Source organism: Haemorhous mexicanus, chromosome 1 (assembly GCF_027477595.1).
Source record: "Haemorhous mexicanus isolate bHaeMex1 chromosome 1, bHaeMex1.pri, whole genome shotgun sequence".
Lineage (NCBI taxonomy): Eukaryota > Metazoa > Chordata > Aves > Passeriformes > Fringillidae > Haemorhous > Haemorhous mexicanus.
In genome coordinates, this window is record NC_082341.1 from 58,395,759 (window position 1) to 58,539,937 (window position 144,179).

At 38.8% G+C, this 144,179-nt stretch overlaps 2 protein-coding genes across 9 annotated transcripts; one reads left to right on the plus strand and one right to left on the minus strand.

The window, feature by feature from the left end:
- Nucleotides 1–8,688: 8,688 nt before the first annotated feature.
- Nucleotides 8,689–61,167, plus strand: CUL1 (cullin 1). Its single transcript, XM_059850222.1, has 22 exons — nucleotides 8,689–8,811; nucleotides 23,756–24,048; nucleotides 36,286–36,460; nucleotides 37,138–37,305; nucleotides 38,344–38,394; nucleotides 39,221–39,311; nucleotides 40,033–40,196; nucleotides 43,440–43,602; nucleotides 46,783–46,913; nucleotides 50,290–50,397; nucleotides 50,496–50,602; nucleotides 51,756–51,804; nucleotides 52,202–52,333; nucleotides 52,870–52,987; nucleotides 53,902–53,978; nucleotides 54,743–54,874; nucleotides 55,732–55,824; nucleotides 56,990–57,037; nucleotides 57,131–57,213; nucleotides 58,639–58,744; nucleotides 59,501–59,614; nucleotides 60,547–61,167. The coding sequence occupies exons 2-22, from the start codon at nucleotides 23,909–23,911 to the stop codon at nucleotides 60,625–60,627; spliced, it is 2,331 nt and encodes a 776-aa protein (XP_059706205.1). The 5' UTR covers nucleotides 8,689–8,811; nucleotides 23,756–23,908; the 3' UTR covers nucleotides 60,628–61,167.
- A 1,911-nt stretch (nucleotides 61,168–63,078) lies between these two features.
- Nucleotides 63,079–114,219, minus strand: EZH2 (enhancer of zeste 2 polycomb repressive complex 2 subunit). 8 transcript variants are annotated; one of them, XM_059850252.1, is made up of 20 exons: nucleotides 114,200–114,219; nucleotides 92,575–92,698; nucleotides 91,955–92,083; nucleotides 89,054–89,170; nucleotides 87,550–87,688; nucleotides 85,209–85,352; nucleotides 84,557–84,659; nucleotides 83,790–83,953; nucleotides 77,300–77,391; nucleotides 76,137–76,377; nucleotides 74,881–75,050; nucleotides 74,406–74,500; nucleotides 68,712–68,752; nucleotides 67,427–67,552; nucleotides 66,874–67,052; nucleotides 65,926–66,021; nucleotides 65,201–65,282; nucleotides 64,361–64,441; nucleotides 64,164–64,248; nucleotides 63,079–63,413 (listed from the first exon to the last, which is right to left on the minus strand). In XM_059850252.1, the coding sequence occupies exons 2-20, from the start codon at nucleotides 92,689–92,691 to the stop codon at nucleotides 63,353–63,355; spliced, it is 2,262 nt and encodes a 753-aa protein (XP_059706235.1). In that variant the 5' UTR covers nucleotides 92,692–92,698; nucleotides 114,200–114,219; the 3' UTR covers nucleotides 63,079–63,352. The 8 variants fall into 8 exon arrangements, with proteins under 8 accessions (XP_059706235.1, XP_059706261.1, XP_059706268.1 ...); XM_059850278.1 differs by lacking the exon at nucleotides 114,200–114,219 and adding an exon at nucleotides 113,309–113,479 and having other exon boundaries at nucleotides 91,982–92,083; XM_059850285.1 differs by lacking the exon at nucleotides 114,200–114,219 and adding an exon at nucleotides 113,309–113,478 and having other exon boundaries at nucleotides 87,568–87,688; nucleotides 91,982–92,083.
- Nucleotides 114,220–144,179: the final 29,960 nt, after the last annotated feature.

Here is a 144,179-nt window from a genome sequence, read left to right on the forward strand (position 1 = left end):
TCAGCAGAAAAAATAAAGCTAACAGGAGTTAAAAACTGATCTGCATAGTGCCGAGGGGCCTGTGTAGTGGCATAACACTTGCCCTGGATACAGCATCTGAGCCCAAACACTACATGTAGCTCTTGACAAAATATTTTGTTTTGTTGTCTTGCTATTTTGTATAACTGAAGTCCATGAGGCTCAAAAAGATAGGTGCAGTCATAATAATAACAATAATAATAATAATTATTATGATGTGGGAATATCTTGTTTCCAGAAACTGAAATACAAAAACAGAGAAAAATGAGCACATTTTCAGCTTTTGGGGCTATTTTTGTGTGTTTATTTCTAATGGGGGTAGATGTGTTTTGGTAATATCTCTGAGTAGACGGCATTCTAAACTGTCCCAGATTTTAATCAAGTTTAGTGCTATCACAATTTCTATGATAAATTTCAAGGAGTGGAGGCATTGTTGCCTGTAATTATTGCTCAAGTGTACTTACAATGGCTTTTTGGAGCACTAGATTTTTCCCATACTAATACTCCTATTATTCATTTTTTATGTAGTCTTTTGTTTAGCAAAGCGATAAGAGCATTTATTATCCAGCAAAGTGGGCTAATTTTGCAACGATATGCACAAAATCCTCTGTATATTGTGGAATTTAAAAAGCAAACATAATGACAAATAACTAAGAGCATCAGTCATAAACAACACAATGCACTTGGTTTATTTTACAACAGCAATTTTAATTCCTTAATAATTGACTTGTAATTTACCATTTTAAGAAAAAAATGTACATCATCTGTTACTATCTGGGTTTTGTGCACTTCACTCTGAAAAACACAAGAGAATTAGGGTAAAACTTATTACTTGCTGTACTGAGTTTAAGTCTACCGCTTTTTTCTTGCAATGATGTGAAGGTAGTTGCTATTAGCCAGCAGAATGGGTCTCCAAGCTATAAAGATCCACCAGGTTTTTCTCAGACGTCTAAGATAGGCACATTTAAGGCATTTTGGCACGTCTCATTAGGCAAATCACTAAAATCTGTCTGATCTAGACAAGAACCACACAAACTATTTTTGGACATTTAGTGATTATACTACCTCAATAAAGCAAATTAATTCAAGGTTTTGACTTTACTGAACCTTTAAAGTCTAGAGACCAAGTCCCTGTGGTCAGGGGGCCATCCCTGTCCTTGGAGGCCACGCATTGTGTACAGCTACAAGGCATCCCTGTAAATTCATCTGGACATCCTGGCCATGTAAAGAAAGGAATTTATACCATGGGTATAAATGAGTTCTCACCAGGGCTTTACACAATCCACATCTTTTCTATGGAAAGGCTTGGAGCACTTCAGAAATCTCTTTTGCTTTTGTTACAGAAGGGGTTTAGAAATATTCTGGCGCTCATTAACATGAGTATATGTCTAGTTTGGGGGTTTACCTGTTGTATTACTACTGCTGATCTCAAATGCAACACTTCACTGATTGCTGCTTAATTTCATGTTGTTGACACATCAGTAAAGCATTCAGATCCCAATTTGCTTTAAGTCATGTTGACTGAACAGGTTTTCCCTGCAACATTCAGGGAAACCAACTCAGTTGTGTAGATCAGTTTAAAACACCTCAGATAAATATTACTGAAGGAAAGGGTCCTGTACAGAGGGTAGAAATTGTGACTTTGAGAACACATCACCCCAGCAAGTTTATTCGCACCCTTGGAATGCATAAAGACTGTTGGTCTCTCCCTCATAAGGTTTATTTCTTGAGTGCTCTATGGGGGAAAAGGGAAAGCCATCCAGTGTGTCATTGGAGATGTTGGTGTAAGCTACTGAAGACGGATGGATTCCTATCTGAAATGAGGAAACACTTGTGTCTGTCTGAACAAACTGTTCTTTTAGGCAAAACATTATTCACATTGAAAACAGCAGGAGAAAATGCTACTGCTTCTGCCCACTCCTGGTACAAAACAAGCATAATGATCTCTTAGAAACAACCAAGAAGAAAAGATGCAGGCACACAAGCACATATCTATACCTATGCCTCCAGTGAGCTCCTGAGTTGCAGCAAACAAGCCTCACACTCCAGCAGCACTGGTGAGTGCAATGGAGGGCCTGTGCTGAGGATCAGTTAGAGACAGCAGAGCTGCATCCAGGCAAAGCTGGAAGAAGCTGCAGCAGCAGCTCTTGCAAGAGCTGTTCATAAACAAAGGCAGGAAACAGAAGCCATGAAGGAGCAGCTGGTTTCCAATTCCTGAAAGGTCCTGAATTGGTACTGAAAGGGAAGGTTCAACCCTAGAAGTAAAGGTTCAAGAAATAGTAACCTCCCTAGCTGGGAGAAGAGGCAGGCCATGGGGGAAAAGAGGCAAAGGACTGAAATCTCTGTGTTAGAGAAACACATTGCATGTTCAGTAAAGGGCAGCATTGCTGAGTTTTTGCAGTGCCAGTTGAAGAACTGGTGTCCTCTGGCACTGGCTGACATGTCTGTTTGTGAGCCTGTCAGTCCCACAGCAAGGGTATTTTCATGGAAAGAGCAATTTTCAAAGCCTGTAGATCCCCAGGAGGTGCTGGAGCTCCTGCCACTGTCACAGGTACCCACAGACCCACAACACAAATATCAAAAGCAGGGACTTGAAGAGATTTCTGTGGCAAAGGCTACATTTCAGACAGCTGATCATCTGATTTCCTGACCACACAAACCACTTGTCTTCTTACCATTCCTGCCAACATTCATCTTACATTGATGCCATGCACTGACATGCACAGATAACACATTAACTTACTACAAATCATTCTCTTAGGGACTGTTTTAGAATCAGAATGTTAAGGGGTTGGAAGGGACCTTAAAGATCACCCACTCCCAACTCCACTGCCATGGGCAGGGACACTTCCCACTAGACCAGGTTGCTCCAGGGCTTATCCAACCTGGCCTTGAACACTGCCAGGGTTGGGACATGCACAACCTCCCGAGGCAACCTGTTCCAGCACCTCAACACCTTCACAGTAAAGAACTTTTTCCTAATAGCTCACTCACATTTCCCCTCTTGCAATTTGTACCCACATATTTAATATATTACAACTCACTAGGTTTACCTGTCAAGCAAGTGAGAAGTTAGCATACAAATATTTCCTCTACCTATTTTCTTACGAAAAAGATCTACATACCTAAACCATAATGTTTAAGCACGTAAACTCTTAAGTATCATGGCATTGAAGGAAAAATCAGAAGCTTGTCAGTACTTAAATACACTACTAAAAATCTCCTGCCATGCTCCTTACTAGACCTTCCTGCTTTTAGGAATTCTGTGTACAGAGGTTGGACGCAATGTTGATCAGAGAGAATCTAAATACCCTACAAGAGAATGTGTCCTGTGAAGCATCTCAGTGTGCTCAAACCAAAGAAAGAGAGTGAGCCTTGGAAGGTCTGAAGTTTCAGCCTGAGGAAGAACGCAATAAGGATAAACTCATGCTTTGAAGATGCTGAATGTGAAAAGCCGAGCTGTGGTTTGCTCCTGTGCCACTGCTCTTCCTTGTTCTCCCTCCCTCAGGTAAAAATATAGGGAGAAACAAGTAAAGCCCAAAGAGCAGTGTTCCTCTATGAAAAAATGTTCATACAGAACATCAATTTCCTTCATTACACATGCTGTGTCTGTGAACAGCTGCATGTTCATCATCACAAAATATCAAATAACTACAGAAAACAAACAAACAGGAATATTAGCATCACTAAAGATCAATTAAACAGAGTCCTGCTACATTAGCAGCAGATTAGCTGCTACTCAAAATTTAAAAAAGAAAAAAGGAGAAGCGTAACCAAGGTTGTCTTTCAGTCTGTAAAAACTTCTACAAAGAAAGAGCTTTAACAAGTTAAACCAATACTAAGTCTTGGATCTCAGGCCCAAGAGAAATATTCAGCCCACTGAAGGACAGGATGGAAAAAGAAAAGGCAGTGGATTAGTGCATTATTTGTGACAGTCAATAGCAGAGGCATTAGTAGAAGGGGACCATTTTTGATTGAAAACTTTTAGTCTAGAAATTATTGCAAAGAAAAAAACAAAACAAAACAACAACAACCCAACCAACCAATCAACCAAAAAAACTACCACCATCTTCTTTCTATTATGAATTCCCAGACCACATGTGTGCCTTTAGATGTACGAACAAATACTCTCCGTTTTGGAATTTAAATATCCTAAAGTTGAGAACAAGGTGACTACTTGCTCATCTTCTACCCAAAGAGACATTCATATTCTTTGCTCTGGATGGACAATGATGCTTCACTTCTTATGATCCTATTCTGCATTATATCTCCATATCCCAATTTGAGGTCAGAACTGGACGAAGTGATTAGGCCAAAGTGCTCATGGGAGAAAAATATGGTTGCAGCTCCCTGCTAACTCTACTTTACTTTTCTCTGTTCCTCTTCTCTGCTCTAATGCTGGAATTCAGACTGCTGCAAACCTCTAAAAAAAAAATCAATCGTCCAGGTGACAGACAACCTGTCAGAGAAGAGAAAAAAAACAGAAGGCTTGAGGAGAGCTGGTCGTGCACCCTCCATACACACATTTGTACACACATTGTATTGCTCCTGCTGGTGATACAGCCAGTGTGCTTGACAATAAAAACATTGACCTGTGACTATAAAAGGAGCAGATTAACCAAAGGTTACCATGTTTGTGAATGCTCCTTGGCTGCCTTTTTATTCAGTATAGAAGCCTGGCACTACCTGTCTGACACATGCAGGGACTGGCCTTTGTGAAGAACAATTTGATCTCAGCAAAATGTTTTCCACCTTCCCACCTTGTTCACAGCACAAGAAGCAGCAGAACAGTGGAATATCATCTGTCATTCACAGATTCTTTTGGGCACCTTTGAATTTGGAAGTACAGAAGATATCTCTTCTCAGTTACTTTATACAAATGTGCATGACAGACTGAGCCCAAGACTGATTTACAAGCAATCATGGAAAATCCTGAAACTCAAATTTTCTACTCAACAAAAAAGCTGAAGAAACTGGTAGCATGCTCACGTACTGTACAGAACTATATATCCCTTTCCCAAACATGTTGTTTTTTATTTCGTGTATCTTGGCTTGCAACCCTCCCAAGAAACAGTAAGAGGAAAAACACGCCTGCAGCCTCTCACTAGATCAAAAACAGAGGCTCTCAGAGCTAGGGAGCACACTGGGCCCAACTGAAAACCAGGAATAAAGCATTTAAATGGGGAACCACCACTTAGGAGCTTAGCTAAACATTCTTTACCAAAACACCAAGGAAAACAGATCTGTCAGAAAAAGCAAGAGATGTTCAATACAGCCATGCAACCTTTACCAAATCTGGTTGTCATCTACTCTCCCTATACCAAGCCCGTCCTCCTGGCTGTATGGAGGGGGTGATATAATTAATTACTGTTTTCAGACCATCACTGTACACGGTAGAAGGGAAAGTATCCCCCCAAATCAGCCCAGACTCCTGACAGTAGTAATAAACTAGCAGCGGCTGCAACTCTGTGTCTTTGAATGACTCAGGCTTTTCTTCTTTGCTGAGGGAGCTACCTACTTAAACTGACAAACATTGTCATGATAATTTTCTTGCTTAGTGTATGCTGATTCACTGCTGATGCAACAAGTGTGAGACCTGCAAGTTATTTTGAAAACAGGCCCCTCTGCAGCACCACAAATTCATTTTAGTAAAAAAAAGACTGGATTTCTCTCATGAAGTCTGTCTTTGAAAATCTGGCTGCCTCAGTCTCTGGAGGAAGCTTCTGTCCTTTCACACTAAGTACATAAATTCCATTGGACAATTTAAAATGCATAAGCCATCCTGCTATGAGTAATTTGGTAACAGGTACCTTGGCATTCAAGTCCCTGCATTCCCTTTTCTCTCTGTGATCACTTACCCTGCTGTTGGAATTCTTTCAATGGATGTATGAAGGAGCCATTTTAGGCATCATGTCCGAATTGTCTAGTGAGGCTTTTTTTATGACATACCTGTTCAAAGTGTCAACTCAGCTACCACTACCATGAATAAAATCAGAGAACTGTGCCTTGCCTCTATAAAGTGAGCACCAATCATAATGCAGCCCTGGGGAAAAAGATAAACAAATTTCAATACTCCAAACTGCCAAAACTCAGGCTTGTACTGCAGTTAATCACAAAAACTGAAAAAAAAAAAAAAAAAAAAAAAAAAAAAAAAGCCAGTTTAGTGCAAGATGGTGCCAATTCAGGTCTTCCTTCTCCCCTTAGTTTGTTCCCTTCCTGTTATTTCTCTTTCAGTTTTCTTGCTATCTATAGCTCTATTGTCCCCTTGTTTTAGGCTTTAAATCAATGACACCTTTACCTCTTGCAAAGACAATTGCTGCAAAATACAGCACCAAAACCTAACTTTCCAAGACTGAAAAATCAGACCTTATTTTTCATTATCAGACCACCCTCCTTTGGATTTGGTTCCTGTCCCCCAGAGACTATTTTTTTTGCCCTCACTGTCCCAGTGTTGAACACACCATGCAGAACTAGTCAGGCTGATGCTGACCCACACAAACTGTCCTCTGCTACAACTCACGTATGTCAGCAAACCAGAAATTTAGTCATGCCCAGGAATGGTATTTGGGAAGTACACCTACATAAGCAAAATATAAGCGTCGTGATGCCACCCAGCTGACTGAGACAGTGTCCCCACTACACATTAAACCAGTTCCTCAGACAGTGCTCCTTAGTCAGCACTGTCTCATTGGAAGAGCTTTGTCACTGACTTTGCTTGTGTCCACTTCAGTAGGCTGGGCCATGGGAAGGCATTATTATACAGGGAAATAATTTTTCCAGCACCAACATGACTAAGGACCATTAGCTTTCAGAAGGCTAATTTTCAGAAAAGGTGAACAGCTGGTAGAACCGGAATGCAAACCCGAAGCATTTTGCAAAGAAAATAAATCTTCTGTTTCTTCCTATTGCTTCCCCATTTCTCTTTCCTTTCCCATGAAGCTACTGAATTTCACAGGTTTAACTCTTGATACTAATATAAAGGATAAGTACCTTTTATAACATCTTTTACAAACTTTGTTTTTTTTCTTCACAACACTGCTCCAGCAATATAATTTCAGTCTTCAGGAATAAGTAAGACAGAAGCGACTCCAAAATACTACTTTTCTGAAACCTGTCCTAATTTTGGTATGATTTTGTATCATCACACTCTTAGAAAGAAAAAATAACTGCCCCACAACCAATCCACATATAAGTGATGTAAATTTGCTAGGAGGTTCATGGTTAATTATCATACATTAAAGTTATCTACAGTAGGTAGCTCTGCTTTAATTTGTTTGCAGATTGCAAACAGGTTCATGTAAGTCCGTATTCCTCAATAACTCAGACCAAATACCATCACACATCTTTCAAGCAGCTCACAGCTGAACAATGTAATTTCCTTTCTTTCGATTTCTACTCTCTTCTTCTCTCTGCACTGTTGTTTCCAAGTTGTCTTCTTACTATTCTGAAACTCACAATTACAGAAAGATTTCTATGCTCTTACAAAAGCCACACTTTAATCAAAGTTTTCAAGGCAATGTTCATGCACTTAGAGGCAAGGATTCCTGATGTGAATAACTCAGAGGAGCTTCACAGTTTGGTTTAACACTTGCTTGACAAAGACACACTGTTAACTCACAGCTGTACCATCCATTTGGGCTCCCAGACTTGGTGTGGTGCCATTCACCACATCCAGGACACTTTAGAAACCTGTGTTTCTCATAAACACAGAAGCAGCTGCTTAGCTATGCATGGAGGAAAGTCTTATCTTGTCTACTGATGTCATCCTGAAGCACATGGAATCAAAGAATGATAAGGGTTTGGAATGGATCTTAAGGATTGTCTAGTCCCAACACCCCCTGCCATGTGCAGGGACACTTCCCTGGCCTTAAACACTGCCAGGGCTGGGGCATCCACGACCTTCCTGGACAACTTATTCCCTTGTTACATACAGCACCTCACACCCTCACTGAACTTCTTCCAAGTACCTAACTTAAAATTCCCCTTGTTGAATTTGTACCTATTAATATGTGTCTTATCACTACAGTTCCTGACAAAGAGCCCCTCTCCAGCTTCCCTCTAGGATTCTTCAGATACTGCAAGGTTGCTGAGATCTCCACACAACCTTCTTCAGGCTGAACAGCCGCAGCTTTCTCAGCCTGGGTTCATGGGGGAGGTGTTCCAGTCCTTTTATCAGCTTCGAGGCCTCCTTTTGGCTGGTTCCAAGAGCTGCATGTCCTTTTTATGTTGGGGACACCAGAACTGTACACCGCACTCCAGCGGGGGTCTCACCAGAGAAGAGTAGAGGGGCAGAATTACCTCCCTCGCCCTGCTGGCCCAATGCTGCTTTTGATGCAGCCCAAGATCGATTGGCTTTTTGGCTTGCGAGCGCGCACTTGCCGGCTCATGTTGAGTTTTTCACCGACCATCACTTCCAAGTCTTTCAGCTCATCCTTCAGCTCTTCTGGCACTGGACTAACTTGGGGAGGGGTCGGAGCAACGACCCCTCGGGCAGGGCAGGGCCTGGCAGCCAAGGAGATGGCGGTCGGCTGGCCTCTCCCGCCGAGCAGCTCATGCGGGCGGGCAGGCTCCGTCGGAGGCCGAGGCCCAGACCCACCGGGCCCTGCCGGCGCGGACAGCCGCAGCCCCGCTTCCCCGCCCGCCGTGATCCGGGGCGGAGCGGCTGCGAGGGGCGGCGCCTCTGCGATCCCCGGGCCGCGCCGGGGGGAGGCGGCGGCGGCGGCGGATCCGGGCCCGGCGGAGGCGGAAGGGGCGGGCGGACGTGGCCCTGACTCTGCGGGACGCGCGATGCTGGTGAGTGCAGGGAGGCCGCGGCGTTGTGTCGCAGCGAGGCCTGGCCCAGCCTGGCCCGGCCCGGCAGGACGCGCAGGCGGCGGCGCGGGGCCCGGCACTGAGTCACGCCGCGGGGAACGGGGGAAGGGGCGGTCGGGCCCGGCCCGCCTGCCCGCCTTTCTTCTCCCGGGCGAGCTCCCGGCCCCGGAGCGCGGGGGTGGCGGTGGTGGCTGCCCGGCCCGCTCGTGGATCCGGCCCCGGAGCCGCGGGCCGGGCAGGAGCGGGGAGGCCGCGAGCTGCGCACTCAGAACGCTTCGCCCCCGTCGGGGTGCGGGAGCGCCCCGCTGGCTACCCGGCCCCGCAGGATCTGCCCGGCCGCCGGGGGGCTGCCCGCTCCTTCCCTTCGTCCCCGTCCTTCCGCCGTGACCGCGGCCCCCGCATGGCCAGGGTGCTTCGGTGGCTGCCCCAGCCTTTCCGTCCCGCCCCGACGGCTCTCAGACCTCGGGCCCGTCCTCCCGCGGCCTTCGCTGTGCCCCCCTCGGCCCCGGGACTGCCCACCCCAGCCATCCCAGGCCCTGCTCCTCCCACGCCTCTGCCCTCTTTTTTCCCTGTGAGCTTTTGTCCATAACCTCACCGGGCACTGTTCTGGGGAGTTCACCTGCTCTCTGTCCTCCCTGTCCTTTCCTATGCTGCTTCCTTTCACCCTGTTCATCCCAGCAATCCCCACAGCCCTAGTGATACTCAGGTTTGTCTAGGAGCTTTTTGGTTGTACCTAGAGAAATTCCCTAGTGCTCTCGGTGTCATTGTGGCTGGCAGATTTTTGCCACAGTTCATCTCGGTCAACTTCTGTAGGTTTCTCTTGCTCTCAAGGAGTGTGCGCCAGGCTTCCCCTTGTTGCCACCTACTGTTGTGGCCTTACCAGAGAAGGTGCCCCTGTAACCTTTTGTTTGTCTGTTTGTGTATTTATTGTGTCAATCCAGATGACTAGTCTTGCATTTTTTGTTTCAAATAACCAGCTCATTTGTTTCCCAGTAACTTTGCCAGTGCAAGCTAAGTGTGTCCTGATTGGGATCCTTTCCCCATGCTTCTTATTTCCTTTTGAAGTTATGTTCCAGCACTGTCATTACCCCTCTGTTACCTTTCCCCTTCCAGTTTTCTTCTGCCTAGTAACCATTTCCTTCTTCATGTTTTTTTGCCCTTCTGATCTTACTTTCCTGTCATTAAAACCTTCCTTGTGATCTCACCTCATACTCTTTTCTTTGCACATACTCCTTTCCTCTGTAGATTCATACGCTGTCTCCCCCACTTTGTATTTAAATCCTCTAGCTATGCCTTTGAGAAGAATTTTACCCTAGGTTATCTGAATACTTGTGTTCTGGTTTCAGCTGGCATAAACACTGAAAGTGCAGAGATTAATTACTTGTTTTACCTTATTTTGTTTTGATTTTTTACTGGCTTCTTCAGCAACTTTTCCCTTGGTATATGTGTTCATATATAATCATATACCTCAGCCCTAATACAGACACAGGCCCTGATGCTACTTAGGGAGAAAAAATTCTCTATTGGAAATCCTTTTGGCAGGACTGGGAGGAATAGTCCATGGGGGCCAAAAATACCTGGTGGCTACATAGCTTGAATTAGGCTAAATAATGTTTGTAATACCATATTGTGAATTAGTTGAAATGGAGTGTATTTGGGATGCCTCCTCTTTGGGGAAGTAGCAAGATGCTATGCAGGTACCACAGTACATAGTTTTTACTCACAATGAACTGCTGTAATGTTATGTGTTGATGATTACGTGTCTGTGTGGCATCAGCACTTAGTGTTTCTGATGGTGACTTGACCAGAAAGAAGTCTTTTCCATCTGCTCTGTAGCTTCTCATTTTCAGTATTTGTTGTCCAACTTCTTATTTTGTGTCTGTCTTAGTTGCTTTGGTTCTTAAGATTGGTTACATTTCACAGTCACCTCATGACTACATGTTTGAGGTGCAGTTTAAGCACTGGACACTCTTGCCCCATGGAGGCATGGTGAGCACATTTGACATCGGGATTAATTTGTACACCTGACTCTAGAATCCCGGTTCAGTGCCTTGCGTTAACAACGTCTCTGGAGGAAACTTTCCATTGCTTATCCAGGGATCACATAGAAAACAGTCTATGTTTGGGCACCTAAATTAAGCACGTGTCTTTGGCTGACAAAATAGTGGTGGTGGTTTAGCAAAATGATTCTTCTTCCACCTTGCTCCTTTGTACACTGGTTTGAACTGACCTTAAAACTTGGGTCTGTTGCTCAAACCATCAGCATGAGAAAATCTCATTGCTTGAAATTAAATGACCTAAATTAATTTAAAATAAATGGATGCATACCCTTATTTGGATACTGCTTTGGGGGTGCCTTTTTTTGATTTAGCTTATTTGTAGTCTTGGTGCAAGCTCTTAAATTTTAGATGTATTTTTATGAAAACAATACTGAGTCCTTAGAGAATGTTCTCAGATACTCAGCTTAAGAAGTGTTATCCTACAACTTGTGTGTTAACATCTCAGAGTACTGCTTTTCATCTGTTGTGATTCTTAGATAGTGCCTAGTTTTGTGTAGTTACAATTATTTCAGTGGGGCCTAACTTAATGATGAGTCATATCCCAGGTGCCAGTGGTTGCATGGATTGGAAATACCTGGAATCTTTTCTCTTGTCACTGAAGTTTGATTTTTCTTTTAATTAATCAAAAACCCCACAAAGTTCTAGTGAATTAAACAGCTTTAAAGATGCTGCACTTGCACTTACACCACTCTCAACATCAAAAATTTGTATTACAAGCATGAAGTGAGAAATTTCCTAGTAAGAGGTCAGTGTGTTACCAACTCTGCTGTTGTACTTCCTGTGCTGTCCAACAGGGTCTGTCTGTGCATCAGAAGGAAAACAGGGCAGATGTCCCACTTGGATGGGATATCAGGAGGATGTGCACAGGCAGTCATAGCAGCCTGCAGCTTGGTGCAGTCTTCCTGCTGCACAGACCTGGAAGAAAGAAGAGTATGAAAAACTTGGCCGTGGAAGTTCTGCATGTGCTTTAGGAATGCATGATCTCATTTTAAATAGAATACTTAGGTGCTAGCATGTTTTTTAGGTAAGAGTACACTAATAGGAAAATTTTAGTTAACTGTATTTTTCAAGCTTATCTCCATAAAATAAGTGGTTGTTGGAACCAACATTTAGAGGTCTGGTTACAAATTATAATCTATTCAGTATGCAAACTTAAACAGCTTTTTTTTTGGTTTGTTATGGAGACCACTGAGTTTCCCTTGCTTGATAAAGGAGAATTTTCAGTAAGAAAATATAATTATTGGAGAAATTAGAGACATGTTGAGCTTGTCTACATGAGTAACTTACTGTTTTATTGTAAGGCTTGTAGGTTTTTCAATAGAAGAACTACTAGAGCACGAACAGATTGGCTGTTCATGTTTCTACAGTGCTACAGTTCAGACCTGTTACAGACATGACTAAATGACTTGGTAATAAAATTGCTCTGAGCTGATTTGCCCTGCTATAGTGCTGTAACTTGTAGCCTTTAATGTTACCACAGATTTAAACACTCCTTGCCTTATCCCAGCTTCATGAAAGAGCACTGCTTTAGGAAATAGTCTGTGTCCCAGTGGGTGGTTCTCTGTCAGTTTTCTCTTTGCCCATAGAACCTCTCGTGCCACAAGAGGGAACCTCTTCCTGTTGCTGCCTTACCTCTTCTTGTAAATGATACAAGTCAAAATCAAATACGTATTTTTTTAACTAAACCAAACATTGATTACGTTCCACTTTATTTACTGTAGTGTTTTTCAACTCCTTCTTTATCTATGAACCTTAGAAAATGAATGAAGGCTACTGTGAAAATAGGAAAATAGTAATTTCATTTTGCACTTCAGTGAATGGGTGTAGAGTCATATGTAAATATGTAAATTTTTGCCAGAGGTGGTATCTGTTTCTCCAAAATTTCACTACTTTCTTTGCCAGTAGTATCCTGAACTTGTAAAAAGAAGCAGGTGATTCTCAGTCTCTCTTCTGTTCTCTGGTGACCCTTACCTGAAGCACTGCATCCAGCTCTGTGGCATCCAGTGCAAGAAAGACGTGCAGTTATTGGAGCAGGTGCAGGGAGGGCCACAGAAGTGATCAGAGTGACATAAAACCTCTCCTATAGCTGAGAGAGTTGGGGTTGTTCAGCCTGGAGGAGAGAAGGTTCCAGGGTGAACCTATTGAGGCTTTCATTCAGTGTGTAAAGAAGGGGGAGAAGGATGGAGGGAGACTTTTTACAAAAGCCTGTAGTGGCAGGACAAAGGACATAAGTTTTAAATGGAAAGAGGGTAGATTTATATTGGTTATAAGGAAGGAATTCTTTACTTTAGTGGTTGGTGAGGCATTGGAACAGGTTAACTAGAGAAGTTGTGGATACCCCATTTTCTAGCAGTGTTCAAGGCCAGGTTGGATGGGGCTTTGAACATCCTGATCTAGTGCAAGGTGTTTGTCTGTGGCAGAGGGTTGGTTACTAGGCTATGTTTAAAGGTGCCTTTCAACCCAAACAGTTTTATAGTTCTTGAATAAACAGTCTAACTTCAATGTGATGTTCTTCTAAAATCTACAGGGAAAAAAATATATTATCTCCTTTTCTTCCCCTTTGTATTGTTCTGGTTTTGGAATCAAAAGGTTCCCTGCTTTAGTTTGGTCTAGTGAATACAAGGCATTGCTTGACAGCAGGACTAAGAATAAAGGATTAAGAAAATACCTTTTCTCTGACATCTTTGTAGTTATGCGCTAGATTTGAATATCAGTTCAATACCATTGACTTCTGTTTTTCTTTACATTAGAAGTAAGTAAAGTTGATATAAAATTCTCCTTGTCTTTGGATTTCATTAGATTTGCTCTAGTTTATGTTGCTGTATGTCTCAAGCTTGGTGTTATTGCGCAGAAGAAATGGGTTTACATGTAAGGTGGTGAGGATCATGGTGATGGAAAGTTTCTGCAATGAGGGGAGCTCCTCACTCTGCTCTGATAATGTACTTATCTTTTGAAGACATGCACATCTTCTCCTATTTTATTGGAGACTGGTGGCTTTGCTACTGGGACTCAGATGTATTTGATTCATTAACATACACAGTAGGAAAAAAGTGAATTTTTAAAATTTGAAGCAGGGAGCTAGCTACAAAAATTTGGGTTATAAGTAAGGCAATTTCAGCCATAACTGAAATCAGAAACTTCTTGTATTTTTAATATGCATTTGATGTAACTTGGCTTTTTGTTCCTCTGTGTTTCAGGTTGGACAATATCTTAATGTGGATTAGAGTTCAGAGCTAAGGCTTGTGGAGTGACCTTAGTTCACCCTATTTTGCTCTGTAATTTAAACTTAATTTCATATGTAAATTTTCAAGCTCCTCTAATCTCACAGGTGGTGGAGACTGTCACTTGGAAGTTTTATCTAAAGTTCGGTGGACTGAATAAGGGGAAAAAAGAGAATTTTAGGAAATAGTTCATTGTTTGTTAGCTGTTAGTCTTTTCATCTTGCTTTTCATGGTAATAATTTCATGGGCAAATGCTCTGCTTCTTTATGGGTAGGCAAAGGATAAACTTTTCACTGTACGATTGAAAATGCTTTTTTAGAATGTTTGGGTTTTTTTAAGAAAACGGACTGTTCTCTTACTCTCTTTTTTTCAGAGATAACTTTGAAGAAGTTTTGTTGTTTCTGAAAGTGTGCCTGTGCTAGGATGCTGTCACTAACAGGAGTTGCATAAAATCAAAGTTTATATCCTTAATTAGTTAAATTGATTTTGTTAGATTCTAATGCAGGCTTAGCTTTAAAACTTAATGGTGCAATCTTAATCAAAAAGAAGGAGGATTTAAATGTGGGTGTTAGGGATGTGTGGCAATTTTAACTTTTACAAAATTAAGTTAAATTGTTTCACTTCTATACCAAGGGTGTCTGTTGCAGTCATTAGAGATCAAAACTGGTTAATAATTTGCTGAAATGATACTAAATTTAAGCAGAACTAACTTTTTGTGAGGTATAAATTCTTTACTGTAAGTTAAGGCTGCTAGAATTCAGACTTTGTAGTTGAACCAGAAGAATTACGTACAAATCCCTTTCTAGTTTTTAATGAGAAAGTTCTCATTCTTTTTTGGGCTGACTGTGTTTAATAGGCATCTGGAATGAAATACATGAGGGGTGCTGTTCATTGCCAACAGTGTTTGCAGGATTACACCACAGTAGGAATCAAGATCACTAGCACCTATATCCATGCACTTAATGTAAACACAATTTAAAAGGAAAATAAGAAAATAAAGAGGGAGCGTTTTTCACAGGTCGTGATTTTGTCACATGCAGGAAATGAATGTAACTGCAACAGTCCTTGATTTATCCATTATTTGTCACTTAAGAATGAAACATTAGTATGAAGGTGATTATGGGAGGAAACTTCAGAATTTAAGCTGTACTCTTGTAGTACATTCAAATATCTGAAAATATCAGACTGTTTGCAAGATTAATCAGTGTGACCGTTATCTTTATTTATAAATTGAAGTGGCAAACTGGATTGCCTTGATCAGTTGAGCTCTTGTACAAATAACAAGAGGGAAGAAGTTGTAAAATTAGCAAGCTGTTGGGAAGATATTCCAGCCAGAATTGGTTTTTGCTTGTTAGCAACATGGTAATGGTTTTTTTGAAGTTATTGGTATGAACGGCTGCCTTCTGAGAGCATGGAAAAACTGTGGAAATATTATTGCAGGTGAAAATTCCTTTCTGTGTCTTTAACAGGGCAGTGTGAAAGTGTATGTTGTGGTGCATTGAGTGTTGTTATAATGTTGGGGGATTTGTGTTAGGGTTCAGAGGCTTGCCCTGGTTGTTCTGGTGGAGGGCATGCTGTGTCTGAAGCAAGCTGTAAGACAACACTGTTTTCTTGGTGGAGATCAGTAGGATTATGATGTTTTAGCTTATTAAGTTGGATTTAGTTGAAGTTTTGATGTCTGGTAAGGTCTTTTGGGAAAACAGTTATGAGTAAGAATTGTCCTTGCAGGATCATTAAGGTCTCTAAACTGGCCCAAGGTGTTTCAGTGTTTTCAGCCCTTCTGTGTTTCTTCTTTCTGAATTGCATTGGATTTAACTCCTTGCTGCTGTTGTTTTGTTTTTGTGGCAGTGTTTGGTTGGGGTTTTTTTTGTGTGTGGTTTTTTGGTTTTGGTTTTTTTTTTTTTCCCTTTCTAAGGAAACAAGGTATATTTTTCTGTCTTCTGCTTCCAGCATTGGGTATCTAGCAATTTTCATGGCTTGTCCTCCCTCATTTGCCTTTTCTTCATCTTCCTGACTGAATCAAGAAGTGCATCTTCATGTGCATTGTCCTTCATTATTTATGTTTATTTGGGTTTCATTGGGCTTTGTTTAGTCTTTTGCTTTCTTGTTTGTTTTGTTTTGTTTGGGTTTATGCAGGTTGTATCATATATATGATTTAAGCCACAGAGAAAGTGGGAATATTTAAGGCTCTTTATCTTATTGTGATGGTTTGACCCTGGTTCCATGCCAGGTATCCACCAAAGCCCCTCCATCATTCCCCTCAAGTAGACAGAGGAGGAAAAATACAATGAAAGGCTCATGAGTTAAGGACAGGGACAGATCTCTCATTGATTAGCATCATGAGCAAAACAGACTGGTCTTGAGCAAATTAATTGAATTTATTAATAATCAAAATCAGAGCAAGTTAATGAAAAGTAAAACAAATTTTTAAAACACCTTTCCCCCTCTCCCTCCTTCTCGGGCTCTACCTCCCCCTTACCAGCCACACAGGGAGACAGGGACTGAGGTATGGTGCGTTCACCACAGGCTGTTTCTGCCACTGCCCAGGAGAGGACTCCTTCCCCTGCTCTGGCATGGCATCTTCCCATGGGGGACAGTTCTCCATAAACTTATCTTGCATCTATCCTTCCCATGGGCTGCAGCTCTTCATCGACTGCTTTGATGTGGGTTTCTTTCCACAGGGTGCAGTCCTTCAGGCACAGCCTGTTCTAGCATGGTATTCCCATGAGCCCACAGCCTCCTTTTAGGCATCCTGCTCTGACATGGGTCTCCTCCATGGGCTGCAGGTGGAAATTTGCACCCCTGTGGTCTGCGAGTGTGTCTCTGAATCCCTGTGGTCATCCATGGGCTGCAGGGGCACGGCTGTTTCACCATGGTCTTCACAGGCTGCAGGGCAGTCTCTGCTCTGGTGCCTTGTCCTCCACTGACCTTGGTGTCTGCGGGGTTTCTCACACATATTTTCATTCCTCTCTTCTCTGAGTACAATTACATCTGTGCAATAATTTATTTTCTTTCTTAATATGTACTTACAGAGATGTTGCTGCCATCCCTGGTTGGCACAACCTTGGCCAGTGGCAGATTCATCCTGGAGTCGGGTGGCATTGGCTCTCTTGGACTTGGGGGGAGCTACAGCCAGCTTCTTACAGAAGTTACCCCAGTAGCCCCCCCTGCCACTACCAAAACCTGCCACACAAACCCACTACATTTCTTTAAAACTTTCTCCCTTCTCTTCAGTGCACCCATATCTTGACTTGATTCTTTTTGTTCTTTTCCTAATCTGCAGCATTCCTTTTTCCACGATGTAAAAGCTGAGTGTTTGAAGAAGCTGTGAAGCACATTAACTGCAGGTTCAGTTAAAAAATACTGTAGGGTACTACAGGGTTCTGTTTTTGACGCAGAAATATGCAAGACCTTAGGTTAGAAAGAACATTCAGTTTAGGAGCAAACTGCGAACTTTCTACATAAGGGTTATTTCATCAACAGCAAAGTGAACTCTCTGAAGATGGCCAAGCAAAACTTGAAATGTTTTACCTATGTAGTACTTAAGGATGTAGTCCCCTTGCGCTGTTTTCCAAATTGAAAACAACCATAAAACTTATTGTTTGTGGGATTCTAAATATTGACCAGAGTTTACTTTGGCTGGAGTTGCAAAAGGGAGAGTTTGCTTGTATAGAATATCTTAATGAGTCTAGATATAGCCTTTGTTCATGAGACAGCATGTATATGTTGGAGTATGGTGTGGATCTTTTGGGTTTTTTTGTACTAGCTGTAGGGAGATACCTGACAAAAGCTGCTGGGATTGTTTGTTCAAGGAAGACAAAGGTGAAGCTGTAAGGAAGAAATAAAGAATGCTAAAGACCTGGTAAAAGAATAGACAAAGAGAAAACATGGCACGCTCCAAGTTTCTTGGTTTTTTTCTGATGAATATTTATTGGTATTTTAAAAAAATCCTTGTATTCAGGCATACAGATAAACCACATGAGTTAAAAAGACTTTTAGTGAAGACAATAATGGATAATTTAAGTAAATAAGAAAAGTGTGAAAACTTCAATTCCAAGTTACTTACATATATTGTGTTTAAATTTGAATGTAAAAATGAATTTTAGTGTCTTTCTAGCTGTGAAGAACACGTCCAGGCTTTGTTTTATTTGTTCAGCTGGCAACTGTATCATTGGCACATGAAGTAATGTAGGAGTGTATTAATTACAGTGCTTTAGATATCATTGATCAGAGCTGTAAAACACAGAGGAGGGGACGTGGGGAGAACATTGGAGCCCAAAATGAAGTCATCGTTAGGGAGGTACAGTATTAACCACCCAAAATTTACAGCAAATTTAACAACTTGGTCTTAAATTACTGCCAAATTACACACTCTTGCTGCTGCATTTTTTTTAAACTGCTGCACGGAATTTTTTACCACCCAAAGACAACTTTCGGAAGGGAGGAGTGCATGCATACATCTCTGCCTTTTCTCATAATGAACTGAATTTAATTCCCTTGAAAATGAGATGAGCTAAAGCTTTTCACACTACACATAGCTCAGTGTTTCGTAATAATACAGAGGAACTGAAAATTGTCATTTTTGTAATTTGTCTCTTAAATATCTTTATTGAAAAGGGAGAAAAAATTCTAGTATTTCTCTTCTGGTACTGATTTCTAGAATAACCAATTTTTACAATAGGTGTGTCATTTTGCTGGGGCACAGTGAAAATGTCTGCTCTAGGCAGATTCTCCAGATGTTGATCAATTACACATTTGTAGCATGTGAAGTGCTAAGGACGTTATGCTTGCTCCTAGTCTTGCTTTAAGAATTGTGTCATGTGAAGTGCATAAATTGTCTGCCTAGCTCATAGCCTTTATATTTACTGGCCTACAATAATTCTGGACAGAAATGTGAGTGCTATAAAATGTTGCATGCGGGACCGTGGTTCAGCTAAGCAGTGTTACAGTGTAGAGCTCATAATGCTAACACATCAGCTGAAGGCAAGGTACTTTGGAAACTTCATAATGCGGAAGGTTTTCGAACTTATTTTTAGTGTCATTTGTTCCCCTGTAGCTTATTAGTGAAACTTGTTTCTCTTCCCAAATGGGTTTGGATGTAGTATGATTAACTCTGGGCACTTAAACTCATGCTTACAAGCATGACATCACAAGAAATTTTCCTCATATTTGAATTTAGACAAGAGATAAAATAAGTCTAGAGGTTGTGCCTCTTTACTGCATCTTTAAAACAGTGTTATCTGGGCTCTTGCATCAGCTGGGAAACCTTGCTCTGAACCTGGAGTTCTTACTGGGCAAGAAGCTGACAAGTTCAAATTCTATCTGTAATTACTGAAGTAAACTATCTTGAAGTATGTAATTTAGAAATAAGGGGTTGTGGGAGAACAACAAGTGATGCACAGGCCTTGGAGCTGTAAAGCTGAAAGTTGTATTGTGTCAGAATGTAAAAATTGGGTATTTACTCCAGTAGATGGCTTGGGATGCTGAAAAGCTGGTGGGGTCTATTATTCTTTTTAGATAAAAGCTGGGTTAGCTTTCACTTTTTCCTGAAGGTGTCTTCCAGCATTCACATCATTTTCCAAGGAGGTAGGATATCTAAAAAAGACTCTTTATTATTAGATTATCAATAAAAATAAGCCCAGTGTTTTCTAATGCAATGTGTTTCTTTGCATATCATGTTTATCTATCATGATGTGTGTCCACAAGCAATGAAAAAGAGGGAGTAACATTTCTTTTGAGTCCTTCAAGGGTGTTTTAAAGTTTTGGCAGAAGGTTACCTCCTTTTGTTTTGACTGTTTTAATTGCAGTACTTGAGTGCAGGGTTGAAAGATTGGCTGGCATTGAACACTATCATCCTGCTGCATCAAATTGTGCATATATTGTCTGGAAACTGCAGAGGTGATATTTCTCATGCAAATATAGCTGCTCCTGAAGCTATAATGAAGTTTGGGTTTAAGAAGGTCCAAAGCTGCAGAGTGGATGTTGCAACTCAGGCAACTGATACTATCCTTGAAGCAGGTCAGCATCAAGTCTGATCTGTTTGGGGGAGAAAGCGCAGTGATGGTCAGTTCAAGACCAATTTGTGCATGGTCCTGCCAAGAGCACTTTGCAAGGGAGAGATCTCGCTGATTTAAAGGTCATGACTTAATGGTGAGGTTTTAATTCAGGCAGTTGTGCACAGTCTGGGCACTGAGAAATCTGCCTTAGAAACTCCCTCTTTTTAGCAGTTGGGATGTTGGGTGAAGAGATGCAGTGTAACTGCTGCAGACTCGATTTGACCTTTGAGAATTGTTGGCCTAGGAAAGGGTTTTTGTGTGTGAATCAAATAATAGTACTTTTCACACTAAATAGAATATCATATGTTTGTGTATAATAACAAATGTGCCAAATAACAAAGACTTGTGTTACCTCTGCTCTTTCTATAAATTTATTATCATAGTTTAGTTTCACCACTAAGTATGAATAGTTCTTTTCATAAATATGCGTTTGTAGTAAAGTATTCTTACATATTGAAATTTTATTCTTGTTAAAGTAATATATTAACAATTACCTTTCTGTTTTTCTGCACATGAATAAATCTGGAAGAAATTGATAGTGGCTTATAGAATTATTCATCTGTTGTTCTATTTTCTGATTAATGTTAAGTAGTAATTAACTGGAAAATGAACTGTAAATTGTTTGAGTCTAGGAAGTTAGCAAGATGGTACTGTCATTCTGTATTCTTGTAATTGCAAAATTCAAATTGAATGCCAACCAAAGGATAGTGAGGTAGTGTCAATTGCAGTGGAATTGTGACTTATAAATAATATTTTTATATAGTGGACTGCATGTGAAAAAGATCCAAAAATTAAGTTCTTTTTCATAGCGTTTTTAATAGCTACATCCTGACTTAAGTACAGAGGTTTACTTTAGGGTAAAGGGAGGGTGAATGAGGAACACCTTGAGTTGAAAAGATTCTGGCAATAGGTAGTATTTGTAGATGCACCAGGGTACATGAAAACTAGGAGGTGTTTAATTGGAGAGGAGAGTTAAGTATTTCCATCATCATAGAGGGGGAAACTCAACATCTGCTGGTTATGCCTTCTGCTAGCTAGCAAGGGGTTGCCCTTTTGTTAGAAGCTCTTATACAGCAATTAATTATTTTGTGTTAGGTACACCAAAACATGTTTTACGCAAATGCACTCTAAGCCCAGGCTGTTTGCTGTTGGCAGATAATTAAGCAAGCGACAGTCAGTTAATTCTTCACGTACTGCAGTTTTTGTGAGGTTGCAGATTCAGTACCATGTCTTCTTTAGTACCAGTTCTAAGAAATCAAAGTATTTCTGCTCTCCTGGATGGTAGACATGGAATTAATTTTCTTGCTTTTATTGCAATGCTGACTTAGGATCACAGTCCAAGACTGTGGGTGTGTAACATGCACAGAGTATTTCCTGCAGTGGAGGTGAATGGCCACTCGTGGACCTTTGTTCTTCCTGGCTTTTGTTGCTCAGTCCTGAAGGTCCATTGTCAGTAGTACTGCAGCAGGTTCAGTTTACAGAAATTAAAGAAGTTAAATACAAGCAAGGTATGATGATTGCACTTCAGCATTATGGTGCATGATTGTTATATGTCTTTAGTAACTAGCTTGCTGTGATTAGAGAAATAAAAATGGCAGCGTTGAATTTTAGGTGTGTGTTTTCTAAGACGTATATTGATTGAATTCTTGCTTTTCCACCTAATCCTCTGAGTAACTGTTTTCTCTGTAAAAAATAAAACCAGCTACATAATCAGTTGTATGTCAGATTAAAATGAGACAGTACTTGTTGCTGAGACTCACATAATAAAAATACTTCTTGGTGGTTTTACTTAGAGTTGGAGATTTAAATGTGTATGGGTAATGGGAAAGCAAAGGACTGTGAGGATTGGTAATTTCTGTGTTACTGTAGTAAGACAGTCATTGACTGAAAAAATTGAAAAAATGTCTCTATCTCAGCTGGTCTTTTTAGGGTTCAGGAGAAAAGGCAGAAGAGAACTTCAGATAACTGGGTGGAAATCAGGGAGTGTATAACAGAATACTTAATTTTCAAAACTCTGCAAAGCCTGAAGTGGAACGTGGAATAGCCTAGAAGTGGCTGTGACAAAGCACCTATGACTTAACTGTAGGTCCTGAAAGAATATATTTTATTTTCTGCTGCTCAGAGACTAAGAACAAAAAATAAGATTTATTTGGTCTCAGCCTATACTAATCTTGAAATTACAGAAGGGTTCATATGAACCTTGGATGACAGATTTATCATTAAAGCTGTATTGTCTGTAGAAAAATGGAAAGCCATAATGTTTCACTGTGGTTTGAGTATTCCAGTCAGTGAGCTCTAGAGTGCAGAATGACAGAGTGGTTTGGGCTGGAAGGAATCATCTAGTCTAGTCTCCCTGTCTCAAGACACCATCCATTAGATCAGGTTGCTCAAAGCTCCTTTCAACATGGCCTTAAACACCCAGCATCAGGCATCCACAGCTTTTCTGGGCAGTCTGTTCCAGTGTCTCACAGTAAAGAATTTCCTCCTTATATCCATTCTAAATCTACCCTCTTTTAATTTAAAACCATTGACCCTCCTCCTGTAACCACAGTTACTAGTAAAAAGTCTTTCTCCATCTTTCTTATAGGCTCCCTATATGAATGGGAAGACTCCAGTAGGATTGAGTTGGTCCTTAGTACAACTCTCTTATTTGTGGGCTAATTTTTTACATTGTCATTTTCTGATATGTTCTTAATTTTGTTGCTTTGGAGGATAAGACATGTTAAAATTGCAAGTGTGTTTTTATGGACTTGTGTAAAAATGGATCTTCTCTGCTTGATGTTTTCAGTGGACCTTTCCAGGTGGATGTGTTCCTTCACCGTAATATCGTGAGGCTGATCAATTCATGACCATCTTTTCACTATGTCCTGGAATTTGTGCTCTTAGAACTCATGGGAGTAGTGCATTTTCTTACTTTCTGATTGTTTCATTCACCATTCATTTGATATTTGTTCTGTGTACTCCTATTAGTAGTTCTTTCTTCCCACCATTATTGACTGTACGTTCTCTTGCTGGTAAAATGACATTGAACGAAGTGGTGTTCTTCTACATAGCAAAGAAATTAATGTAAGCATATGCTTGCCAGATAGAAAAATTCCCTGCTACCAAAATGCCTTGGCCTTTTAGATTGCCTGTAATAGTACAAGTTTGGAAGAGTTATTGATAACTGAAGAAAAAGTTATTTGTAGTATCTTCTGGTTATCTTTGCTACCCATAAGGCTGTTTGTTAAACAGTGAGCTACCACAGAACCCAGAGTTGCTCAGAAGTACTGGAGTTTTACTGTTGAATGGGAAGGAGCTATTTGCACTTGCTGGTAAATAGTGTCTACTGCTTGGAAAGCTTTTTGCTGTTATGTTTTGTTGTTAGCATTATAGTTTTGTTGTCAGCTGCACTGATCTAAGTACCTACAGCCATTGGATTACTCTGGAATTGCTAAATTATGTTCCTTGGTTCTGGTATTTCACATCTTAGGATGGATTTCTCCTCTGTGTAAATGACAATATTTCAATGAAATAATAAATTTTGTATCTTTAGTGTGGATAAATTTAGACTGTCATATAATGTGTATGTTTTCTTTTCCTATTGCAGGTTATCCTCCTGGGAAACATCACTTTTTGTGTGTAAAGAATATCTTGCTGAGTTGCTGCAACTGAGTTTAGAATGTTACTTGACTTCTGATTCTGATGGAGGAATAACAAGAGCTCAGGCTGCTGCACTGGAAGACTTTACAGGAAATACAAAATGTCATCGAATAGGAGTCAGAACCCGCATGGACTTAAACAGATTGGTCTTGACCAGATATGGGATGACCTAAGAGCTGGAATTCAACAGGTTTACACCAGACAAAGTATGGCGAAATCCAGATACATGGAACTCTACACGTATCCTAGTGCCTATGATAGCTACTGCTCTCACTGCTGGTAGATTAGAGATAGCTTTTGACTTTTTTAGACAGAAAATTGCTCCATAACTATTTCACTTAATGGCTTTTAAGAATGCATGGTTTTGTTTTGAAGATTGGCTTTTTCAATTTAGTATTACTGGCAAATAGCAGGAACATTCTCTTGTCTGGAAAACTGGCTTCCATAATTATTAAGGCTACCTCTGTATTTCAGGTTTGATTACTGTTATCTTTATTAGAGCACATGTTTAAAGAGATTTTATTAATAGGTTGAATTTTGAGTCCACAAAGCACACAAAGGAAACAGAAATTCCTCTTTTTTTTTTCTGTTAGTCTCTGACATTATGCTTCATGTCTTACTGATAATCATGTCCAGTTACCTGGAAATTTTTCAGTTGTCATTCTCTATGTAATACTTTACTCTTGACTTGATTGTATAATTTTTCAGCTAGAGTGATAATGTCTCCAGTGGATTTTGCTTTAATTCTAGCTTGCATTGGAGAGTTATTTTCCAGCATCTCTGGAAAATACATTCTGGGTATTGTTATAAGATGCTGGAAGGGGGTTAACCTCCTTGTTCAAATGCACTGAGGTACTGCTTAGAAGATTGTAGGAAACTTATTTCTATCAGGTAGTGTATAAGGATTTTTTTAAACTAATTTGTAGGAGAAATGTGTCTCTTGTTGTATTATAGCTTCAATGTTTGACTTTAGGACTTAAATTAGAAAGGAAATTTTTTTTTTATTTCGCCTATAAGGTGCCATGTAAATGGATTTGATGACCTTTGTTTTGCATCGTTTGTTCTGCCTTGACTCTTGTAAGCTTATATTGCTCAGTAAAGTCAGCGCTGCTCAAAAAGGTGGTGGTCTACACACTTTGCTGTACATATGATAGAAATGATAACTGAATACATTTCGTATCATTAAGTAGTTCTGCTGCTTTTCTCTCCCCAATTTAGAGTTGTTTTTTTAAATGAAGTTATTATTCTGAACTAATGTCTATAGTTGTTGCTGGCATTGATTTGGAATTGCAGCATATAAAATTTTAGTCTATATTAATTTTTTTGAAAGGACAGAGCTTTTATAAAAGAAAGAGGAGCTTGAAGGCTATAAACCAGTCAATTCTGTAGTTCCCTAAACTTTCTAAGGAGGTAGAAAAGTTTCTCTGTACATGTAATCTTAGCATCAACATGTAATCTTTTCTATCTGTGCCTGCAGAATTCATGCTCCAGGCTGTGATGGGAGAAGCCCTGAGCAGCCTGCTGAGTGTCTCTAGGGTATTTCTTTAATAGCAATGGGAAGATGAAATAACATTTGTTTAGGGTCAGTACTTTTCCTAAGATTTAAAGTTAGTGATTTCTTGCACAACTAGGTTCAACATTGGTTTTGACTCAGTGAAACAACTCTGTAAAAATTGAATATCTGATAGAAATTTGACATGCAATAGAAGCTCAGAGAGTTTATTCTTCGGAGTGCCTTAAATATATTCTTGTTCATGAAGTCTGTTAAGCAGGGCGGCTGAAGACTAAGTACTGATTATTATAATGGTAATGGTTAAACACAGGCTTTTTCCCTTTCCTGGTGTTCTCAAAGATGCTCAGAATGAAGCTGTAAAACGGACTCATTTCCTCCTTGCTTCTGCTTCAAGGAGTTGTTGGAACAAAAATAAGGACTGTTTATGTTAATTTCTTAAGTGAATTAATTTAGGGGGTAATTTTGGTGGTCAGCTTGGATTTTTGTCCAAGCTTTTGGACTTAATTATAATATAATAGTTCGATAACTCAGAATATTTGATACTAGTTAGGCTGAGTATTTAGTCTCCTATGAAGATAGCAATGCATTTTGCATCCTATACCAAGTACATGTGTTCAAAAGTTGTGCTTAAAAGATTACACCCCTTTCAAAGCAGTAACTGTGACATATTTGCTCAGTCTTTGTGTACAGCCAGTCTTGTAGTCGGGTAGATGTTTATTTCAGGAAGCTTTGCTTATCAACCAGCTTAGTTTGAAAAGCAAAACAGCTGCAGATGAGTTTCAGTTGCAGCTGTAATTGGTCTGAAGATCAGCTGTACTTTCAAGAATGTCTTGACAATCGACAGTTTGGTCTTTTCCCATCCTTTCTCTCTTTCCCCATCCACCCCCTTTTTTTTTCTTGTCAGGATATTGCTTCTGAAGTCGATTTCATTACATCCCTCTAATTTATAAGAGGGTAACTGTGCATATAAGCAAACCTCCCTTCAGTCCTGTATCTGCTATCAGTTTTTCAATCAAAATTTATTTGAGATGTAGAAGATTTTGTTGTGCCTTGGTCAAGTCCCTCTGGAAAAGAATTAGAATCGTGCAATAATGCAATTCAAGCAGTTGTGACCTCTGTCACACCTGCAGTTGTTTTCTTTGTTCAGAGGGTCTCTTTGTGAAACAGTAAATTCAGTCTCTTGAGTACAGGCTGGAGCCTGTGCTTAAGGTGGGTTTTTTCCCCTTCATTTCAGTGGGAGCAGAAACAGGATGATTATTCCAGGCGTTTTTTAGATCTGAATATTGAAGAGGTGAATGAAGAATTTTGTTTCTGAATGGTGGTTACCAAGTTCCTCACCTGTACTTCTTGTAATTTAGATTTATTTGTGCTTTTAACTGCAAGGTACCTTTTTTTGTGAGATTGGATGATCACATATTTCCTTCTTGTGCGGTTTGTTGTTTTGGTGTTTCATTTTTCCCCCCACATGTGAGATTCTTGAAAATGAAATCTAGATGTTTTTCTGTTCCTTACCCAGATATTATGTAATTTCTAGTTCTGAAGAGCCTAGTTGTCCCTATAACAGTAATTAACATCATCTGACAACCAGTATTACAATCTAGCTCAGAATTACATGCCAAACATTGACTTTATGCCAAAAAGAGAAATAGCCAATAAAATTAACTAGATTTTTAGGGGCAGTATACCTAAATACTGTGAGGGAAGGGCCTGTTCACCCTGTTTTTCATTTAGTGATTATTAGTTTGGAGGCTGTGATCCACAGGACTGGCTTGTAAAAGTCAGTGTTTAGGGGGTATATGTATACAGAACATCTCCTGGTGGCATTCAGTCTGTTTGGAGGAAACTTCAATTAGTCTGTCCAAGAGAAAACTGTACTTTTGTATCACAAGTTTTGAGTTTCTGTTTTGAATTGTTGGTTGAAAACCTATTATTTGGTTTACTAGAATTATTCTTACTCAACCTATTTATATTGCTGTAGGCCGCTTGTCTTTATAGCCACCTCTTCTTAACTCCATTTGGCAGTGATAAAATATTCATACATCTTGTGCTCTTTTCTTCTCTTTTGGCAGAAAGTGATGTCTGTTTTTCAGACTAATTGTATGGTGAGCCTGAAATTTATTTTCCTCAAACCTCATGGTATGAGAGGATGAATTGGGGTTTGCTGGACATTTGTATTGAAACTCAGTGGAGAAAATGAAAGGGGTTTGTTACTTTTCTTGTTTTATGTATCTTAAGAAGATTCTCAGGCCAAGTACTAAAATGTCAGAAAACTTTGCTGCACTGTATCAAAGTAGTGTAATTTTTCACAGTGACTTAGACAAAGAGCTGAGTAACTTTGCTAAAACACTTACTTTTTTTTAGAAGCACATATCAACAATTTTCAGATTGCATTGGTGAATGGAAAGGTTAGCGGTGTGCTTCTCTGTTGCATGTGTGCGCTCTTTGAAGTGCCAAAATTTTGACATAAATTCATGCTTTCACTGCCCTCATTTACAAAACATAACCTGAGAAGCATTTTTAGGTATTCTTTTAAACAATCTAGTTAATTTATGCCCATACAGAACAGATTAATCTTTTTGTCAAAATTTAGTATTTAAAGAAAATTTGAGAAAAATAAGATGAGTTTAAAGAGTCCGGTTGCTATTAATTTATAACAGATGAGATTTATATCTGCGTGAGGATATCTTAAAATGTTGTCATTGATAAGAAGAGTTTATAAGACTGTGGAAGGTGTGATGTGGTTGTTTAACCAAGGTATAAGTTGCAATGTCCAGATTGCAGTGTTCAGATTGGCTTTCAAGGTCCTTCAAATGTTATATACATAAATATTGCACTATTGATTTCAGCAGGTTTCTAGAATACCTTTGAGTAGTTGATTGACATCATTATCATGTAGTTCTTATGTGGAAATTTGAAGAAAATGACTGAATTTATTATGACTTAAAATTTGCTCAAGTCTTACACCAATAAATTGGATCTTAAAAATGTGTTTCTTACATTATTCCATTATTAGCCATTATTTGTAAATTTTTTCAAAATAATTGCTTGCAGTTTGTCAAGGATAAGTAAAGGCTATGCTGTTCTGTCACATTTCATTATTTTGTGAAAAACCCTTGCTTCTTTTGATTCAATTTTGTTCACTTATTTTAACAAAGCAGTGGCTACTAAATAACTATTGGATCAGCTGTAAGTAATTGTATATCAGAAAAGGTTACTGTAATCATTTTATAAAATGGGATTTTTTTTTCCTCACATATTAGCAACTGGTATAGGAAAATAGTGTGTAAATAAAACATTAAATAAAGTGTAGTATGCTAGCACTTCAGAAATACCAGATGACTCAGGATGGTCTGTCTGTTCATTAAATAGAAAGTGTAAATATATTTCACTTTTTTTTTTCCCTGTGAGTAGATTCAGCACCAGTAGTATATGTTGACCAAGCAAAAAGCAAAACCATTAAGCCCTTTTCATGGCATCCTTTGCCAAGATCCTTTATAGTTGCTTCTATTGCAATCTTTTTTCCTTGTTTAATTCCTGTATTTTAGCAGGATTTTAGATCAGTAGATGCATATTAAAACTGTGAAAATATTTCATTTTCTAATCACATGAATCTGTTGTTACCAGGCAGCACGGTATGTTCTTGTTTTTTTCTTTCTGCACAGATTATTATGCTCTTTCTATGCAGAAAAGATACTGAGGTGTTAGGGCATGCTCTTCTTATTTACATCTCAGACACTGTTCCACTTTCTCTTAAGATTCAATCACTCTAAGCCATCCTTTCACTTCAATGTCAAATTGTTGAAGGTCACTTTGGATGCATAAGGCAGCCTCTTCTGTCTGCTAGTATTAGTCCTGCATATATTCAATATCCTATTTCATAGGACTTCTCATGTTCCAGTTAGTGCTTGTGTGAAATGTGAAGGCAGAAGTAAATGTGTTTGTTGACATGTTTAAAGGATACATAATAGACCTGTTCTTGTCTGGAAAGGTACATGTAATTGTATGCATTTGTGTGTATTTACAAAGATTGCATCTTCAGTTTGAAAGAAGGGCAGAATCATTTCTTTATGCACTCTTCCACAATGATTGCTTGCTGTTCTACTTGCTTTTTATAGTAACCAATAATATTCTGTTCAGAACCAACCTCTGTTAATGCAAAGAAAGAAATTTAAAAGCAGCCTCAGTTATGGAGGTTCATACACTCCCTGTCATAAAGACTGTACACTTTGTTTATGCATTTGGTTTTGAAATTTTGTATTTTCCTTGTAACTCAGTGCTTCTCTGTGATACCATTGAGTTTATGCTGTAGAGAGAGAAACAATAAGTTATCTATTAGTCTTCAGATGGCTTTTGCTGAAAGTGTCTCTGATCTCAGACTTGTAGAAACGTGTTTGAGCTGAGTGATGCCTGGATTTTCATAGCAGCTGCATGGCTGATGCTGTAATAGCTTCTCAATCTCTTGCCTCAGCCCTTCCCTGACTAAAATGGTTTGTCTAAAATGGAGTGATTTAGCTGAGCAGTTGTATCAAATCTAAAGACTTAAATGTATCAGAATATATCAATTGAAACTCTGTCACAAGTTGTGAATGTGCGAGGTTGGGTACAGGCTCTTAATTTTGTTTGTTTACTTTCTCTGAATTGCTTTGTGGGGGTAACCCTTACTGACTGGATGATGAACTGACCATAGATAAAATCTCTTACTGATACCTCCCTGAAAAGAATAAAGGTTTCGGGAGTGCTTGTTTTACTGCTGCTCCTCACAAAGCTAAAGTGAGTGTTCAAAGCACTTGTTCTGAAAAGTGATTGGTTTTTTACAACCTTAAAATTTCAAAAACTTTTGCAAAATTCCTTCATCTGTTTGACTCACAAAACATGTGTGCATGTCCACTTCTCTTAGCTTCTCTTCTCTAATCCACCCTAATCTTCTGGATTTCAACAGGACTTGAATGGCTTTAATTTTGAAAAAAATATGTAAAGCTGTTCTTTAGTAAGTGTAATAAGCTGTGTTGTTTGTATTAGAAGTGGTTCTACAATAATACAAAGTGTCTGTAGCCTTCCCTAGCAATTTTCCTGTCAGTGTTTGCAGTAATTCTCTATAAGATGTTCTTGCATGCCTTTGGTGTAATCTAGGAAAATACACATTTTTGACAAAAGTGGAATTAATCTCAATTTAGTCCTGCAGGCTAGCTACTGAGCCTGAAGTTAATGACTGCTTAAGGTCTGTGAAATAGCAAATTTATGCCTAAAACTGATCTTTATAATAAAGAGACTAGAAATAATGAGAGAGAAATTGTGATTGGACAGTTGTTTGGCTTGTGTTATTGTGGGCATCCCTGCGCTGTAGTTTTCTGCTGTGTTCTGTTAATTCTTCTTACCTGTTCCTCACATAGACTTCTTCCAGTTCTGTTAATTTTTCATAGAAAAATGAAAGAACTCTAGGGATTTGGCTGTGGTGAACCAGTTATTACCTCAGCAGAACTGTTTTCTTTTAAAAACTTGAAGGCTTATGCAAAACTGAATGATTTATACTCATCATTGTAGAGTCTGAGCGCTTTCTTGTTGTGTGTTGAATTACACAACTGATCATTTTTCTTATGTAATTTTGGTTTGCAGTTGCTTCCAGAGGAAAAAAAATCCTGTATGTATTACTTTGGTACTTTTTGAGGAGAGAGGGTAGATTAGAATTGACCATGGCATGCTCAAGCTTGTGTTTTGTTGGCATGCCTGCTCAAAAAATCTATGCAGTCCTGCTGAAAGAGCCTGTTTCACTTCCCCAGTGTGGGCACAGAAGTTCAGATCTGCTCACCAAAGGGTCTGGGGCCAGGGACCACCGCTGGTTGTAGTGTTGGTTCCTTCCCCAGTCCTCATGACAGACTGCCTGCATGAACTCCCATGCTACTGGAAACCAGGTGGCAAGGAAGCTCTCCAGCTGGGTTGTGTGTTAGGACAATTTCCTCCAGTGGAAGTGATCTGGTAAAAGGCCTTAAATCCATTAGGGTCTGGCAGCACAAGATTTTTTTTTTTTTTCTGTTGCCTGTCTGCCAAGGCTGTCAAAAGTAGTGTAAATTATATTGGTGACAGAGGTGGTAAAATAAATTTGTCTTTGGCTATTTTTTGTTTTGAAGACTTTTGGAGGAGAATAAAGTTCTGAAAAGGATTTTTCATCTTGAACAGCACAATGCTGAATTATTTTATAAACTTTCTTGGAGTTTTTGACCTCAAATTTATTTTAGACAAGTAAATTAAATTTCTCCTTCACTGTATGGAAGGTGTAGAGGTTAGAGGAGATTGATCTTGATCTCTTCCTCCTGGGCCAGATCTGAAGTTCAGCAGCCCAAAGCTTGGGGATCAGCACAGCTTCACTCTGGTTCAAACTTTTCTATTGATGAATTAACTTCTCTGCTTGTTATGGTATGCAAATTGCTATACAGAATTGTGCAAACACCCCCAAAAATGTTTCCTGGTAGCTGTTTTCGTGTGTATATAGCTTCCAGCATACCATGCATCGAGGGTTTTATTTTGCTTTCTGCAACTAGGAGTTCTTTTCATAGCATTCCCCTTGTGATTCTCAGATGGACTGTCATACACTTTGTTGCAAGCAGCACAAATCTGAGTTTGTTTTGAATATGTCAGTCTTTTTGTCATTTGCTGGCTCTAGCAGATGGGGGGACAGATTGTAAACAAAGTGTGAGAGAGCATGCTTTATGTAGAATATGTCAAGGAGTTGCACTTGCAAACTAACTTCAGTTTGACTTGTATGGAACAATGAAACTAGAGCATTTCAACAGTGCTGTCTTGGACCCTTGGGCTAGCAAATCTCAAGTCAGAATAAAAGGCAAAGATGAGCATTACTGGAATTACTTTTGTTGCAGCTCTGAGGTGATTACTGTCAGGCATGGACAAAAGGTCCCAGTCTCTGTGTTTACAATGAATCCTGGGTTTAATCGTAAAATATATGGGGTAAGAAAAAGGCTTATGTCTTCTAATCTTGGCCTTTTTTCTGGAGGCTATTTTGGTTGTTTGTAGAGATGAATAGAATGTTTTTGTCAGGCAGTACTCTCAAAACTGCAAGAATTACCCTTCATCTGGACAGTCTTCCTATTTTAAGGCTTGCTCAAAGCCACTTGGGATAAGAGAGGGGAAGAAGGAGGCAAGACTGTCAAGGGGGTATTTATGAATCAGCCCTAATTTCCTAGTATCATGATGGAGAGGCTTTCCATAAACAATTTAGAGAAATTTTTATATATTAGCTATTTTAAAAAGACCCTGTTGGGTAACAGGTTACCTGCTTTTCTTAACCTGCTTTTCTTGTTTGTAGCAATAAAGTCAGTTGCAAATCTAGAGGAAAATGATTGTGCTATGTCTTGTTCTTCACTTGAACAGAGAATTCTGAAATCAAAGTGTAGATAGTAAAAGTAGCAACAGTGCCAGAGAATTTGAGCAAACAAATGACTAGGAGGTGGAAGAAATCCATAATGTTCAGGAAATTAGTGGCTGATAGAGATAAGAGGCTGATTAAAAGTTCGATTGCTTCAATTCACTACAAATGAAGTCTTTATGTTGTTGGTTGGCATTGTGAGAAATTTACTTACTTGGCATCTGGATGAGGTAAAAGATAAGAAATAAATGTACACTGTATTTTCAAAAAGGCTTAATATTAGGCAAAGAGTTATTTCTTTGCACAGAATGCAATGACTTTCTAAACAAGCATGTAAATATAGACTGTGAGTAGGCTTTCCATGCTTCTTGATGTGAAGACCCTGAGCCTTGTTCCTGGTGGCATGCAGGATACTCTGATCATTAAACCCAGTTTAAGGGTATATTTTGTCTATTAAGTGTTTTACAAAATTAATTGCAAGGAAGTTAACTGGATATTTGGAGACAATTTTCTTCTTGAGCTTTACTACTTGGAAGCAAATCTATTTATAATGACTGTAATGCATCATGTATTTGTGGTTTATAATTTTCTTGGTATTTATTTGTGCTGATGTCTTGCTATTCTGTTGTGCTGGACTTTGTGAAGGGAAAGATAAAAGTCAAATCTCTGCAATATATTAATTTCCTAGTTCATGGTATGCTGTGGAGGAAACCTGTCTGATGGTTAAAGCTGGGTCCACTTGTGTTGAGGGATAAAGTACTGGAATGGTCTGCTGGTGGAGGTGTTAAACATATTCCTGGATGTGCTTAAAAAAGACTGGATGTGGCAGAGTGCCATGGTTTAGTTGAGGTGTTAGGGCATGGGTTGAACTTGATCTTGAAGGTCTCTTCCAACCTAGTGATTTTGTGAAAACACAAGCCAAATTGAACATTCTGGATTGGTTAATACAATGTTTTCTAACAAGGATGTGACTCAAAAGCCTGTCCTTGGACTGGCAGTAGAAGAGTAAGTGCCCAGTAGCTTCATTCCTTTTGGCTGATTGTTGTTTGTGTGAGTCATTAGGGTGATTTTTATTGTCGGATCTTAGTTCTCATCAAGTTCAATCTGGGTGGTAGCTAGCTAGTTTATTTTTCTTGCTTGTGGAATGCAGCTTCTTTAGGGATGCCTTCTTATTTGAAGTGTTTGGGACAATATGACTTCCACTTACTACTTTGGAAGAATTCTGAATATTTGAGTTTTTTAGATCAGAAAACAGAACGCATTCTTGAAATGTTACGTTAACAGTTACATCAAGTCTTCCAGACTGTAGTAGTATAAGAGGAAAAAAATATTGCTGCCACTTGCTAGGATCATCTTCTGCATCTCTGATACCTGGGTTAAAGATGTAAAGAGCAGGCTTCCTACCCTGGGACAATTCTCAGATTTTCAGGTAGACAGCAGTGAAGTTGCAAGAACTCTAAAGGTAATCAGGAGACTTCAGGTACTTGGGGTGACCGGTTAAGAGATCAGAAGCTGAAGTAGTTTTCCTGCCTTTCTCTTTCCAGTTCCAAGAAATAAGGAGGAATAAACAGGAAGAGCTGGCAGATCAATACTTGGCTCTGAGCCTGGTGTCAGTGGCAGATTTTATTAAAAAAAAAAAAAAAAGAAGAAGAAGAAAAAAAAACCAACCTAGTGCTAGGTTTATATGACATCAGGCCTACTGGTGGTGACAGACACAGTACACCTGTCTCAAAAAGGGAAAAAGTATCTTTGCAGATACCAGAGTTTCTAGAGGTCTTCTAGAGAGAGATTTGAAAAGGAAAAAGGTTAAAACCAGGAGGCAGCATGCCAGTGTTTGAGGGGTGGTGTACTAGTGAGGTCTTTCAATCTGATATCTCAGTGGAGGTAAGCAATGGAGATCCATGTGGCAGCAAAAAAGGGTCGCTGTGTTAGAAACCACAAAATTGCCTGGTTACATAGGAATTAGGGCTTCTAGCCAAAAAAAAAGATGGTGGGGTCAACAGCCCAACCAAGTGCATTTGTATGAAAGCAGCAAGGCAGCAAGCGGGCAGCCAGACACAAGCCTTCTTCCCCAGGGCTCAGTGCTGGAGCCAGTACTGTTCAGCAGTGACTGAGACAGGGGGATCAAGTGCACCCTCGGGGATTTGGCAGAGCACACCGAGTTGGCTGAGGGTGCTGATCTGCTGGAGTGTGGGTACTGTAGGCTTTGCAAAGGGGTCCACAGAGGCAGGACCAGTGAGCTGAGGCCCGTGGTATGAGGTTCAGCAAAGCCAAGTGCTGGGTCCTGCACTTCAACCACAACAACCCCAGGCAGTGCTGCAGGTTGGGGTAACTGTGGCTGCAAAGCTGCCCCATGGAAAAGGACCTGGGGGTGCTGTTTGACAGCTGTCAGAACATGAGCCAGGCTGTGCCCAGGTGGCCAAGAAGGCCAATGGCATCCCCTGGACCAGGGCAGTGATGGTTCTGCTATACTTAGCAGCTCAAATCCAGTGTCCAGTTCTGGGCTCCTCACAACAGGAAAGACCTTGAGGGGCTGGAGCATGTCCAGAGAAGGGCAGCGGAGCTGGAGAAGGGTCTGGAGCACAAGGCTGATGAGAAGAGACTGAGGGAGCTGGGAGTGTTTAGCCTGGAAAAAAGGAGGCTCAGGGAGCCTCATTGCTCTCTACAGCTGCCTGCAAGGAGGCTGTAGCAAGGTGAGGGTCATGCCCTTCTCCCATGTAATCAGCAACAGGACAAGAGCATATAGCCCTAAGTTGCATCAGAGGAGATGTATGTTGGATATTAGGAAAACTTTCTTTACTGTCCTGCATTGGAATGATGTGCCCAGATAGGTGGTGGAATCAGTGTCTCTGGAGGTATTTCAAAGACCCTTAGATAGGGTGATTAGGGAGATGGTTTAATGGTGGACTTGGTGGTGCTATATTAATGATTGGACTCATCTTAGAAGTCTTTTCTGATCCAAACAATTCTATGACTCTGTGATTCTACACTAAAATTTTGGGATTAACTTGTAGCCTAAAATTGGGTTATAGTGAATCTCATCTTATGGTGTGCATTTAAATGTGTGTGTGTGTCTCAGCATTACTGCTTTCCAGGTTCGTCCTGTGTGCTAATCTTAAGTGGCCAAATCCTTATTATAGAGAATGGTGTTTGAAAGAATGCAAAAGTATTCTCTTGTGTTTTCAACTACTGAATGTTGCTTGAGGCTAGTATTGAAATTTCTTTCAGTTCAAATGAAAGCTTATGTATTTATAGAAGACCAATATACTAGATCAAATAAATTCCATTTAAATAATCTTATCAGCAAATTCCACTGCTTTGTTTTCTTGATGGCCTTGTTAAGTAAGTAAATGAATTTAATGTTGGGGTCAGTACTTGCAGTGCTCTCAGTCTGACACAATTTTGCTGCAGATAATTCTGCTGAAAATTACTTAATTTTCTTAGCTGTGATTTGATTTGATGTAGGTTATTGCGCCTTGGAATAAGTCATTCACAGTTGCATAAAAACTTACTGAAATTAGCATTGTTTTTCATTGTATCATTAATGTCTTATGGTGGCAAATGTATTCCTTAACTTTCCTGTCAGTCATGTTTATAACTACTGTACCAGTGTACACCAGTCTAATCAAGCACGGGGAGCTGGAGTACCTCCTTCTAAATCGAAAAAGGGCCAGACACCTGGAGGTGCTCAGTTTGTTGGCTTGGAATTGTACAAACGGCTAAAAGAATTTCTGAAGAACTACTTGACTAATCTCCTTAAGGTAAGATGGGGTATGAGATCGATCTGCACTTGTAGTAACATAAACTGGGGTGTGAAAAGCTGTATCTATAAGCCTGAGGTGTATACAGCCACTGGAAGTAAACTGAGTAATCTTAAAAGGTGCTTTTGTCTCCGTAGCCATTAGAATGTTTTGTTGGCTTTACCTCAGACATAGATCAGTCCCTAAGCTTGTACCTGTGAGCTGCTTTTCCTCTTCAAGCCGAAACAGCATTCCTGTGTTTTATAGAAGTAATGTTACATGACATCTGAAGTACTGTCGTGTACTTGAGCAAGAAGAGCTAGGCTTTCCAAGCAATTATCCAGCATATTAGGACTGTTGAAAAAATGGATGCCTGTCATGTTGAAAATGCCTGACAGTAGCCTTTATTTTAGTTTAATAAATAAACTACTAATAGAGCTGGATGTTGTCTTGCATCCAGAGGGACAGAGAGTCTTCTGGAGCTTTATCTTTGCTGTGCATTTTTTTCCCAGCCTTTTAATTTCAAAATCTCATACTGGCTTCGTGCCTTACTAATGTAGAACTAAATGTATTAGCAGTGTGTTTCCTGTAAATACATTGCATGGTGTAGGTTTATTACACAGTCAGTTTGTATGCCCTGATATGTCTTGGTTGTACTTTAAAATCGCACAACAGTACTGGCAAACGTGTAATTTCAGGATGGTGAAGATTTGATGGACGAGAGTGTGCTGAAATTCTACACTCAACAGTGGGAAGATTATAGGTTTTCAAGCAAGGTATTGAATGGGATATGTGCCTACCTCAATCGACATTGGGTTCGTCGTGAGTGCGATGAGGGTCGTAAAGGAATATATGAAATTTATTCAGTAAGTAGCTTTTTGAAGTGAGCGATTTGTCCATTCCATCTCCATGTTTGCATTATCATACTATAGATCACTCCTTAAATCTTGTAGGAGGTTCATGAACATTTTGCAGAAGTGGGCAAAGTGGCATTCTCCCTCCTTTCCCTACTCCTACCTCAGTATATTTGTAAAAATTCCAAGGTCTAAGTCTGTGAGATGTTTCATCTGCCTTGTATGTATTGGGTCTTCAGCAGTAGACTATTGAGGGTTGTCTGAATATTTGCTGCTTAGTGTTATCTGTGTTCCTCAGTGTGGCCTTGTCATCCCACTTTCAATTCAGCCAAGCATTTCAAACACCAAATGAACCAGTAAATAATTTTTTTTTTCTGACTTCAGTACATTTCTACAAATTTTTTAGCATCCAAGCTGCTAAGATACAGACAACATTTGGTTTGTAGTGTAAGTTATTTTAGTGCAGTTCTGAAAGATTGGTATGTGATCTTGATAGGTTTTTTTTGTAACATGAAGTAATATAAATAAGGACAATACTTCTGTATCCCAGATAACTAAAAGGGTTTTTTTTTTTAATAAAGGATAGTTATTGTCCTTACTGGTGTAGAATTAGGGAAGTGCTGTTCTATTTTCCTGCTTCGCTAAAATTATTCTGCATATGGTAGAAAAACAGTTGGTATCCTTAGTTCACTTCCTCTTGACTTTAGTAGCCTAATGCTAAGGGACTATGTCAGCTTGGAAACTGACAACAAAAAAAGCTTAGTGTTTTCATAGTTACTCAAAGTGGGTTTTGTTAGTTTCCAAAGTTGGCAATACATCCCCTGGTGGAAAAAGGAGCAACTTAGTAAAGGTAGTGGTAAACCCAGTTGTCATTTTAATGTGAAACAATCTCATTGCTTGAGAAATGTGTATGCCAAAATATAGTTTTAGAAGTTCTCATTAGTTTGCATACTACATCAGCTTTCCTTAAAGGGAGTTACCCTATATGTATATGTGTATATGTAAATATTTTCTTTATTCCATCTTTCTTCTACCCTCTTTTACTTCTAGCTTGCCTTGGTGACCTGGCGAGACTGCTTATTCAGGCCATTAAATAAGCAGGTATGTATATATTAATATATTCCAACTATAGTGTTGGAATAGAAGGAATATTCCTATAGAAGGAATAAGCCTTTGTGTGTGTGATTGAACCTTTAAACCAAGACTGTTCCGTTATCTCTCTGCTGAGAGGACCCTTGGCTTTTTTTTTTTTAAGCTAAGGGGACTTGGAGTAGCAATTTCAGTGGTTACTAAGTTAGGCAGGAGTACAGGCTGATGACAGTCATGTCTTAAGGTTTGGGAGTCAAGATTGGATGAGAACAGATAGGGACAGGCTGGGATTTTTGTCTCTCCTAATGTTACTGTGAGTTGTTAGATTTAGCCTGGGATACTCAGGTCAGCCAAATGTTTAAAATTAGTGAATCAGCACAATATAAAACAAGGCATTCCATCACAATTTTTAGGTACATGTGTATGTTGATTTTACTTCTTAACAGTACTTCATGATGAAGTAGTTGCAGCAGAGTATTTGTCCAAAGAACACGTAGTTAGCTCAGGTCTTGTATTTCAGTGTTTTGTATTTCAGGTATTAATAAAAGAGAAGTTTGGCTTTGAAGGTGGTTTCTTGAAATGAAAGGAAAAAAAAAACAAAACTAAGCACTTTAATACCCATATACACCTTACTACTAATCAGACTGTAATTATGTTATATAACTTAAAGGAGTATCATTCTCTGAAGGAACTTTATATGTTCAGATTGCCTTAAATGTTATTCTGAAGGTGCCTGACTTTTCTTGAATATGAAAATAGACTCCTTATTAAGTGTGGTGCTTGATCTACCAGCTGCTTTCTCTGTGCTTGACTTAACTTTTAATCCCTGTTTTCTAAGGTAACAAATGCAGTGTTGAAATTGATTGAAAAGGAAAGAAATGGTGAAACTATCAATACAAGGCTGATCAGTGGAGTTGTACAATCCTATGGTAAATGTGATTTCTTTAAGATTCTGTTACTTTCTTAAAAATAAATAAATTTATATATCCTATCAACGCCCAGAAGTAACATCCCACCTCTTCTTTATGTCCAGTAAAGATTTCTTTTTACAGTAATGTAAATGAATGCAGTTCTGTATTGTTTAACTTCACATTTGACTGATACTTTATACAATAACAGATGATTATACCGTATTTGTGAAACTTGAGAGTGCAACTGATAGACAAGAGTGTTCATCATTTACAAATCAGTATTAAGGAGCTAAATCTGGAAGTGGGGAAGGATGGTAGTTTGCATAGCAGAGTGGGGTTACTTTTTCTCTTTTGTATAATATTGAGAGCATTGCCATCCAAATTACTGACTAGTTTCATTAATAAAAGCAAAAGCATATCATCTGGAACTCTTTAAGACGGAAAAAATGAAAGGAGAATTTGAACTAGCCTTTGAGATAGGGAAGTTTTCCAAACCCTATAATCCTGCATTTAAGAAATGTATCTAAAAGTGTAGTTGACATTAGTAATGTTCTTGTGCTGATAGTTTTAAAATGCAAAATCAATGTACTTTTTTAAAAGTGGTGCTGTTGCAGTCCCAGTTGATTGCTTTCATCTAAGTTAGAGAGAGTGTCCTTGTTTATTTGCAGGAGACCACTTCATAAAAACCAATTTTTTTATTTCTTGGTCTTTTTTGTTTGATTGTGTTTTTTCCCTTTAGTGGAGCTGGGGCTGAATGAAGATGATGCATTTGCAAAAGGACCTACACTAACTGTCTATAAAGAATCCTTTGAATCTCAGTTTCTTGCTGACACAGAGAGATTTTATACACGAGAAAGTACTGAATTCTTGCAACAGAACCCAGTCACAGAGTACATGAAGAAGGTAAATTACTTAATCTGCTTTGTGATTTTTGTTTTTCTGGATACCGGTTTTTTTAGAGACAAAGGAATATAAATTCTGGGCTTTTATTATCAGTTTCTTAAAATGATTGTTATTTTACAGAAACAGATAGCTGGTTTTCCCTGTAGTGATTTGCTTCTCTGTTTATCTGGTCTGAAGTTTGTCTCCTTAGCACGTTTCAGTGAGTACAGTAAGAATATGGAACTTTCTGAACAGTCAAAACAGAAGATTAAGTTAAAATAAATTCAGATTTTTTTAGACTTCAAGACACCAAAACAATAATTCTGCTTTAATACCACAAGTTTACCCTTCCTGTACAAGGAACAATGTGTTGACACTTTTATTGAAGTACCTTCCTGAGCAAGCTGGCTAAGGAAATACATCATTAATTAGCTCTAATTCTCTCTGAATGTTTAATGTCATGAACCCCTACAAAGTACTTGTCATCAACAAAAGCCAGATTTAAATTCTTAACTTGTCTCTAGTTTTGGGGATCCCAGACAGGGCAACTAAGGGCAAGCAGGATAAACATTGGCTATTCCTGGCCTGGTTATTAGGTCAGTCCTACTGACCCGGTAGTAGAGAGGTCATCTTCCACCTTGGACAAGTGCTGCTTCATGTATTCTTTTCTCAGTTCTTTTCTTCACTTTCTGAATCGCTGCTTGTTTATTCCCTTTCAGCTTAGATAAGATAACTTTTCGAGTATGTAATGTGCAGATACACATCCCTCCCTGCAATATTCTTTTTGTAATGCTTTTTACCACAGGACACATCCTTTCTTAACTCTTGGCATTAAAGTCAATGAATCACCCAAAAAAGAAAACAAAAAGATTGGAGGGGAAATCCTGGAAATAACACAGTGAAAGGAATTGTGCCTTTAGTAGTTTTCCAATAATTACCAGACCAACCTATGTTTACTTATCTGTTGTTGAATTTATTATTTTTTGCTACTTTCAAGTTCTTATTTTAACTTTCATCCTAATGTATGTATAAAGAGAAAGTAGGGAAATTTCAGTCATTCAGAACCTGAATGACTGCCTCATCCAGACTTCCTTGGTACAGGACAGTAAGAAGCTGTCTGAAGGTCATTGCTATTTCAAGAACTAGAGATTACGGGCAAGTAGAAATAACTGATTAGTACCCCAAACAATCCTCAAGGCTTCAGAAATCCACAAAACAACTCAAAGCAACTTGCTTTGCTTGAAGCTGAAAGCACATACAAAATTAGCAGACAGCAGGTGAAATGTTCAGCAGCAAAGTGCGTATGTAGCCTTATCTGCTCAAATTAATATATTAGAGATGTATACAAGCCATTTGGGCACTGTTGGCATCTCCTTACACTCTAGTGGCTGTAAGATCTTACAGGTAATCTGATGGAAGCATGATCTGTGAACAGAGTAATCTGCTGTCAGTACACTTACTTGACATTCTCACTGGAGCACTGTACTTTGAGTTCAGTCCGGCGATAAATAGCCTTGCAAAATAAAAAGAAACCTTGGAGTATCCTAGGGCACACCAGCGTAGCATGACTGTTACTGTGTTACAGGAGAATTGTGGTAGTGTCTTGTAGAATAGTCAATGAAATCTTAACCAGAACTAGGATTTGTGTATGTGGTTGTATAGGCAGACTTTACTGAGTTTAGAAGGATTGTGAATTTTTCTTCTCAGGCAGAACTCATGAGTAAAGCTGGCATAGCCTGATGTGCTGTAGGGAAAAAGGTCAGTATTTTTTAAGACTGTTCCTTGAAATATAGTGTTCCACTGAACTTTTTGTCTTTATAGTTGAAACAAGTGAGGATACTGTTGTGTGAACTAATTATTTTTCCCTTGTTTTCAAAATGTGACTTTAAAAGGAAAATGGAGTTATAAGAACACCAAATAAAACAGAGGATATAAGGAAACATGGAGTTAGAGTGAATATTTCTTTTCATAGAACTCACAACGAGTTAACATTAAAAGCAAAAGTCTAAGGGTATTTTAAGAAGCAGCATCAGAAGTGGTGGAATTTCCTGAACTACAGAAATACAAAATTGATTAAATACAGGCTAAGTAGTTCCAATGTTCATAAGAAAGATTTGCTGCTATTTGCTCTAAGTAAGGAAGTTTTTATTCCTTACTGGTAAGAAACTGGCAAGTACTCTGGAGCTGGAGCTTGTATCTCTTCTCAGGTTGCTGATTTCATTTCCTATTTTTTGATCAGTACTGGTTTAGCTCTAGGAGATGTGAATCCAGGACTATTTCACAAGACCTAAGTGCAAAATCCTTGCAGAACAAGTGAAGCTGTGACTTAGATGATTTAAAGCTGTCTATGTGTGGTGCAATGCACTTGCAGTGTAGCTCTTCCTTTTTTATTGTCCAGACTATGATCTTTCATGCTTACTTGTTACTCTAGCATACTAGGACAATGAATTAACCTAATTCCATCTTCTTGATCATGTTGTTAATTTAAATAATTCGGGCTGATAAGAAGGCATACTCCCTTTATCCCTAATAATATGCTGCAGTTACAAATGGTTTGTAATGTGAATCCTTCACACTTTTGCAAATGAAATAGAGGTAATTGTTATGTAAACAATTTCAGTTTTACATTTCGGCATAAGTTCTATTCTTTGAGTGACATTTAGAATTTTAGTTTGCCAGGAAGATAGGCATATGTAGCATTTCATATGCCAGATTAAATGTGAGTATAATTTAAATGGCTGTAGTTTATTGGGAAGCTTTTCTGTGTAAGAATGTAGATGAGACTATTCAAATAAATTTGTCATGGGCATAGTGTTAAATTGTAGCTTCCTGCCTTTTAGTTTTGTGGAGCCATGAAATACATTCATGTTTGTCTTAAACAAAACTACCTCTGTTGCTGGAGAGCTTGCTGATCCTAAAACTGCCAGCATCTCATGTCAGCGGCTTTCTCTTTTTCTGACAGCAGATTTCCATCTGTAAACTCCTTATTCACAAGCAAGAGGAAAACAGTTTTGCTGTGATTCTCCCCCGCCATTTAAACAGCACATTGTATTTTCATCAACATAAACATCAATTCCACATGTATATTATGATTCCTGAAAAAATAACTGCTAAAGTAGGTGGTTCACAACACCAGACTAGAGAGACGTTTGCTTCTTGTTGTTGTTTTCTAGAAAAATTGACTGAACAAGTCACCTGTTTTCTGCTGTTGGATTCGTGTTCTGCCTTCTCTGCGGGTTTCATGTTTTCCCTGTGTTTCTGTAGGCCGAAGCTCGCCTTCTTGAGGAGCAGCGTAGAGTTCAGGTATATCTCCATGAGAGCACACAAGATGAGTTAGCACGGAAGTGTGAGCAAGTACTTATCGAAAAACATCTGGAGATATTTCATACAGAGTTTCAGAATTTGTTGGATGCTGACAAAAATGAAGGTAAGGAGTTTCAAACGCTGGCTTTAGACTTAGGGCTCTCCTCCCTGATGAATCGTGAGTAATGTAAAATCTAGTGCTAGCTAAATGTCTTGTGTTCAGGAATTAGGTTAAGAGGGAAGATAGTCAAGTCACTAAACTGATGGACAAGCAGGTTTTAATGAAATCAGTATGGCTGGTGATACTGCTGCAAGGACCCTATCCCAATCCCAGATATTCAGGCAGAACAGCACTAGTTTGATTTTTCTTAACATGGCTGGAAGAGCACTTGAGCCATTTTTCCAGCAGGAGCTGAATCTTGTGTGGGAGAGATGGGAGGTGAAAAACAGACCAGTATTCTTTCCAGCTCTTTCAGTTTAATCTGTGGATCTTCCTGAGTCAGCACTGAGAATTTTAAAATCCAGAGTGTTCAGAAGTATGTATTGGAAATGTTAAAAGAGGAATGGATGTAGCTTTTAAAGTAGAATATATAAAGTAAGTAGCTTTTAAAATAGAATATATAAAATACATAATATTGCATATAGAGCACAAGGAAAGGTTGGAAATTATTAACTGATGAGTTAATTTTGTCTGTGAAAATGATTCTTAAGTGTTGTTAATGGATCAAATTTATATTGTCATAGAGAATACATAGAATTAGGACTTCTTCAACACTTCCTCTGAGATAAGTGAAGATTATCAGAGTTTAGGTATCTTTAAGGAATTGTCAGTTGTGTTGGTTTGTATTAGTTTCTTCAAAAGTTTATAGAGAGCACAAAATAACAGCCAGAACTAATTCCTGTGGATTATGCAGATGATAAGGATGAATCATGGTTCTGATTTCCCAGTTGGGGAATTAATTAAATCTGTATTTCACGTCTGAGTATGGCTGTGTAGCTGAAATACTGCTCTTATGAAAGGGGCAGAATGAAAGAGATGCTGTGGTTAAGTTACTAATGATAAAATTGTTCAGTTGAGAGTTTTAAATTGTAACTATGACTCTGTCTCATTGTGTATTGGTCTTAAAATAGCAACTACAAATTATTACTATCTATAATAGTCATGTTGATAATGAAGAGATGCTTTGAAATGAAAAAGGGCAATTGAGCATGATTAGTAGGTCAGAAGTTAGCTGATTCAAATGTAAATAATCTGTACTAGTATTTGAGTCAGATGTTGTTTGTGTTTGTAAATATTTGCTCCATAATTAGAAGAGATTTTAATGGGTGTTGGTTTGTGAAATAACTTCATAAATGACTTTTGACAATTGAAATAGCAATAGAAAAAAAAGTTTTTTCTGGACTCAGGACACCTTCACCGACTTTTATTTTTCTCCTCCTACTTTATCAAGCTCGTGGGTAATGTGAGCCCTTAGTACAATCACTTACCATAGTGATGCAATTCCATAGGTTTGTCAGGGTAAAAAAGAAAAAAAGTATCTTGTGTCTTGGGCACTGTCTAGTTGTATATCTTTGGGTTTACTTTCATGTGGATTATTTCTAAGATTAACTAGACTTTCTTTAAAATGCTTAATTTTTTTCTTCTTTTTCAAAATATTTTTTCTTCTGTTATCAAGCTTCACTTATGGAAATTGTAGCAGTTCCCTTGCCCTTTTTAAGATTCATGAGGTTTCAAGATTAGAAAATTTATTTTCAGTGACAGTCTGATAATTCACTCTTTAATCACAGTAATAAGTTCATTCTCCAATTTGTGATGTACTAGCATAGCCTTTGGTAGACTATCCTAAATTTACAATAAAAGGTTGCTCTTGATTAAGATATTTATTGCTTTGCTCTTGAAAATACAGTGGTTTTGTGCTCCTTCCATGCAAACTGTGTCTGAGAATATCATATTACAGGCCACTCCTGTTGGTGTTCTGTAACTTTTTAATCCATTGTGCAACTAATGCATAAACTGGTTATAAAGGTTGTGGGACACATTCCTCATGTGTTACATACTCACATCAGTATAATACCTGTAGGAAATAATTGGGTTTATTGGGAGAAGGCTGTAATGATGTAGGTGGAGTTAGCATGCCAATCTTCCATGAGACTTTGTAGCATCTCTTCCTTATTTCACGTAACACAGACATCCTGGAAAACCAACCTGTGAACACTTGTTTGTGGGTAAATACTGCAGCAGCTTGTTGTATCTATGCATGATGTTATTTTCCTATCTTTTTTCTACAATTCTGTAGGGTATTCATATGTTCTTATAAAAGTTATCATCAAGTTGCAATCATAGTTTTTCACAGAGAGGAAAAAAAAGTTTCGTTTTCAAATCTGCAAGTTTAAATTTGACAAAGTTTTAAGGAAAGGAAAGTGTTACACAGAAACCTAACTTTCCTTCCTGTTAGGAAATGAAAGTGTTATACAGAAACCTAACTGAAATGTCATGCCTTCAGTATTAGAAGGCATCAAACTCTGTGTGTTGTATTTCAGAGTTAGGTAGAGCACCACCTCATTGATTACTCTGTTTTGTTTAATCTGATAATCCTCTGGTGGTAATAAATTGCTCACAAGCCCTTCAGAGAAGTCCTTGCACCTCAGAAGAGCTAGATGCAGCTGTTAACCTTTACATGTGTTCCACAAGGTGAAATATCCTCCTTAGTTTCCAGTAAATAATCTGATTGTTTACTGTTTCACTGGAGTGCCTGTTCAGTGAGGGCAAGATTGCAAGAGGTGACTGGCAGGTTTGTGAACCTGGTTTGTGGCCAATTCAATGTTTGCTTTTTTTTTTTTTGAAGAGTTCTGCTCTCAGAAAATATAAAGCATCTATCCTGTTGAAACTAAATAATAAAAACCAAAACCCTCTTCAGTATTAGACTTTCCAAAATTGCTAATTGATTTGGAAAGCCTTGGCTGAAAACCAAGATTTTAATATGAAGCCTTAACATATGTGAAATGACATGCAGTTTTACCTTCATTGGTTCTATTGTAATGCTTTTCAGAACCTCTTTTCTTTTAGATACAATTATTACTACTGATAATCAGGCACTTAAAGTTGTTTCCTTTTTGAAGAGGTGTCTTTTACTGACAGTGCTTTATTGAAGGAAATTTGATTTATAATGTTTCAATTTACCTGCTTAGGTTGTATCAACACATATTTTGCCTTAAATTTCCAACTGTTACCACTGATGCTGCCCAAAGTAATAGCCAGTACAGATGGGAGATGTTAGCGTTACTTTTTTTTTCTTTTTTACAGACTTGGGTCGCATGTATAACCTTGTATCTCGAATCCAGGATGGCCTTGGAGAGCTGAAAAAACTTTTGGAAACTCACATTCATAATCAGGGTCTAGCTGCAATTGAGAAATGTGGAGAAGCTGCACTAAATGCAAGTATCCCACCAAAACAAGTCTCTGTGTGCTGCCACTTTTACATTAGAGGATAGTGAATGCTTCTTGATAAAACTTCCAGAACTTGTTTGTTTTCCCTCTCGCTAATTTAATTTGTAAGGACTTGGCAATTCTCAAATGTTGGTAGAAGGTTTAAAACAAAATTTATATCACACTGTTTCTAGTCTTCAAATTTTGGGGGTCTTTGGGGTGGTTTTTTTGTTTTCATTTGGTTTGGGTGGGTTGTGGTGATTCTTCGTTTGGTTTTGATTTGGTTTTGAGCGGGAGGGTGAGTTTCCTTCTGAGATTTTGCTCTCTGTCAGGATGTCATGCTGCTTGGAAAGCTGGCTGTGCAAATACAACACCCAACACTTACAATACAAGTACACCTTAAAGTTCACTGTTTCAAGAAGCATTATCTCCAGTCGACTGTATTTCATTTCATCATCTTAAGGAATTCTGACTTGGATGGGACTACATAGAGAAAGTTTCTGTTTGAGTTTGAGTTTTTTGATAATGTCTTTACTCTGTTTGGAATAGCATGAGAAATAGAAGAAGAAGGAACTGAAATGGCTGGAAAGGTCACAATATGAGGAGATCAGTCTTTGGAAAGGCTGCTTTTTCAATTTTTATCCCATAATTGTAATTTCAAACTTGGATTTGTATTGATTGGAGTTGCATCTTGGCAACATGAAGTTTTTTAAACCATTTGCCAACCTTCTTCTCTATGGACAATATGATGTTTTCCAGGGGGAAAGAAAGAATGAAGCAAAGATCAGGATAGAATATAGATTTTGGTAAATTTTATTTAAAGCGGAATTCAAGAAGCGCTTGGAAAATGCTCTCAGGCATTGTCACTGATAATGCCATCATTAGTGTGATTCTCAGGGTGATCCTGTGCAGAGTCAGGGGTTGGGCTTTGATGATCCTTGTGGGTCCCTATACACTATGATTCTATGATTAACTTTGATTTTTGACAGAGTTTATTTTAACTTGTAGCTTTCCTTAGAAGTTCTTGAAATAGCTTCATACTAAAGCAGTAATCTGTATTGAAGGGTGTGGTGTCTGTTCATTTCTGTCGTTTTAAGTGCATAGCTTTTTAGCAGTGTTGATCCTTTATGAATTATAAAGTAATCATGAAGCAAGATCAAGAATCTTCAGTTTCATTTGTAGATGTCTCCATGAAATTTGAAATCAGATCTGTTCCATGCTTTGCAGAGCCCCTAGTGGTCATCCTTCTTGAGGCTTTTTCCTGCTTAGGCCTTGAAGAATTAGGCCACCAAAAAAAAAAAATGAAAGCTCTTTCTCCAGGGATTGTTTCATCTTTCAGAGAGGGGAGGTCCAAGATTTGTATGTATTAGTTGAGTCCAACCATTTACAAAACTCTTCCTACCTCTGACACTTTTTATTGTTTCCACATCTTTCTCTTTTGTTCTTCATTCCACACTTTTTGTTCTTCGTTTTCATAGCAGTATCTCTGGCTGTTACCCTTGGGAACCATCTTGCCTTTTCTTGCAATATCCCACACACCACTGTATTGTGTTCATTATTGCATTGTTAGTCCTCTGTCACATTTAGGATTGATTCTTCCCAACTTCATTCGCCTGTACTGTGTCTAAACAGATAATCAAGTGAACAAATGCTTCACACTTTCTCTGTAGTCAGTGCAGAGAAATAGTCATACCAGCATGACTCATTTCACCTATAACAGACTTTATTGCAGAAGTTGTTCTCTAGTCTCTGTTATCTGTGTTAACAAGACTCCTTTTCAGTCGGAAGACTGGCTGCTTTTTGTGCCTTTTGTTTGTTGGTTTTTGTAGTCCTTGTAATCAGTACTTTTCTGAATGTCCTTCAAATCCACTTGCATTCCTTATCTCTGAAGTTCTCAATAATCTCAGTTCTTTGTCTCAAGCATGGTATTAGATTGGTGGTCCATGCTAGTCTGTGTCTGTCTTCAGTGGCAACAGGAAATGTTTTTCAGGATCCTGATAAAACCCTGCCCATATTCTACCACTTCTAGCCAACCTGACCTTCTGATCTCTAAATTGAAGACTTCCAGCCTTTTTTAGTCTTTTTAGTTGTGTAGTAGCTGTCCTGTGTGCCTGATGATTTACTTGCCCATCATTGTCCCTACTCCTTGACTCCACTCCATCTTTATTGAGAAGCAAAGATCAGTAACTGCACAACTGCACAAGAACTCAGTCTGAGTACAGTAAGCTTGATATTTATTGGCATTTGGCTGCCACTGGGTGCTGAGCACATTGTTTTTAAGAACTACCAATAACTGAGGTGTCTCTACTAAGTTGTACCTACTGGATATACACCAGTCACATTCTTACTACAGAGATTTTCCTCTGAAGCAGCTCTCATTTTATGATTGTCCAGCTCTCTCAAGTGTGACTTGAAGTAAGTTTAAGTCTTTGTGTCTTGGTTTGGAAAGACAGGAGTCTGCTAAGGAAGGCAGGAGCCTCCCCTGAAATGGAGAATGTAAACCCTCCCCACCCCTCTGAATTGCTATAAATTTTAAATTAAGGGGCTCTCAGGCAAAAAATTATGGGAGCAGGAAATAACAGTTATTTAATAGGGAAAAAAAATAAAAGGATAAAATAAACAATGCAGTACACTAGAACAACACTGACAGAGTCAGAACTCAACCTGACACCCTGTTGGTCAGGGTGCTGGTAGCAGTCCAATTGGAAATGTGGCTGCAGTCCTCCTGGAGTGTCAGGTGTGGTTCTGTTGGAGCAGGGGGTCCTGTAGTAAAGGGTGTATTCTTCCTCCAAAGATCCAGTGGAAGAAGAGGCAGCTGCTGTTCCTCTGGGAAATCCAGTGGAGAAGCTGTGCTGGTGTTTCAGAACCTCCAGATTATATCTGGGTAGCAATGCTTGGCTCCTCCCTCTGGGTGGAGCATCTCACAATGGGATGTTATCAGTCATGCAGTGACATTCAATAGCCTGTTATCAGCAGATGTCCCCTCCAGAGGGAGGAGTGATTGTGGTCATTTAGAGAGAGATAAGGAAAACTGCCCACTTGACAAAAGACAACTGCCATACAGATGGTAATAGAATACATCTTGCCTTGCAGTCTGGAACACTTTGAAAATGTTTGCAGTGGTTTAGTAAATACTTTGTTGTCGTTTGTGTGATGTGGTACACTCTGCAGTCTGGTTGCTGTAAATGAAAGCTTGCAGTAATATGAGTCAGTCCTGGGTGTAGGACCTGAACTGTCTGGGTACCAGTTTACCTTTAAAATGTTTCTAATACTTCGTAGACTTTCTCCACACAAATTTTCTTGAGCCAGGGAATAGCTCCATTTTGGAGGAAGTAGAAAGCAGAAAGTCAACAGATTGCAAAATCCAGTCTCTCCTTATTGCAGGATCCAAAAATGTATGTACAGACAGTGTTGGATGTCCATAAGAAGTACAACGCTTTAGTCATGTCTGCATTCAACAATGATGCTGGCTTCGTGGCTGCACTAGACAAAGTAAGTGCATGTAGTGGCAGATGCTGGACTTTTTTATTTCCATGCAAAATAAAAAAAAAGTTGTCTCCCAAAATTTCACTGTCTTTTGTGATTTATAGGCTTGTGGTCGATTCATAAATAATAATGCAGTAACAAAAATGGCTCAGTCATCCAGTAAATCCCCAGAGCTACTGGCACGATACTGTGACTCTTTACTAAAGAAAAGGTAAGTCCTCAAAGACAAATGATTATTTCATGTTGGCTTTTACTTTATTTTAAAAGGTTTTAGCCGATGAAGTTTTATACTGTCTTCAGAAGCACAACTTCGTTTTGCAAGAAATTAATTTTATCAAATTCTGGATGCAAAAATTTCAGTAGGACCATTCCTAAAGGTTGTGTTGTTTGGTATTCTTTTTAAGGAAAAGTGGAGGAAATAAGCAAACCTTTCTTGCCTTATAGGAGTCTTAAGTTTTTGTTTTTCAGTAAAACTGAAGGAGGGGTTTTAGGTAGGGTTTTTTAACACTGAAAATCTTAAAGTGTGTTATATGTTGTATAGAGATGCACATTCCCTTTTTCCATCAAAACTGTTGCTTTCCTCCTTTTGTTTTTTCTATACCTTCTTCTATCTGGGCAGAAATTGAGGAGGAGAAAAACTGCTTTCTAACCTTTCATAGTTCATATTTTAATTCAAGGTATTTGGCTTTTAATGATTCAGCAGCTCATATGCTGAGTTAGTATCAGTTCAGTTCTTACTGGATTGGTGTCAGTTTTGTCCCATTTCTAGTTGTTTTGGCAGAGAAAAAAAGTCGCCACCAAACAACCCAAAACTGGGTGAACTTGCTCAATTTTCTCTTTCCCATCTCCTCCTTCATTCAGCAAAGGGTTTATTTTCTCCTTTACAAATACTGACTTTGTGCAGGGTAGATTTGGGGTTTGCCTGGTGGACAAACATGAGATGGAAGAAGACAATGTGTTTCCACCTGAGCTTTTACCCAGTCAAGTCCGAGCTCTGTGAGGTGGTTTCTTCTCACTGTACTATCTAAGATAAGAAATAAAAATAGCATTTAGCAGCAGGAAGATAGATGTCCATTTTAAGCTCATAAATCCTGAAAAGTACCAGGCTACCAGCAAGTCCCAAGCAACTCATGGTCCAGGACTTCAGCCTGTGACATTTGGGAGCTTCCAAATTGCTAACAGGTGGAGCAGTGAACTGTTCACTTCATTACATTGTTTTCTCTTTAAAGAGCCTTTGATCCCAGAACTATTCAAATTTGCATTCTTTTATTTCTGAAGCTTCCATGTGCATCCATATGTTGGTTTAATTCTGCTGGTTTAATTCTGGTTTGGGACTCATTAAAAATGCACTTCTTTAATTGCAGCTCAAAGAATCCAGAAGAAGCAGAATTGGAAGATACACTCAATCAAGTGGTAAGATGTCTATAAATACGTATAAAATATATAAATTATTTTATTTTGTTTATTAAAAAACTCTTTACAGCAGATTTAAAGTGGCTATATTGAGGCTATGATTTTGCTTAATCTGTATATGCATATAAAATGTATCCTTTCCATGACATCTTTTTATATCATTATATATCCACATATATATGTAATATGCACTACATATGGAATATACAGTTCTTGTTTTAAAGCAGTATCCATATTTAAAGCAAACACACCACCAGTCCCTCCACCCTCTCCCAAAAAAGCTGAACAAAACTCCCAATCTTTAAAATTTAGGTGCAAATTAAGTAGTTCATGCTGCATCTTTTTCAAGACAAATGTTTAAATATTTTTCCTTTACAAATTATCTTGGCTTTTCCAGATGGTTGTCTTCAAGTACATTGAGGATAAAGATGTGTTTCAAAAATTCTATGCTAAAATGCTGGCAAAGAGACTGGTGCATCAGAACAGTGCTAGTGATGATGCTGAGGCAAGCATGATCTCCAAACTAAAAGTGAGTATTCTGTGATTATCCCATGATCTACTGCCTTGCAGGTCTTCACACTGTTTTGGAAAGCACTGACATATATCCTTTCATTTGGTTTTTTTATGCACAGAAAAATACATGGTTTTTATGTTTGGGTTTTTTTTTAATCATAGAAACTTCTAGTGCCTGTCTGCTAAGCTTAATTAAGCTAAGCTTAATTAGTCTTAACCAAATGAATGACATGGATTTAATTATTCAAGGGATTGAGTACTGAAAAGTAGCTTAATTTTGTTAACCCATATTTATGCAGAGTTAAGCAAAATACAGTTGACTACCCTTCGAGTAGTCTGCTTCCTTGTGTTTTGCTTAATTTTTAAGCAAAATTTTCATCAGTTTTCAATGGCAGGTAAAGCTCATATTCCAGGGGGGATCTGCACTTTGAGTAAGGGAAATATGGAACTTAGTACATCTTCTGTTAAGGAAATAAGTTCCAATACTTTGTTCTTCTCATTAGCCAATGTCCAAAATGTGTCTTGCTGATGTATCTGTGCTTTTAAATACAGCAAGCTTGTGGTTTTGAGTATACCTCCAAGCTGCAGCGGATGTTCCAAGATATTGGTGTAAGCAAGGATTTGAATGAGCAATTTAAAAAGCACCTGACCAATTCAGAACCATTAGATTGTAAGTAGCACCTTTTACCTAAGTTACTGTTAATAGTATAGTTTCCTCTTATTTCTGCAGAACTAAGTGTGTGAGGGAAATACTTGACTTACTCATACTGCCACAAATCAGTGTTTTCCTGACCACGATAGCTTCGATGTTTAAATTAGGTCTTTAAATTCTAGGTCTGTTCTTTGTCTTCTAGTAGCTCTTTATATATTTTCTGAGTAGCCTCCTCCTGATTTTAGAGCTCATATTTAGGTACATAACTAAATTAAGTTGAATACTGCCTCGTCTTTTTTTTTTCTTTCTTTTTTATGTTTGCTTGGAGAGATGTTTTTCTTTAAACAGTTTTGATTTTTTAGCTGTTTAATACTTAGATTTATGTGAAAGTATTAAGGATAAAAGTATATAGTGTTCCAGGTTGTTAGATGCCCCATCACCTTTTTATACTTTTCTTTTCAATTGAAGCATGTTGAACCAAATTCTGTCAAGAATTGATAATTATTTATTGGATTCCAACTAGAGTTGTGTATCATCAGGTTTAAATTTCACTTACTTTTTGTATTGTTCATACTTGACTTGACCAAAATATCTTACAAGTATAGGTGTGAAGGTCTGTTCTTGCAGTTGTGTATTGTGGAGTGATGATGAACACTTTCTGTTTTAACACCAAAGTGGGAAAATTGTAACTCACTGTTGGGATAGAATCAAAGTAGTAACTTGTCCAAATAAGAGAGGATTGAGTCCCTGTAACAGTAAATCTAAAGCTCTGGGTATGCTCTGACAAAAATAAACTAGTGCTTAATGATTTTTTACCATTTTGGTTTGACCATGAGCCAGAAACATGTCTGTGTTAGAACTGGGACTGTGTTTGAAGAGGGAGTTAGGAGAAAGTGGTCTAGTGCAGCTTATCCTTTTCACCTCTCTTTCAGTGGATTTCAGCATCCAGGTGCTGAGTTCTGGATCGTGGCCGTTCCAGCAGTCCTGCACGTTTGCTCTGCCATCTGAGGTGAGGCACTTGCTTTTGGTTCATCTGAACATAGAATGATCATGAGAGAAATTTTTTTTACAAAGCTGGTGTCTCCTTCCATTCTGTTGTGTATCAGAGAGGACTGTAAGAGTCTCTGGTATTTTCCTGTTTGGCCTGAGGATATTTGGAACAAGATAATTGAGTAAGGTAATAGGAGGGAACTGTGTGATGTCCATGTTTTCATATCTTTCCCATGAAAACTCCCTGGTTAATGAATCTTTCTTCAAAATGTTCAACAGCAACAAAAGCAAATCTTTGTTAGTGCATTTTTCTGGGTTTACTTAATTTAAGAAACCTTTTCATACCATTGGTTCAGCTTTGCCCAGTAAAATCTTTAGATGTTATAATCAGTTTTCTGCAGAGTCCTTATCCAGAAAAAAGGCATGAATATTTAACATGAGAAATAAATTTAATGCTATTACCTGGAGGATGAAGGTGGTTAAAACAAATTGCTTTTCTAGACATGCTTAATGTATCCTAAAAGGAAGAATGAACCTTAAATACCTGTTTACATTTGTACTGTTAATGATACTCTAAAGGGGAAACTTATAACAGAGGGAAATTTTTCATCTAGTCTGGCAAATCTGAATACTTTGAGTTTCCATTTGGGCTAATTAGACAAAGTGGTGGTTGAGGGTGATCAGATTTCATGATCCCCTGTTGCTTCCATAACATGGTCTAGGAATGGTAAATGAAGGTAAATAATATTTATTTATGTATTTATTTATTATGCTTTTATACAGTTAGAACGGAGCTATCAGAGATTTACTGCATTTTATGCCAGTCGTCACAGTGGAAGAAAATTAACATGGTTGTATCAGCTGTCCAAAGGGGAATTGGTTACAAACTGTTTCAAAAATAGATACACATTACAGGTAAGGACCTGTACAGTCCTATTACAGTCATACCAATAGAAACACTTGATGATGGTTGTTTTCAGAGGACTGGATGCAGCCAGTAGAACCTTTATTGTATGTTTATTTTATTTACTATACTGATACTAAAGATCTGTGTTTAAAAGAAATTTGACTTAGGAGCTGGAACACATTGGCTGTGGTTTAAACAGGTGTTGAAATGCATTTTGTGAGATAAATACAATCTCTTTGCCTAGGATCTCATGCTGCTTATACTTTCCTGTCTGCTTTCTCTCAAAAAGTAGATGGGATGGGAAGTTCACAACAGTGAGAAGAAACAAGATTATGTCAGACTTTGACCTTGTCATCAACATAGGTTAACCCTGTGATGATAGAGGTGGATAAGCTACTGATAGCTACTTGGTGTATAAATTTGGTTTCATTATTCTGCTGGAGTTGGGAGGGTTGTGAGGATGAATTCAGCAGTCTGTATTGGGTATAATGCAGATTAAATGGGCAAGAGTTGGAGTGACAGAGGATAACAACTTAAAACTATATTGGCAAATGGAAGGATAATGCTTTGATGCCATAATAGATGATTTGATGGAGTGTCTGAAGCAAGCTAAATGGTTCTAATCCTGGGGTTTATGTTTAGAAAATGCTGGAAGGGGAAGTTCTGGTTGTAAAAGCAACATTTGATTATTTTTTTTCTTTTTTTTTTTTTATTAGCACCACTTGGGTATTCTCTGTTGTCCAGATATTCCAGTGTATGTGTTTAACTGGTGTATTTCAGGCTGTTCAAATTCAGAAAATGTTTGTAAGTTCTGATTTTTGATTTCCCCCCTCTCCCCTCTGTTCTTTGTTTCTGCATTTGTCAGGCATCCACATTCCAGATGGCGATTTTACTGCAGTACAACACAGAAGATGCCTACACCGTGCAGCAGCTGACAGACAGTACTCAAATAAAAATGGTAGTGACTTTGCATGTTTTACCACACTCTTGTGAGCAAGTGTTTTGGTCTTCAGGGCTCTTCCTGCTATCATAAGAAATTGGGGTTACACATGCTTGGAGCCAGAACCAGCTTCTGTCCCAAGGGAGACAGATGTGCTCTATTCTTGGTCAATTCACTTTCCTGGTTTAGTTTCCTGTAATCATAACTGCCTGGTCTTCTGATGAGTCTTAGTGCATGCACATTCCTGTTCATGACTGGAGTGAATTGTCCAGCTTCCTGCTGAGCTCTGGGTAGAAGTTTTCAGTGTTACAATACATACATTTTAATGTTGAAAGACAATATTTGAGCAAAACCAGCATTTTCCCTAAATGATTGATCTATGCATCTATCATTATTTTATATCTCAAGGCTTTTTTACATGAACATAGTAAATCTGCAGTTCATTGGTTAACTCTCTCCTGTGGAAAAGCTTCAACCATTTTCTTCCCAAGCAGGCTTTATGGCCCACAATTTGACATTTATTTGACCTTTAGCAGTAGATTTGAATCAAATTTGCTCTGACTTCTGGAAAGTTAGGTATTCCTATTCAGTAGGATCTTCTAGAAATACCTACCTAGAAATTATTGTTGCTGATGGATTACAGCAAACCCAGCAGTCTTAGGGTGTTGCCATTTATTAGAGACTCTGGTAAAAGAGCAGCTTTGCAGGCCTGCACAGAATATTACCAGTAGCCTTCTGGGTGAGCAACCAGCAATAGCAACCAGAACAGATCCCTGTTAAAACAAAAAGGTGTTGATCAGAAAGCAGAGTGCTTGCTTTCTGAAGTTTAAGCTTGCCATGGTGTATATATATTTGCATGGTTTGGGAAAAATTATTTCTTAGGCATATAAATCTGCTTTCGAAATAGTTCCTAAAGCAGCTACTGGAAAGATCTCTTGTTTGGAATTAGTATTTCTCAAGAATTTCATTATATTTGTCCAACCACAAGGGGGATACGTCGTAACACCCAAAAAGGACATTGTTTAATTTCTCTGAACTAAGTTACTGCTTTGTTTGGTCCCTCATTTTGCAGTGTTCTGCACTCATTAGTTCTTAGTCTAAATATGTTCATTCTTGTTCAAGTTTTTAAGTTAGACAAAGATGCTGTCTATCTGCACTGATGATGTTTTCTATAATTTTGTAGGATATCTTGGCACAAGTTCTACAGATACTGTTGAAATCAAAATTGCTTGTAAGTACTCTTGCTTTCTTATGAGCTGCTTAACATACAGTGAAATATGTTAGACTGTTTGTTTATTTGTTTGTTTGTTTGTTTATATTGCAGGTTTTGGAAGATGAAAATGCAAATGTTGATGAAGTGGAGTTAAAACCAGATACCTTAATAAAACTGTATCTTGGTTACAAAAAGTAAGCAGCATGCATCACTTAGATGTAATGGGTAGCAATCTCCTCTGCTTTCAAAATCTGGGTGAAACCTAATATACTTGGGATGAAAGCTTCAGGGTTCAAGTGCCAATTCAAGTGTAGATCCAATGTGTACCAGCATTAAGGGAAAGGGCTCGTGAGTGGTGGGGGATGGATGTGATTTCAACTCTCAGGCTTTGACTTTGTCATAAAGTCATAAAATAAAGTCAAGGCCTGACGTATTTTCATGTGTCCTTTTTGTTCCTCGATTCTTGTCTAATTCCTGAATAATCTATTCAAGTGCTGCCATTTTGCCATGGTGCTACTCACAAGCCCTCAGCAAATCCATGATATTTTATAAGATTACAGTAGTGTCCAGTGACCAGCAAAGGTCAAAGGCATAAATCTTTATCCACTGCTGCTAACACTAGAAGATCAGGCTTGTTTTATAACCACAGAGTATGCAGTGATTTGAAGACTTAATAAACACAATTTTCAGTAGTTTTTATAACTTACTTTAAACAGTTGTGTATTTTAAGCTGTTTACAGCACTGTGGTGCTTTTTCTCATGCTTACCAGAGCATAGATATAAACATACATAAATTCAGTGAGGAGTTCAGTGCTTCCTGAAGATAAGATCTCAGGTGAAAGAAACATTTTAAAACCTTTCCATGTACCTCGCCTTTTATCTGCATTCTATCCCCCTTTACCAAATTAAAGGTTTGAGAATTCATGGTCTGTTGCATTAATGCAGTGATGGAAACAGCTCAGTGTTGCTGCATTGTGCAGCAGCTGGTTCCAAATTTATGATGGAGAGCACTGTGCTAAATAACTAACAGGCTGAGCAGAGCCCTGTGCTCCCTGGTGCTGAGGTTTGCTCCCCACGTGTGACACAGGACCTTGTCTTGAGTGGCCACGTGTGGCAGTGGGCTCACCTCAGCACAGCTGTCAGTGCCAGGGAGCGTGTGAAAGAAAGGCAGAGCTCAGTTCCACAGAACAGATTTCTCCACCTTATGGTCAGAATCCAGTCTGTAAGTCAGAAAGGTGATTCTGTTTCCATTGACTTCCTTTGTCCCCTTTACTGACTCCAAGCTTCTTGCTACACACAGAAATACTTTGAATACAGTGTAACTGTACAGTGCTAGTTACACAGATCACTAGGATGGATTCAGTAAGCTGTGAGATACACAGATACCCAGCAGGAAGGTATTTTGTTTTGTTGGTTGGCTGTGGGCATTCTTTATTTTTATTTTAACTTGAATAAGAGCATCTAAAGTTTTCACTTAAAAGCCGAAGACCTGTATTGTTGTAAAGTAATTATAGTGCTGTGGCTTTTATTTTGGAGTTGGGCTTTGTTTGGAGTTTTTTCTGTGTTTCTTAGGTTTTTAAACAGTCTAATTGTTCATTAACTTCTGCTTTTCTCTACAGCAAAAAATTAAGGGTAAACATCAATGTGCCAATGAAGACTGAACAGAAGCAGGAGCAAGAAACTACACACAAAAATATAGAAGAAGACAGGAAACTACTGATTCAGGTGAGTTTTATTGCAGAATGCTGTCATGAACCCAGAATCACATATTTGTAATCATTTAATGACACTTACTGTAGGGTTTTCCTAATTTTTACGAGAAGACAACATGCTTTAACTACATTGGAGTTCAAAAAATGTATTTTAAATATTCTTAAAGGTGATTTGAGTCTGTAGTAGAAACTGGAGGAAAGGCACTTTTACTGACAGGATGTGTTCATTCATATTGTTCTAACCTGATGTTGATGAGTGTTTGGGTTACTTGGATACACATTCACCAGATCTTGTCCTTGGTGAAAACTCAGTAATAAAAAAATAATAATCCCCTGGTAGTATGAATTCAACAGTGGTTTTTATATCAGTTCATTTGGAATCCACTTGAGAGGCAGGGGAAGGAAATACAGATGTACCACTAAGAGTCACAGTAAGGTTAAATATATGAAGAAGGCTTTTTGCTACACAAGCAGTTTTGTGTGGCTCTTGTTACCAGTTGATGCTATTATTAATATGACTGACTGACTATAAGCACAGTCCTAGAAATGCATGTGTCAAAACCACTTTTGATGACTGTGTGCTGTGGAGACTGAGTTCTTGAAGTCTGTGTGAGTAGCTGACACTCGTGGGCAAGCTTCTCCTGTCTGGTGCTCAAGTTGGTTCTGGTGGCGCTGCTGCACAGCAGACACGATCTAGGGGAGTTAAATGGCTTTACACAGGGGGACAAGTACTTTGCTCCTAAACACACCTTCCCAATTTGCTGTGCAGGCTGCTATTGTGAGAATCATGAAAATGAGGAAGGTTCTAAAACACCAGCAACTGCTTGGAGAAGTGCTAACACAGCTGTCCTCAAGGTTCAAGCCACGAGTTCCTGTAATTAAGGTATGTGAGACCCACATCTCTGAACCTGGATTCCAGGAGGTGAGGAGGATATATATACAGACAAAACACATGCTTCTGAATTAAAAAGGAAAGCTAAGGAGATGGGGTGGGCAAGGACAGATTTTTTTGAGTTGCAAGTAGGAAATATTTTGACCAGAAATTTGCATTTCTCTTAGGATACTATCCATGTTTCGCATTGGTGGCAGTGGTGTTAAAACGGTAGCTGGATTGCATCTTTTCACATCAGTCAGCTTACCATTGCCCTTGAACCAGGCTTACCTTTTGGTCCTGCTCTCCCAGTTGGGGGACGTCAGCCTTGGGGTAGCTCAATAAAAGTTTCCTGCTTTCCTTTACAGTAAAAATGTTGGGGAAGGGGGCATTGTATTTAATTATTTAGTCATAACTTCATAACTATATTCTTTATATTAATTATTCATTTATGTATATTAATTTCTTCATCAGTTTGTTTAAGTGCGCTCACCAGCAGTTTTTATATCCACAGCCAAAGGGTAGGTGAGGCAAAGGACAGGCAGTGAGAGCAGTTGCATAAACTGGCAGCAGGGCAGTTACACAGAGAGCCCCTCATTGCTGCTGCTGCTCTTTCATGACCTTACATAAGCTCTCTGCATCTTGGTGTAATTCTTTATTTGCTGTCTTACTATGAAGTTGCTCAGCATACTGATGATCTCCCAGTCACACCCCTGGAATGGCATCCAGTAAGTGCAATTCAGTTTAGTGGATTAGCAAAGCCTTCTGCTTGGATGTGGTCAGAAAGAGGAGAGTGAACTGCTGTGGTTTGTGTCCTTTGCCTATTCCTGTCCTCTGCTTGGCAGGGAATTCCCTCGGGGGTCAAAATCAAAGTTTGGAGCAACCCCCGAGAGGGCTTTTATGCCCATGTCCCAGAGCTTACCTCTGTTCTGTTCCTCCCGCAGAAATGCATCGACATCCTCATTGAGAAGGAGTACTTGGAACGTGTAGATGGTGAGAAGGACACCTACAGTTACTTGGCTTAGCATTTTTATTAGCAATTACCTGACTGTGTGACACTCGGCAAGTAGGTATGTGATGGAAAGAATGAAAGCGACAGAACTTCATAGCAGCCACCCTGCTGCCATTTGGACCTCCCTTTTTAATGACTGAGACCAGGACTCCATCAGCCAGTCTCAGATTTACATCAGAACTGCTCAGGATTGATACATTTCAAGTATGTAAATATGGACACCAATGCCATTTAACCTAATTTAAGAACAGAAAGGAATCAGACCCTTCTCGTTTAAGGGTTGCATGCTACTGCATTTAAATCAATACATTGGCTATATGACAAACAGCTGCCATCACAGGCAGCACTTATACATGTTGGCAGCACTTGGAGAGCGAGTCTGAATGGACCCATGTGTAATCTGCTATGAAAAACCATTTGTATAGTGTGTTTCATTTTTTAATGTGTGATAAATAAAAAAAATTAAAAGATTTCTGTACAAGTTGCATTTGGTTTTATTGTTTTAAGTTTCATGACTTATCTTTCTAAATGTAAATAAAAGGTATAATGGTTATGAAAGCTATTAAAAATTCGTTTTACTTTTCCTCCCCATTTTCTGGTGCTTTAAGAACATTTTGTTCTCTGAAGATATTGTCATCTCTCATTATCTGTGCATGTTACCTCTTTTTGAAGAGGAAATGTCTGCACTTCAAAAATAAATTTGTGATGATTTCACAAGATATGCAGAACAGAAAAAGCTCAAAATATATGTGGCAATGCTTGGTCATCTGAACTTGGAGCTGGTTTTAATATTGCTCATTGTGCTATAAAGTACATCACACTTGCATAAATGCTACCTACAATAAAGGGGGTTTAGGCTGCCCATTTCTTTGACTGGAGCAGAAAATTGAGTGTGTTCCTGAAGAACAATTCCCATTAAACACAACCTGTGATGGGAATTAAAATACTTTAAAATGTTACTAGACATACCTTGATTGACCAGGCCTCATTCCATTCTTCTCACAACATTTTATGAAATGAGAATTGGCGTTCCATATGCTACAAGCAAAATGCTGCCATCCTCACAGGTCTCACTATTGGTAATCTATATTTTCTAATCTTGATAGTGAAAAGAACTTCTGTAGCCATCTTACCCTTTATGCAAAGTGTGATTTTGTTCAGTCTTTCTTCTCGCAGGAAAGGAGCCAGGTTTTGTGTTGCTAATGTTTCTCTCTTGAGGGAAATGGTTACAGTTGAACTCTGGGTTAAAAAAAAACTGAGGAGTACTAGAAGGGAGGGGTGTCATCTGCACTTGAGATTTTGTACGCTTGCTATTTCTGTTCTGAAAGGGCTAAAGTCTGCCATTAGGGGCAACAGAAGCATCTTGCTGCTCAAAGTTGCTTTTGGAAATTTACACAAGTGGAGCTGGTGATGCCTCTTAATTTTTTTTGTCCTAAGATGCTCTTTTGTTTTTTGTAAACCCTTCTTGCAGAAAGTTCAGGGCTAATAGATTTCTTGAGCAGGATCTGTGTGCTATGATGACAAAGAAGCAGCCTGAACTCCTTTCTTAGTTGGAAGGCCAGAAATCACCTGCTCTGAGGTGCCTTTCAAAGCCCTTGGCTGGTTAAAGCAGTGCTTTGTGTATTGCACATCCTTCAGACCAGGAGCTGTGCTCTACCTGAGGAGGGAGAACATCAGGTTTTTGCTTTTGGACTGTTCTTTTCCTCATGAACTCTTAGTTCTTACTTGGGCCACCACCAAGGTAGCGGGCATGTGGCAGGTGCCTGGTGTACATGGGGTGTGGAAGCAGGAAGAGCTGAACTCAGCCCCAGGCTTGGAGCCCCCTCAGAGCAGCAGGTAACTGGTCACCATGGACAGGATTTCATGGACTCAGTTTGGCAATAATGCTACCCGGTGCCAGCCCTCCCACTCCAACCCCTTTGACCCGACCATTGTGTTCTACTTCACAAAAGGCTGCAGAGTTCACATCCACTAGCAAGTAAGAAATAGAGGTGGTAGCCCTGTACAGACATCTAGCTGCAATCTAAATGTTTCTGGATGAAAACTGCATTTCTCTTCTGCATCTCTTAACTTTTTAATATAGGTGTAGTTACGTGTTGTATTTATCATTGTTTGGTGCTTCAGAGAAGCCACAGCTTAGTCCTGAAAGTAGTGTTTGTCACAGAAATCACACCTACGCTGGCGATTGCAGGAGTTCCTGGGCTGCAGCCATTACTCCAGAGAACTTGGATGTTGCTGCATCCAAGGGAGCTGAGAAGCTGCAAGACCACACCTGTCTCACTTAGGCACTGCAGCACCACAATCACCTGACTGCCATCTACACTGTTTCCATCTTCACACTGATCTTAAACCTGACCCAAGTAACAGAAGAAGGCAAGGATGGAGCTGCCTTTGCACAAATGTTACAGGTTAAATTCACATTGCTTTCTCAAAGGGCTGACACAAAATTCCAACTCAATTCCAGTTAAAATGAAGAAGTTCAAGTATCCTTTATTCAAGGTTGAAAAATGTACCACACCACATTATTGCAAAAGTTCATAGGTACAAAACACTTTGCAGCTGGTGAGAAGGCAATAAAAAGTTGTTTTTTTAAAATTTGTTACTATAAATTACTGTTACAGTACTTTGCAAATACAGAATTTCAAATTGCATCATTTGTATTTTTCTAAAATTGCCCACAGTACTAGAAATTCCTGAAGATAAGGCAGCTGTTTGTTTAAAAGAAGAGGTAGCTGGTGTCAAGGGATTTCCATTTCTCTTTCAATGCCCACATACTTAAGGGCATCAGCTTGGCTATATCTGAAATTAAAAAAAAAAAAAACCAAAATCACAAAAAGCCAGTATCACGGAACATTTCAGCTTCATTGTTTGACAGAATGGCACCACAGTCTGGAATACTCTTATACTTAGATTTCCCAGTATTTCCTCACCAGCTGGGGTGTTTCCTCCTTGTGTGAATTTGCAGGTGCATAACACTGCTGACCCACAAGAAACTGCTTTCAGAGGCCTTTGATCAAGAGGAGACGAATCACTAAAATTCCATTATTTTTCACCTTGACTCTCACAGTCCTGAAGTTCATTTTCAGTACTGGAAAGCCACTGCATTTCTCCAGGTTGACCTACACAGTATTGCCCCTGGCCAGCTTACATTTTGCCAAGTAAGATGATTGTAGAGGACAGTAAGGACACATTCTTAGCAAGCATTTGTCTGTAGGAATTCTGAAATTTCATTCTGAAATTCTTGCCTATTTCTGAATGATGGGGGAGTCAACTTGTACTGCTACCAAGGTAACCCAACCAGAGAAAGTCTGTCCCCATTTGTCACTACACTTTGCTCTGTAAGAGCTGCTTTTCCAAGCTTGCAGGCTCTCAACCAGCTGCATTGCTGAAATCAGTCTTACTATGGCATCTGGCTGAACAAAAGCAGTGTGGGGAGTGCTGCGTCTCAGGTGCTGAGACCTGAGGCTGCAGGGGCCAGGCAGGCACAGGAATTAACTCTGAGCTGTGCAGATACTGAAAGCTAATCCCACCTGAAATCCATCTACCCACCTGTAGTCAAAGAACAGTTCTTCACCAGTCTGAATGGCTCTTTTAGCAAATATTCCTATTCTGTGATCACCATTAACCATCATAACTGTTCAAAAAGAAATTAGCTACGTTAGTACAAATACTGATAAAATGGATGCTAAAGAAACATCTCACAGTATTTCATACATTGATGAAAAGCAAGTAAATGTGAACCTTACCTTTTGCATAGCAGTTGGGATTTACTGAATGGTTTGCAAATCTAATTTTGTTGCCCTTGCGTGTTGCATCAACCACAAAATCTAAGGGGGCAGAAAAAAACGACAAAACCCACAAATGTTGGATGGGTCATCTACAAACACATTTTTGAGTTTAACACCTAGTGTGCTTGGATCTTAGCAGCTGGAGAAGATAACTGCACAGCTTCCCCCATGGAAGAGCTGGCCCACCACCCTAAAACAGCTGAACTCTGCTGTTCCACACTGTGCTTTTCCTTTACCTCCTGACACAGTGGCACCACCTTAGCTTCTCATTGAAGCTTCTCTACCTTTATTCCACAAGGACAAGCTCCATAAATATGCTAAGTCAACACTGACATAAAGCAGCAGGTTTTTTTCCTCATTTCAACTATTTTCTAGTATTTTATGCTTGATACAGTGCAGTGTATATTCTTCTTTGCAAGTGGCAGCAGTCACATACCACATGTGGCTTTTATCTCCCAACACAATTACCATCATAAATTACTGCTGATTTAATTCAGTAAAATTACTTCAGACAACACCTTTTACATCCTTTAGTCTACTTAATGTCTGCACATAATTTTACTCCATGAATTTCTACTCCTCTTGTACCACAGGCTCATCACTACATCTAGCTGACTAGCATTTAGAGAAAAAACCCCAAAGACTATCTACAGGATGAATCCACACACTGATAGAGAAAGATGTGTGGAAAAAAATTCTCATTGTTACCTGCTGTCTGCAGAAGAACAGGACTGAACAAAATGCTAGGCATACATACTTTACTTATGCTGCCAAGGGTTGCAACTAATGCATACATACCATTATTCAAGTTAAACAGAAAGCTGCACATGTATTTATCGTACACTTTTCCTCTTCTGTCTGCCTCATCCTGAGAAATAATCTGAAAGAAACATCACTTGTAAAAGAGAGAAGCACTCCTCCATTGTGTAACCACAGCAGCTTAATGTCAACCCCTCCCCAGCCTTTTGAAAGATAGGTGGGAGGTTTTTTATTCTCTGGGATTCAAAGTATTCCCAAACAAAGTGGTGTTTGCAGCAAGCATTCTGCACTTACATGCTTACATGCTTACTTACTTATATCCATGCTTTGCTTTTAGCATAAATAAACTCTTTCAGAGCAGAAGAAAAGCAAGAATTGCTTCTCCTCTCAAAATCAGGGCTGCATACCAGACTCAGGGTTTTATTGCTGCAGAATACGGCTTAGCAAAAGCTCCTACTGACTCTCAGTACTATACTAAATAATTTGCCACCAAATTCCAAGCATGTCTGAACTGACATTCCATCTAAGATAAAAAGGACATTCTCTCCTTCTCACAAGAACCTGTTTCAAAATTTTAGTGACATTTCAATTGTGTAGCTCCTGGGGTCTGAGCCTGTGACAGCAGCTACAGCCTGTTACACTGAGTCAGCCACATGGCTCTGTCTGAACGTGGTACCAGGTTACAGACAATGGCACCCACGGTCAGTCCCTGTCAATGCACAACTTCTCCAACTAAGCTCATATCCAGTGTTCTCCATCCTTACCTCACCACAGTATTCAGAGATGAATTCATTCTTCTGTACAGGATCTTTGATAAAAATTCCCCAGCCTGCCACATCTGAAGGTGCCAATAGTAAGTGCTGTGGAATACAAAAACCAAGAAGTTTTGATACGCCTGGCTTAGATTTGAGTTCAGGTTTTTTTTCCATTTTGTTTTGTATCACTTAGTGAAATGTATATGCTGGGACTCCAGGAATGCAGACAAACCCAGAGTCTTCTCATGATCAAACGCACACTAAAATTACAGCTTGTGGATCAGAAGATGTATGTAAAAGAAAAATGACCAAGTATTTGAAGCTACTAAAAATTTTAGTTTAAGCACCCCAAGACACCTTGAAATGAGGGGGTTACATAAAAATTCATTTACTAAAGAATTCAACCTCGAAAGGTCTGCAGACAGGAGCCCACTCCTCATTAGCTCAGTAATCAACTGTTTTGTGAGAAGACGTTCCAGAGCAGAAATAAACTTTGGCTTATTGATTTATTGATTTGCCAGAACCGAAGACTTTGGTAAACTATATGCAAGTTTATACCTTAAAATCAATAACCAAAGAAAGAAACAGTTTCTAGACTCTGGGATAAACTTCTTTATGCTGATCTGGGGAAAGACTGCTGAGCTCTTTAAAACAGCAGCCTATTTGCAATTAAGAAGCAAAGCCTGAACGAAGAAAAGGAGGTATTCTGCTGCTCTGCTGCACAGAAAACACTAACTGGTACATGACAAAATGTAGATAGACTTAACAGCAGCACATGAGCAAGTTAACAAGTGTCAACTCCTTTCCTTGCTGTTTTGTTTGGTTTGGGTTTTTTTGTTTTCTTTTCCAGTCTGACAGAATGAAGGCAAAGAAATTCCATTCTCTGGCTGGAAAATATCAGAATACCTCAAAGCCCAAGCAACAGACATGCAGTCTGTTGTATAACTCTGGACGTACTTTTTTGGATCCTCTCTGAATGCTGCAGTTCTTGCAAGAAACATTTTTGCTGTCCCAGTGGTCAGCTGCTCCACAAGTCAGGCAGAGGTCAGGATCACACTCACGGACAGCCAGGTAACAGGGGCACTGCTTGGTGTTGCACTGTGCTTTACAACGACACCCAGGAAAACGATTTTGGCCTACAAAGGAACGTGTGGAAAGGAAAAACAGCAAGTATGAAAAAACACAGCCTTAAAATTAAGACTGTACAGATTATAGTGTATCAGAATATTGGTAACACAGCCACTGATATCTGCATAGGACATTCAGGAGTACTGCAAAGTCTTTCCTTCCCTGATTTTAATAACTCTTCCTCAATTGTAGGTCTGAAGGCTGCTTCTGACTTCATGCAATGGCCAATTACAGGGGCCAAATTAAACTGAACATGCTCACACTGTTGGACACAATTTGCTGCTCCTGTAACATGCCTGCAGCACGGACAGATTGGTAGTACAGAGCTCGATGGTGGGACAGTGACAGAAGTTTATAGATAACTTTTAAATGTTTTACTTACATTCTGAGCTGCACTGACAAAACTTCTCACAGAAGTTTTGAGCAATTACACAGGGGCATGAGCTATCACAAGGCTGACGTGGGTGATCACATGGCTGATAGTTGTAAACGTGATTCGATGACCCATCTGAATAAAAATAGCAACATTTTGTAAAGTTGAAAGTAGCAGACAAACAATATACAGTTCCCCTCACTCTAACGCAGAAATTCCCTTTTTGTCATTTAACTAAGAAAGCCCAAACATGAACAAAAAACCCAAACCCACAACAAGTGGGGTTAAAAACCCAAAAGACACAAAACCAGAACTGTAACATTAGTGAGGTGCTTAACACCATTAGCTGCCTTCCTAGTGCACCTCATTCTGCCACTGCTCAGCTGCTTTGAGCATTCAGAGCTGAAAGCTATTTATGTGGAAAACTGAGAAACAAAACTACAATGGTATTTCCTGTCTGAACATGTTTTGGAATAGCACTGACATTATTCAGCAAAGTCAATTTGCTCAAATACTGAAAGCAATTTTAATGGGGAACAACAGTCAACTTTCAAACAGGTAACACTGGCAATGTAATCCTATTATTACTATTATTACTATACCACTGTGCTTTCCCAAGTCAATTTTCCAGTACAGACAATGCTGAAGTCTTCTAGGCAAGAAAAGAACTACCAGGGACAAGTCTAGAGCTTTACCTATTCAGCAGCTAGAATTTGGTGCTATATAAATTACATTTGCTATTAATACTCCTGAGCTTGTTTTGGGTTTGCATGAATTTGTAAATTTGTAAAAATGCTCAAGTTAGCAATCAGCAACAAAAAGTGAGAGAGACAAAAGGATCAATTATTTATGTTGCTAGAAGTCCCAACCATTCTCAACAACTTTTCAGGAAACTATTTCTAAATTAAGCTGGCTTACAAAAAAAAAAAAAAAAAAAAAAAAAAGGCACTTTTTACTGCAGCTCCTATCCTTAATACCATTTTTACCTGTGCTTCAATGAAGCCATACTGGAAAGACAGTAAACTCAGCTTCCTTTCCTTTTCATGGAATTATACAGAGCTCTTCCAGCTATTTAACCCAAAGAGTACCTTTTGTCCCTACAACATGGGTAAGCAAGAGTTTGTTTTTAATTTTCATTCCCCTAAAGTTTCTAGCTCCCCACAGAACATACATAATGGCCTAACATTAAAAAAGAACAAATAAACCAGCCCCCCCCCACAAACAAACAAAACAAAAAAAAGCAATAGTAGAATCTTAAAAGTTCAGGACATAAATTGAATGGAAAGATGCTAACCCTTTTTCAGCTGTATCTTTCTGCAATGAGCAGCCCACAACCTGCAAAAACACAAAACAAACAAGAAGGTTGACAGGAACTCCTCCTGCAGTGGGCTGGGAAAGGCAGCTGCATCTTGCACCCACACTTGACTTAAGATGGGAAAGTTTCTGGAGACAGGAACACCTGCTAACTGCACACAAGTCAGAGGGGCTGCAGCAGAACCACCCTGTCCCAGTCTAGGGCTTGCCAAGATCAGAGCTCTGCAGGCTGCTCCCCCCGCTCCCCACACCATTCCTCCAGTCCCAGGATTGCACAGATGAGCAGTGCCCACCCAGCCCAGCTAGAGATGCTTAAATTCAGAGGCCCTTGAAGGAAGCCCTGCCAAGAGCAGGCTGCTGGAGTTGCCTCTGGCAGGCAGGAGCAGCAGTGAGGGAAGGGTGCGAAGGTGCAGGTCTGGAGGGTCACACCTAAACGGGGGGGTTGCAATGGGACAGCTGCTTGCTGCACAGGACTTGGCCCCAGCACCACCCTGGTTGTCACCTACAGATCACAGCCAGGTCCTACCCTTCACCTGAGGAGCTCCAAGTACTTGAAGGAGACAGTGTCTGCCTGGCACAGCCACACAGTGTTCCTTCTGGCTGGACACTTCTCCCCAGTTGTCCTGGCTGGTGGTGCTGCACTGAGCCTTTCCCCTTCTGCTTCAAAGCCCACATTCCTTTCTCTTATGTCCTTACAGTTTTCCTCCAGTGTCCCCTTTCTCAGGTAGCTCAGCCAAGCACACCTTTTGCCAGAAGTGGTGTTCTTGTTGTGTGGTGGATTTTATTGTTTGTGTTTGTTGCTTTGCTGTGTTTTTTTTAAGAGTAACATGCTTTTGGGTTAGCATAACATAATTCACTATACTTGAAAGTTCTTGCATGATACATTTACCCCTTTATTTTGGATCCATCTCAGATTGCAAGCTCTTTGGCCAGGGAATGTCAGCGATCCCATAAACAGTGTGTCAGAAACAATCAAGCAAAAACACCTGTCTGGACCTTTAGTACCAAAAGAAAAACCAGACTTTTAATTTCAGTAGCCTTAAAATTAAAGGAGAAATCAATTGTTTTATTTTTTCTTTAATTCTATGCATTTTAGTTACGACTTTTATTTTAGTGAACACACATAACAAAAAAAATTAGATTGAGGATTTTCAAAGTTTATACTTATTGGACTTCCTTAGTATATCATGTAACAACATGAAGACAATATGGAAGAAGCCACATTCCCTGGCCAAATAATACATTGCCAGCTGCATCAAGCAACCTCACTTTCTCTGCAGATTTACTGAGCTGCCCAAAACACCCATGAGCACAGGTACTAAAAGAACCCCAGCACAGAACACCTACAAAAGCTATTCTGCCTTTCAGTGAACGCAACACTCCTCAGAAGTTTGCACTCTGAGAAAACATCTCCCACTGTATCTACTTAAATAGGACTTTTAGCTGCTACTTCTTTCATAAAAGCATAGCAGCTTTTACCTCAACTAAATGTTGTGCAGCGCCCTCCAACAGCTTCAGACAAGTAAGATTCCTTATAAAATTGCCCTTCTAAAGCATTACTATGAGATTTAACTCAATAACCAATTTTCTTACAAGCACTGAAGGAGCCCATACAGGTTAGAAACCCGCAAAGGCAGACTTGTCCAAGTAACTAAGGCTGAGAGGAAGGAAGAAGCCCAGAATCACAGAGTACTGTAATAAATAGATGACATTCCTATTAAGAGAGATTCACTCTAGAAGAAAAGGCTACCAACATACATTTATGAATTATGAAACATTGACTCTGCAAGAAGACACTTCCCATATGCCAGAAAGGAGTGCAATTTTGACTTAAATTACTCTTACGCACACCAAACTACTTTCTTTCTTGTCTAGCTGGTATTTGGAAAATGTAACACACCATATTTTTGAACAAGTCTTTCACAGAAACTTGTCTGTCACCCAAGACAATAAGAACCTACTAGCACAGCAAACTCTTAAAAGCATTCTGTGGCCAGACTTGTTAAAATACTCTTTCATTAGCAATTAGCAGCTTCACTTTTTCTCCTAAGGTAAGCACTATCCTAATACTTCAAATGCACACAAATGTGCATTGAGAAATGCACATCAAGAAAGCATTAACAGTAACAAGTCAAAGCAGAAGGAAAACTACGGGGGGCAGTCACAATGGGAAAGGCATCCATGTGCTCTGCCCCTCTTCTGGAGACTGGTGTCACAGGAGGGAGAGGGGGGCTGGAGACACACAGAGGCAGCAGGACCTGTGGGGAATGACAAGACAAGAGGAAGCAGGCTGCCAACACTGACCAACAGGAGTTTTGATTGGCACAATCCAAGAGTACATTCACTGCCTCGTAACTTCCAAAAACTGCCACAAAGCGCTCAAGTTCCCCCGGTTAGTGCACAAAGTTGGAGCCTGAGCAAGCACCATACTAAAGGCAGAGTCATTTGTATCTGCCCTATATAAATCTGCCATCTCAAACTGAAGCAAAAGGCAAGACCTGGTCCCATGCAGCAGGAAGCAAAGGCAAGGAAAGGACAAAGTTGAGAAAGCACTCACAACTTGAAGCTTCATTACAAAAACCCAACTGGAAACTGCATAGCAAGTTTCCAAGCAAGCCAGTGGATTTGTACATCTGGTTGCTGACATCTGCAGGAGAACCAGCTTACAAAACAAGTGTTTCCAGAAGCATCATGACAGCAGCTGTCAAAGATATTGTTCTTCTCTCTTAACAACCTACTAGACTTGTAAACTTTGCCAGTGGTTCTGGGCAGCAGCAGTGTCAGCCAACCTGGCACTAAAAACACTCTTTGGAAGAAGCTGCTCCAGCATTTCTTGCTTTGCACAGGGATACTCTGCTATCAGAAAGTGCACTAAAAATTCAAAACACATGCCAATTATGTCAAATATGTAGTTGAGTCTTTGCAGTGTTTGATTTTCTGGCATCACTCAAAGACTTCAGTCCCCCAGATCACCTTATCCACAGCCTCCCCACCACCCCAAGGCTCAGCCTTCCAACCAGGTAACACATAAGAATATCTGTACCAATGCCTCAGCTGCACCTTTTGCCTGATAACAGTGAGACTTTAAATCCCTGCAAAAAGGCATCCTGAACTCTTGGCAGAACTACATAAGCTCTTCAAAAACATGCAGTGAACAGCAATCCAGCAGAAGGAGGAGGAAAAAGAGAAAGTGGGGGAAAAAAATTAAAATATTTTAAAATAAAATTACTAAGTGGCCTCTGAATAGGGGATGAGGGAGAAGAGGAAAACCAAAACAATAAAGAAGCAGCTTTACATGGCCTTAAAATCAGTAGCAAAACAGAGGAAAGAGTGCTGATTAGTTAAAGCAAATTGAACTCAGATCCCAGCAATGGAGGAAAAATATACACATGAAAGAATGAACAGTACTGAAGCACACTCTCCCTCCAGCATACACCCATGCTTTTCAGAATTCTTTCTCCACTGAGGTTTTTTACTGGCTTATATGCAAAGTACTCATTCCTCATTGAGGCAGAGTTTTCTCAAAATAACAGGTTAATCTCATAGATAAGCCAGGCTCTGACACTCACTGGTTCTCCAAAAAGCAATTATATTAGAAGTCTTCTCCCACTGATCAGCCTTATTACAGCTATCTTAAGAAAAATGACCCAGGAAGGAGGGAGACAAGACATTTCATTATCCAAGAGGGGTGCAGTCTTGCCAGCTAGTTGCTCAGTATGCCCATAGGGCACCAAGATAACATGGGAAATAGGAAAATTCTTACAAGAAAAGACTTTATCTGCTCTCAAATCAGTTACAAGAGGCCAGCAAAAGCAGCTTTTTGCTGCTGCTTTTCTCTCTGGTGATGCTGCTTTAGCTCAAAGCCACATGCACACATGGAAAACCTGCAGACAGGTAAGAGCCCTGCAATGGAAAAGGGCAAAAGGAAAGAAAAGGCCTTCCCGGCTCTGGGACTGGATTTACTCCAAGAGTGAGTAAACTCAACTAAAAGAAAGGTAAGAAAAAGAGGAAGATTTCCAGATGGTTGTCCCAATTGCTGGTTGGTGGGAGATCTTCAGAGTGCTCAAGTTACAGCAGGATGTGGGCAGGCTAAACTGCTTTCCTTTTTAAAAAGGCCGCTGCCATAGAAGAATGGAGACAGCTTGATTGCCACATATTCTGGGACATTATATCCATAAAATTATCTCCTTCCTTCAATGACAGTTTAAAGCATTAAAGGGCATTTCAAAACTAAATTGCTACCAATAAAGTTTTTATATTGGCAACTAATAAAAAAGCAAATAAAGTCAAGAAACCTCATGCAATGGAGTGTGCTTTCATTTACTTGGGGAAAAAAACCTCCTAAACTAAAAAAAGTCTGAGAATTCCTCCAAAACAATGTCAGCCTGGTAATCATACAATCCATTTCAGCTGCAAAAATACATTTGAGCCTTTTAGCTGCTCTTTCAAATATATGTAGTGGCACCATTTTTACAGCAATTTTTGTGAATCTAACAGCAAGCTAATTTTCAGCTACATATTCCAAACTTGCACCATGGCTAATAACCTAAATTTAAACAGCCGAGCCCACCAAATGCCCAAACACTTGAAAACTGTGCCAGGAGCATTAAAATCAATAGCTTTTACTGAGAACAAAATCTTTTCCAGATGCTCACTCAATCTTTTCCCAGCTCACATTGCCTGCCTCTATGCTACAAAGCAGAAATATTCTACTCCACGTCAACAGGATCTTTGAACCAGTTCAGGAATTTCACTAGGCCTGGAAATAATAAGTAGATGAGCTAGGACACAAGCAAGAAGAACTGATGAGAAAAGAACTGGAAGGACAAACTTGAGGGAAAAGAAGGGAAGTTAAAGGGAGAAATAGGAAATTACATGGGAAAAAGTGTACTTATTGCTTGCTAAAGAAATGCTTTTGCTAATTTCAGTCAGCTTTTATGCTCTTATGTTCTTATCTCTCAGAATAAAAATAATCAATGCAGAGCTGCATTCTCTAAACCTCAGAATTCTAAAAGAAAATGCATTTCACTGACAGACAGTAGCCAACAAGTTTTGCAATTTCAACAGAAATTGTGTCAAATAATCATTTGTTCTTCATTGTTCACCTCAAATAACTTGTTAACCTGGTTCTTTAGTTGGTGTTCTAAGTGCTAATGAAACTGGGGTGCTACAAAGGAATAGTCTCTCCTAAAGAAAAATAAGGCAATCCTACTAGCTTGCTAACTGAAGCTTGCTAGAATGCACTTTATCATTAAAAAAAACATAAGTTTTAATTTTAAAATATCATATAAACATTACTCAATCCTACTGAAATACTTCTGAATTTAATGTTTATTGCTGTAAAAAACGATTACACCGCACTATCTTGAATGTTGCAACAAGCTGCAATAGGTGATTTCTAATCTAAACAGAGTTTTTACATATATACTCCTACAAGAACCTGGCTGTTAAAGAGCTTAAAAAGAAAGGAAAGGGAAAGAGAAGAGGAAGGTTATAGCTGCCAATACACTAAGATTTTGTCTGAAACTAAAACACCATTTTGTTTTATTGCTGCAACTTTTGGTTTTGGAAGAAAAAGAAGAGTTGCACAACTTTTCCTCCAAAACACTTTCTGTTCTGATCCCCTGTATCTACAGTTTATTGTTATGCTAAGGGTATTTAGTAACAGATTTACCTGTGTTTCCTTTTCTTCTTTCTGGGAGGAGTATCAACATCTTCAGCAGGGACTGGTGCAATAATACTAGATTCCTTTACTCTAAACTCATACACCTAACAAGAGATACCATAACACATCCACGATAAATCTCTCACTAGTACAAAGTTGCTCATATTCTAAGTTAGTATGATTTCCTCCAACCAACAACTTACAGATTATATCCAGTCATAGTCTCTTTTCAATAAATTTTAAAGTTGATTATTTTTGTAATTTAAGAACTGATACTCTAATTTAAACCTCCTGTAAATTTAATTTAAAAACAGTTTTAAAACTAACTTCTATGTATTTGTGGTATGAATTCTGGACCATAGCATTCTTGGGAAAACCAAGAAAATTAATTACTTTTCCCTTTTAGTAATCAATACTACTATTTGTATATTTTAGCTTTAAAAGTAAATCACTTTGACCCTTAGCAAGTAGCTTCCCTTCTTACCTGTCTGCACGTTTTGGTCCCAATCAGTCTGGCAATGGCACAGAAATTGTCATAGTAGGTGCCAATAAGAACTCTAAACATTGAAGCTTCTGCACCACTCCATTCCACGTTCTCTGGAGGCTCAATATTTGGCTTCATCTTTATTGGTGTTTGACACCTAGAATTTGCTTCTGTAACAAATAATTGAGAGTAAGGCCACGTATCAAAATTTACTTTGCCCTTCACATTATGATTAACTGCAGTTAAAAAATATCCCAGGTTTTTGTTGTTTCCTATGCACCAGAAAAGACAAACACTTTTCACATGCCTCTTACAGAAGCTAACAGCAGCTACTCAAATTAATGACCTACATGTAATTTGAGACAATGCAGACATTCTCTTACAGTTTGATAAAGTCATTGTTCCAGACTGCAAGGCAAGATGTATTCTATTACCATCTGTATGGCAGTTGTCTTTTGTCAAGTAGGCAGTTTTCCTTATCTCTCTCTGAGTGATCACAATCATTCCTCCCTCTGGAGGGGACATCTGCTGATAACAGGCTATTGAATGTCACTGCATGACTGATAACATCCCATTGTGAGATGCTCCACCCAGAGGGAGGAGCCAAGCATTGCTACCCAGATATAATCTGGAGGTTCTGAAACACCAGCACAGCTTCTCCACTGGATGTCCCAGAGGAACAGCAGCTGCCTCTTCTTCCACTGAAGCTTTGGAGGAAGAATACACCCTTTTCTACAGGATCACTGCTCCAACAGAGCCACGCCTGACACTCCAGGAGGACTGCAGCCACATTTCCAATTGGACTGCTACCAGCACCCTGACCAACAGGGTGTCAGGTTGTGTTCTGACTCTGCCAGTGTTTTTTTTAGTTAACTGCATTGTTTATTTTATCCTTTTATTTTTCTTCCCTATTAAAGAACTGTTATTTCCTGGCTCCCATATTTTTTGTTGCCTGAGAGCCCCTTAATTTAAAATTTATACCTATTCAGAGTGGGGGCAGTTCATTTTCTCCATTTCAGGGGGAGGCTCCTGCCTTCCTTAGAAGGCACCTATCTTTCTAAGCCAAGACACTCATATTATTAGTCTGTCTTTTCACTCTGTTCCATACATTCCAAACACACATTTTCTAGGATTGCACAGCTTGACTTGTTTTGGCCTTCTTTGTTTTTGTTGCATTGGTTTTTGTGTAGTTTTGGTTTCGTTCACCCTCTCCAGCACCGCAGCTCACGGAACGAAGCAGCACCAACCAGCCTTACCAGAGGAACTGGATGTTTCATCTTTCTTTTCTTCCTCCTCCTTGTCGTTGTTCTCCCCCCCAGTTTCAGTGCCGGCCTCCCGGTCGCTGTCAGTGTCCTTGGACTCCAGGACGTTGATGGTGGGCGTGCTGGGTCTGCTGGTGTTGTTGGGCAGCCGTCCCCTCCGGCGCCCACCGGGGCGCTTTGGTGGCGTCTTGATGCGCTCCGCCGTCAGGGCGGCCGCAAACTCCTTCGCGCCCTCCTGAACACAAAATGCCACAGTTTACAGCAAGCAAATCCAGAAGTGGTTCCACTTGTGGGAGAGCAATTTCTGCTTGCAGCCTGAGGAACTTCCCACTGTTCTACAAAATAATCACGTGCACCGAAGTTCCAGTTCAAGGCACGCCAACCATGAACACAAGTACTTTTGATGCTACACTTACAAAGTACTCATGTCAGTATTTTGGTTCACCTTTTACTTTGGCTGTCAAGTGAAAAATAATTTGGTAGTAAATTTCTATTTTCCCAGATGACAGAAATAAATTAGAATTTCCCACAGAAAACACCCATAAAAATACGAGAATTCTTCTTGCACATGGCACTTGCAATCTATGTGTTCTGCATTTTTTAAAATGCAAGCATTGGTAACTTGTTTTCTAGTGAAAAGCGGCATGATAAAGTGTAGCAAGTTTTCAGATGGGAGAATTGCAGTTTCTCATACTAAAGCATTTAGAGGAATTATGAGAGAGATTTGAAATGATATTACTAAAGATTTCATTTTATTAATTTCCATCCTATTGCTTCTTGAGAGCACAAGTCCCAGATGGAATCAGCCTTTGGCAAACTAAAAAAACCTTTATAATTTTCAGTTGTGATACAATTTACAAGAGAGCGAAGTCTGCAGTTCCTTGACTAGACTGGATAGAATAGCAGCAACACCATTATTAGGGGATAGTAATATTTCTTCCCCACAAATATCTCAGGCTACATCTGTAAGTATTCCTACTTAAGATGACTGAAAGTTAAACTTTCTCTCGCAGCAGCTGAAGGTAATGTATTTTGACTGCAAATGACCCACAAGCAGATGCACTATTCTAGATCCAGTATGCCCTTAGTTTAAGTATCCCCCAATACTGCAGCCAGCACTAGCACTCAGTGAATTGTGACATATAAAATTATCTTACCAAATGCTGATAACAGTGAGGTCCACAAGGCTTATTATCTAATGCTGTTTCTGTATTCTTTCGCTTATAAGTATTGGGTGTTGCATGGAATGCTGTTGAATCAAAACATCACATTTTTTAGTTTTCATATAAAAATACATTAAATATGTAACTTCAAACTGTACCCAAAACACAAGGTTACCAAGACTTTACTAAAACCAGAATAAAATACTAACAAATGGAATAAATAAATAATAAAAGAAACCCCATGTAGTGACATATGACTTACCACTTAAATACACAGAGACAGCACATAGGTAAGTTTCACATATCATGGAATAGTTTGGGTTGGAAGGGACCTTTAAATTCAACTCCTCTCTGCCACGGGCAGGGACACCTTCCACTAGACCAGTCTGATTAAACCCCATCTAGCCTGGCCTTGAACATTGTCAGGGATGAGGCAGCTGCAGCTTCTCTGGGCAGCCGGTTCCAATGTCTCACTTCCCTCATGGTGAAGAATGTTTTCCTTACATCAAATGTAAACCTATCCTCTTCCACTTGAAAGCCATTATGCCCTTTTACATCAACAAAGACAATCAATCATCACATTTGTTTCACATATCAAGGAAGATTTGGTGTATCACCCTTTCCAACAAAAGAAGAGACTTTACTTTGTTGTCATGTTAAACAGAATTATTCAGGGCTCCTCCTATTAATGATCATCTCTTCAATGTGTAAGATTCAGTTGTTAAATTTCTACCTTGTCAAAAAATCCGACCCCATGCACACTTTGGAAAGGTAACAGGACCCACTTTACATTTCATCAGTGAGAAGGACGCATCAGCATTTTTGCTCTATTAGTTTATCAGCACTCCAGCTAAGCTGGCAGGATATAAGAATTCAGTTCCTGTATCCCAGCTGCAGGGTAAAAACAAGTTAGCATTGCACAGTCACTCTGGATGAGTGAACCAAGTCTGCACCTTGCAGAGAAATGTCTGCTCCTGTATCTGAGGGACTCTGTACAGCTCTGAAAAAGCTGCAGAACAGTGACTCAGAAAGGAGTAGAACTGGGTGTGTTACACATGCAACAGGAGCAACTTGGTAACAGGAGGGCAGAGTTTCCTACCCACTCTTTGCCAGAGCCAGCTCTCCTCACAGGCAACTCCTTTTCTGAAGCCTAGAAAACTTGCCACTAGACCCTCACCAAAACTCATACATTCATGCTCCCACATTATATTAGGAGCTTTTTGAGATAGTATCTTTAGTTTTTTGCAATTGTCTTTTTAAAAACAACTCGTCTGTACTCAAGGAAAAAAATACTTTGTTTTTTAGAGAGAGAGATAGATATCAATAAATACTTTTCCCCTCTAAATGTGTAAACAGTGGCATACAGAACTGCAAGGAACAGAAATGAACAATGGACTGAAATTTAAAAAAGAGAGTACTCAGTGCTATCTGTTTGCTAATGCTCCATGAAGGCCCAGAAAAGATGCTCAACTTAAAATGCGCAATTTCCAAACTATGCAGAAGCACTTATGCTGCAGTTTTACTGCAGCTGCAGTTGGGTAACTGTAACTTACAGTGAAGGTTATAAAAATTCAGTGAATAAAAAGTGCTAATACGTTCAAAATCAAAGTAGAAATCCCTCCTCTACTACCCATATTCATTTTATTTCCAGATCATGTTGGAGGCGTCTCTCTCTATGTCCACTAAGCTTTTTAAATGCACTCCCATCCCTGTTAAAGCATGTGGGCAGAACTCATGTCTTCCCAGAGAAGCTTTTAAAAGCTAACTTCATTTCAGTGGTCTGGTTTGCAGCATAGCTCTGCAAACACCTGCTTTGGCAGCAGTGGGGAGGGAGACCAGTTCCATCTTGGAACTCTGGAAACACTTCATGTTTCCCCCCCATAAAGGAGGGTGAGTTGAAAAAAATCAAATAATAAATTCTATAATATTGTGCCTGTATTAATGATAGCAGCAGATGAGAACCCCCCAGGAAAGCAATGTACTCTTCCAAGGCTTTCTTAAAATGGTATAAATAAAATAAAAGTTACAATAAGTAAATATTGCGTCCCTTTCTCCAGACAAATATGTTATATTTTATAAATCAGGAAACACAAAAAAGCTTTAATTTGCTGTATATGGGCATATAGATATGGAAAAGTTATTTACAAGCAAGTATAGGAATGTAATTTATGTATATTGTTGCCATTAGTGCTTTCTTCCCCCAGATTTAGTTAAAAGCTTTCATTGCTATGCCACTTCCATGTTTCACATATCCTTCATGTTCATATATTCTGTAGGTAAAATATGTTATACTTTGTTACAGTAACAAAGAAACCATGCAATTTAATGCCAAGTTATTTCACCTTTTTCCATCTTTTAAGAAACAATGAGATAATGGGAGCCATTTACCTGAAAGTGAAGGGGAAAACTCCCGTGTTTTTCAACACTGCATCTTTAAATTTGCACAGTATACCATTTCATTCAAGATTTTTTTTCTCTTCATACCACAAAGAAAATAATTTTTCAGCAATGCAAAAGAACACTAAGACATTTGCAAGCCATGATCTATACCAGACTGCTGCAATGTACAGAAATGAAAGCTATTCTTTTTACATGTCACTTGCAGATGCAATCATTTCCCTCACAAATTCATTTGTGCAAGGTCCTAAAATGAGTATTTTTTTAAAAACTCTTTTCCTCTAGAAAATGAAGAAATGCTTAACTTGTAATAGAATGAAACAAACCAACGTTTGTTATTTTTAAACTCATGAGACCTCAAAACTAAGTTACATATGATACTTAAAATTACAATTATATTTTGTGTTCAACTATTTAAAAAAACACCCAACATGGTACAATAAAGACAACTACAGTCAAAATCTACCACCTCTATTGTGAGGTATTTTTTTGGGAGGCTTGTTATAAAGAAAGGACCCAGGACAAGAATAAAACTATTCTTATAGCTGTATTATGAGTTTTTAAAATATCAGTAGTAATCTTTTTCAAAAAAAAAGAAAAAAAAAATCACAGAAAACTTTGTAGAATTTCCTAAACACCTGAAGTCTGTATTTCTTTAATGATTTCCTTAAGAGAAATCATTCTAAAATGGTGTCCCTAAGCATGTTTTCTGTCTTTGAGATTTATTATCTATCTCATCCCCAATGGGCTCAACTCTCATTTTCAATAATGCGAAAGTACACAGGCAGCAGTTTAGCCTGAAATGTACATTTGCTTCATAGTCAAGCTATTTGGGAAATTCTCCCTACCTGATATTTTTCCTTCTTCTAAATTCTTTGTTAGTCCAGACATTTAGGCATAATTCCTTGCTGTCAGCAAATGAAGTCCACAAGTACACAAGTTTTTTCAGTTATGTCATCACCTGCACATAAAGGGATTGCCAGGTCGTCAAGGGGACTTGACACGTTAAAAATCTAATGATAACTTTTCCTATATTTAACTCAAATGTTCTAGAACAAAGATTGGAAACTCCACAGCATAACTAATTGTTAACTAATCATAACAAAGATGGAATCTAAGAGGGGAAAACAGAAAAAGCAAAAGAAGACCTAATAGAATTCCTGTATTTTTTTTTTTTAGTTCTCTATGCCTTCTCCAGAGATTTACGCCTTTCAAAGTACCAATCTGATCACTGTAGCCCACCACATTACCAAAGTAATTCATCAAAAATGTCATCTGCAGAAGCCAGAACATCATCCCACAGCACTTGGCAAGTGCATGAAACAGAACACAGAGGCAACTGTAGAAATGTAATAAAAGTTAAATTGCTAAATTGTTGCAGAGACACTGAAAATTGCTACTGCAGCCTTCCAATAACCAAAGCTCTTTTTTTTTTCCTTTTTTTTTTTTTTATTTGATGAGTTACTTATTCCAAGCTATGAGCTGGGTGAATTTTGACCAACAGTCATGAGATTTCACAGAAAACAAAGAGGCCAAACAACTGACTCTCTTGGTTTTTAACAAAAAAATTCCGTGCTCTAGACAGACAGGCAGACAGACAGACACGCAGACAGAAAACAACCCTCTTCCCTTGGTGTAACTACAGACAAAAGGAAAAGGAAGCAATGCATCCAAAGCAGTGAGCAGTCATTGTTGCAGTGGAATTTGGGTATGTTTTCAGGGAGTGGCAACTGAAGCATCAGTTTACTCCATTCAGGGTCCAGCGTTGAGCCCGCACAGTGAAGATCAAGAGATCTCTTTGCAGCCATGACCAGGGATTACAGAGGTCAGTGATCTCTTTGCAGTGATTCCATATCAAACACATTATCTTCAGTGACAACGAATGTGCTGCACAGGCTGTACTAAGAGCACTGTCATAGCCACTCATTGCACCCTCCATCTGACACGAAGTCCTAAATGCTTCCACAGTGAATGGGCTATGCATCCCTCTTTCTGTCATGGCCCTGAAATCCTGAAGGGATGATTTAAAGTTTGGGCTCTTTTAAGTAGGAGACACAGTTTAAATAAAGCCTTGGACATACACCGCTTTGGGAAGAACTCCAACTTGCTTAAGGGACATATCAAGTCACAAGCAAGAAGAACTTAGGCAATCTTTTAGTATAAACACTTTGTCTTCTATCTTAAGATTGTGAACACAGAGAAAGAAGTCACAGTGCTTTTAGCTTAAAGGATGCTGCTGGTATGAGAACTGAGGTCCTTCAAGCAGTGAGATGACTCTGGACATTCTCACTGGCTGATTGTGGCAGCCGAGAACATGACAAAAAGTCCATTTGTGAACCCATTCTTCACAGCACTTTTATTAAAAAAAGTCCCTCGGAACTGGTGCTTCAAAAACTGTGGTCTGGTAAAGTATCAGGTACCCAACAGGTAGTCAGCAAAACTTTTCAGCTGTACTTCTATCAGTCTGCAAAAATGACCATGAAAGGCAAATCTACACAGACTAACAAAATAGAGTAGTGAAATATGTGTTTTAGAGGAGCAACCATCTCCACTGAAAAACTAGAAGTTTATAAAATCATTGAGAAAAATGTCTAAAATCACTGCAGCAGAAACATTTGAAGTCTTCAGAGGTGCTGCCAGAGTAAGCTTCTCCTCACTATGTCCAGACAACGCTTTTTTGTTGACTTAATCAAAACTGGCGCCCAATCTCTCTGCTAGACTATTCAGAGTGTCAAGAACTCCTAAAACCCCTGCCAGACAAACAGATTGCCAACAATCAGAATACAGCTTCACTTCCCTGTCCTACAGACTAGGGCTGCACACGGCACCTCTTGGAAGTAGTGTCCAGGCAAATAGGACACCACAAGACTTACAGCTTCACAGAATACACTGTGTTGAAGCTGGCTGGTCAAGGCAGTGGCTTACTCCAGAAACTTACTGTTCTTGAACATTATGCAGAAGTAACAGCTTCCTTTTATTTTTTATTTTGCATTTTCTAGCAAGGCCTGTCAACAGCCTATAAGGAGAAAGTGGAACTAACAAACCTAACTCCAAAATGCTCAAGTACTAAAGGAACCAGGAACATGAAAAGCTTCCCCCGTCCCCACCATCTGAGAACAACTCCAATTCCTCCTCAAACTGAAAGGCAACCAAGGGATATGAAAAAGCAGTAGCCCTGTGCAAAGCCTTCAGTGTGGAGTACAAACACAGGCAGATTGCATGTGTGCTGAATGAGGAGCTGCTGACAAAGCACAACGATTCCCAAATGAACATGCATGAGCACTCACAGTGGAACATGCAAATGAACAGCTAAGTCAAAAGCAAAAATTAATTTGGTATAGAGGGCATCACAGTATACTGCTACAAGTTGAAGCCACTTCATATTGGCTGCTAGTTTCCCCTTTACATTTAACTCTCTGTCCAGAAAAATTGTCTCAAGTAGCACTTCAGAATCTCTTCACACTTTGCAAGTGAAAGCCAACATCTCTGCTAAGCTCTTGTCATCTTGTTGGCCCAAAACAATGGGGCAACATGAAAGCAGTTCAGGGAAATAGACATCACAATTTCTAAAACTCAACTCTCTGAAACAATTCTTCAAATAACCTAGAAAGTAACACATAAGAATAAAAGAGAAAACTGTTCATGAGTGCTCATTCTCCCTAGTGGAAAATGAAGCAAGTCTGACGAATAACCAGAATTTTTAATGGAAAAATACATCCCATTCTCCATGCACAAACTGAGGAAGTGTAACACAAACAAGAGTAGAAAGCAATGCAGTTTTCTTGCAGACTATATAAAAAGAGAAGTGATGTTACAGATTTGGTCCAAGTCAGGAATTCTACACAAAGTCCTAAATGCAGAAAGGATAACAAACTACCCGCACAGGTGCATTCAGTTTTCTGAGGTACAGTTTCCACTGCAAAATAACATCAACATGTACAAGCAGTTTTCACAAACCTTAGGGATATTCTTGCTTTTAATTTTTCTTCTCTTTCCTTCTTTCTGCATTGGATCTTAAGGTACTTTTAAGTCTCCTGACTTACAAAAAGAAGTAAGACATTTAGGAGCACACTTGAATCGTACTTACGATGTAAGAAGCAATCGTATTTAAAACAGCGCCTACAGAAGAGTGTGTGAAAGGAGTGCAGGCTTTGCTCCCTCTGAACAGATTTAGCATTTGGTCCATCTATGTTCGGTGTGCACTCAGGAGGAAGAGCTCCAGGAAGCTGCTGCTCAGTGAGTTCTTTGTATCTTTAAAGCAAAATTATAGAAGTCATTCATTGAATATATTTCTTTTTAAAATAAAAGTGGTTCTTATTCCACTCCAGTTTCATTCCATTCCAGTACCACTCTGCATTTTTAATGACAACTTTAAAAAATCCCTAAGAAATATGTGTCAGCTAAAAAGGCCAATCTGTTGGTGACAAATTATTAATTCCATACTCATTAATACAAATTGACTAGGAAATAATGCATTTGTTTTCAAGACCATCACGACCCCGTACATAGTATCATTAAAAAGGAGTAGTATCATCATCGTAGTATCATCCAATATGGAGACAAGATTTTTTTTTTTTAGCAGTAGCTTTTATTTTACCACCTTATTAGAGACTTATAAGAGCCACTTCTCAATATTTTAAAGGGAAGGCTAATAAACACTTCTGTATTGTTTGACTTGGGAGAACGAGCCAAATCCCTTTCAGTGTCACTTGCAGAAGTTACACAAATGCCACAGAACTAGCTGCAAGGGGAACCATTCCTAATCAACCAGTATTTAATGAAGGATTTATTTTATAGAGGAATCTTTGTTTCATAAAGCAACACAGCAATATACTGTAAGAAATACATTCTTACTTCTCTTTCAATTCTTCTGCTGTACCCTTGTCTGGAAACATTGAGGAAATGGCTTCAAATATCTTGTCAGAAGGAAATCTCCGAGGTGGGTGAGTTTCTTTCTCTGTCAAGGAAGCAAAAATATTTGGAAAACAAAAAAAATGTCTTTCTGCTCCTTTGCTACCTCAAGAAGGTGTTCAGAGAAAGGGGGTGTTCACCAAAATTCTAACGTAAAAAGAAGTAAAGATTTTTATTTCCAAAATCACTTACAACTTTAACTGTGTTAAGTGATCTTTCCTGATGAGAAAGTCTGCTAGTAGAATTTGGAGAAACCATTATTTCACCAGCAGATGGAGATGGAAATTCAGAACTCTGTCTGCTTTAGAATAATGTTACATCATTTTCTGAGGAGTACCAAAGCATTTATTAGACAGATAGCTGACTGATTTTTGGTGCATTTGACTGTCTCGGTATGCCAGTGAACAAAAATTGGCAACAGTATCTCTCACGGTGTTCTCAATAGAAACCTTGAATTAAATGACAAAGGAAATTATGAAAATTTTGCTCCTTTAGACATGAAAACTATCAGATAGGAAAGTGGGTTTGAACAAATTTATTGAGCAGTTAAACAAAATGGTTTAGGTTTCATTTTAAAGTCTGCAGATAGACACACCCATCCTGTTACCTTCCCGATCTTTTTGCTTGTCATCTCTTTCATCAGGATTGTCATCTCCATCATCATCATCTTCATCATCACTATATTGACCAAGGGCATTGACCAACTCAACAAATATTTCATCATTGATAAATCCACATTCTGAAATCCAGCAAAAGTGGGAGTAAACAAAAAAAACACAAGGTGTATATCAGGTATTTTCAATCCTCCCTACACTTAAATTAAACTAAGGCAAGTGCTGTCATTTATGAAAAGCAATTTTGTAGTTTTCCCCTCTTAAATAGTGTATAAACCAAGACCAGTTTAAAAAAGCTCATTATTCATTTCTTAGACTAACAACATAGAATGAAAGAAGAAAAATTCCCACAATTTTTTTCCCCAACTCCATGTGCTATGTACATATATAAATCTCTCTTCCTGGTAAGATAAAAAAATACTACCAGCTACATTATTTAGAGATTTTATGCCAGAATCCCAGTTCCAACATGGTTAGGGTTAAGTCTGGAAATGCATGCTAACAGTCTACAAACTAATCCTTAGCCAGCTAAGGAATCTCCAGAGAGATTTTTGGTAGATTGTTCCTTAGCATCTATTTCCCACAACAGACCCTATTGGCTGGGTGATTAAAAAAGAATACATTTATATACAAAAAAATTCAAGAGAAAACTGAATTTTATATATCTATTTATTAGATTATATTCCGCATAAATCTATTTATTAGATTATATTCTGTTGTGACATTCACATTGCAAAGCAGATTAAACAATAAAGCATTTCTGCACAAAGGAAAAATCATAGTTAGTGCTGACAAGAGAACATTTTTATAAACAAAAACAAAACCAAAACAAACATGAACTGTGTGGGAACTGTAGTGCTTATTACCGTCCTTTTGAACCTGGACTGGGTTTGCATGTCGAAATAACTTGACAAAAATAACACTTATTACTATGTAGACAATGAAAATACCCCTCAGATGTTTTAAACAGACTCTTAATATATACATACAGGTTGGTATAAATTGTCTCCCAAAAGTGCAATTAGACAGCTAGTTTAGAATTCTGACTCTTACATGGGAATGCCTCTGGATTACAGATTCCCACAGTATTTACATTTAATTACAGTCACACAATACAAGTTATTGGGAGACTAAAAAAAGGTCTGCTTTTAATATTTATATGTTTTATATATTACGGAGAACCCATAATAACAGTAATTGCCATCATAAACTTGCATCTCAGGATACTCAAACAGGATTAATTTTAAAGCTAGACTCCTTTAATAATAAATTAAATCCATAATAGAAGACATTTAGTAATGTCATCATTTTGACATAACCAGTTTTCTGACAGGGAAATCAGCAACCAGGAAATGTGTAAAAATATCCAAAGGCCAAAGCCCACAAAACATTCCATGTTTCTTATGAAATACAAAGGCACCACCTATACTGAGGACATGAACAAGTCTAGTAGGGCTGAGTAGCATTTATTACTGAATCACAGGTTTAACCTTCATGAATGGTACACGATGAACTCAAAAAGTGTGGTTCCCTTTCTCAGACGTGTCAGCATTAACAGGAATATGATTAATTTTAAGAAGCTATTCTCTGTTTGAGAGAAGGGGTGGAGTGTGTGGGTAATAAGTCTGAGAAGGGGGAATCACAGTAGTCAAGAGAAACCTCTACAAGTGAAGTTGAGGCTTGTATAAGCCAGTTCTGAGGATGCCCAGAGCAAGTGAAAAGTCGCCACTTCACTGAGACTTTAGCAAAGTGAGGGACAGGTTACACTGCAGGTAGTCCAGCTCCCACACAGGAGAACAGACAAACTACACCTCAGAATAAATACATGTAATACTTCTGTACCAACAGAAGGATACAACTTTGCTCTATAAGCTGATTTACAGAGAGGGGTTTTTTAAATAGCTAGCAAGTTCCTTATAAAAAAGAAGGAAATAAAACCCCACAAACCTATAAGAGGTTAGTCTGTTGAATCACATTTGCAAATGTTGTCATTATCAGATGTTGCATAATCATCCTGCCACTTTCTGCTAGGCAGGACACATGCACACATCACAATACCATATTCCAAAGCTCTGAGCACAAAATTGAATAGCAAGAACCACTGTATGGTATAAGGAAAAAGTTAATGTCCTTAATTTCTCCACACTACTGCTTAAAACTTTGCAGCCTAATGAAAATGAAGAATACATTTAAATAAGGAAGTCTGTTATACCCAATGTTTACACAATGTAGAAGCTGTAGAGATACTAATGTAACAATCACACATCAGGCCTTAAGCAACACTACAACAATAATTTATATAGGAAGAAATGATTAGTATACCTGAGTGTTTGGGCTCACCTCTGTCTCCATGCACTTTCCCATCATAATTCTTGATCAGTTCTTCAATAAAAGTACCATCCTGGTCAAGCACTTCATCTCCCATATACGGAATGTTATGTAAAACAGTTTCATCCTCTACCTAGGAACAACAGTGATAATCAAATCACTTTAAATTGTGCTGTCAAGTGACCATTTCTGCATTGTTTTTCACTATCTACAGGACTCTGCCTACAGTAAATTAACTAGCTTCACTTAACTAGAAAAACAAAACAAAACCCTCAATAACTTTCAACAATTTTTTTGCATTCTTGGTGGCTGGCTCAAAATATTAACACTAGCTCCTAATCTCAAGGTTAGCAGAGCATTTCCAAGAAGTTTCTAATATGGAAACTTATTAAGTTATCTGGCTTTGGGAAGCTTGCATTTGGTAAATTCATTTGTCCTCTCTCAGTTCTCTCTTACAGTAATGTAGGAAAGCACAATAGGAACCACCCTTTCATTGTTTGGCCAGAGATAAGAAAATATGCTAGAAAAAGACTCTAAATAAAAGTTGTCTAAAGAGCAAACAGAAAAACATGCCTGACAATTTAACCTGAACTCCACTGTCCCCTTTTTTGACTGCATATAGACTAAATGCATTAATACTCCCATGTTTTATCAATGGAATTTATGGACCTTGATACTCAGCTGCATCTTCCAATACTACAAAAGAACCTTCTATTGTTAAAAAAAAAAAACTTTCCTGCTGATCATGATTCTGTACCCATCCAAAATATTCACACACTTTTGAATTGAAAGCAAGGAGAAAAAGGTGTGAAAAAAACTGTGTATGTACACTGATAAAAAAACTGCTGTTTAAACCACTTCATAATAATTATTACCAAAATAACTAGTCAGCAAAGGTGGTCATATACAAATTGATGTGACAAAGATTTGCAAGAAGCTAAGCTTTTCAAAAAGTCAAACACCTATATCAGAAATCTAATGCTAAGCGTTCTGCACACAGTGAAGTTAATCTGAAAAAAAAACGGCATACTCAGATATTAGAATGACCATTATGTGGGGAGACTGTTTCAGGATTTAGTTCCCTTTATTCCACAAGAATTACTATTCTGTTACAAATATCCCTTATATTAAAGCATTCATATCCCTCAGAAAACATTTCTCACCACACTAATTTGATACTTTCAAATAAAACTACATTTGTTAACAGCCACAAAAGACAGTATGTCACCTGAATTCAATAAACTTTTTACAGCAAAGATAAATAAACTTTAAAGCAAGATTTTGGAGATACTTAGGTACATGGAGGACAGAGATTCAGTTTGCAAAGTTACCTTTCTATTTATTTTATTTTGGGGCGCTTATTTTGGATTATCACTGCCCTATTACCAATACCTAAAGTAGGGAGGGTAATTGGCAATAGATTTTGCTGGCATACTTCTAAAATTAACACCTCCCTTTTCTCCATAACTTTCTCCTCCCTATACCTGTTTAAACTTACCATAAAATTCTGTTGAAGGGGAGACCAAGAGTACATTATAGGCACAGAAGCAACAGCATTGAGAGTCTTTAGTGGGATGACTTGTTTTGGAAAATCAATGTCACTGGTAACAGAGCACTGAAATAAGAAGTTGAAGTTACACTTACATAGCAACGTCAGGGAAAAAAAACAAACAAAAATAAATCACAGAACACTCTATAAAAATTCAAAGAGTTTCTCAAAATTAGCCATATCAACCTTTAAAAAATACATCTTTTTTCAAGGCATAATAGGAAAAATTGTTTTAGCAAGAGAAAAGAACCTCAAGAATTATTTCTATGTCAATATATTCATTAATAGATCATGATGGCATTCTTCCACTTATTATTAAGTAGCTGTGATAGTATTTTACTCAGACTATTGAACCTACAATACAAATTAGGTTTGGTATCTCAAAACAGATTTAGTACCTGTTGCTGCTGCTACACTGATGTTTGTGTATTCACTCAGACCATCTGAGGGGCAAGTGAATTCCCTGGCTTCAGATCAATACACTGCAGAAATCATGTACTATGTTATAAAAATAAATAAGATTTTACTTTAATGCTAGCAAGACACCTTATATAAATAAAAACTCCATATGTCTTTTTAATTCCTGCCTTTTTTCCCAATTATTGTCTGTTTACCCTATCCTCAAGTCTTTCATTATGCTCACTGCTTGCAAAGGAAAAATGAAAATTAATTCTTAGTATGTAACTCTGGATACATCAATGAATTTTTCAGTTACAGGACTTCTGATTTGGATATTCAGAGATTTATGTAGCCTTCAAAGGATTAGCAATCCATAGAAATACAGACAACAATTAGGTTATTCTTGCATCTAATAATCAACAGTTAACAAACACTGATCAACTTTTCTCAAATACTTGGACTGCAGTATGAAGAACTCTGGGGAAAAAGTTACAAGTAAAAGCAGACAGGAACATAAAAAGCTTGGGGAAGTATAACAGAGAAGATTTGGAGGTAGGTAAAACAAAGTTTAGAACAGCTATCATAGCTACCTGAAAGGAAAAAAGGAAGTGGAGACAAAAGATCTTTCTCCTTTCCAGAAGGGAAAGATGAACAGAGCTTCACATTTCTAAAGAAATACACAAAGTAATGTAACAAACAATATACAGAGACAGTACCCCGGCAGAATGACACAAGCCAGATTTATTTCTTTTCTTTTTAATATGCAGCAAATGAAATTAGATTTCTGCTGTGTATATTAATATTCTAGACACCATCCTATGCTACTGCTTCATTCCCATTTCAGGTTAATGTTTAATTTTCTAGCTAGCAGCCACCTAGCATATTTTTCATGTATTTTTAAAGCAAAATACAAAAGTAAAAGAATTAATTACTTTTATCTTTGGAACTAGAAGTCTCGGGCTGACAAATGGGCTATGTCAAAGTGACTCAGTTTGGTACTAAGCCTCAGTTACAGTACTCTGTTGTCCTGGTATGGAACTCAGGTCTGGTGGGCCTGCACAGGGCATGTGATGGTCTCCACTTCATGCTGACTGTCACCAGCAATGCCCTGCACTCTTCACCAAACACAGGAAGGCTCTCACACAACCTTTCTATTTCTAGCCAGTGTCTTATGCAACTCTGAAGAAATTCAGTATATTAAGAAAATAAGATTTTAAAGTAATCTTCTAAAGTCCCCAGCATTTTTTCATCTCACTTCTCTCACTATAAATTATGGCAACCTAAATCAAGCATTAGAGTTCTGATTCATGAGACAGAGACTGGATTGAATGTAGTAATTAGTGTGCTCTATCAATACAGGCAGGAAATTAACATAAAGAATAGTGAACACCACGCTTGAAAGAAAAGAAAAAAAGAAAGAGGAACAATCTTCTACTAACAAAAAAAAAGTGAAAATTGGATGTGTACCTGTGTCAATTATTGTCAGTTCTGATCCCACACAATAGCTATAGAGCTGTACATGAGTAATTGCATATCCAAGAACATTTAAAAGATAATATATGAAGGTCCTCTCCTCTTTGCATTTGAACATGCATGCACACAAATGCACCTCTGTGACACACTCCCACTTCCCAGTTCTCCACTGAAATTTTAAGGAAAAGAAACTCTGCAAATTTATTTGCAGATGAAGTACTTTGGTTTGCCTTTTTTAACCTATTCACAGTAAAGTCTTTTCATTCTCACCCTACTGGAAAGAGTTCGCTTTTCAGATTATTACAGACAAACATCTTCAAACTTTTTAAGTGTGAAGAAGTGCCTAAAGAGCAACTTAAAAATAAGGCAAATTAAGCTGGGATGAATACAGAGAGCTGGAATGGGCTTAAACCACTGTTGAAGCTACAATGACACAGAACACAATCCTGAGCAACAGGCTCTAGGACGACCCTGCTTGACCAGGAAAGCTGCACTAGGTGACATCCTTTCAACTTTACCAATTCTGTGAAACCATTTTAGGTTTAGGCATTTAGCTCAAATTATGCCACAACTATGGAAGTGTGTTTCCCAAATTTAGCATCCAGTCTGCTTGTGCAACACAAAGATTCGTTAATATAACTCCAACAGGAGCAAGAGTTAACTCCCAGTACCACGGAGACAGAACGATTTTATTAAAGGATGCTGAGATATGGTCCAATCATTATTAGAAATAAAGAAGTTTCACTTTTGTGTGTCATTCAAAGCCAGGTAGCCTGCTACATATTTATTCCTTTGCAGAAGTCACATGATCAAAGTACACAATAAATAAATCCTTTAAGACACTTGTACAAAACACATTGAGCTGCCAAGTCATATCATGCTGAAAAAAAATATAAAGAACAGCCAACTTTCCAGTAATAAAATGAAAACGTGCTAACAACCTTGTAAGTGGAATTACCACAACACATGTTAACCAACCTCCCTGGTCCCGCGCAATGAGCTCACAGAAGTCATGATGTGAACAGGCTGTATCCTACGTTGTTTCCATTCTTGATTTAAGATTTCAGTTCTTTCCAGTATCTTCTGACGATTAGAATTAAACATACTCTAAAAATTAACCACAACATTATAAATAAATGAAAGGTTCTAAATTCATCTGCTAGCATCTTAAGGCATTCTAACATTTAACCAGACATGTTATAACAAACAAAAGTGCTCAAAAGATACAAATTTAGCTTAAACGTCAGTGAGGTTCGGCAGTTCACTGTCTCTTTCTTCAATTCATACCATGTTCTTACATTTAGAGTCACACATTGAGCATGGAACTAAATTCTAAATTGAATTCAAAAGAGTATGCAGCTAAAGAAGTTGCCATATTACCTCTCCACAACCTCTTCAGATACTTAACATTCTTGACCCAATCACATATAAATGTATTATACATGTTTATAAGACCATAGAGTGAAGACAAGTTCTCAGTAGATTGACAAAGTATTCAATGAAATTGATACAGCAAGTGTTAACTGTAGGACACATACTACAGAAAATAATCAATACTTGTAAAACTTAATAAGCAATAGAAGCAAAAGATAAAGTACCTTTACTTCATCGGCACGTCGGAACCTCTTGAGCTGCCTCAGTCTCATATATTCTGATTTTACACGTTTTCTCCAGCAAATTGGTCCCTTCTCAGATTTTTTTCCGGTTTGACCCATGATTATCCTACAAGAGACAACATAGTGTTTGTATTACCAAATCTGACACCACTGCTTACAGAAATCAGATAGGAAAGCAACATTCCTTTAATATCTTTCATATCCAATTCCTTTAATTCCTTTCTATCACACACTTGCAATACCATCCCAATCCAAGAGAAAAAAAAGGAAAACATATTTAAGTGATAGGCACCAGAAAACAGTAATTTTAATTGCAAATCAGTGGGCCCTTCACAGGTCCACTGTGAAGGGACCTGTGAAGGGTCCACTGATTTCTAATGCCTCTATACAAAAAGGTATCTGACGGATTTAAAAGGGTGAAGAGGAACAAATCAAGATTCCCAGTGCAAAGACACACACTGGAATTCTTGCAAGTAGCCTTGTAAATTAACTTCTGGAGAACTACGTTCACGGCAGACAAACCTTTTCCTCCTTGGAAGAAGGGTCATCTTCACTAAGACACCAACTCCTACAACAGACTTCTGGAGTTGACCTCAAGTAGAGAGGTACCCCACGGAGCTCAGTCCCTCCCACCCAGCCACTCAAGTGTGAAAAAATTGTAGAAATTCAGGCAACGAGTTTTGAAACAGTCAGAATAAGAGATTTGCTCTTTTCTCAAGTATTCTATAAGATCACAAGCTGCCCACTGATTCCACTTTACTGATCACCCTCCTAGTGCCAAGTGGTTCGTTTTTACATTACAGGACTGTTGGCAATGAAGTTGTATTTTTATGTTATAATCCAAATGCCTTGCTAGAATATGCCAATCTGCTCCGTATTTTTCAAAATCAAGGACCGTATGCTACAGCTATGCTGGCAATGACTATTTTGACAGCATCCTGAAACTAAACCACTACATCAAAGACTGGCTTCTTCTCAAGAGCTGCATTGCAAAACCTACAATATTTCACTGAATAGCTCAAAATATCATTCATATGGACTGAAAGGCTGAAACATCCAATGCCCAATACATTCTCAAACAAGCATAATCAGTTTGAGCAGAAACAATTCCAGTTCTTCTAATTATCAAGGCAGGTCAACATGAACGGAGGTGTCATCTTTGGCCTCAAATCCAATGCCCAGTGCTACCTTCGTGGCACCACACTAGAGCTCCCCTAACAGTCTTAAGTACAGCTTTAACCAAGTTACTGGAAACTTACTGCTCTATCTTCAGCAGTTCTGTAGAGGTCAGATTTGAGTTCTATCAGACTTTATGATGATGATGAGAGGGAGAAATCAATACAGAACCTGTATATTCTCAAGACTATGCATTCATTTACAGTGAACAAAAAGGTACTAAGTCTATAAAAGCCTGAACCCATTTTCATGCAAGGCTTAATAAGATTTAAAATAATATTTTGCAAGAAAAAATATTGGGGTTTTAGATTTAGGATGAAAAAAATAATTGACAAACAAATAGCAGAATTTCCAACCCAAGTAGTGGAAAACATCCTTTGAGGAAAAAAGACAATGGATACAAATAACTACATGATGCACCTGACTAAACAGAGGGTGAGGACATTTATCTCACCATGGGGAGCTAAATCTAGAACAAAGCATCAAACACAGTTATCCTGCTTCCATGCACAAGACAGCAAGTAAAAGTCACCCGTACCTCATTCACCACAACCCTAGCGGTTACAAAAGATAAAAAATAAAATGATACTTAAAAAAGAAATCCTAGACCATTCATGTTTGAACACAGACAAGATAATCAGTGATTCAAAGTGCACTATGATACTGATTAAAGGGCAGCATAAAATTATTATGAAGTATAGAAAAAACACTGTATCATATACTAAACTAAGCAAAGTAAAAATATTGAAAAACAACCCGTTAACTGGAAATAAATTAGACATAGAATAAGTACCATTAAATAACAGACAACCTCAATTTGTAACAGTACAGAACATCAAAATTGCTTCAGTTATGATTTAGCCAAAAGACATGGAAAAAACATCAATGAACTTAAAAGATAAATTAAAAGCTCAGCTGATGATACTGAAATAATATAGCCCATAAAACTGAAACACAAATTACATTTACTTACTCTAATACTGCCCCAACCACAGCTCTTCTTATTCTAGCTTCCTGGATAATAACAAATGACTCCAGCTTAAAAAAAAAAAGCTTTCTTAACTGAAATTAAATTGCCAGATAAGCCCTGCTCATCAGAAGCAGATCTATAGAGAAGTCACATATAATTGGATTAAAAAACAACAAACAGACAAACCCAACAGAATTTTCATCTTTCACACAACTTAAATACAGTCCCAAGAAGACCTGAAAGAAATACAACCCCATTAAAAAACAGAAACAATCCATTCAATTTCCCAGTAACAAACATCATTGCTACCTGTTGTATTAAAATGGTAACAAAATAATACTTCTTAAGATTAGTACTTCCTTTCAAAACAGCATAACTTACACTCGGGTTATTCACCTGAAAACATACATAACCTTTAAGAATACTCTCCTCTTGCACTAGCTTCAAGTTGCTATCTGGGGTACAGCACAGACAACCTAATGGTCAAGGCACCAAATAACATGTGATAGAAAATGAAAAAATCTGCACTGTTGCTTACGTCAAGTTACAGGAAGAAAAAGTTCTCCTACCTAAAGCCAAAATGCTAATGTGCAACAGTCAGTGGGATATACATCATCCATTAAAGTCCAATGAGTATAAGCAAATGAGAAACTACATCTTAAATGGTAAGTCCATATTAAGAGAAAAAGCACTTTGTGGAAAGGAAGCATTTGCACAGAGAAAAATTATATCTAAGGAAAAAAAAGTGTCTTGGATGCATGTTTGTAAAATATTTTCAGAGACTGTCAAAATTAATATATTAACGGTCTCTGAGCAGCAGAGCCTCATGTACTGTGGTAGGAGACAATTGGTTTTGTGTCCCAAATCTCAGAACAAAGTACAGAGTAAAAATAAACCAAGGTGGGGGGGCAGGGCAGGAAAAGCATATTCACAGAGTTAATTCTCATACTGCTATTGATAATCTTCACATTAGGACTACAGACAAATGCCATTGATGATTTCTCATGTCAGTTCAAAGGTCAGCCACTGTCGGGGAGCAAAAAGCAACTACTATGAAAGCAGGGCACTGTATTCTACTTCCCATCCCTGAAAACAAAAGTAATTTGGAGAATTAAAAGACTTCAGGGAAACATCAGCATAATCCCTGGGGCAAGTTCAGGGTTATAGACGCTGTCTCAAGCCTACTAGTGGTCTACTTGCCTAGAGCCAGTGTGCAAGACAAACCTCTCCCAAATCACTTTCTTGTGCACGTAAACAGTAGAACTGGTGAAAGTACTCTGAACTGTAACAGACTACACAGTTCCCACTTTGCTAGGTAAGACAAAAAACTTGCACATTTTCTTTAAACTACACTGTATGGGAGTCACAGCTAGGACTGCAGAGCAGAGAAGCTAGTGAATGTTAAGATCAACTTGTCAGAACTAGCCAACTTTTCATATAAAGTTTCAGAATACTCCCTAAAGGAGCCAAAGTGGCACAAACTAAATCCCATCTGTCTGAGAATAGTTAAGTCTGTCTTAAGACAGCACAGTTTGAAACAGTTTCCATTTAATAAATAAAACATGATACTGATTATCTTCACGCAATGGTCCGATCCCGAGAGCCCTTAGGCCTTGTCCTTCTTCTCAGTTCCCATTTCCCCTATTGAATCCCATCAGTTGTTTGTATTGTTTTAAAATCTTATTCTTTCCCTTTTTTTAATTCCTTTTGATTAAAATGGTCCAGAGAAACCATCTAACTGCCAAAGAGCCAAGTCCTGAGAAGTCAAAAAAAAAAAAAAAATTTAAAAAAAAAAAAAAAACACACAAAAAAAAAACCCAGAAATGAAAAAACTATGTAGCAGCCAAGGAAGTTATTTATGGGCAGAGTATTTCGACTCCAGAAGAGATACAAAGAAAGCAAGCCTAAGTCCAAAGCAGTGATACTGTTTCTAGAGAAAGCTCTTCTCCCAAAGTTCACTATGACTTCCATGCACAACCTCAGCTAACCCAGGCAGACCTCACCTGGCATCACAGTAAGGAGGGAAACCTTGACATAACTCCCTGGACCCTCTTTTCAGAAGAGAGAATGCTGTGGGCTGTCTCATTCCAACTGGGCAATCAACCCAATGCCACGACAAAAAAGGAAATAATTATATTAACGAGAGGACCAATGCTATTCCAGACCCCCACCAAGTACAAAAAAATAACAATTGTTCTCTTAAGGAGAACAATAAGGGGGAACTAGGAATGAGACATACTAAAGCCACCTAAACACAAATTTAAAAGAAAAACCTACAAGAAAAAAGAAACAAAGACATAGGTGTTCTTTTCAGTTTCTACTCATACTTGCACAGCTGGAAATGAAAAACAAAAAAATGGCAGTGTCCCAAAGCATATACAGTCATTTTTTAAAGAAACTCTACTGAGCATTTCATAATTCTGTACAAGACTCACATCTTTACAGTAAGTTTTTAAGAAAATTCACCCTATTATCTTAAATCAGGCAACCTTTAGTTTCAGCAGACAAATTGTGTAAATACATCTAGGATTCACAATGAGACAAAGAAGTGTAGAACAATTTCAGTTCAAATTGCTCCTGTTTTGCCTACAGAACATAGAAATAGCCTTATTTAAAACGTCCTATTTTTCTTTGATCATTTTGGCAATATCCATCAGTGACAGACAAGCACACAGATAATTCTCTAAATTAGGCAGTCTATTCAAACAGTCATACAGCTGTCAAAAACTATATTTAAGCTCCTCTGGCTACCATGCCAAATTTCAGGAATAAAGATAAATTAATGAAAATTTTCAACTAAGAAGCATGGGAGAACAAATGAGGGGGTCTGCCCTTTTAAAAGAACACTATTAGTTTGCAATTGTGCTTAATATTACACAACTAAACTATAGAAATATTACATTATCTTCCCACTACTCAGGACCCCTATTTGGAAATATTTATGAATCAAAACATATTTTGTACAGTACAGTATAATTTACAAGGGGTTTTTTTGTGAATTAATCTACACTCATAATGTTGTTCACATACTTTAAATATATGGTAATATAATACAGTACTTCAGAGCACTCTTAACCACCAGTTTGAGTGCAGGGGGTGAGGGGACAGTGAGGTTGCAGAAAAATATAAAACCCAGTGGAGAAACTGCATTTGAAAGCTGATCCAAATAGAATAAAGAAATAGGTAATCATGGGGTTTTTTGATGCCTGGAGTAGTGGGAGAGTAATGAAGGTATAAAATAATTCAGACGGGGTATGGGCAGGCAGAGGAGAAGTGCTGCTTCTACCTCCCACAAAGCCAAATGCTTTCACACGTGCTTCTCAGAAGCTGAGGTCCAAAGGAATGTATTTAAGTGCAGTACCCAGCTCAGTGGATGATACCACAGTGCTGCTTGATCTCCCTTCCAGCTCTCCTTCAGCACTGCCCACTGGAGCACTGGCTACAGTGACCTATTGCCACTGGCTGGAAAAGCCTGCACTGGCTTCAGGAGCCGCCATTTCAAATACTATACCCTTACTCACTTAAAGTCAACACTACATCATGGAGGTCCTCATCAAAGTAACTTCCTCAGCAGCAATGGCACCTTACCATTATCCCACTCTTCCCAACTCTTTATTTTCACCCCAGTACGGCCCATTAACTAGGTACAACTGAACAAGGATAAACAAAAACTCACTATTGTAATTGTTTTCAGAACCACGGATGAGTTTCACAATCCCATCCACAGCTGTGGCATCCTCTGCACAGCTATAAAGCAGGAAGAATTTTATAGAAAATCAGGCCAACACTAGAGAAAAACTAGTGCAGGCAGTGAAACCACAAACGGGCACTGGTTTCATACATCACTGTGCTCTGGAGTGGCAGGCATGCTCTTTAGCTGTAAGCTGTTATCAGATCCAGACAGCATACAAGTCTTTCAGCCTGAGCTTATGCAACCTTACTAATGGACAAATTATTATATAATAAACCCTACCTGAAGCCAACACAGAACTCTTCCAAGCATCTACTGAACGTAAAGAGAAAAAAAAAACAAACAAAAGAAAATCAACCACACCCCATCACACCCTTCTATGTTTATTCACAAACCAAGAAAAATTTTTACTTGGGCAGCAGAATTTAGGACAACTTTCACATTCAACCCAAAAAACCAGAATTTTAGCAACAGAAGGGATTAACAGCATTTTTCCACAAGCCTGCAGAAAAATTCAGTACTTGCTAGAAAACAGGGAAAAAACCAAATACCCCAATGAAGAACGCATTTCAAGTACCAAAATTCAATGAGTTAAGCTTAGACCTGAAGTTGTTAACCTCACCAAACTACCTCATAAAGAACTAATAAAATCTTTTTGTTACAGGATTTTACAGAGCACAATACAATAAATGATTGTTCAACTGCAGCTAACTATTTTTCAGATATGTTAAACTAAACTTTACCGCTTAGTAACTCTTAAAAATTTCCTTTCAGTATTCTGTTTCAAGCACGCTAAATGCCAAAACAAGATAATACAGTCTATGAACCTATCCTAAATCTTTCCAGAGTAAACAGTTTCCAACACTCTAACTACATCTACCAAGCCCCTGGAAAAAAAAAAAAAAAAAAAAAAAACAATAAAACACATACATATAGTCACACTTAAAAAAAACTAATTTGAAAATAAATTATAAATTAATGCTTTAATCTGCCAGATCTGTCTTCTATATTTATATAAAACTTTTTTAACAGCACAGCAACATTCATAAAAAAAAAAAATGTTCAAACTCCAAAACTCTTTTTTTGGATTAAATAAGAAAAACTGTTCAGTTGTGATTTCAGAGCTGCTTAGTCTTTCCACATTAAGTTATGCAAGCTGTAGGTGGGTGGGGAGGAAATGACACTCACAGAAACCCAAGGGGCTTTTTACCTGTGCTATTACAGCAAACACAAAAAAAGATATGACCAGAAGTTTCATAGTTGCCACTCTGCTTTCTGGATTTTCTAAAGCAAAATAAAACATGGTTTTCTTTCAAACTTATCTATGTAAAATACCACGTTCTAATTTCCATGGGAAGATAAATATTCCCAAGGCCACTGTCAACTTGGGTATTTCAGAGCCCAAACTAGACCAACTAACAAAAATCTCTGAAATACAACATAGGAAAGATTAACACAGTTTGTTAATAATATTTCATAAAAACAACTACAGCACATTTAATCTTTTATAGAAATAATCATAGAAATAGATGGGAATAAACTGTAGTGTGTTTTTACTATTTTGTATCACAGAAATGTGGTATTTTAAGTCTGTAGTACAGTTCAACCTATTTTTAAACAAGAAATACGTAAAAATACTTCTATATTAAATTTATATCATGTTGTTATTCCATATGCTGAAGTACTGGGTCATTAAAGGCAGTTTAAATTTCAAGAAATAACTTATATCAAATGTTACCATCAGTTCAACTACCTTCCTCAAATGCTATTTGGTGTCAGTTTGACCTGGAAAAGACATCATCTGTCCACTGTATCAATGGTCACTCATTTCTACTTCTACACAGCCTTCTCTACTGTGAGTGCTTAAGTGCTTATGATTCTATAATCAAACTAGGTCAGGCGGGGAAAAAAAAAAAAAAATCTGTCTGAACAGCCCAGAAAATGAACACACTTGATTTTTAAATACATTTTTTCAACAAAACCAGCTCCACATGCCAGTTTGTTCAGCAGCCACGGATTTGCTCAACGTGTTCAAGCCATGAATTCTTGAATTCACACGAGGGACAGAGGGGCGACACAGGGGCAGAAACAAGAGGCAAAGAACTAAAACAGGAGAGGGCAACAGCTCAGGCTTCAACACAAGTGTTTGTGAAACCATGCTATCCCTCTGATACTCAGTTTTCCTGGTACAAAAAAAAATATTCTTAAAAAACAGAAACAGGAAGCATTTATTAAGCCATCCATGCCAGCTGTGCCACTCTTTGGGCAGATAAAAGCCAGCAGCTTGTATTTGCCTACAAGGATCAGTTAACTGATCTAAGCAGGTAACTCCAAACATTTCATCTGGTCTTCCTCACTCTGACAGGCATCACAGTTCTCTGACAGGCATCAGGTTGCGGATGACGTAGGTTAACGAAACACTCGTGATCAGTTCTGACAAGATCACATGTTCTGCAAGAATGTTCTTGATCACTCAAGAGATGGAAACTTTTACAGGCTATTATCAAAGACAAAACTATTAACTAACTAATCTGATGGAAGGACAACCATCAACAGCCTCAGCTGTACCAATGCCAACCCCAAACTGAGGAGCAATGACTGTGTGTGAAAATTCAGAATATTTCCCTCTTTTTCCTCCTCAAGTTAGCAGAAAACCCCTGGCTTGCAAGCAGCATGGATAACAACCACATCCAAGACATTTTAGTGTCAGCCCTCACACCAACACAGACTGACGCTGGCTATAGGCTTTCCAGGTAATATGGCAGCTCCAAAAGCAGAAGGTCTGCTGCTATAAATAGTCATGCTTTTATTATAAGCAGTCTCATTACAAGTAAGCTCCTATTATTGTGACAGCTATTTATTTGTAATTACTATTTGCAACACTAAAATACACTTCAATTAGTAGAATCCCTTTTACACTACCCAGTCACTACAATATTGTAGGGTTATGTACCACCAACCTGGAGATTTTGCCTCCATTGAAATTGCTTGGTTACTAGCTTATTAGTAATTACATAACAGAATTTCACTTTGAAGAACAACCCTTCAACCAAAACTAAACAGCACATACACTTACCTGTTCGCTTTTGGAAGCTGGTAACAAACACATCCTAGTGTACTGCTCAACTAGAAGCAGGAAAGGAAGTGGGATCTTAAAACGGCATTTATTTCCTCTCTTCATTGTCTGTCTACACTACTGCAGCATCTCAGACAGACTTTACATAGCAAATATGGTAAGTTTGACTGTGCTGATCAGTTACTTCAAATTACATATCTTCTGCACTCAAAAGCATAGTTTTCTAGCTGGACCAAAGCTGTTCATGCTGGCATCATAAACATCCAAACTGGCAAGGAAGAAGCAGAACCATGAAACCAGAGTCAAGGGAAAGCAGAAAAAAGTCTCTCCTCTTCAATGCAAGCAAACCATTCCAGCATATCATCCACTTGTCTTAGACTAGAACATTTATCTTCCACACCATGAAAAACGTATCATTCACACTGTGTTGTTTTTTGTTCTTTACAGCACTTTGCACAATCAATGCAGTTAACGCGTTCACTACTTCTGCAGGAGTAGCTTTCAAGAAGCTGCTTCCTGCTATCTCTTGATCAACTAAAGATTGCTCTGAAAAGATGTAGTCAGTGGCAAACAATAGCAGCAAACTTGTCTACATCACTTGCCAGTGCAAGACAGATGAAAAGCCAGTGTAGGTTCCTTCAATTGCATTCTGCCACGTACATTCCACATCTCACTACAGCCACTCAACAAGTATTAGCACAAGTAAAAGGCTTCAAGGCACATTCTATTTATTCCTACAAATATTCTTTTAGAATACCACATGTAAGCTCCCTAAACTCCTGAGCACACTCTTAAGAATGTGTCATACTTCTGTCTGTTTCTGGGCCTTATCAAAATTGGACAAGTCACTCCAAGGATTTCAACCACTACATAATGGAATTAACTCCCTGAATAACTTGCTTTCCTACACAAATCAGAGCTAAACCCAGACAATCACAGAATTTGAGCACTGTTCTAGCTCTTCTACTGAAACACACTAATCTATGCTAAAATGAAAACACAAAAGGCAACAGACAAGACTCAGTAAGGGATTTCATTTCAATATAGGAAGAAAATTCCTCCCAGCGAGTGTGGTCCAGCATAGAAATGTATTAAGCAGAGGTGTCAGAGTCTCCACTCTTGAAAGCATTTTAAAAGTGGTCTGGAAAATATTATTTCAGTGTTGGCCTAACCCAAGTTGGAGAACAGATTAGAGGACTTCCAGATCTAAAACTATTCTACAAGTCAGTATATCTCTCAGCTGGGCCCACCATCTCAAAACCAGGACCACACTATTTCTAAAGCTCATGCCAGGGAGTTTGTTTGCCTTTTAAATTTCAGGTAATATTCAAAAGATGAAAACAATGAGCACTAACACTCTCAGAATTTCAATCTGCTACAGATACAGTGTGCAAAACATTAGCATTAAAGGAACAATATTTTGTGAATTAAAATGCTTAAGAGCTTAATCAGACTAAACTCTTGGGTTTGGTGTACAATCACTGATGCTTATAATCAGCAGAAACATTAGTCTCCTTTAACAACTCCGTCAACTAGCTAGTTCACACACTCCTTCCCACTACTATTCCATGTGTTGGTTCATTTGAAAGATGCCTTGCCTGGTAAACAGTACAGTTAGATCTTTCAGCTCTCTCTCTCAGAAACTGTAATTAAAAAAGATTGGAAAACTCTTCACTAATTAAGAAAGCAATCTAACTAGAATGCTTAAACTGCATATTATGTTTAAAATAAATAAAAGACCACATATAAGGGCTGTTATTTTCAAATTAGTTGTCTTCATATCCTAATGGGGTTCTGCTTCTCTTACAGTCTAATCTTTGTGCCTTTGAAGTGTCACTTTTTTCAGACCTTTTACTTTCTGACATTTAAGTGACTACAGCCTTAGCTTTCACTTGGCATAGTTAAGATCAGAAGGCTGATCTCTACCCTAGTATATTAAATGGTTGGTTGTCTTCTGGTTCAGGGTTTGACTTTTTTTCCACTTTTTTTTTTTTTTTAACTTAAACATATTCTAGAAGAAATCACTGAGTCAAGTGGTAGACACATTCACAATAAGCAACATTTCTATGATTTGCTTCCCCAAAATGTGTTGAAATATGTGCCACTTCCATCATTTCATCCCAAACACAATGTTTTTTTGGGCCCTGTTACTACCCCACTAGCTCTTTAAGTTAATAGCCACCAATTCATATTTCAGGATACTCAAGACTAATGAGATGCTTTCCTGTATCCTTTGAGTAAGAATTTCAGCTCATTTCAAAATAGGCTTATAGAAAAAAAATCCCCATTTTTTGGCAATTTCACACCTCGTCATGACGTGCTACCTTGATCTATTATATACAAAATGACTATGCACAGCCTTTTCTCTTAGCAACTCGTACATAGCTGTATCTCAGTGAACTAAGAGTACAGTTTCATGACATATTTAATCCAATAAACTATTTATTTGTAGTAGTACTACTAGGAAACTCACTTATTAACTATATTAATGACTATATTTTTACTTGCAGGATTATTTCCCAAACCAAAACTAGTTACTACTGGAGGGGTTATTAAAATATTAAAACATAGGTAATACCTTGTATCTGAGCTAAGCAGCATGTCAGAATTTCCTCTAAATGGCTGATTTTGAGCCTTATGATAACAAGGCTGATGAACCCTTCTGCATACATAATCTACAAGAACTTCTGATGCAAATGGTAAACATAAACCAAATGTGACATGGTTTACTGTCCATTAAGTTACATATATGTTCTGCAACAGTTTCATGAAGGACTACAAGTGCTCTGGCATTATGAAAAGCTTCAGCATGAACATATATTCTATGAAAAATAAAAAACTTAAAGAGATTGGGGAACTCATTAAAAAGCAAATTACTAGGAAGAAACACCACTTAGGGCTGCAGACACTGATGTGTCAACAGAGAGCAGCCCCTACCAAGCAATGCCCCTGCAACCAACCACCTTTCCAAAGAGTCACTGTCACTGCTCTCTGCTCCAGTATGTAACATAACTACATACAGTATTTCACAGCAGCTACAATCCTGCACTGTACGCCTAGATGTTGCCGGGGAATGCTCCTATCTTAGATATTAGGAATTCTAACCTTCAGTGCATATTTGGTAGGAGCACCTGTTTGCCCTCTGCGTATTTAACTCCTGACTTAGGCTTGCCTCGGTTGTAACACATACTTTCCTTCATCAGTCTGTTTTTAACAGTTGAAGTAATCTCTCCAAACACAGTTCCTCATTACTGCCCAAACATATCCGACAAAAACTGCCAGCTTTGACTTTCAAGCATCACCCCTACTTTATGCTGGCATTGCTACAAAAAGAAGCCCTTTTACTTGCACCTGTGCTATCATTTCCCTACTGACAGCATTTCTGCAACCATTGACAGAAGCAAGGAAGTTCTCTGGCTGAAAATATCTTGCTGCTTTTGACTGAAGAAAGTGAGCATCCAGTCCCCATTCTGGCCCCACCTAAAGACACTGAGCCATGGCCTTAGGCCTTCCAATTTTCAACTCCTTGTGACAGTACTAAATGCCTATGTCCGCAGATCAGTTTCTGCATGTGTTTAGTTCATACCACTTCTTTTTGTAAATGCTCTCCTCACTTAGTAGTCACAGTAGTTCAGTTTGACTGACACACAAGACAGGAGGGAAACATGTCAGCTCGAGGGCTCACAGAATTCACATTTTCTTCAATCGTGCTCCCCATACAATTGGTTTTTTTAATTATAATTATTAGTTTGCCTCCTACAGCATTTTGTTTCTTGCTTTCACCCCTAACAATTCACATACATAGTTTAACACTATGTTGCATTAAAATCCTCTCAAGAGTTTCTACCATTATTATATACTGACCAGGCAGATACTAAAAACTCCTTCAGACAAGGAAGAAAGAAAAGAAAGAATGAAGCGTCAAGAAGCTCTTGGATATTAAATAGAAAGAAATGGTCCTTCACTCCTTTTTGCTTCGTGGAAAAACATGAGAAATCTTAATTTATCATCTTCTTGCTCTTTTTAAATGAGAATCTTCTATTTTTCTGCATTAGAAAACTAGCAAAGCAACTGCCAGTATTCAACACCCCTTACTCTATCTGCCAGCATGTTAAAAACTTTGCAGCCCCCAGTTTACAAGTAACTCTTGATCTTCCAGAAGCATTTCAGAAAATAATCAAATTTGTGTTCCTTAACATAAAAAATAAACTTAAACAATCTGCTTCAGAAATTTAAATAACAATCATTAAGAAAACCCAAAAGAACTCATCTGATCATGACAAAACCCCCCAACAACTTTAAAAGTTTTTGTAACTAATTATAGGTTGATTAAACATTAAGTGCCTGAGCAAGATCCCACAATGGCACTGGTCTAGAAATCAAGTTTATTTCAGATTTTCTATGAGACAAGAAAGGAGAGCATCAATTTGATGACTTCTTTTTTCCTAATAGCACACTGCCTTCGGATTTATTTTGACATTATCTCATTTTGTGGGAGTTCTTCATTTAGAACATTTACTCTTCAAGAAACACTGGTATGGACTCTTCTCAGTTTCATTCTCTTCAGTTGAGAAAAACAAAAATGTTACATCTGTTTATAAGAAAACAAGATTTCAATACAAAGAATTAGTTTTTCAATGCATTTCCTTAAACAAATACAACAGTAGAATACAAAAAGTAACAAAACATAATTTGTTTTCAGACAGTCTTTAAAAGAAAAAGATAGAACACTCCAGTACGGATTTATCTGTATAAGCAAGCCTGCAACTTTCACAGCTATTTTTCCCGTCAAAAAAATCTTTCTGTGTCCCCAGTTCAGGATTTAGAGAAGTAAAAACAGACATTAAATCATTACTGAACACCACTTAAGGAGTAAGAGTAACCCATTTAAAAGAAAAAACTTCTGAATTCCCTACATTACCACTTTCTTCCAGCATATTTCAACATTTGATACTTTTAGAAAAATACCGTTTTGGAAATAAAAACAAGAAGTTCAAGTACTTGTCCACTTGGGTGGGGGGAGGGGAAAGAGAGAACAGGGAGACCATAACCAAATATTTTATATTAAAGACTGAATCAAATTGGCAGTAACTGAAACTGACTGACACCTCACTTCACTTTGGGCAAGTGAGCCACACACCATGCACCAGGTAATGCAACTACTTGCTTTTCACTTGGACATCTGCATCTATAAATACTTCTAACATTTGCACAGATGAGTAAGATTATTTGGCTCAAAAAACAAATAAAACATTTTAAAACTCCAAGCAGCAACAAAAAGTTTCAAGCCCAAATTTGATCATACTTTTTACAAGTCACAATTAAAACCATCCCACGTTCCTCACAGCAAACCAAGCCTGGCTATTTGTCAGGAGAAAGAGTTTAATGCATAAAACTTGAGCTTCATCTTTGAGTTGCTCAAATGCATACCTCCAGAATTTCTCTTTTCACACTCATTCACAGACACCCAGAGGAGTTAGATGACTCCCACACACATTCCAATTAACCTCTGCTGCCTAACACCTCCAACTCTTAAAAATTTAGCTTTTTGATATCCTGGATAAATCTGGCAGAAAAAGTAACACTTGCTAGGAACACTTAAGACATGTCTCCACAGGCAAAATAATTTATGAGGAGAATTTGAAGAGCATAGTATATTGCACCTGAATTTTTTTGTGGACACACCTTTTATACTCTAAAAACTAAAATAGCCACAGGTTCTTCTGTTCAACCCATACTTGCAAAAACAACACACACTCCACACAGGAAAAACCCTGATGCACAATTCAGGTTCAATAGTTATTCCATACTTCTTCCCTGCTTAGGCAAACAGCCTAAAAGCTTAACTTTGAAAGACATTACACTTCCACGTATGCAGAACTTACTGTACAACAGTCTGGCAAATTGAAGCTCAACTGGTATTTGCCATTTGCCTGAATAATTCCAAAATGAGCTTCAAATGATGAAAGGAAGCATAAAAGTTACTTAAAAAACAATCATTTAAAATTTCACAAAATAACTGGGTCTAATGTATGGCATCCTTATTCTGTAATGTATACAGCAATAAATCCACCTGCACATTATAATAGATGTTGCTTAAAAAGGAAAAAAACCCACAGATACTACTTTTCCAGAAGCTTGACTTAATACAGAAAACTAATTAGACACAGTTCATATTGGAAAAAAAAACAGAAAAAGGTAAAAGAAAAAAAAAAAAAAAAAAAAAACAATATGCAATCCCCAAAACCTCCACCACCCTTCAGTGAAAAAGAAAACATCTCCCTTAGGCTGTGGAAGAGAACTGCAAATACTAAATAAGGTCTTGGGACCTTATATCTCCCCACTTCAAAGCAACCATGTACATACATTGTTTTATTCTTAACATAGTTTAACCATTCATGGTGGTTAAACTATGTTAAGAATAAAACAATGTATGTCGATCTCTTCTTCCAATAATTAGTGGATTTAGCTTTGCACTAAACACATTGGCAATAAATACTCACTAGAAACGTGGCACAAACTAGTGGATATACAACAAGAAGTTATCACAAAGGACACAATTTACACTGTCCTGGTTATAGACTGTAACACCAAAAAAAGAGACAATAATACTGACTTTAATCCATTTGCCATGGTACAGTTCCATGGGTAAATCCAGTAACTACAACACACATCCATACGACTTCTTACAGAAGCAGCAAAATTAATTCCAGCTCTAGAATTTTTTCTTATTAGTAAAAATGAAATCAGACTACACAGCAAAAATATAAAGCTTGCCAGATCCACTCATGCTAAGAAACACGGAAAGGAAACCAGCACACATTAAAAAAATTAAAATTATATATGAGTTATAAGATTTGAGCTTCCTTCCTTTCAAATACTTTGTTTCTTTAAATTACATCTGATGGCTTTGGGACTTCAACTGAACATGCAGGCTGTGAATAGAGAATGCATGGCAGGAAAAACTGAACTAACCATGTAAAAGGCAGAATGGAAAGGAGCCAGATACAACAAATAACTGACAAGGGAAATAGGCCTGGTTCTAGATCAAAAAACAATTTAAAAATATAAAGAAATCATAACCTCCCGTAAAGATTTATTTTCAGTTCATATCCAAAAAAGCCTAGGATGTGAACTGCAATTTGTACTACTTTGCTAGCATAATTACACATACAATGTTATTCAATCAGGCACCATATGTATACACAAAAAAAGAAAACTAATAGCAAATTCTGGAGTATTCTGTAATTGTGTATCAAGGAAGTCTTTATTTGCACACAGTAAGACACCAGTTTTACTTCATTTGCTAATGAAATCATATATATCCCAATTAGAAGCCTTGGAAGTACTACATCACATTTTCAAGCAAATGACAACACTGTGCTGATCCACTCACATCATTACATTGTTATTTTTATCCACAGCATTCAGATCACGCACAGTATGTATCTAAATGTCCAAACGGCCTTCTTACTTTGAGAGTACTACTGATTTTACCACTAGATAGGAAGCAGAGGATGCATTATAAATCATTCCAAGTCAACAGCAGTTTTTACAAACAGAGCAGAAGCACAATAAATGAAAAACCCTATGTCCAAGGTTCAGCCAGGTAGCCAAAAGCTTTCTTAAATAAGAGCATGATCCACACTAATTCGGGGGTGAGTGTTGTTTGTTTGGTTTGTTGTTTTCTTTTTTTATGGACACAGCAAGGACACTAATAGACATCCTCTTCTCTCCCAATATTTTTAAAATATAATCCATTTACAAACCTGTGGCTAAATAATTTATTATATGTTTTAAAATTCCTTTCTTTTTTTAGTATTTTTAAGAAAGCTTAATTTGTCAATTTTATATGCAAATTACACCTTTCACTCTTCTTCTTAGTAGTTGCCTCTACTCAAGTTTAGTAGTGTTACTTTACCTCTTAATTCAGAACCAAGTCCACAGTCTAACCCATCTTAGTGGAAATCTAGGTGTATAATCAAACTGTAACTATCAGTTACAGAAAGCAGCATGTTCTTCCCTGAAGAACTTCCCTGTTTCTTGCTTGGAGCACAATAGAACCATCCCTCAATAAATTTTATTTTTAGTTTCACCTCATCCATAAATAGACCTACACACTATCACCCCAAAGTCTTTAACTGATCTCTGTGAGAACAGATAGAATACCTGCTTAGTAATTCTGTACATTGTTTTCCTTTTAATCTTTAGCTCAACAAAACCCTTGGGCATATGCTCAGCTAAAAAATAAACCTGAGCATTTGACTAACTTGTAACAAGTGTTGTCACCATTCCCCTGTGAAGCACCCCTCTCTCTTCCGCATACAATTTATACCAGATTTTGCTGGTTTGGATACATTTTATACAAGATTTTAGTTTGCCTCACTGTTATCCTGGCAGACATAGCTACTTTAACTAAAATTATTCCTTAAACTATGTCAGTGCAGGAGTAACTCATCCATTTAAAGACTGACTTAGCCACTCCAGAACAGTTGTACAAGTCATACACTTAGGTGTTAAACGTGTAGATACATTTATAGATAGATACATTTACAGATGCTGTCTTCAATCAGACACCACTTCAACAGGCCCAGCACAGCTCTCCATGGACCTCGCTGACGGAAGGAACAGAAGGCTGGAAGCAGCTTCAACATTAAAATAAACCTCCTGTTACTGTCCTACAGCTTCTGTTAACAGTGGTCTCGTTTGTTAATGTAAGCGTTACGCAAACGCCTCCATCAAATCATTAAGAATTGTATTTACAGTACGCAGCCCATTTCCTTCACTCTTTAAAAAATCTGGTAAAGTGAATTTTGCTTGGATAAGTAATACTGCCAAAATTATTTTATCAACTCAGTGAACTTTCCTGCTTAGCAAAGGCCAGGTTCTGGTTCTGTTCCTGAGATTTTCAGCATCCCTGCTGGGGAAAACATCATTCCCTCTAGAGCTTCACAGATACTTTTCCTCAAGTCAGCTAAAATCCATGTGTAAGTACTAACAGTAGAATTATAGAACTTCCAGATTACAGCCAACACTTTTCCTCAAACACAACGTAAAGCAGACATTTATTAAATGTGTCTTCTGTCAGTATTGCAGCCATTTTTAAAAACAACTCTCGCTGTTCAATCACGTGAATATAGAACCATCGTTTTAAATTGCTATTCAGTTTTACCATTACAGCTGTGAACTTACTAAAACACATCCATAATCTTTACAGCTACAGAAGCTGAACTGTCTCATGAATAGTGACAGAACACTTCTTTTGACTAATTGCAAGAGGAATTTTAGAGTGCACCAAATTTCCTGGGAGCACAGTTGGCCTGCACTGGATTCTAGATGTAACTTATTCTGACATAAGTTTCTTTACAGAAAGGGGCTTGCACTCTCTCTACAGCTCATGCATTCAATTAACACACTACAAAAATTCCCTTCTCCCTAAGCCAAAGTTTCTTTGCAGGTAAGAAGTAGCGCAGTAACATTTACATTTCACCTATGAAAGTCACAATGTTACAGAACAAACGAAAACCAATTTGAAAGCATGTCTTCAAAGAAATCACCATATTTCAGCTTGTTGGCAGTTTTAACAAGAAAGGAAAAAAACACAGCAGGGGGAAAAAAAGTTGAGCTTGAATTTCAAGTCTCTGGCCTAAGCTTACACACCACCACTTCAGCTCATTTTAAACTGAGCGGTGACATTTTAAGACTATTTGAAGGTGCAGATTTCCAGTGTCTGCCACTTTTCAAGGTGAAATTACATATTAAAAAATCTATGAAAGAACCCAAAAGTTTTTCCCAATTTTCCTCCTAAAATAAAGTCTTGAATCCTTCCAAAGTTCCAGACAAAAATAGCAGTTGGCATCTCATGGAGCGTTACACTGTCACAGATTTCTGCACAGGTTGTTTAACTTTAATTGTTACTTTCATTTCTCATGGAGGCGGAGGAAGGAAAAAAATATTTTTCTTTTTTTTCTTTTTTTTTTCTTTTTTTTTTTTTTTGTAAAGGAAACTCCAGAACAAGAAATGTGACTTTTTTTATCCAGTGCTTTGTAAGGTACTACCTCTTAAAAGCATTCAACACATCACAGACAACTTTTGAGTCACATCTCCTAAAACACTGGCAGTGTGTTTTCTGATAGACTTAGTAGTTTTCAAATATTTTCATTTTAATAATCACTAGTGAGACTAGTTATAGTACACTATGTACAAGTAATACTCATCCTTCTGCAGATGCTTTATTGTTACCACAAATAAACATTCCCCGGACTCTCAATTTGATATAGACACTGGGGACAAACAAATTTTTTGTCCCCAAAAATTTAAATTTTTATGAATCGGGTAAAGAATCTGAATGTGCCAACCCTAAAAAAATATTAACCAACCTTTGAGAAAAGTTCCCACTTAGATGTGAAGATTACACTAAACGTGCTGGTAAAAACTCTTCACTGAAATCTGTACTAGTAAGAACCAAACTCACAATAGCTGAAACTAGAGTTGCTAGACTTAAGCAAAGACAAACCTATCCTGCTAGAGCTAAACTAACTTCTCCAAACTGTTACATGCTTCTCATCAGAGAGAACAAGAATCTGAACTTCCAGCTTTAAAAATGAAAAACTTTTCTCTTGCTCCAATAAAATCAGTATGGTGCTTTGTAAGTTAGAAATAAGTATATCGAGTAATGTACAAGTCTGTTGTCCCATTCCTGCCGCACATTTGTGCACGCACTGTCTTTCTTTCGTGTATGAATAATAATTTTGGAATCACCAGGAAGACCTGGTAATGTTAAATACATGTGCATGATGCCACAACACACCGACTTCTTTATCCAACCATACATTTGCTGCTCACGGACGGCTCAGCCCGGTACTCTCCTTCGCACCTCCCAGATACCCTAGCTTTAAACAGTGCTCCGTATCGCCATGCTTGGCGATACGAGACCCAAAACCGCAGAATTTTCAGCTATTTATGAACTTTCTTGCGGCGCTCTGAAAGATCGGGATCGCACGGTGTCCTCCACGATTGGGAAGTTGGCGGGAGCGGCCGCCAGACTGAGCTCCCCCCTGGCCCCTCCCGAGCTCCCTCCCCGAGCCTGGGGCGCCCCAAAGCCGAGGCGGGAGCCCCCAGCCCAGCCGCGCCGTCCCGCGCGTGCGGGCGGGCGGCCCGGGGCGCGCTCAGCCTCCCCGCCCGGCCGGCCCCGGCTTCCGGGAGCCCGGGCGGACCTGTCCCAGCCTCCCTCCCGGGAGAAGAGGGACGAGCTGCGTGCCGCGCTGCCCACGGCGGGCGCACGGATTTCCCCTGATTTCACACACAGCACACACACACACACACGCACACCTCCCTCTGCCCGCGCCGGAGCCGCCGCCGCGTGCCGCCGGCTGGAGCCGAGACGAGGGGAAGGGAATCGCCGGGTCTGCCCCCCGTTCTGCCTCCCGCCACCCCCCGCCCTTCGGAGGAGCGACGGCGAGCTCGCCCCCAGCCCGGGTCTGCGCCCCGCCGGGCGGGGATCGGAGCCGCCGGCCGGGCTGGACGGAGCCAACTTAGACAAAGGGCACTCCAGACTCCATGTCTCCCCCCTCCAGCTGTCACCGGCCGGGAGCCCGCGTGTCTGCCCGCCGGCGCCCCGCGGGAAGGGGACGCGGCTGCTCCCCGGGAGCCACCGCCGCCCCCATCCTCCCCTCCCTTCCTCCCTGCCGCCCCCTCCCCTCCTCCCCTCCCCCATGACAAAGGACCCGGGTATAAATAGCCGCTCCCGGCGCCGCCGCCGCCTCAAGCCCGCGAGGTGTCGCTCGCTCGCCCACTCACTCACCCGCCCCCCCGCCGCCCCGGCTCCGCGCCGCCGCCGCTCCCGCCGGTGCCGCCGCCAGCTCCGCTCGGCGCTCCCGCTCTGCCTCCCTCCGCCTCCGGCTGCCGGATTCACCCTCCCGGACCGAGCGCCAAACACGCCGGCCCAATCGCCATCGCGCTCATTGGCGAGAGCCGAGCGCCGCCCCCATTGGACGGACGGACGCGGCCGGGGCCCCACCGGGCCAATCGGGAGCGGCAGGGGGCGGGGCGAGGGGCGCGGCCTCGCTCCCCACGTGCGGGGGGGGCAGGGAGGGGTGGGGAGAACTCTTTGTTCTCGCGCTGCCCGCGCGGGGGGACGGGGGGCTTGCGCTCCCCCCGCTCCCGCCGCCCCCCGCGCGCCCGCCCCCCCCGCGCCGCGCGGCGGGGCCGGGCCCGGGGCTGCGCCGCGCCGGGGAGGCTTGAAACTCTCCGGCCGCCTCACGTGGAGAGGGGGAGAGGGAGGGGAAAGGGGAGGGAGGGAGGCAGGCGAGAGGATTGGCGGGCACCGGGAGGGGCCGCGCTCCCGCTCCTGCTCGGCGCCGCTGCCGAGTTTGAATCGGTCTGAGAGCGGGAGAGGCGTAACGGCCGTAACGGTCCCGGGGGGCGGGAATGTCCGGAGCGGGCCCTCCGTCCCCGCCGCCGCTCCGCCTGTTGCTCCCCCGGCGAGGGAGCTCAGCCGCCGGAGGTCACTCCAGCCTTTCTCCAGCCTCCGCGGGGAAAAATGAAATTGCCGAGATAAGTTTTCCTGGCGGATGCTTAGCCCTTCCCTTGTGACCGCATCCCTTTCCGATGCGTCCCACATCGATTGCCGCTTCCGAGATACTCTGGAGTCGTACCCTTACTTCCACAAGTCCCGTCATCCATCCTTCCTTACCAAATATCACCTCCCCTCTTCCTTGTGGCTACCTCAGCGCATCTTCAGGGGCAGAAATGAGCAGCGGCCACTGTAAGGGGGTTCTGACTAAGACAAGTCTCTCACGGAGGAAATAAATCACAAACGCGCCCACGTTGCCAAATCATGCCGTGGGCTTGCGTGGCTCACAGATGTGACACGTCGGGAAAACGAGGATGTATCAGCCTTGGAGGCTGAGGACAGCCCACGCCCGCGGGGCAGCCCCGCCGCTCCCCGGCGGATGTCTCTGCCGGCTGAGTCACTTTGCAGCGCTGCTGCCTCGCGTCCGCCTGTTTGACCTTTGCTCGCCCAAACTTTACCGCCGCCAGCCCTCCTTCAGTGCATCGCACCGGCGGCTTCCTCTCCCTCGCTGCTCCGCATCCAGCGCGGTTTCCCCCTGTCGTGGGGGGATGTCATAAATCGCAGCAGCAAAGTGCTCACTCCGCATCAGGTTGGCATCCTGTTGCTCGCTACGTGCTGTCTCCAGCCTCTAAGGTTGCTGTCGTTTTCCCTCGTTTGTAATCTACGAGCCGTGCTCATCAATCTTGTTGCCGAGGTGGTATTTAAACCTTGAGGGCTCGTGCACCTTTACTCTGCTGTCGTCCTGCTCTCTGGTCGCTCCAGCCTTTACTCGGCTTCAGCAGGGAAAAATAAAATTGCCAAGATAACTCTTCTAATGATACTCTCCACCTCCCTTGTGAATAGATCCCTTTCCCATGCGTCCCACATCGAGTGTCACTTCCGATGTGCGCTGGAGCAATCGCCACATCCTTGTTTCTGTCATCCTTCCTCACCAAATATCAGCTTCCCCCTTCCTTGTGCTTCCTAGCGCTACCTTAGTGCTTCTTCAGGGTCAAAGTTCAAGAAATGAGTAGTGGCCACTTTAATGAGGTCCTAAGTGATAAAAAATCTCTTGCAGAGAAATAAATCACAAATGCACCTTCATCCCCAAATAATGCAGTTGGTTTCTTTGCCAAGTGAGGCTTGGTGTTCTTCTCCTTAAAGGCAATGTACTTGTGTGTTTTTATAGTCTCTTTCTATGTGAAAGTACTTAAAATTTCCGGACTTCATTGTGTATTAAACTTGGAGTGAGATCTCAAGTGTGGGCATTCCTGCGCTGTATGTTCTTGATTTACCCCATGGCCTTGAAAAGCTACTTCTAATAGTAGCTCTCTTTCTTTTTTTTTTTTTTTTTTTTTAAATCTCTGGGGTTTCATGAAATACGAGCAAAAAACATGCAGCAGAAATTATTTCCTGTTACAGTTACATGTCATATCATGGTAGATAGCTATAAACTTCTATAAACTTCCTCTAATTCTAATGGAGTGGCTGACAGTTGGGAAGATTATCTTTAAAATATTACATTTGAAAATATTAGTCATTTCTGGAAATTCAGCTATTTTGAATCTGTTCTGCCCCAAGATGGCTGCCACCACCAAAATGGCTACCCAATCCCTTCATAATTTAGGGTTTGTAATTTATTTTGATCCTTCAGGTTGCACTTCATGAGATCTGGTTTTGGTCAACAAGAAAAAAAACAATTGCTAGATAAGGGTGAGGTAACTTAATGTAATAGGTACGCTCAGCCACAAGGTAGAAAGATCTGCATCACAGAACCTACCCTGTGAACTAAACCTCAGCCCCGATCACATCCTTTTCCTCCCTTGCACAGCAGATTATTCATCTGCTACACCTGAAACTGATGCTTACTAGAAAACCGTACATGTTTTGAACTGATTTACTCTTTCTCCTTTGCACTGTACAAAACAACCTCTCCACCAAGGCTCCATTCTAGGCTTTTAAAGCAATGAACTCCTGTCAAAAAACCCCATGAGGTGCTGATTTCCTGATCCATAGTTCAGGTTGCCTCAAACATCCTGGAGAATATTAGTAACAGTTTGATTCTCTACACCAGTTAATGTTGCAATGAGCTCCTTACAGACTTTCTGTTTTCACAGATTAAACCACCCAAGTAGTTTTCTATTTCTGCTGTATTTCTGTGATTGAAGAGCAACTATTTAAGCAAGGATCTGTATTATGCAGAGACATTCAGATTGGATCTTTAGGCAAAAATAGTGCAACAATTTTTGAAAGAATTACAAAACCTGGTATTTTGAGGAGTCCTTCTCAAAGGAGTGAATTCTCGTGGCAGCATAGAACAGTGCTTTTTGAGAAAAGTGGATAATGTTGAATAAATACATGTGTTACATGACAATGAAATAAAATCAGGCTCAAGAAAAAAAGTATCAGTTTCAGACCCTTCTGGAACTGTTGAAAGCATTTGCCCCTTTTTTATAGCTAACACACTGTAGAAGAGCTTTTTCTATGTTCCCAACACGTGAATGCAACATGTACATTAATATTGTATGTATGACTAAAATAGTAGTGTCAGTGCTAGATCACCAGGAACAATTAGACATAAAAATAACTGTTTGACAGCATCAGAGGATGCTCCTAACTATGATTGCTTCTGGGGGGGAATACTTAGGGTATTCCCCCCCAGAAGCAATTTTTGTCCGTACCTTCCTTTTCCTGGACTCAAATGTCACTCTTTTAAGGGTATCTTTTCACCCTTTAAAGAGTGACATTTGAGTCCAGGAAAAGGAAGGTACGGACAAAAATTTTGCTACAAAGCAAAATTAATAGTTAAGTTGTTTCTTTTAGATATTTTTAGTAGCTCAAGTAAGGTGGTATTTCCAAAGCATAGATTATTCTTTATGAACTATTATCCTAAGATTTCCTTGTAATCAGAATCATAGGGGTTTTTTTTCCATCAGGCGGGGGGAACCAAGCAAGACCTGTCTGTGAACTACCTTGGCCGGAAATAACGAGAGATGTTGGCCAGTTTTCCCCTTGCCCACCAGGTTTTTTTTCAGGAGAGGCACAGCAAGGCTGCCCCCAGCCCCGGCAGCTCGGAGCAGACACGCCGGTAGCTGCATCTGTAATTCTTGTAGATAAGCTGGTGACTTGCTAATGGCAGCGTCGCTTTCCTTTGTGCTCCGGAATGGCAGCGTAACAAAGCTGAGTGCAGCTTTGGGCTGGCTCTCCTCCGTGGCGGAGGCTGGTGGCTCCACGGGTCGGTCACGCAGCCTCCAGAGGTTCAGTCTGCTCGTGTTCAGTCTGCTCGTGCTTGCTGGAGGGGAGGGAAGGAGGATGCCCACCCTGTCCTGGGTACACCTACCCCATAATCATAGCCGATAGAGCTGCAGTTAGTATTTCATCCCGCAGAACGTTTAGGAGCGTGATCTTTGTTTCTTTGTGTTTTCCTAACCCTGTACTTTTCCGGAGACCCCAGCTTGTTGTGTGTCTGAAATTCTGCATTTTGGTCCATGTGAATTTGATGAGATTTTACAAAATGCTTACATACATGGAAATGTAAGTACAATCTAAAATCTCAAGTAAGTAGAATCTAAATCTGTAATAGCATTTATCTCTTATGCACAGCAATGATTACACAGAAATCAGCATATAATGTGGCATATCATAAAAAGGCATATCAGAGACCTTTTTAAAGTATTGGCCTCTTGTAATATTATTATAAAAAAGCAGGGAGTTAATATAAACTTTTAACAAGCAATTAATGACTATTTTTTGTAACCAGCCACTTTAAGATCAGCTATGTTTTAAAATGTTTTACATTAATATCTTACTGGTACTTATGGACCAATTTCCCTGAAAGAAATGCAACCTTATGAATGCTTTTGCACATCCTTTCTGACCTCTTTTTTTCCCCATTTGCCATATGCTTCTCTGCAGAATTGAATTTAATAATCAGAAAATAGGCCAACATAACTGTGGGTATGGTGCTCATTAGGCTAAATGAGGAGGAGACGAGTCATTGCAAGATATAACATATACAACGGTGTCTGTCAGACCTGCCATGTCTCAGCAATGGTGCTTGAGGGTCCTTCCTGGCTACCCTCACACTCCAAAGTGGGGTGCTGTGGCCTGAAGGACTGGAAAGGGCAGCAGCACAGACCCACTGCCAAAGGCATGCCCCTGAAGGAAGCACCACTCTGTGCTCTAAGGGTCCCTGCTAGCAGAGGTTAGTTCTGCTGTGGAGTCTTCGCCTGCTATGCAACTAAAGGAGTGGCTGCCAATTCACTTGATGCACTTTCCACAAGAGCCAGTACCTGAAAACTCACCCAGCCAAAGGAGAGGTTCTCAGTGTCAAACAAGTTTGGTGGCAAGTGTGGACATATTGTCTAACAATGACAATTAAACAGACTGCATGCATGAAAAAAAAATGGTATAACAGGGAGTACCTTGCTAAACATAGCCAGGATTTGATGCAGCTCTATTAGAGGAAAATGCACAGATTTCTGTGCCATTTATGGGCTGCCTGCATCTGATGCTGTGAATGGTAACTCATGCAGCTGGTTCCTAGCTCTGCAAATGCATCAGTCACACACACACACCCCTCACACACATCCCCAAATAACAGAAAGCTACCTGTCCTTTCACTGAGTGTTTGCCTAATGTGTCATGGTAAAGGTATGTAATATATTTTTTACTGGGTATAAGTGTTTTCACTATGCTGCACCACCTCAGCTCTGTCATACTGTGTTCAACGTTTTACAGGGGATGCAAGACAAATAAAAGTGGGAGTAAGAGTGATGCAAACAGCTGACACAAACTATGGTTCTATATTACATGCAAGATAGTATCCTTTTGACTAAAGAGAAATGTTGCTGAAAGGAAAGCTCTATTGTTGTTTTTATGCAACAACTTAAGCAGCAGAAGTGATTTCCCATTAGCTTTTCTAACACGCAGAGATGAAGCTTATTGCATGTGATCATCCATTTCAATTTGTGATAGGGATTAATTGACTTCCCCTGCATTCAACTGGAAATGAACTTGTTTTTAAGACTATCTATAGGAAATTCTTTCACCTCAAATAATCTACTTCTGATTATTTTGTGGTCACAGGAGTTGCTTAAGTTGTGTGAGAAAAATACTTTCTCTTCCTTTTCTGCTTGCATTTTCCTTTTCTTTTTTATTCCTTACCTGACCTGCATTTACTCTTATATTCAAACCGCTTAAAGGCCTAAATGGTATAATATCACAAAATTGCCACAAAGACATATACCTGAGAACTTAAATTGCAAAGCCCTGGCCCCATTTCCAGGTGGTTTTGGCAGTGTAGCTGTATGATACTGCTGAGTGTGCCACTCACAGGGGAGAATTTTGCTGCAAATTTAAAGGTTCAAGTGGGTATTCAATAAGTGTTGATGGATGATGGTCTCCTATCAGGCCAAATCCGAGATTAAAAGCCTGAGCTCTATTTGAATATTGTGTTTCTGATATGTCGAAGTTCTCCAGAGGCAGTGGCTAAATTACCCTAGCAGATGGACTGAGTTCACTGGCTAGAATCAAATCTTCATGTTTGGCTGCAGAATGTACTTCTTCCAACAGCCACGTGCAACATACATGTAGTGATAAGTCAGACTGTTTGCAAAAGCAAATGCAGTTGTGAAATCATTTACCCCTCCTCCTTTTCTCTTTGATATTTATGTCACGTCTGCTTTCAGCTCCTTCTTTGTAAAGGTACTGTCCTGTCCTGTTCTGTCCTAGAATTACACAATCCTGACATCTAAAATAGTAGGAGGTGTTTGCACTTAAGGCAACCCTACATGCCTGTTTTGAAATAATGTATATTATGTATATACACATAAGATCTGACATACTCAAGGTTGGTATATTCATAAATGTAAAAATGAAAATAATGTTTATTAACATAGACTTGATTAAACTGAATGAATACCTGAATGCCTTTATGGGAGAAAACTAAGAAGGCCTGTAGTTTGAAAGTAGACTTGATAAACTGTTAAATCTAGCCAGGAATTATAAGTTATATAATCAAAAATCAGTATAAGAAGATGTATGGTAAAGACTTTACAGTGAAAGTAGAAAGATAATGATACTCATCCACCCATTAAGTAAAATAATGCAATTCATAAAAATAAAATGTTCACAAAAGTTTATGGAGATGCACAAAATACAGAATATCTATCACATTTGCGCCCCAGGCTTTTCCTTTTCTAGTCTTAGCCCTTGATAAAAACATCCACAAATAGTGCAAATTTAGAAAAGGGATTACCCAGACCCTTTCACTATTGTGACATTGTGACAGTGAGTTTACTTCCTAGGTATAAGGATTTCCAATTATTTCTAATTATTTCAATTTTTTTCTTTTGCCAAATATGCAGTTCTTTGTGATGTACACATCTCTGAAGATCAAAATGGTAAAAAAATGTATATTCTGCTGCTGGTCTGAGAAAGCTGTTACTGGCAAAATAATCTATTTCTAAAATCAGAAGATGATAAGCTTTTCATGCTTTATGACCATGCTTTGTGAAAGGATCACCATTGCAGTGATTTATATTCATGTACAAATACAGACAGACCAGTACATTAAACTCTGTCATGCAGTGATGCAAGACTTGGTCATGAGACTGACAGACAACATTACATTTTATGTGTCAGCTGAATATGCTGGTCAGATATCTAATGGAAAGAATGACCACTTGAATTTGTATCCAACTTGTATCATAGAACAAAAAAGGTCATTGGTTTAACAATTTAGAAATGTTACATATCACTTTCCTCTCCGAAGCCTTCATGATGGGTATGAAACATACAATTAAGAGAAATTAAGGGAATTGGACCTTAGCCAAGAAAATTATGAAATAACTGTGTCTACTCAGACTGATGCTGGGAAATGTTTTCTGAAGGATAGATGGTTGCCAACTCCATAAGTGTTGAAACTTTGTCTATAATTTACATTTTAAAAGTCAGATTTTGCCCTCAATAGTGCTTAAATAACACTGAGGGCAGAAAACCATCTTTTGTTTTCAAAGCAAGAGAGTTAAAATGAGAAAAGAAGAAGACTAAGCAAGGCCTGTGCTGCACTAAATGTCTACTGAAGATCTTAAAATACTCCAAGTCACATTGAAGGATTGCTTCATGAAGTTTTGTATCTGTCAGACTGAGGGTGTAATTCTGATTTTCTCAATCTATGTGGGCCTTAAGTGAATTTTAATTGGCATTACTCACTGGGAAAGTGAGATGAGATTCTAAGGCTGTAAGTAAGAAGGACTGAGTCAACCAAGTGAGTGAAACAGTGACTAACTAATTAAGTGAATGAGTGAGCATGGCATTGTTTGCTTTTGTGATCCTTTCTATGCATGAGTGAATGGCAGGGCTATTACATGTGTGTGAATGAGCGGGTCAGGGTTGCTGAACAATCCATACATTTGTGTGGTCTTCCCATCCCTTGATTAGACTAATGAGCCGAGTGTTTGGAATATTAATGCATGTAGACAAGAGCTAAACTTGTTATGCAGTTGGGAGACAAATTAGAAAAAATATGATCTATAGCCTGTCAAAGTCTGTTTTCAGTTTCATACATGTAACTCTGGATGGGGTAATCAGCTGCTCCCTGGCAGGCTGCTTCCAGCTCGTTGGTGTCAGGGAGCTGAATGCCACACTATTGCTTCTTCCAGGATTATTGTTGCAAGTGACATTATCAAATCTGTTTGTAGTTTATTGCAAATCTAATTGTGTGGTATAAACTGAAGCATTATCTGACAATGAAATGATTTTCTGTCTTATTACACTTTCATAAAAGAACAGATTTGGCTATCCTTATGTCAACCATTTTGCTTCCAAAGTAGTTAACAAGGCTAGCAATAATTTTGGCACCCTAAAAGCTTATTCCTTCAAATAGCACAAACAGAAGCAGAATAAAACCTTGTTCTCCTATGTCATGTATAAATCATGTTCTGTTGTCACTTTTCATTCAATAGCTGCATGCAATTAAGAGTATAGGAGTCAACACTATGCTGAAATTCAATCAAATTATAGGTGTGATGCAGGGATATAAAGAAATGGTGTAGAATTTTGAAAAACTTAATCATTTTTCCCCCAATGTTTTTTTTTTTTTTTTTTGCTCTTCCTGAAGACTTGCTTATCCTTTCATTTTTCTAAAAAAAAAAAAAAATTAAAAAAAGAAAAAATGTAAATCCCAGTAGCAAAAAAGGTCAAAGAAAATATAAGCACTAGTCGCTACCAGTATTCCAACAACTCTGATGTCTTGACCTGAGTTGAAGAATACTTTTAATTATTGTAAATTATTCTGAATTTGAAAGTCAAGTTTATGGGAAACATATGTATATTACATAATTAATCCTACAGTTTTTGTAGGCTCTTTCTTGCATGTTGGCTGATTGTTCCAGTACAAGATATTTCCTGATCCTAAGCCAATTTCTGCCCTCTCATCTGCACTACACTCTCTCGGAATGTTTCAGTAAACTGAGCAGCTGGTAGTATTTTTTCATATATCTTAGGATCTGACAACATTTTGCCATTCTTTAAGAAGCACAAATCCTTTGCTTTTTGCATCCTCCAGGTTTGGATGGCAGACCTCCAGAGAAGGACATGATTTGGCAAATGAAGTGATTTAGCAAAATGCTGATGTTCTGAATATGATGCCATCTTTTCCAAGTTATGTGGTCTTGAATTGAATGCCTTAGACTACACGGCTAGCTTTACAGAGAGTAACAGTTTTAGGATCCTTCTGGGCTTTCCTAGCTAAAAAGTTATCTGATTTTACAAGGAAAATTGTCACTGATGTGTGTTCAAGCCCAGTGCCAAAGGTAAAAATTTGTGACTTATGCTCTGATGGAAGTCACATATGTATGTCCTGGTTACCCAGGCAGTGGTAAAACTAGGGTAGAATTTCATTCAGATCTCATGACAAAAGTGATCAAGCTCAGGAACAAACAAATGTTTAAATTATTGAAAAAGTTTTAAATGGCAAAACTGTTTTATGGAAAACAGAGAAGTTTCAGTCTATCTGTTTTAAACTGATGGTTAAAATGTTTTAAAATTTTTCTTCAATCAAAACATGTATTCCTATCTAAGGCTACTGTTAGCAGCCACTTTATTAAGAACTGAAAATTGGCTGATGTTCTTTTGAGACTCCGAGTCTCCTTCTAACAATTCCAAACAGTGCTACTGAATAGAGAGGGCTGAACAACATTTCTATGAAATGTACTGCGTTTCAAAGAACAGGGTTTATAGGTTATTTCAGTCTAGTTCCTCAGTTTATGATTAACTGCTGGGAACTTGAGGAGTGAGGAGTAGATGGTCCAGGGAACAGATGTGATTTACTCTTCCTTTAGTTTACTTTGTGGTTTTTTGCAACTATATTTGCATGTGCTAATTCTCACATTTTCAAAATAAGGATGGGATTAAAGAATGTTAATAAAGTGTTTTTCATGCCAAGAAAAAAGGAGGCTTTAGATCTCAGGATATGATTGTTAGAGTGGAAACTTACTTGTGAAACATTTCAATTATTTTCAAAGTACATTCCATATTGGATGATCTGAATGCAATATTGAAATACAGTATTGGAAGATAAGTAGGAGTTAAATCGTGCCATATTTATTTTGGGTGGCCAAATATGTGGAATCAGAAACCTTGCCCACAGCTGGATCAACTTTTCAGATAAGAAAGGGCAATGTTACATCACAGAGCAAGCAAATGCTTGTCTGCATGTAATTCTTGGAGATCTCAAAAAAGTTGCATTTGGGCCATGGCTTGATATCTACCATGTGTCATGGAGGTTAACTGAAGAACAAGTGCTTCATGAAGTTATGCCATGGTTTAACCTCAGCCAGCAGCTAACCACACAGCCACTCGCTCACTCTCCCCTGCCTCTCTGGTGGGATGGGGCGGAGAATTGGAAAAAAAAGATTAACACATGGGTCAATAGCAATTAAAGAATTGAAAAAAAGCTGATAATAATGGTGATGATGATGATGGTAGTAATAATAATATAGTAATGAAAAGGAGAGAGAGAGAGAGAGTGGGGAATAAAACCCAAGAGAAACAAATTATGCATAACACAGTTGCTCACCCCCTCTTGATTGATGCCCAGCACATCTCCCAGCAGTGATCAGTGGCTCCCAATGTTTGAAGGTCCCACCATCCATTTCCATGTTTCATCTTTAACAGTCCAGTGTATCAGTAGATTTTCTTGGAGGCCGGTGCATTATAGACAATGCATTATAGACAATGCTGGTGCATTATAGACAGCCACTCCATGCCATGCTCTTTAGCCCAGAAATGAGTCCCATTGTCTCTCTTTTTTTCTGGAGTTTCATGTCACCATAAGCCTTGCTTTTCAAGGCCCAGGACAGTGTTCTGGGTCGTGGCTTGGGGCACAGGATCTATGTCTGGCCATCCAGTGGCTGCTTCCATCACTGTAAGCACATGGCTCTGGCCCTGGTGGGTTGGTGGGAGTGTGTTACAGCCAACCTGCCAGGCCTCCCATGGTTACACTGCAGACACCGTCCTCCAGGCAAGGTTGTCCTGCTTGATTGCAGCTCATGTTTCACATTGATGGATAACTTTTGTGAGAGTGTCCATGGATAAGTTCCACCCCTCAGTCATGAGCCCATCTGTGGGTGACATCCCTCCCTTATGGCCCAAGGTGTCATGGGCCCGCTGAGCTAAAAATAGCCCACACTTATGTTGCCAATCCAGATGTACCTGAGGTACTTTAATCTTAGCAGCCTGATCCATCTGCTGGTTATCCTGATTTTCTTCAGTGACCCAACTCTTGGATACTTGAGCTATCTGCATGATGTATTTTCAACCCCAGGGTCTCCACCCAGGCATCAGTAACTTGCCACAGCAGTGTTAATGCCACCCTGGCAGTGCTGCCAGTTTTACTGATTCCATCACTGCAGCCACTCCCACAGAGCATTTGCCAATATCCATGAGTCAGCATAGAGATAAAATGCTGGCCATTTCTCTCATTCAGCAATGTCAAAAGCCAGCTGGATAGCTTTCACATCTGCAAACCTTCTCCTTCAGCAGTTTCTGTGACTTGTCGTAGGGAACTCCTTACAACTGCTTTCCATCTCTGACGCTTCCCTACTATATGACAGGACCCATCAGTAAACAGGGCATTTTGTTTCTCTCTTTCTGATAATGTATTATGCAGTGGGGCCTCTTCAGCACTTGTTACCTCCTCCTCTGGTGACAAGCTATCAGATTGCACTCTGTTTCCTAAACTAGACTAATAGACAAAAATAAGTCAAAATCTGAATGATTAATTTTGTATTATTGCCTGCACAAAAGGAGAACCTTATGAATACCTCTGTGCATGAGGTCCCTAAAGATTATGGACTACCATCTGGAAGTGCTGCACTTTCCCACCTTCTTAGCCCATACTTCATGTAGCCTATTCAGAATTCTCCTCGTGCTCCCTCAGAGCGTGGAAGTTGAATGCGTAGGCTTTGCACATCACATACTCTTTCGCAGTCCCTCTTTCACAAAGTGCCTCTCACAGGTCAAGAAGTTCACATCACTGTGAAGACAGAGAGGATCAATAATAAAGAACTGCTGTCATTTGACAGCTGCTCATTGACACATATTATGAGTATCCAAATTTATTTCACCAGCTTTTGCTGCCATACTCTGTGTAGAGACTCAAGGGACAAGGAAACTGCTACAGAAGCTGCATCATTAAAACCCATTTGTACAATGCTGTGGGAAAGTCCAGTGTGAACAGCTTCAGATTCATGCTTTTCTTGCATGTCCTCAGAGCTGCAGCTCAATTATTTATAGTATATACAGTGTTTTCCTGAGAAACTGAATGAAGGCAGGTAAAGAGAAACTTTATTAATCCTGGGTTTCAAGCTGTAACCAAAGGACACTGGCAGTTCAGAGGACTTTTCTAAACTGCACAGCTGAGAAACACTTATCCCTGTGTGCCTTACCCAGCACACAGAAAATACCACATCAAAAGCACCAAATCAGCTTCATTAGACTGCATAAACAGAAGGCTTTGTGTTTTTATTTGCTTTCCTTCTTATTTAAAAAAACATCAAACTTAGGATATTGCATGCAAAATTAAATAAATGAAGCCCTACATTCATACACACATACAGTTACCTAGTTAAAGTGTAGGAAGTCAGGAAATGCAAAAGTTAATATTCTTATGTCAGCAATGCTGCACTGAATGGAGACAGTTTTCTCCTCTTGTTTTTCTTGTTACATTTATTCAAGATTGTGGTCCCTCTCAAACTACAGAAACTTCACAATTTTTGAGAAAAAGATACTAACATCTGTATCAAACCAAGTAGACTGCTCTCACTTGTTTGTAAGAGTGTCATTAAGCTTTTGCTTAATAATAAAATAAAACTCTAATAAAATTAACTGAATACATTAATTGCTATACTTCTGCTGTTTAATGTATGCTGTAAAATAAACCAGATGTACATTATGACCAAATTAATATTATTGTAAAAGCTTGATATTTGCATTCTGTGGTTGCTAACATTCTACATTAGTGAATTGGAGAACAATTCTGTGCTGTCAGATTTGGGTTTTTTAATTATCTTCTACTCATTAGTCCTAAGTGACCACATCCAGCAAGTTACTAACTTTTGAAGGTACTAGACTGAATTGTTAGAGATTATTTGAGCTTGTGGATTAAAATAAATGTTTTAAACCTGAGAGAATTTACTCTCTTTTATTCACATAACAGCATATATGTATTTCTAGCAATTTCAGCACAACTATTCCAATTTTTCTTTACAGTTGAAGAACAGCAACTTCTGATCTCAAAAGTAAAACAAAGAGAGGAATTCCAGCACCTCTGCTGAAGGAGCTTCAAAATATATATTCTTCTAAGGACTGCTGAAATATCTTTATTAATTATCATGTTCTTCATTTCAAAATGTACAGTATTTGGCAATTTATTATCTGAACAACTTTTCAAACACAATAATGTATAAATAAATGTTTGAGACCTGAGTCAACTGGTTAAAAATCTTTCTGAAGCATATTTATGACATGGTTGATCACCAATATTTTACAAAGCTAAATATGCAAACAATTTCAACTGGTTTAGTCCAGTGTATATTGTATATTTATAAGAAATTATTGGGGGGAAAAGGTACCTCCTGGGGGGAGTGTGGTCCCTGGTTTGGTTTAATTTTTTTAAGGGAGGAAACGTTTGAACATTTACTATTTACTATTATTTTGAAATTGATAATGAATATTTCATTTGACTGAAAGGACCAATAGAAATACCATGTACAAAAAAATCCCCAATTTCATTAGGATAAACATGGCTTTGCTGATCCCAAAACCTACTTACAGTTCTGTCTTCTAGTTGAAATCAAGTCTGCCAAGAATCACATAATTTTGATCTGTTTAGAAGAAAAAGTCATGTGTTAGAGCTGGATTTGCAACCTAGCTTGCAAATGAGCCTGCCCTGAGAATGTGAATGTTTCAAATTAACGGCTAGTCCCAAGCTTCTTGTGCAAGTCTGCTGTGAGTGCTGAGTAAAGAAAAATGCAGCTTGAAGAAGCAAGTGGAGACCTTGAGTAGCTGTTATTTGGCCATTCAGTATTCATTGCCCATAACCAAGGGCAGTAAAAATGTTTATGAACGCTGAACATTTCCCATGGGATTAGTAATGTCAGAATTTCTACAAGAGCACTTTTTCTTCCATTTATGCATCATACTATAGTTTCTAAAGTTATAATTACCTGTGTGTTTCAAAACATAATGTGTGTGTAAAGGAGTCAATTCCTGTTTATAATGCATGTAAGCTATGGAATACACCAATTTACCAACAACAATAATTTTTTTTCTGTTTCATTTTAGAAATACAATCTTTTTAATCTTCTAGAATTCACATCTAGAATTCACATTTATTGAAAGAAAAGAAAACTAAAGCCTATGCTCTTGCTATCCACAGAGTAGCAGAAGGAGGAATCAGAAGAGGATTTAGTCCCAGTTATTTAGTAGCTGAAATTTAGATTGTATCATCAGTAGAGGCTGCTTTGGTGGGTTGAAAAATGCTCAGATTTAGTCCCAGTACTGTACAAAATCAATAATATACATTCAATATCAAATATGAGTGTAAAAGTGGATAGTTGGGTGTAATTGAAAAATTATAGAGGGCCCTGTTGTGGCTTCTTTATGAACCATCTGCCACATTAGACATATGTAATATATGCAATATAGAGATAGTGTAGGCCTGCAGAAAGTATTCTGCAGTTCTGCAGGATATTTTTCCAGTTTTCAGTCATATTAAAAGGCTGTTTGTCATGAGTAAATCCAGGGAGAACAGAGGACATCTGACCTGTGAAATTAGACTCAGGACAAATTGTGTTTGGTTGACCTTAATTTTTTTCCTCTCTATATGTAAAAAAAGCATAAACAATTTTTTCCCCTAGTGGTGCAATCTTTTGACAGAGGCTGCAGAAAGACTTGCAAACACTGAAGATAGTAGTCTTATTTTCAGAAAAGCAGCAGTTGAACTGAGCATATTTTTTGGTGAAGCAGTGGTTCCCCAGCCATCACTTGGTCATCAGTACACTGCACTGTGATGTTCAATGCCCTGCTCTGGCACTGGAGCCTTCCACTGCAAAGTTCTTCATCCAAGGCCATCAACACCCTTGAAACATTGAGAGAGTTTACAATGGATTGGTGTTTCAAATTGCAATGGTTTGCATGCAGCACTGGTCTAAGTGTTAAATTCAAGTTTATGAAACTGTCATGAAATTACAATCTGATTTTAAATTCATTTAGCATCACATGTGGCACTGAGATGTGATCCTACCTCATAAGCTGCTAGTGTCCTAATTTAGGAAATAATGTCTGCCAGAGATCTAAAATGGATTAGACCAAAATGTTAACACTAGGAGTAACCAAAAATAATGCATGTTTTCTATCCTTAGGGTCAATAACATTTTTTGGAAGCTTGCATATCTCCTAATAAAAAGGGCAGCTTGTTTCTAATTACAGAACCTATTTTTAAAGAAAAGGAAAGCAATATATTTGTTAGTCAAAGATACCAAGATAAACTCTGAAAAGGACTGTGCACCTCCTCATTACTGGGGAAGAGTTATAGATGCAGCGGTTTAGTTCAGCATCTTTCAAAATTTAATTTAATTATTGGTATCTGCCTTGCTTCAGTTAAGCCATAGTGTTGTGCAAATTGAACAATCCTAATAATTTTCTAGAGTGTTTCCAAATGCCTCAGTTTTTGAAGGAGATCAACCAGCTGAAATGTCACATTTTGCAAAATGACAGACACACTGTGTCCAATACAAATTTTTGTCTTCCTTGATATGTCACAGGGATTTTTATAGTATAAGAATATGATATTTCACTTCATCCAAGTGCTTTGTGGGTTTATTGGCTAAGTGGTTTATGCTAATACCTACACCTGTTTTATAAGTATTAACAAATTTAAAATTTTTGGATAGCAAGCAGTAGTATCTTCCAAGTTATTAATAATAGTATTTTTGGTAGGATTTACCATTTGACAATTTTGTTCTATATATTATTCTCTTCAAGTGCTTTTCCACTGTTAGACTTATTTCCTGGCAAGCTTATCACACACACACTGTTTTGTACTGGAGGAAGTGTCAAGAGGAAGAGCATTTACCATTAAAAGTAAAATTTACAAAACCAGTCTGGTCTGAAACTTTAAAAGCTGTGACTTTTTCAGATTGTATGATGCTCTCATGAAGTATTTAATCCTACAGTTAAAAGAGGATGATAGACACAGTTTTAGAATTACTGATGCTTTTCACTGATTCTTATTTTATTGAATTATTGTCCTTTCTAATCATTGGTTTCCAGTTACTTCTTCCCAATTTTGTTTTCTGATGTGTTTTACTTAAGCTTACCTGAGCATAGCTGAATCCATTCTCTCTCGCCTGAGTATCCTCACAATCAGCTCTTGAGCACTGCAGGTCAGGCTTAGCAAGACCTTCAGGACCACAATGACGTGATTACACCATGGTCTGAAACAAGGAATCAACAGCTCTTACTTGTTTCCATATACTGCATACACATTCAAAATTTGCAATGAAACCTAAAACAAACCAGAAAAAGTTGAAGGTGTTTGTAGTACAACTGGTCAACTTTGACATTATACAAAGTGTATAAATTGTAAAGATTATTTGCAGTATAAAGCACACATTTGCTGTGCAGCAGACTTAGAACAGTTGTAGACTGTCAGATTTTTTGGAAAATAAAAGAAGTATTTACCAATTGATTTGTTTTCTAAGGTACAGAATCAAGGTTGTTTGCCTTCACCCCTTTTTTTTGGAAGAGCCAGCCAGTTCCTTACTCAAATGTTCAGACTTTGGGCACCAGCTGCCCAGATCTCTGCTAGTCCCAAACTGATCAGGAGAGGAAAGGCAAGCTGCATACTTGTAGGGGATCAGGGAATAATAGCAAAACTTGGGTCTTAGAGAGAAACTATTTTTAGCAGAAGCCATGCTTTTGTGTACCTGTATATATCAGTGAAGATATAACAGAAAAGGGCATTTATCATAGGCCCTATTTTTATAGTTCATAGATAAACTAGAAGTCTAGTTTCTAATTTAGTGTGAATGAAAATAAATTCTAAATAAAGTCTGTCTTTAACTGATGGAATAAAACTCTACTTAGCAGCAAATTAATTCATTTAATAAATCATAAGACTATACTGAGGTGCATGTGTAGTAACCCCTACTTTGGTGAGCCCATGGATAGCTGAGATGTCACTTCAGCTGCAAGGTGTGCAAGGAAAGCCACCTGAAGTAAGTTTTGTCTAGTATGAATACACATTTAAGAATTAATGATGTAGCTGGGCATTTCCAGGGTTTCAGTTTGTGTCAGCAGTTTTGAGTGACTTTGGTGTTCCTCAAATACATCGAAGTGTTAAATGTTATGCAAAGCTTTCCCTGAAATGGAGCTGCCCTGGTGCAACCAAAAAGGGTAAGGACAAAAGAGAGAAGTAAGCAGCAGGAGGAAAGGAGGGTTTTCTCTGCACCCCTGTCAGTGTGGAACAGAAGAAGGAAATACAAATATCTGAGTGTAAATCAGTGAAAACCTGAGAACAGGGGTATGCACGAAGCAGGGAGGGGAAGGCATTGAGATGTTATGTGGCCTGTAAATGGGCAAAAGGAGAAAGAGTTATGGAGTCAGCTGGGGTTTAAATATCACTTCCAGGATGTAGTGCTTGTGGTAGCTACTGTTAGACCTGATGAGCTAGAAAATACCTTGAAGATTTCTGTCCTAAATACAGCATCTTAGTAGCACTGCAGTCTTGGGGATTACTTTGTGGGGTATAGCACTGCTGGATTTTTTTTCTTGTTGCTTTTGGTCTCATTTTCTCTAGCTGCTAATACATCTGTGCTGACGGGCTTTAGGAAAACCACCAGCTTATCTACCAAGCATAAAGAAAGTCAGTTCCAGCAAAATAAGTTTACTATTACCTCCTGATCAAATTCACTCATAGAAATGTAAAGCCTACATATCCTTTTTGTCTCTCACTGGTGATGGTTTCATTGCTACACAACAGACGACATGGATGCAAGTCAACAGGCTTTGGGTTTCTTTTTCACTTTCCCAGACATGTTTGGGTTTTGGATCAATTCACAGTTTTAGCACTTCTTTCTTTATTTTTTTTACAAGAGAACCGATGAAATGCAGACTTTTATAAAACACCTCATAAGCCTTGGCTGGCAGAACATCAGATATAATTACCTGAAAAATAAGCTGAACTATTAGCTAAAAAATTATTTTCATTTTCCAACATGATTTTTTAATGCCAAATATTCCCTGCAAAAATAGTAGTAGTAGTAGTAGTAGTAGTAGTAATAATAATAGCAATGATGATGATGAAAATTCACAATTCATTGCACTTATTTTTTTTTCCTGTTGTTATTTTTATCTTTTTAAAATGAAAGTAAAATTTAAACATATGTCAGAATGCAAACACTCAGACTGGCTTCAGATAAATTTTGGTTACTGGCTTATGCAGGAAAATTAAGCAGAATAGTATAATCTATTCCTTCTATACCGAGTAGAATTTTTAATATATACAGTGAATTACTGCAAGTTATGCAGTGGTTATAATGACAGGGGAAAAAAATATTAATAGCCTTTTTTTTCTGGTTTGAGTTCTGGTTAGTGCAGGCAAAAACACAATGTTAAAAATTGATTGGGAAGCAGGTTTCTGCTTAGAAAAAAAAATACTTTCCAAAAAATGCAATGAAAACATTTGCATTTATAACTAAAATATTAGTTTTAGAATACCGTATTTATAATACAGATATTTAGACAATAGAAAGGATTTTAAGTACTTGTTTTCAACATTTTGGGGAAAAAATGGTATTTTACTGCATGAAATATCTCATCTCTCCCTGAATTTTGCATGCTTGTACTGCTGACAAAACTTCACCCTTAACTACGTGTTAGCACTTAGAGAGCTGCAGAGCTGACGGAGAGTCAGCTGGGCGTTACTGAGACCTACGAATGAAATGTCCATTTAAATTGCCATTCCTTCCCCGCCGGCGGCGCTGGGCAAGCGGCGGGGGTGCCGGGATCCCAGCGGGGTCACGGCGGGCCGGGCCGGGCGGTGACAGGGACGCTCCGCTCGGGCGCCCGCGCCGCGCACGTCCCGCCCGGGGCGCAGCCAGCTGGGCGCTATTGAAACCATCGCTCGAATGCCACTTGGCACGGGCTCTGCTGGGTCTGTGAAAAGGCCATCCAGCACCCCGGGGTCGAGGGAATCCCAGCCAGATTCTTTTTTGACCGACAGAGAGCCCCAGTCGTTGTGTTGACGAGCACGAAGAAAATCTGCTCGCTGCGGGTTCGGGGAAACTGAGAGCTTCGAGGATCCATGTTTATCTCCTCGTGTTGCATGGGAGAACGCAGTCATGTAAAATCCAACCCCCTTCCTACTCAAAACTATAGATTTTTCTACAGTTCTTCCCTTGCAATGAATATCTACTTATGCATTCAAATGCTAATTATAAATGTCCGCTGAGACTACTCACTTAACATCTTGATTTATATTCAGGCTTAACCGTCACTTCTAATTAATATTCTGTTTAAGCCTGTATAAATAATACATGCCATGATTTAAAGCATAATAGTTAAAACGGTAATAAAATAAGCAGGTAAAATTCCATGTGATGCTTTTTACACCGACAGAACAAACTCTTGTAAGCCAATGCGTTTCCTGTTTTTTATTATCTTTCCTTGCTTCCTGCAGAGTAGGAATAAATAATTTTAAATACCAGAAAAATACATACTGTAAGATCCTATTTTTTTTTTATTTGACATTTGTTGTTTCATGGTTTGGGAGTTTTTATTGTCCTTTTGGTATATTTTGCTGTATTTAGGAGGATATATTCTCCCTCTTTGAGTCACCATTTCTTGTAATTATCCTTTCTAATATCTCTGCATTCATCTGCAGAGGAAATTGAGCACTGCCTTATTTTTTACACACTGAATGACCCAGAGAAGCTACTCTGCAGTATGGCTTATCACTGGCAGATCATTTCTGCTTTACCATATTCAAAAGAAAGCTTAAATTAAGAATTTTTTATTAAAAAAAATTGAGAGCCTTTAGACTATGAATTTGCCTCAGATACCTCTTTGAATATAATTGTTTTGGGGTTTTGAGAAAACATAGTGTAATACCCCTCATAAAAATAAAAAATAGGCCATAAAAGGATACTAAAGTTAAGTGACATGCATGACTTGAAATTAAAATCCCGAAGATATGGGAGGAGCATTTTCTCTTAACACAGATGTACCTCATCATTCTGCCCAGCAGCAGCAGATCACACTCTATATGCCTCGCTGGCTGGGAAAAATGGGAAGATTAAATTTTATGTTAAGGACATATCCAAGATAGCTGAGGTTATGTGAGTATTCTTCATACCTTCTCTGTGTTTGTTTATGTGTTTTACACATGATATAGTAACACCTTTTTTGTAAAGGCTAAAGAGCTGCTGTTTTAGTTACTGTGAAGCCTGTGGATGATTTTACATAAATGCTTAAATATTCATTCTGAATACAGCTCCAAACAAGACGGGGTTGTACATAATTTCAATTAATTTATTTCACAGCTGGTAGTATTGCTTTACACCCATCACAATAGTGGCAGAAATTAGAGTTTTCTTCTCTCTAAGTGTGAATAACATTACAGCGAAATTTTTAAGCAAATAACCTCCTAATAATAAAAGATGCTATGTGAAGTAATTAGATGGGATGCCAACAGGCTGGCCTCCAGGTTATTGTTAGAGTCACAAAATAATTACTTTCATTTTCATTGACTAGTTTGTTCCAGAAATTGCTTTTCTGATGAGTTGCAACCAATACGTAGATACATGAAAAGTAAGACTCATTTTAAGAACACCTTTTGATTTTATTGTGAAAAGGAAAGTGTCCGCTCTCCACAATGAGCTGAACTGTCAGTGAGTTGAGCTGATGCCAGCCAGACAAAAAAGACACATGGTTTTCTGTGTTGGAGTTTCTGAGACTGGGCTCTGCTTGGTTCCCTTCTGAAAGGCATTGAATTCCGCAGGACTATTCCAGATCAGCTTCTCTTCATCAAAGTATTTTTGCTTAAACTTAATTGTAAGTGTTGCACCTACTAGTTTTGGTAGACCCAATGAAAATAGGCTCTATACTCATAAGTTTTACCTGCAGAATAGTTCCTGTTAGCATATCTTAGTCACCACTGGGTTGCAGGAGATGAGTGTTATCATCTAGTGATTTTAATAAGTTCATCTATATTGCAGTGGAGTTGGCTGGCTGAGCCAAAAATTTCTGGATGTCATTTTAAAAAGAAAAGGAAACAAAGTATTTATTTACTGTTAATTTGTTTTCTATTCATTTACTTTCCTGACCACTGATAAAAGAGAAGGATGAATCAGTGCTTCTTAAAAAATAAAATATCTTCTCAAGAAAGACAGTGACCAAAACTTGTTTCAGTTCCAGGTATTCAGGCACTTTACTCAAACTGTGGTAGCTGATGGCATTCCCAAGAGAGGAAAGTTAAAGCAAACCCTGCAGCTGGGCCACAGGAACACAGAAGATAGGCAGGGAGAGAAAAGTAATTCCTCACGGGTTCTTTTTAATGAGAGCTGCGATTAACAGTGAATCTCATCTAGCTATTTTTTTAAAGCTCGTTTCTTGACCTCTTGGTTAAAATCAAAGACAGATTCATTGGGGAGAAGCAAGGGAGATTCAGTACTCTGCATTAGGTGCTGCCTGGGCTTTGCCAACTCACAACAGTTTGTTTCCATCCTTAACACAGATAAAGTCATGTAGCCAAAGAGGTCAGAAAACTGCAGTATACAGTTAACCCCTTTCCTTCCTGACTCCTGATTTCAAAGCCATGCTTGTGCTTTCTTTGGAGACAGATAGGGTGATTTCTGGAACTGGTCACAGGGACCCCTCTATGGGAATTTTGGGCACTGCTGTGCTGAAGGCAAATGCCTCCCTGTGCAATGAGGTCACAGTGGTGCTGTGAGATTTGCCAGGGTGTGAATCACAGCCAGTTGGAAAGGCACCTACAGAGTGGCTGAAATCGGAGCACACATAAGCCCATAATTCATGATTCCTGACAATTCATGTCCAAGCCACCTTGCAGCTCATCGCCACTGGCAATGCCGGCTCTCTCCCCTCCACAGCCAAATCACCAGGGTGGCCACAACCCCCTTGTCACAGGTCACAGCCCAAAATCTAAACTCAGAGCATCACTGATCTCAGGTTTGATAGCATTTCAGCAGTGGCTGAAAATCAGATGCAGCACTACTCAGCTAGTTCTTCTAAACCTGTCTGTAACATAAAGCTGGGTCTTGAACTGCTCCAGTGCAAGCTGTGAAGTGGAGCCCAGAGTTATTAATCTGACAGAATACAGAATGGGCAGGGACAACATGGAAAGCGGGAGTGGAAATGCCTTCGGACGCCTCCCTGCTGAAGGTCTTTTGAGTGGCATCTAAAGGAGAATTTCTTTTTCTCCCTTCACTTTTAGTCAAATATTTCTAAAAATTATGTCATAATCTCCCCAACACATGTCATTAATACTTACTATCTCTCTGTAAGACTTGCACTATTTTGCTGAATATTATTAAACTTTTTTTTCAGGAAATATGTGATGAAATTCTATAACTGGCAGCATTGAAGAGAGCTTTACTGGTCTTTTTCAAACAGGCATGAATCCATGAAGTTCTGCTTTTTAAAAGCCATAAAATTGAATTTATCTGCTTCATCCTCTTAATTGCTGGCCCAGGTTCTTTAAAAATATTACTAAAATGAAGTCGAGATGGCATTCTTTTTCCGAGTAGGAGTGTCTTAGCATCAGCAGCTCTTTTTTTTCCAGGTTATTTATTTATAATGACAACTTCTTGGTGATGTTCTTTTGAACTTGTAAAGGCATTCAGCTTTGAGTCTTCCTGTCTGATTCTTGATTTAGAACACTTACTGACAAATAGACTGGAGCGAGCTGAAATCCAGACCAGTACAATGGAGACCTTTAGCAGGGCCAGGCAGTCGGTGTGAGGAAGGGTGAAATCTGCGTGCTCAGAGTAATCCTGAGATAAGCCGAGGGCCACGTTTCCTTTGTACATTGCTGCCATCTGCTGCATTTCACCAGCAGGCTCGTGGAGTGGCTTTTTCCCTTCACCATACGCGGAAGAGCTCCCAAAGTAGAACGAGCCCCTCAAAATCCGTCTCTGGGCAGCAGTTTCAAAGCAGCCCGGATTCTTTTAAGTCCGGTAACTAAGCCTCTCTCTCGGTACTCGCCCAACCCTGCGATGTTCCCACAGCGCAGACAGGAGAGTTTACAACTCAGTCATTTGCTTATATTTCCCATCATGCAAATTTGTTGCGAGCCGAGAACCAGTTCTGCTCTCTGAACTGCCAAAAAATGAGAAGAGGGGACAGGCACGCTGTTTAGAGGTGCCCAGGACACAAAGTATGTGCTCTCTGTTAATCATCTTCTTTGCTTACAGTAGTTTGTGCAAATCATCCTAACGAGAGAGGAGGAGTGATTTGAGAGACTTATATAATTATCTGTAAACCTTATAGAGGTGGTAGGTCTGATGGTAGTGTGTAGACAGAAAATTTAGCTGTTAGTTATACTAACGTGTTTATACTCCACCCCACTGCTAAGCTTGACTCGTCTTTTCAAAGTCCAGGTTGGCAGCTGCTGGTCATATTTATAAATCTGTAGTTGTAGTGAGATTGTAGCTTCTTAGAACTCCTGGGTAAATTCTGTGCTGCCAAGGTCAATTTTCACTACCTGCTGTGATGCTCACACAACCCAAAAAATTCACTATGTGGTACCATGTTTGCCTCTGCAACAAAAAATTAGTAATAGTTCTAGTATGGTAAAAGGAGCATTGAATTTCCAAGTGTTTATGGTTTTATTGGCAGAAATAGATACTTGATCATGCTAGGTACTTGGCCCATAATAGTCAATAAAGGAGACTACCTAAAAATAGAGATGATAAATCTGGCTTTGTGACCAAAGTAGAATCAGGGGTATGGCACTGATCTGGCATTTCTGTGGGTAATTATCTTGCCCAAAATATAATTTTTTTTAATACAACAACAAAAAGCTGAGGCTTGGAAAAAAAAATATTTTTATTGATTAGAGATTCTTGCCTGCTTCTGTAGGAACTGGTCTCTAGTGGTCTCTAGAGTGTTTGCCTGGGTTATGAGTTGTCATACCAGATAAATGTTCTCTGCAGAACTCTGAGAAAATTTTTGTTTGTTTCTCAATACCTTTGTTTTCTTAGACACATTTTGATATTTTTTCCAGTAATTTTTAGCTGAAAAATTCTTCAAACTGTAAGAGTGTAAGAATTCCTGACATTCTTCTCCAGAAATTGGAAAGATTCAGGGACCACTATGGAAAATTAATGAAAACTTCCAACTGTCCCTAGAATGAGGTGAGTATATTTATTTAATTAACCTGGCTGTCCTCACAGCAGTTGAGTATCAGGTAGCATTTGCTAGGTAGGGGGGAAATGAAATACAAACACAGAAAGGAAAATTGTTTGTGGTTAGTAGTCTAAAACAAGTCCAATATCTCAAAGTTTTGGGAGCTTTTTTTTCCCCTTTGCAGCAGTGGTGCAGAAATCACAACCCTGAAACTCAGAAGGAACTTCAATTTCTCATTCTATTTAATGTAACTTAACTGGAAAAGAAAATATTTACAATACAAGGAAAGTCTGGAAGGAAAACCAGAATAAGTATCTCTGGCTCAACCTTGTATAACAGTCTACATTACTACAAAAGTAAAGTGAATCCAAGTGAGGCCTCCTTAGGTCATTCCTGAGTGTTGTAGCATCATAAACATTACTTGTGCTTGAATATATGCAGTAATGTGTGTCTATGTGCTTGCCCAATGCCATTCAATGCTTTACTAAAGTACATTCTTGAGGATCACAAAACTTTATCTTTCTCAGGGACCTTCAACAAATGTTAAATTTCCTCATTAGCCTTGACTGACTCCTTAGAATAAAAACTTTTTAAATGAAGCTGTTGTTTTAAGGGTAAGGTACTGGTTTTATTATTTTTCCCCTGATACAAAAACGCATTAGTATCTTTCCAAAATTTGAATCTTTCCTTGCTACTGCAGTCTGTCAAAAAAAACTGCTTTCATATTCCACACACTACATTCTTGAAGTGTAGAAAGTAGCTGTTATTTAGGTTTCTAGAATACTGGATGTCTTATTTTTGATGTCAACATTAAACTTAACAGTTTAGATAAGAGGAAAGGGTGAGATAAGAGGAAAGGAGAAATACAGTTGTTTTTGTTTTGTTTACTTTACAGCCACTCGGGAAATCATTGGGACCCAATGATTTTGCAGAGACATTTAGCACACAAAATTTAGGAGGGACTCCACATCTGCCTTCTAAGGACTGAATTATTCTAATTTTCTTGTGTCTCTAAGCCTCAGCCTTTTCTAACACTATGCTTCTGGGGAGGGATGCTGTGAAAACAGCAAGAGGAGGGCTGGTTTCCACTTGTTGCACAAATATGCAACATGCCAAAGCCTTTTCAGGAAAACATCTGTAACCAGCACAGAGGAAACATTATTAGGCCTTGATTCAGGATTAAGCTCATGCACAATATTTTAAAAATTGAAAGGAAGGCTGCATGCTTACAGTACTGCCAATATTTAAATCCTTTTCTGACTTCAGTTGACACTGTAGCTAAATGAGATTTGATTAAGCAATGCTTTGCCATAAACCATTGAGTGGTTTTCATATGGTCTTGAACTGCCTGTATAGTAAAAGGTGGCAACTTTAAGAAGAACATGCACTGTAAATAAAACAGTAAACAAACAAACAAACAAACAAACAAATAATGCAAAGAGGCATCCTTTTTTTTTTACTTGAAAGCCAGCTGAGTGCCAAGTACTAATAGAGAAAATTATTTGAAAAATAAAGTTAAAACTATTATATACTAAGCACTTCCAAAGGACAGCCCTTAACCTCTGTTAGCTGGAACAGAGATATTTTGAAACATGACTTTATCAGAATCCCTGCCAGTCATTTATATTTTTCTATTTAAATTCCTATTCTCACCACAACAGTGTCTTATTCCCTGATCAGGCCCACTCAAAGCAATTCAGCTGAGATGTTCCAAATGGCAAATGTAATTGATGTACCAGTTTATACAGGGCATAACATTACTACTGCATTAAGATTTCAGCATCTGTAGGTTCCTGAATAAGATGACATGACATAATAAATTAGGAAATTGCAATATCAATTTAGCTTTGGAAGAACAAGTTGGATTAGAAAGATGAAATACAGAGACTATCAAGAGACTTCTTGGTAGGCAATTTAAACTGCAATAAAAATTTCTGAGTGGACTTGGCCAGTGCTGTCAGAAAAAAAATAAAGAGCAAAATCATTTTCCTATTTGAAATTGATAGAAATCAATATTCAGGTGACATTTCCTAAAGCTGTCTGTCCTAAAGCAAATAAAATTAGGTTTAATCCTTGAGAAGATCATTTTCAAGTAGCTATTAATCATGAACATCACAAGCCTTTAAATATTTTGCTTGTGATCTCTTGCCTGTACAAGTGGAAAAACTTGTTGCTCCATTTAATACTCTAAACAAATTGCAACATTTAGTTTACTCACCTTGCTAAATTATGCTGTACCTTTAAAATAGAAAGAGAGAAATTAGAAAATAGTTTTCCCCCATGTCTGAAAAAGCTTGAAAGGTAGTATTCAAATTTCTCATTATATAAATGCCAATTAACAGGTTTTTCCCTTAGGTGAAATAACAAAGACTCCTTGCCCCCATAACTCATCATGTCCCTGTCTGATGACTCCTTCAATCTCTGAAGAATCCTGCCATTTACTACTGCATTTATAGACACAAAGCAAAAGCAGAGCAGCAGAGCAGTTGTTCTGCTGCTATATACGGCTTCTGATGATTCTGTTGTGTTATGTTCTTACTAAATCTCCTGGGAAGGAGGCAGAAGCAGTACACACTAGCAAAAATTAAGTTATTCAGTAAATCTTTTGTCTTCAGTGGACACTTGCAAGTCTACAGTGAATTAGAGAGCTTATGTTACAGAGAACAAAAACAAGTTGTTTTAAAGAAAATGAGGGCCATGCTGTAATAGTCAGTTGACTTCAATCAGGAAGCTCAGACATCAGCGGGAAATCACTAAACACTTGGTTTGTTGGGTTTTTTTTTTTTTTGGTTTGTATCACCAAACACTTTGTATCACCAAACTACTGCTTCTTGGCTACACTTTATGATGCTTTTTAAAAATTTATGAATCCAGGGACATTCAGGAAAAAATAAACAAACCAAACCAACCAACCAAACAACCAAAAAAAACACTACCCACAAACTAAATCATGATTCTCTTAGGAATTATAAGGTAATGATAATAATGATTTTGGGACCTTATCTCCACCCAGTGCAACCCTATTGCCAGATCAGTTCACTTGGAAAAATCCAGAATAAGTCCCTCAGCAGGGTCATTTGACTCCTTTATTTTCTTAAGATAGATTAGAGCTGTATGGAAATCAAGGAAGTGTTACTTCTCAGTACTTTGAATGAGTATCCTGATTGACAAAATTGCTTTCTGAGACACAGCTATACTATTGTTTGCTAAAATTAGGAATATTCACCAAGCATTTCTTCTCAAGAATCTGCTTTCATTGAGGAAAATGCTTTGACTAATGTAAGTTACTTTTCCCTTCCTACACAGTGGAAGGAGACACCTCTCATTCTTTATATTGGCAAGTGTAAGGATGATGTGAAGATGCTCATGGAATCATGTATCTTGTATTCCTCAAACACTCCTAGGAATGTTGTTTGCAGTGTGTGTTGAAGAGTCAAATGAGATTATTTTCCTGAATGCCTGTAGCCCCGTCACTAACATTCGATTTTTAGGTGCTGTGTAGCACACAGTATTTGAAGCACATTGTAGAATCATTGTCACCTTCCTTTCAGTTTGTAAAAATTAATTAAAAGTAACCTTACAGAAGTACTCCCAAAGGTTCCTACAGCAACATTAACCCTCTGACTTAACATGTCAAATATTCTGGCAGTGTGTTAAGTCTCCAAAGACACAGCCAAACACAGAGAGAGTGGGTCACAAGAGGGAAGTCAGCATTCAACAGGGCCAGTCAGAAGAGCAGTTGTTCACAGCAAGCAAATTAACACAAGCCACATAAAGAAATCCTCTTGAGCTCTCATCAAAAAAAAAACACCTGTCTTATTACACTCCGCTCTAGATTGCCTTTTCTGGAACACATAGCAAGGTTCCAGGCTACATTTTCAAATGTACATTCAAAAAGGTGATATAGAAGATGACAAATACCCCAAAATTTATCCCTGAAGCCCAGCTCATACTGTTTGGTACCTAATTAGTGTGATAAAATAATACCAAATTTGAGGCCTGGGGAATGTGGCTGGAAGGAGAGCAAAGATGAAACTATGAAACCCTCAGAACAACCTTGTGGGCTTATTTAAGGTTCCCATTTTCTGCCAGTGTTTACAAATATTTTGGGGTTTTTCAATGATTATTAGATTCAAGAATTTCAATCCTTGTGAATCTCTGCAATAACTAAAAGATGTGTCTGTGAAGATAAGGAGGGCCTTGTTGTAAAAAAATACGCATGAAAAAAGGGGTATGAAAACTGAGGGAAAATACACAATTCCTCTTAAGGGGAAAAAAAAATAACTTCCAATTATATTTACTGGCTGGAACAACTGTAACAATGGCAAAAAAATGCATTGAAAGGCAGCTGAGAGTGGCCCAATTTTGCAACTTAATGAAGAAAATTAATTCCACAAAAAAACCTACACAGATTTTGAAGTAGCAGCAAGTGAAGTGGATTCCAACTGAGATAAAGTCCAAAAACTTGTTGTCAAATTACGAACTTGTTTGAAGAAGCCTGGATACAATATTACTGATGTAAAACATGTGCAAACAGACTGAGCTGAATAAACAAATCCCTAACCAAACATATTTGCAGCATTACCAAAGTATTTGACAAAAACAAGAGGTAGCAAATAATCTCAGGAGTAATTCCAAATTTTGTGTGCATCCCTTGCATTGCATTTTAACTAATATTCTACAGTGATGTGCCCTTTTTTTTTTTCCTGACTCTCTTCATGCTCAGTAGGTCTATGCAGCCAAAAAGAACTCTGAGGGACTTAAAAAAAAAAAAAAAAAAAAAGAAAGAAACCAAAAAAACCAACCTCCCCCCCCAAAAATACCAACCAAAACCAAACCAACCAAACTCAAAAAAAACCCCAAAAAAAAACCAAAACAAAACAGCAACAAAAAAACAACAAAAAAAATACCCCACCCAAAAAACCCCAAACCCCAAAAAACAAAACAAAACAAAACAAACAGGACCCCACCACTTTTGATTTTCTGATAAATCAGGAAAGGTAATAATGTCTTCAGTTTAAGAAAGAAGATGAAAGACAAGAGATGCGGTTGCTGTTGCTGGCTGGAAAGTACATTCCCACGAAAGAGACACTGCTTTGGTGCCCTTAACTTGTTTTATTTTAAGCTTTCTCTGACCCACGTTGAACCTCATGGGTCTCAAGCACAACAGAATGTTATGCCTTCAAACAGAACGAATTGGATGAAGTTTTGACTCTTCACTTCCTGGTTTATCTGGCTTCAGAATATAAAAATTCTGGCATTCAATGGGTATTGGAATGAAATCGCAGCTCTGTTCTGAAGAAATTAATCCATAAATCATGATGCCATCAGGATACCAGTATTCTACAAAAAAACAACCAACCTAAATTTTTTTTTTTCTGGTTCCAAAGTAATGCTATAAATACAGAGGCAGAATAGCCCAAATTTTGAGATTCAGACATTATTCCAAATTTTGGAAAATAACTCCATTTTCTAGTCTCCTTTTGGAGCAACGAATGACTACATTTTCACTTTTTATAGCCCAAAGAAGCCTGATATGACAGACATCAAGCTGAATTGAGTCTCTGCAATATTTAAAGCCAGTCTCTCTGAAATCACTAGGAGCGATGTTTACTCACTTTAGGATTATTAAAACTATTCCTGAGATGAGACAGTGAGCTACTGTGCAGACAGCAATTTGAAGACAATCTAAAATCAGGCTCCTGAAGATTTTCCAGGGCAATTCCTTCTTTCCTCACCCTGCTGTGTGCACTGAAGGGTACCTGCTGAAAAGGTAACGTATGAGCTGCTATTTGCCACTGTATCACTTTCCAAGATTAGCTGTGCCAATTCAAGGGAGAGGGTGGGACTGCAGGTGGGAAATCAGGAACCAAAGTGTGACCTCAGAGGTAGGACCTGAGAGGTAGGTAGGTCAGCAGAAGAGGTTGCAGAGATGCCCAAAAGCAGCTTTCACCTTTCTGAGGTGAGCATAAGGGGGACAGTGAAAAGAAATGCAGCACAATGAAACAGCAGTGAGTGAAATGCTGATTTTGGAAGGGGGAAGAACTTCTGTCCCAGTGCTGTGGTTTAACCCCAGATGACAACTAAGTACCACACAGCCACTTGCTCACTCCCCACCCTTCCACCCCTCCCCTGGGATGGGGAGAATGGGAAAAACAACCACATAGGTTGAGGTAAGAACCACTTA

What these genes read in the sequence shown, in the direction of transcription:
- CUL1 (XM_059850222.1), top strand. Translation starts at nt 23,909, where the DNA reads ATGTCATCGAATAGGAGTCAGAACCCGCATGGACTTAAACAGATTGGT. An exon ending in AGATACATGGAACTCTACAC is followed by an intron (nt 24,049 to 36,285) that starts GTATCCTAGTGC and finishes CTTTCCTGTCAG; the next exon opens with TCATGTTTATAACTACTGTA. An exon ending in TCAGGCCATTAAATAAGCAG is followed by an intron (nt 38,395 to 39,220) that starts GTATGTATATAT and finishes CTGTTTTCTAAG; the next exon opens with GTAACAAATGCAGTGTTGAA.
- EZH2 (XM_059850252.1), bottom strand. Translation starts at nt 92,691, where the DNA reads ATGGGTCAAACCGGAAAAAAATCTGAGAAGGGACCAATTTGCTGGAGA. An exon ending in TGAAACATCCAGTTCCTCTG is followed by an intron (nt 75,051 to 76,136) that starts GTAAGGCTGGTT and finishes TATTTGTTACAG; the next exon opens with AAGCAAATTCTAGGTGTCAA. An exon ending in GAACTGTTCTTTGACTACAG is followed by an intron (nt 63,414 to 64,163) that starts GTGGGTAGATGG and finishes TTTTAATTTCAG; the next exon opens with ATATAGCCAAGCTGATGCCC.